General features: G+C 33.5%; 1 pseudogene; it reads left to right on the top strand.

The window, feature by feature from the left end:
• The first annotated feature begins 131684 nt into the window (after nt 1–131684).
• LOC149423441 (uncharacterized) lies at nt 131685–133138 on the top strand (annotated as a pseudogene).
• The last annotated feature ends 11041 nt before the right edge of the window (nt 133139–144179 follow it).

Genomic DNA, 144179 nt, shown 5'->3' with positions numbered 1-144179 from the left:
CTCATTCTTCATGCATACTTCGTTCATCCTAGACACGAGAGACTGTAGATCATCTATACTTTTAGCAATCAGCACCGCATCATCACTTTTTTCAGTTTATATTTGTATTTGTTACTTTTCTCTACGCTTTTTATGGTTGATGAAAAATGTAAGCACGTTAGTCTAGGCACACACTAGCAACTTTACATACTTTAGTTGCTGGCAACAGTGCATCAAAATCTACTGCAGTATATGGAGGCAAGCACACGAGACGACACGACATAAGAGAGACTTTTTAAATTTGTATGGATTTTTAAATAACCGCCAACTGTCGCCGCAACTAAAGTTGTTCGTGTGCGCCTGGATTTGATGTGGATGTGATTACTCTATTACACATAAATCTTTGTCTGAAGCGAATGACAGAAACTCAAACTGCTAATATGTTAAACACACTATACATACAAATTTAAAAAAATAAACAATATTCGCCTTCGCACTTAAAAGTCATATTTAGACAAAAAATAACCTTCATTTCCATTTCATTTTGGTCATAATTATTTTATCCAAACCATTTATTACACAAGTAAGATATTAAATTTATCTATATAATTAAGTTATTGATACCATAACAATAAGGTACATTCTCAAGCCATAAAAAAATGTGAAAACTCTAAAAATTTAATAATAAATTTAATTGCTACATACAATATCACAAAAAATTGAATAATTTAACTCAAAAGATTTTGCACTTGTAATTTTGGCTTGCGACCGTCGAAGCGGAACAGTCCTTATTTTGTTTGCATTAAATAAGGGTTTTAAAATAATTGCATTCTACAAAGTCTTATGAAATAACAGGTCCGTTGCAGATACCTAGTACCTATGTGTAATTTGTACATATGAATCCTGGCAGATCAATGCTGTCCGCAACCCGCCAACAGTTAGGTACATCGGATCGATTCAAATCATATTATGTTACTCTGCGGTCGAGAGTACCAAAATAGTCCCGGAAATGTAATGTGTCATGACCACTCACCCCAGATATGCGATTTACCTAGTATATAAGTTGGACCCAGTTATACTCACATACTCGCACCTCTACGTATCATTACATACCAACCCCTACACATTCCTAAACATACGTACATTTACACTCATAAAATGTAATATAAGTAAGTTCCTACACTAGGGTGGGCCATCCATGCATGATGTTTTTTTTAATATCGTACTTTCGGGGGTTTTAAATGTAAGACTATTTAGATTCAGTAAACATCTTCATTATATCGCTAAAAAAATATAAAACATTGTCATTGAGGCATTTCAGTTTTGTTTAGCACTGTATGATTGTTAAAGATACCACACGGCACAAAAAATGGTGCTGTTGAATGAAACTTCTGAAATATTGGAAATATTTAATTCCTCTTAAAGTAGCCTTAAGACTTTTTTGTATAATTATATTCATAGATGTTAAGAATTGAGAAGATTGTACTGTAAATGGATTAACTATCTGTAGTACAGTAATATTTTTTTTTGTAAAAGCCCCTAAAAAGAGCGTGAATAATTAAATAAATAAATTCCTGACTCAGCAGTCATTTTTGCCTCATGCGCTGGAAAATTTGGAGCGTTATTTTTTAATGACTAAAAGGAATTCCTGTTTGAGGACAGTCAAACAATTTTTTCACATAACATTGGTGTTTTAGCAGCTTGATGTCACGAGCGTGAAAACTGTTCGTTTTTCACCTCTTGTGGAAGACGCAGTACGTATTTAAAAACATAAAATATTTTCAACGCTATCAATTTTTGATTGCGCAACTTCAATGGCCCTCACAGATTCAAATTTAATAAAAATCTTAGATGGTTTACCCCAATACACACCCTATACACTGACACACTTGCTCTGCACTTATGCATTACATTGTTCCCCCGATAATATTATATTATACGTGTACGTCACACGTACTGATTACAGCTGTGATACTTTGTTACAATCAATACATTTCATCACCACAATACGAATGTGGCTCACTGAATTGTTGGACGATCGCATTTGGGGTCAAGTCAGTCAGGAGAGTAGTAGTGGAAACGTTTTTTAATCAACAAAAGTTCCACAATCAGAAAACTAGAATGAGATCATAAATTATTTATAATGAGATCTTTAAATTATTCTTTAAAACATTAAGAAATATAATTTTATGTAACTTTTGTATTGGGGCATACAAGTAATATTTGATTGTCATTTAAAAACTCGACTAACTACATAACTGAAACAATCCTACAATTTAAGAGAAGAAACAAAAATTCGTTGGGAATACAAAACATAAATGTAGTAAATTTTTAATATGGATATGTTTTTACAAAATTCGATAATTTGGTGTGCATACTCGTACATGGACCGAATTTTAGTACTCTGTTATCGTAAAAACTGTGATTTTTCTACAAATGCCACTGTATTGAAATATTATTGATGATTCCTAAAATGAGCACTATTCTCAGTACAACAAAGATATACTTAAATATATGATCAATTACTATTATTTATTGGCGTTTTAAAAGAATTTGAATTTGAAAGTTTTACAAAAAGAAAAAGATGAAAATGTAGTAATCCTGTACGGTAACCGGATAAATCATCACAATAATAATTCATCACATCTTTAAAAAGTTATATAAAGTCATGGAAAGTGATGAAACAAAAACTTTATTAACTGGGTTATTTAGGTTAGGTTAGGTTAGGTTAGGTTAGGTTAGGATAGAATTTTTTTTTTTCATCGATTCTAATGACTTTATATCACGCTACCACGTCACGCTTCGATCTTTCTTCACCACATCGCTACACACCTACACCCGACTTTGCACGGACGACAACCATGAACTCCTTGAGATTAAACTTCAACGCCCTGGCCCAGACTATCTTCGCACCTTCGGTTTGCTCGTTCACGCTGAAGTACCCGGAAGACTCCTCGCCTTCACCAGTGCTGAACAAATCCACGAGTCCGGTCTCCAACAACGCGGTGTCGACCCACTGACCCGCATCTCGACCATTCCACCGCAGTCATTGTCGTCTACGCCTGGTGTCATCATCATCATCGATCCACAGCCATCTCCCAACTGTGCAACTCAAATGATTTGTTTTACTGACTCACAATAAATGCTGTGACAACAACATCATATTTAATTGTCTAACTACCGATTCCCACAAACATAACTCAATGCTTCATTCAGTGTAGTTGCTTCTCTAACTAATTTCGTGTACAATTCTTATTCACAGAGACATTGTAGTGGAAATGAAACATGATCGGTCGAAATATTTTATTTTAATCAAATGACTTCTCGTAAAACGGAAATGTAAAATATATACAGATACTTAAAAACCATTAAATGAATCAGTTTGTTACTGTACTTTGTTATTTTTATAATAAGATTATTTAAAGTATTTTTTTTCTTTAAAAGTTCGAACTCCGGTCTGTCATTTGTACCAATGAAAATTTTGTTTTTTTTTTCAACTGGCCTTATCATGAGATTATACTTAATTTCACTACAAATACGCACATTCTAGCATGTATCAAAAATTTCAGTCCGTTCAGTGAAAAAAATTCTGAGAAAACAGCGTTGAAAATTCGAACACGTATCTTTCATTAGGACCAATAAAAATATTGTTTTTTTTTCTAGGTGGCCTTTTCCTGGGATATAATATTTGTGTCCACTTCGGAACGCACATTTTAGAATGAATCGAAAATTGCAATCCGTTCGGTTAAAAAGATCCTGAGAAAACGGCGTTTAAATTTTGAGTCCAAATCTTTCATTTTGGACCAGTAAAAATATTTTTTTTACTTTAGACCGCACATTCTCAAATGAATCGAAAATGACAGTCAATTTGGTTGCTTAGAACCAGAGAAAATGGCGTTTAAATTTCCAACCCAAATCTTTCACTATGAAAGAAATCATTCAAGTATCGATAAAAATATTGTTTTTTTTTTTAAATGGCCTAAACCCGATAGTTAACAATTTATTTCACTTTAGGCCGCACATTCTAGCATGTATCGAAAATTTCAGTCCGTTCATTGCAATACATCCTGAGAAAACGGCGTTTAAAGTTCGAACACAAGTCATTCATTAGTACCAATAAAAAAAAAAATTCCAGATGGCCTATACCGGAGATTAAATATTTGTTTCCACTTCAGACCGCAAATTCCATTTTGTAATAAAAATTTCAGTCCGTTTGGCTGCATAGATCCTGAGAAAAATGCTCTTAAAGTTCGAACCCAAGTTTTTCATTTGTACCAATGAAAATATTGTTTTTTTTTTAAAGGTCTTATCCTGAGATTTTACTTTCATTTTCACTTCAGACTGCACATTAAAATAATAGTATGTAATTAAAATTCTAGTTCGTTTGGCTGCATAGATCCTGAGAAAAATGGTTTTAATGTTCGAACCCAAGTCTTTCATTTGTACCAATTTTTTTTTTTCAGATGGCCTTTACCGGAGATTTAATATTTGTTTCCACTTTAGACCGCACATTCTATTATGTTTTCAAAATTCATTCCGCTTAGCTGCATAGGTCCTGAGAAAAATACTTTTAAAGTTCGAACCCAAGTCTTTCATTTGTACCAATAAAAATATTGTTTTTTTTTTTAAATGGCGTCTCCGTCACAGCGGTGCTGCCAAGGTTCGCTATTTGTGAGAGGATATTCTGTCAGCGCTTCATTAGCAGCAGACATATACCTGGACGGATGACGTACCTCATGCTGGCACTCTTGGTGGACGCGGTGGACTCTTTCGCTACAGCAGCTGGTCCAGTTTCTTCACCACCTCGGATTTTTGCTGCTGAGTTTCCATCTTCTATATTCGTGTCACCTGTTCCTGTACTTCATTTTACTTAACTTAACTTCACTTTTTTTTGTAATATTTATATTTTTTGTCATACTTTCATCAATTGTAAAGTGCCCCTGAGGTGATATCTCACAAAAACGGCGCATTACAATTTGTCCAATAAATAAATAAATACCTCATAAACAAGAATCATATGAGTTAATTGGTTCCATGATAACTTCACACAGTGATAATTCAACACACTTTTTAAAAGTGATATAAGTACATTAGAAACGATGAAAAATTATTTTTTTTAACCTAACCTAACCTAAAATACTTTTGTTTCATCACTTTCCATGATTTTATATAACTTTTTAAAGATGTGATGATTTATCCGGTCACCGATTTATTTAATTGGAACTTAAAACACAATACAAAGAGAGAATTAATCTCGACATTGAAAACCCTAAAAATTATTATTCCAAAATTAATGACATAAGTTGTAAGACCTTGTTTCAAGGAGATATCAATTCTGTTACCCACTTACGAACAAGTAAAGAAGGTAAATTACTTGATTCTCTCGAAGATTGATGCACCTACCCTGCATGCTACTCTGTCGACACTGTGCCCGATATTCAAGGCGCTGTTCATTTTTTTACGGAATTTCTCAATTTGTTGTAGCCCTGTGGTGTCCATCCATATAAATTGATGTTGAAAGTAATGTGTTTTTTTTATTTTATTACGGAACCTTAATCCAACCAAATTGTGCAATGGTACACTTTTGCTGGTAAAATCTTTAAAAAACATTTACGTATAATAGAGTGTACCATACTGAACAGGTGTAGAACCGGAGAAATTGTCAATCGAATCAATTCCCCGAATTCCTTTAATACCGACGGATTTCAATCTTTAAAACTGTAATTTTCAGTGAAACTGTCTTTTTCGATGACCAGGGTTCAGTGCACAAACATTCAATGTTGTGGGTTTAGATTTGAGCATTGAGTGTTTTTCACATGGACATTTGTAGCTTTTTCGTGTGTAACCTCTAAGCAAAACCAGTTTGTGCTATATAATGAAATAACAGATGTGAACCTTGGAAATAAAGACATTATGTAGTTACTGCCATTTTATTCAGATTCAAGATAAAAATTGGTATATAATCTAAAAAAACTGTGCCAAACTATCTATGTTTTCAACAAAATTTTAATAAGAAATAAAACACATGTGTCGCTTGGACTCTTATGATGCCACATTAGTGCATTGCACCCGCGCGAAGTCATAGCGGGTCGCTAATTCATTAGAAATGATAATTTTTTTCAAATTGAGTTGTGAATGTGAACGCATTACTTCAGTTTTTTATACCAAGCTAAGAGCTATTGCAAACTGTAATATACGGAGTTTGTTAAATGTTCATAATGTATGGACGCTTTATTGGAAAATATAATGAACTGTGATATACTGTGCTGTTTAGGATGTGTACGATCGCCCTATGCTCCCCACTTTCCAGAATAAATACATTATTATTATTATTTTTGTTTGGCATTTTTTTAAGCTCGTAATGTAAATGAAGTAGTGCAAAAAAACAAAGTTGAGCTGGATTTTCTGAAGAGAAAATGAGTTGCAAATTTAATGGAGTCAAAATTTACTAGTTTTTTCCCACATAAAAATACAACGATTTCTGTTTTACAGTTTGCGGACTTAACATATTAGAAATCAGCGGGCATTATCACTACACCACAGAGCTATTATTTCATTCGCCAGATAAACAAAAGGTTTAAAGAAACCGTTATTAATAATATCTTCGAATCTTCCCTAACAAGCTTTTAATATCCTGGGAGAGTACTTTGCTTGTAATGGAGGTAATTAGGCGTCCTCAAACAGTGTTATGATAAACATGATGAAGGGTAATGGCATTAACTATATATTATTATAATATACTCCTACTCCAACGCGCGTAGGCTCTTGTGGTTGGAATGAGAATATAATACCGTACCAAACGCTAGTTTGTTGTAATTTATTTAATAACATCATTATTTCATTTGTACCTTATGTATTATTTTTACTTGACCCATTGTGTTTTTTCAATGCTCTTGAATTTTTTCTTAAAAACATTTAAACGATTTTAAATATTTAATTGAAATTATTATTTTACAATCTCCGTGGCAAAGCGGTTATCTCCATTGACTTAGTAAACAAAAAACCGTTGTTTCCATATAATAAACTTTTATTTGTATTATAGTTTTCTAAAAATATATCCATTGGTCACCCTCGTAAAATAAATAAATCAATATCAACGCAATAATTAACAGAGCAATTCAACTGCTTAACGATTCAGCTTCGACCAAACACACACATTCATATTTAGTATTCTTTGTTACCATTACTCACAACTACATCATCCACACACCTTCATCGAATTTAGTATTCTTTGTTACCATTACTCACAACTACATCATCCACACACCTTCATAGAATTTAGTATTCTTTGTTACCATTACTCACAACTACATCATCCACACACCTTCATCGAATTTAGTATTCTTTGTTACCATTACTCACAACTACATCATCCACAAACCTTCATCGAATTAAGTATTCTTTGTTACCATTACTCACAACTACATCATCCACACACCTTCATCGAATTTAGTATTCTTTGTTACCATTACTCACAACTACATCATCCACACACCTTCATCGAATTTAGTATTCTTTGTTACCATTACTCACAACTACATCATCCACACACCTTCATCGAATTTAGTATTCTTTGTTACCATTACTCACAACTAAATCATCCACACACCTTCATCGAATTTAGTGTTCTTTGTTATTTACTCGCACTTACAACATCCACACACCTTCTTCCTATTTAGTATTCTTTGTTATCATTACTCACACTTACAACATCCAGACACTTTAAACGTATTTAGTATTCTTTGTTACTCACACTTACAACATCCAGACACTTTAAACGTATTTAGTATTCTTTGTTACTCACACTTACAACATACAACCACCTTCTTCCTATTTAGTATTATTTGCTATCATTACTCACACTTACAACATACACACACACCTTCTTCCTATTTATTATTCTTTGTTATCATTACTCACACTTACATCATCCACACTCCTTCTTTCTACTTAGTATTCTTTGTTCTAATTAATCACACTTACAACATACAACCACCTTCTTCCTATTTAGTATTCGTTGTTATTATTACTAACACTTACAACATCCACACACTTTATACCTTTTTAGTATTCTTTGTTATCATTACTCACACTTACAACATCCTGACACTTTAAAACTATTTAGTATTCTTTTTTATCATTACTCACACTTACAACATACAACCACCTTCTTCCTATTTAGTATTATTTGCTATCATTACTCACACTTACAACATACACACACCTTCTTCCTATTTATTATTCTTTGTTATCATTACTCACACTTTCATCATCCACACACCTTTTTTCTATTTAGTATTCTTTGTTATAATTACTCACACTTACATTATCCACACACCTTCTTCCTATTTTGTATTCTTTGTATCATTTCTTACACCTACATCATGAGAAATAATATAAAACTAAGGACAGTTATATAATAAAAGGTCGTAAGTAAAAGAGCCATATTACTTGCAGTTATATGCACTGAGAATATCCAAATAAATAAATATAAACAATCTTTTGACACATGTCACAAAATAGTAAAACTGCCCCCATGACCTTTTTACACTTACATCCAATTTTTACCTCAAATTTTGTTATCTTCTCCGTAATATACGAGTATTTATGTATCACCGTTTTATGGAAAACATTATGAAAAAAAAATTAAAACGCACAATGAGAATTATTGCCATGAACAAAATTATTGTGACGAATTTTATTTTCTGTTACACAATATTATGATACAATAAAAAAGTACCTACTCGATAGACCAGAATATTCTAACTTCTGCTTGCAGTCAGAAAAAATCAGCTCAATTCTCATAGCAGGTTAATTCTTACTCCATTTTTTAAATGAATGGTGCTTACTGAAAAGGTTCGTAATGTAATGGACACGTTTGTAGTTTTTTCGAAATTCAGTTAAAGCGAAGCACTACAAAGTAATGCAATATCATGTGTTTTCGGTTTGACAATTTGATCGCTAAGAAATACTTTAGATTTTTAATGACTGCTAGTAGAACACATCTTGACCTTTAAAATAAGAGAACAAAGTCCTGAAAAAAGTGTCGAACACATAAAACTGCTTTAAAGTTCAAAAATACTACTATACTTAATACTTATACCTTCTTTCAAATCCATTTTCATTTGTGGTTTAATTGTATAATATAGCAAATGAAGTTCTTTAGAAAATAATCGTAAAACATCTAAAATATTTGTGCCTAAAGTTCACAAAATAAAATAAAACCCTTTTTGGCGATGTTTTTGTCTTGCATGAATCAAAACAGGCGGGTGGCGTTAAGCAGGAATTTAAACCTTATCGCCATCTACGAAAGTTATTGTTGGCGATCCGATTCCAAATAATTCACGACGTGCTATATCTCCTTAAACATTATAGATATTGTTGTATACTGACCTATGGCTATTTATTTAACTCATATCATTAATTAAATAAAATAAATTAATTTACTCAGAATGAGCATTTATTTTTTTAAATAAGAGGTCTTGTAAAGGGCGTATTCTTAAAAAAACAACCTTCCACGTTCACAATAGGCATTGATCATATTTCACTGAACTCAACAGTGTTATAATATAATCTCATTTATCGAATTATGGTTTCCAACAAACAAGGGGTGTTAATACCTACTTAATACCGACAATTGTACCCAGTCAGGTAGAGTTTCCTTTGAAACTAGACTACGTAACTTATCATAATACTCAGAATATCAATGGTCTCTGGAAACTGAACTATTACGATGATATTTCATTAGCTACTTACAGCTCTGAGGTAGAATTTTTACACCAGGCTCTTGGGTCTACCCGTTTTAGAACCACCAGAACAAAATAATTCCGCGAATGATGATTTAATTTCAACAATAAATTCGTTTTGTGGAATTTGTATTTTTAGTTCAATCAGTAATTAGTGGAAAAAGATGGTAATTTAAATAATTTGACAAGGGAATCGAGCAGTTCAAATTTGGGTTTTGATGCTAATCGTGGACTATTGAGGTAACGTATTGAATTGGCGTTGAAAGGACGACATATCCTTTAGATTTTAGTTAAACCATAGTACGAATAATATAATCCGATGAAATGCTAAAAGCATTACACACACTTATTTCTTATTTCTATCTGTGAGTGATTGTAAATCTGGTTCAATGAATTCGATAAAAAAAATTACAAGGCAAATTTAAAAATTAGAATTGATCGTAAAAAAAACTTGACAGGTGATAAAGTAGCTAACTATCATGAATAATTTAACAGAAAATTATATTGAATATTATTTTAAAATTTGGAAATAATATGTAAAAAATTTAGACAATTCCGTGATGTTTCACAAGTCTACTCTGGAAATTATTAATGAAGACAAAGGAGTGTAAGCAGAGCATAAATACGACACGCAATAAAAAGGTCATAATTGATTTGAGTGGTGGAGGAAATCTTCAAGTGGTTTTCTCTGCCAGTCGAACGGGTGGGATTTTTGTTCAATAACTGGCAACATTCTTTGCAGTAATTTAAGTTCACCGTGACAAAAAACCAATTTTCAATGTAGGGGTGGTTTGGGTACCGCCGCTCCGGGTATCATTTATTGGATAACCAACACCTCTACCATAGGTCAGCCCAAGTGGTTCGCTACTTTTGTTGACTTAGCAGGTTTGCCCGGGTTCATAGGGTGATTCGTGTTGTATATGCGCCTGCCCACTGAATGCGTGGCGTGCCAGATCGATTACACTGATCCCTAGATTCCCACACACCCGTTATACCTTTTCCTTCCCAGAACTTCTTCTTCTTCCCTTCCTTAAAAACACCTTCCTCACAGCATCCCGAAGGTATGAGGTTAATCTAAAAAAACAACACAGGGTTAAAAAGAAACCTATTTCATTCTGAGATTTACTATTTTCATAAATAAAGGTATTTATAATGCACTTTTACATATTTTACATGAATTTTCACACACATAATATACGTTCATACATAGGTACTCAAACATATTATTTCATGTTGGTACATTTTCATTCATTTCCAGACATATACATTTATATATTAATATATATATATATGTTCATACATGTTACGTTTGGTGACTTGGTAGGGGTACCCGGGTTCATGGGGTGAGGTTGGTCTTGGTTATTGGCGGCGGGTCGTCAGCCCACCTGCTGCGAGGCGGGCCGGCTCGATAGAGACTGGTTGAAGGAGGCTTTTACTCTCCAGCCAAATCGCCTTGCATCACAGTTGGAGGGATGGATTCAAACACCCGTCACTCCTGGACACGTCAACCCCCGATTCCAACCCACCCCTTATCCTTTTTCCTACCCAGAATTTCCTCACATGACAAAGGCCCTGAGTGAAATTATCTTCCTCGGGGCCTCCAGTGTGGAGCTATAGTAAAAAAGATCAAACATGTTCAAATATGTTGGCTTCAAGATTCAACACAGTTTGATAATGCTTTCAGTTGGCGAAGCAACTTGCATGCATTATGGTAACTATTCGTACTTGTGTCTACGTCGAAACGTCAAATATCGATTTAATTTCAATAATTTATTCATTTCACGAGTATCTGTTCGGAGGTGTCAAAGGTCGTAAAATATAATGATAATCTTAGTAGGTACTCCTAGAAATCTATTTCTATAGAGAGTCACTGACTGCCAAAGGCTGAACATTTCCTTCCATAACTTTTAACTCCTTTGTTTACCTCCCTCACCGATGCCAGAAGTGAGAAGAAGAAGGGAAGGTTGGGTTGGCAAGGAAGGAAAGGTAGGTTAGATTCCACGGTGATTGTTTGTTTGTTTCTTTGTGCCGGGGTTCCGCTTCGGAATTTATAGCTGTCCTCTGCTCCTCGGTGTCAAATGGTACGAAAATGAGATAAGACAATTGTCGGAACAAGCATATTTTTCTCTACGATTTGCGTGAGTATAGTAATTAAAGAAAACATTGTTATTTTAGTGAATTACAGTCGCAAACACGCTAGAGTTACAATTATGTAAGCTTTTATAAGCATTATCAGTTCAGAACTAAATGGTGATAGTGAGTGCCAGGAACATGATGTACGTCTTTTAAAAATAACACAAATAATAACTTATGCGTGTTACAAAAGATGTTGTATAAACAATTTTTCGTCTGAATTTATTTTTCCGCGGAAGATATTTTCAATTTGAATGGATATTTCAAGGGAATAATTATTGCTTATAATCATTTGTTATCCTTTGTTCTATGCATAAAAAAACCTTGTCTTATAAACATGAATTAATCATTAAAAAATAATAAGATTTATTTTAAGTTTTTTATATAATACTGCACAAGATTTCCATCTGCCCGGAGCTATGAAATTCTGGTACGGGAAACTTTGGAAAGAAGTTGCAAATAAGGAAAGAGAAAGAGAAATTTTTATTTATTTATTTATTTAACGCCCAGAGGGCTTTTACATGGTTGGTAGTATAATTTTAATTTGACAAATACTTTCAAACATAAAAAATAAGAATAAAATTACATTTGATAAAAGCTATGCAACAAGTCATACAAACACAAGAAACAAAAACAGAAAATTACAGCTATTTGTTGGTTTACATGATGTGTTTAGGAGTATTGTTGAAATAAATGTTTTAAATGATCCACAAAACTTGCCAAGTTGGTACTGAATATGTCAACCTCACCCAAGTAATGATTTCCCATGGTGTGAAGTCGTTGTATCGGAGAGTGGGCAATGTAGTTACGATTATGTGTGCTGCTGTAGAATATTGTATTTTGTCGTGTTGTTACTGTGGGTGTATGTATGTTTATAAGTTGCAGGAGTTCACAACAGTCAAATTTAGAGTTAAGTATTTTGAATAAGAACGTTAAATCGTTTATTTTACGTCTATCTTCTAATGTATGTATTTTTAGAGTATTTAATAAGAAATTGTATTTTAAGTCTTCGACAGGGATATTTAATTTAAAATTTATAAAACGTAGAATTTTTTTTTGTATTCGCTCAATGTTGTTAATGTGAATTTTATAAGATGGAGACCAAACTACTGAGTTATATTCAATTAGACTTCTTACTTGAGATACGTATAATAGTTTAATGGCTTGTAAAGAATTAAAGTTTTTAGTTGTTCTTAATACGAAGCCTAGTGTTTTCATACCTTTGTTCACAATTTGATGGATATGATTGGCGAAACTTAGTTTTTCGTCCAAAATAATTCCAAGACCTTTCATTTCCGTGACTCTTTCTAAAGCTATGTTATTGATGGAATATTCGAATAAAACAGGATTTTTGTTTCTGAAGAAAGTCAAGGTTTTGCACTTTACAACATTTAAAAATAAATTATTTTGAACGCACCAATCTCTAAACTTACTAATATTTGACTGTAGTATATGGCAATGATTTATATCAGTTATTTTCTTGTATAGTTTGACGTCATCTGCAAAGAGCAATACCTCGACATCGTTGAAGCAATTGGTTATATCATTGATGAAAATGAGGAACAAAACCGGGCCAAGGTAACTACCTTGCGGTAGGCCACTGGTAGCCCGGAAAGCTTTCGACATCCAAGATTTTATTTTAACGAACAGTTTACGATTTGAAAAATAGCTACTAAACCATTTTAGCATGTTATCCCTTATTCCTAGAGCAAATAGTTTTTGGATTAGTAGTTTATGGGATATTTAGTCGAATGCCTTTGAAAAGTCTGTATATATACAGTTTACTTGTTTATTTTCTGCAAATGATTGTATAATGAAGTTTTGAAATACCGTTAAGTTAGTTGCGGTGGATCTTCCTTTGATAAAACCGTGCTGTTTTTGATTAATTAATTTTATTAATTTGGGATAGATTTCGTCAAGGACCAATGATTCAAAAAGCTTTGGCAGTACTGACTGTATACAAATGGGGCGATAATTAGCTATGTCAGTATCGTCTCCTTTTTAGATCGGTGTAATGAAGCTAGTTTTCCAGTGGTCTGGAAAATGTCCAAGGGACAAGAGACGGTTAAATAGTAATGTAAGTGGTTTAGATAATGTATTAGAGCATGTTTTGAGGAATATTGGTGGAATGTTGTCTGGGCCAGCGGATTTGTCAGTGTCTAAGGAAAGTAATTTTTGTTCGCAACACTTTTGTGTGATTTGGCAGTTTGTTAAGTTTGTGGTCATATTAAATTTGTATTCGGGTATTTTATCATCTGGAGTGTCTTCATCATATACATTTTTGAAGAAGTCCAAAAAAAGGTTTACAATATCCTGTGTATTGTTTGCACTGATTCCATTCATATGCATTATTGGCGGGTAGTCTGTTTTCATTGTTCATTTTTTTAAGAAATTTCCAAAGGTTTTTGGATTTAAAGACAGTGTCCTCGACAGAGGTTATGTACATTTTGTAACATTGTTTGGAAAGATCTTTACATTTTTTCCTAGTTTTGCTAAAGATTATATAATCATTTATGGATTTACTTTGTTTGAATTTTTTGTGTTGACTCTTTTTTTGCTGAAGAGAGGCTGTAAGCTCTGATGAAAACCAAACTGGGTAGGTATAGCTTCTTGGTGTGTAAAAAGGTACATAGGATTCAAAAGTATTAGAAAAATATAAATAAAGTTTATCTAACAATTCATCAACGCTTTCATCGGATAAAAAAGACCAGTCTGTATTTGAGAAATGGGAGTTAATTGAGTCGAAGTCGGCTCGTTTAAAGTTTAGGACGCTTTGTGAAGGTTTCCTTTCATTATCACATGTCATATTTAATTTAATGTATAGGGGAGGATGATGATTATCTATAGGTAGAAGTGGATCATTTGAGAGTTCAACAGACATTTTAGGATAGTTTGATAAAGCTAAGTCTAATAAGCGATTGTTACTGTTATATATAAAATTATGTTGATGAAAGTTTAGAAAGTTTACCATGTCCAAAATTTCACGTGCACGATCGTTTTCACTTTCGTTTATGATGAGACCACAGTTATTTGCTTTCCATATTAAGTTTGGTAAGTTATAATCCCCAAGAATAACAATTTTCGAATGAGGATATTTTGATGAAATTGTTTCGATGTCTTGACAGTGGTTTCTATATGACTAAGGGTCAGAAAGTGGTGGTAGATAGGCCGTTCCAAATATAATTTTCTCGAGAGGAGTCGTTATTTGCACAAAAATATGTTCGATGTTATTGTGTTTCGTGGTTAATTTTCTTGCTGACAACTTCTGTTTTATTGCAATTAAAACTCCTCCACCTCTTGACTTGGAACTTAATCTGACGTTTCTGTCGCAACGAAATACTTTGTAGTTAGAAAGACCGAGTTCAGTCGATTTGATTTCCGAGTTTAGCCAGGTTTCCGTAAGTATAATGATGTCATGATGATGAGAAGGTAGAGCTGCTTGTAGGTCATCGAGTTTTGATCGCAGTCCGCGGATGTTTTGATAATAGATTTTTATGGTTCTGGTTCGGTTAGGTGAGATTTCTTGAATATTTTTGTAACTTCCTAGTTTTTTGGTCGATTTGGCACGATTTGGGGGGTGGAGTTAATGTATTTTATGGTGACATCTTCACCATTTTCTTTCCTTTTTTCCAGCTGAACCCTCAGATCGCTCAGAAATTTTTGTTGCGCCGGTGTTGAGTCGGGGTAAATTCTGACATTGTTCTTGAGAAGACTTCGTTTGCTTGGAATATTTCTGGATTGTGTTGAATTTTGTAGTTCTATTTTTATTGGTCTAGGCTTGTCATTTAATAATTTTCCAACCCTGTAAAATTTAGAAATATTTTCATTTGCTGAATTGTCGATTACACCGATTATACTGGTGACAGCTGCCTGGTCATCCGAGATCCTGCCAGCTTCTGTCGCTTTAATGCTTTTGGGCACATTGCAAATAATAATATTTTTAGATCGCACTTGTTGTTCATTCATTTCCGAAATCGCCTCGCAAATATTAAAGTTGTTTTGCGAAGGATTTGCTCTAATATCCTTGTATGCACGCAGTTCACCTTCTAAATTAGCAGTTTTGGATGCTACAGCTGAAGACATGGTACTTATGGCACTTAAAATTTCACATGCAATTGGGGAAATTTTAGAGATTTGATCCTTGTTAAATTTGTTGGCCGGATCAAAAAGTACTTTATTTAAGGTATTGACAGCTATTTCTGCTTTGGAGATGAAATTTTGCACATCCATTGTGAAACGTTTAAAAATTCACTGTTCACTTCTTATCACTGTTGGGAGTCGATGATTTATTATTGCTTTTGTTGACACAGTACACAAGTTCTTCCAATGCTAAATACTGCTATGTTAGTAAATAAGTGCTGCTTGTTAATATTCGATAATATTTATGTGTAATAATTCACTGTAATTAGTTTAAATGTTTAATTTTGACAGTAGTAGATCAAAATATGTTTGTACTGTCAAAAGAGTATTGTTGTAGTGGAATGTTGCGGAATTCATAGTTATTCATATGTAAGCACTAATTTTACAGCTAAAAACAAATCTTCGATTTTGAGCGTGTTAATTTGTTTGTTTTTCTGTATCTTATTCTGTTTCATATTTCGTTTATATTTCTTTGTATTATCTTTACCTTCAATGATATATTACATTGATCTGTATAACCTTCAAGAGTCATTAAATAAAGTTGTTCTATGAAGAAAAAAAATTATCGGCTAAAACCGGTAAACGAATCCAAGCCCTCCGGTTCAGAGTCAATAAGTTTATATCTCTTCCATAGAGGTCGTTGTAAGTTATAATCTGAGAACTACGGATAAAAATTAATTTAATTATTGAAGACAATATAAGCGATTGCCAAACAAAAATTTGAAATAGAAAAATCAGAAAAAGATACGGTCACATCTAGGACTCGAACTCAGGAGATGGGTCCCATTAGCCCAGTTGGTAGATCGGTGCCCCGGCCCAGGCACATACTCCAACAACCAATTCTATAACGTGTTTAGAGACGCAACGTATAAATGACAATGTCTTTGATTATATCACAAAGCAATTATGCAAATTACAGCCATTAATTTTCTTTAGTCTAACATAAAGCTAGTTAGGATAGGTCCCTATCTCAGACAACTAATGGCCTTGCCTTTTCCATCAACCTACCGCACCCATTTTACCCCAATGTTTAAAAATTTGGGTCACATTTCCACTGACAACGGAGTTTCTTGTGTTTTCACATACATACTTCATATAAACATAAAATATATCGTATACTTATATACCTATAATTTAAAGAAATAAAAAAATATTCTGACATTCGACTTTTTCTAAATTTTACGTTATAATAATATTATACCTTATTTTATTGCCACCATAAAGTGTGTTTGTCGCCTTTTTGCTGTATTAACCGACTACAGTTTTTTTCTTATTTATTGGAGAAGCTAGAAGTTTTACACATAAAACCAACACGTGATGATTATTATTTTAAGTGCTTTAATTTGTATATTTAAAGCTTTCGTCTGATGTGCTCCAAAGCAGAGCTAAGCTATTATTAAGTAAAAAAAATTAAAATGCTATATCTGTAGATATCTCTATCCACATAAAACATATTTCTTTCAAGTGTTCACAAATTTGAAGAATTGGTGTAGGTACCATCTAATGAAAACTGCATAAATACAGCATTAAAATAACATAAAAGCTTATATGTGAGATATTTACATAATTATTATTCCAACGTAAATATGTAATTCGAATTTTTTTTATAAAATTATTCGTTCTCTCATAATTCTTTTTACTCAGAACTACTCTATCGGTGCTAAGCCTCTTTGACTCTGAGCACCTCATTTATTAAAACGACCTAAAGAATTGGGAGAACAAAAAGAAAAACGACGTAGCCCGGGAAATTAAAAATAAAACCGCTTTAAGTACAAAATAAGCTCTGTAATTTTAAGATTTTTAAAAGCACATAAAGGTAAAACAATGCGCGAAGGTTCCTTAGAAATTTAATATTGATGAAAAGATTATTTCCTTGGAATACTGTTGATGTTGACTAAAACTCTTCTAGCATACTATAAAACTTGAGTTGAGATGAAATTCATTATCAAACAGCTACTTCGATCACATTTGGTCTCACTTTTAACTATGCGCCTTACAAAAGCACAGTATACAGTAATTTCTCAAGATTCCAATTTTTCATCGGCGGTTTAATTAATCAGCAGTCAGGAGAAAGAACTACATGTTTTGAAGGCCGAATTTTTTTTTGTGCATTGAGTGTGCGACATTTATTCCCATGTGATTATTTAACTTTCTCGAATAAAGAGATTAAATTTTTTATAGTTAGAACAAAAATTATTGTAGCCTCTTGAAAATTTTCCAAATAACCGTGAAAGAAAGAGAACGAGACTTTCATTCTTGTTTGCTACGGGTATACAGGGTATATTAGTACGTACTTGAAAAATTTTAACCAAGGATTCTTGAGCATATTTGGAATAAAATATGTAGATGTCCCTAAATAATTTTTCTGCCTCGATGACATTTTTTTTTACATCACACGCCGCTACTGTGAATACCCTAGTGTATCACGTGATACGGACTCCGTCTCGTTTCGGCAGCCCGGTACAGTTGAGCAACAACGCGTATCACATGATCAGGGCTATGTGTGATTGATTTAAATTGAAAAAAAAATTTCGTCGAACAGCAAAATAACATTTAACTTTTTACTATGCTCCGCAATAGCTGATTAAAATCGTTCAGGTACCATCTGAACCCTGAACGTAGAAGAAAATTGCATGCTACATGCCTGATAAAATATTGGTCATTCAGAATATATTGAGAATTCGGGTTTTTTTCCTTATAAATATCATGAATGCCACAATATCAGAACGTCAATATCAATATTTGTATGAACACGTGTTCCACCGTCCTAATAAAACTTTCGCTTTTGACTAATACTTTGTTACAAACTCCGTCAATTCATTCTTTGAAGGCCTGCAGTCCTATTTTTAACAGGAAAACGAATAATTTTACAAGTTTTTTTTTAATAAATTAACAGTATTTCATATCAATTAGTTTTCTAGGTGATATTGTTGAAAATTTTCTATGGAAAGCTTTCAGAACTTCAACTGAACAATGGATTGATTATGGATTGATAGTGCATTGATAGGTTTATATTCAATTCTAACATACGAAGATTGGTCTAATAATATTCAATCTTAGATGGAAAAGGGTACCAGAGTAAAAAGAAAAATAACTTTAAAAGTAAATTTTCAATTTCAGATTAAGGATCCGATAATGCTCTTTAGTCTGTTCCAATCTTTTATTATCCGCGTAACTTTAAAGGATCCCAAATCACGGAAATATTGAGGAATTACAACGTCTTAAATTATTTGTCAGTAGCTTGACGGCTTAAGCACTCGCGAACGTAGTACGAGTATTTAGAAATATTAAAGTGGCACGCGCACCACAAGTTGCGTATGGGGATAACGGCAGCGGATAGTTTGAAGAGGGCTGGGGTGGCGGGTCACGTGGGACTGGGATCAGGGGTCGCCAATAAAGCAGCGGAAGACCTTTCTAGGAACATCTCCGCCATGCATCAAATCAGGCACGATTGAGTCGTAAGCATTCAGATGGAAGTCTCTTTTCTTTGAGATGAGCACTCACGAGGAATGAAAGAGATAAGAATAGAGTACCTATTTATTAAATGAAGACTGATTTAAATTTATGACGCTCTCAAGAATACATATGGGTGCGGCAATAAAGGCAGATGAAGTAAATTATTTAATTTTAAGTTGTACGAATTAACTTAGGAAAGCCAATTAGATTTTTTTGCATTAGCTCCACATAGGAGGCCCTGACGAAAAAAATATCTCTCTGGGCCAATGTCATCTTAGGAGATGCTACCCGGAGGCTCTTTTTAGGGAAAGGAAGGATAAGGAGCAAGGCTATGGGTCGAAAGTTGAAGTCCGGCTGGAGAGGTCAAAAGGTCTCCCTCAACCAGTATCATCTGGCACCAAGATCCGAAAAAAACCTCACCCCATGAACCCTGAAACCCCTTCTAAGTCACCAAATGAAGTATCAAAACAATAAATTACTAAGAAACATTGCATAAAATAAAATAAGTCATAATAAATATTATTTAATAAGTTAGTGTGCATGTACTGCATAGTGCATATGGCTTCTCCATAATGTCTAAGTGTTTCTCTCTCATGTTTTTATTTGCTACTTGAGTTTATGTTCACAAAATAGAGGTTTAATTGGTTATTTATGCAATATATTATGAGAATAAAAACTTGCATATTATTATATAATTATTATATGTGTTCACCTTGTTTTTTAATCACATTTTGAAGTAAAGTGATCAAAAAACATACAGGGGATCCAGTAGTAGAGTACGCTAACTTCAAGAGGTGATTCTACATGATGGTAAATCATGATGGTAATTTTTACTGAAAACCATACATTAAAAATGAATTACCCACCGAAGTTAGCGCACTTTGCCCCCGCATACTCTGTTTATTAATAAATTAATAGAAATACCCCTGATGCGGGAGATGTTCAAAAATCTTCCATAAATGGCTGCTTGCATACATTTTTCATTTCTGTTCCCTATTTTTTGTGCAAATCTCTTATCATTTGTCTATTATTTTAAAACATGTAATGTATTGCCTTGCATTTCCCCTGCGTGTATTCTGAAAAAAAGACTCTTAATATTATTCGTTTAAATATTTACATTAAGCCACCATTTTTTATGAAAATTCAGGGAATCTCAACTTATCCAATAACCAAATTTACTTATATTCTTTAGAAAAATTCTTTTTTTCCTCAAAGAATCCGAGTCCTACTTATTTAATAAACTTAGAAAATTAATTTCATATTACAACTTATCTAGGCATACCTTAAAACAATTAACAAAAAATGTGTTCATTTTAATTAACAAAAGGATTCCCTTGGCAATATGGTTTTTGAATAACAAAGAAAAACAGGTAAAAACAATTACCTTCACTTATTCCACAAGCATTATTTTCTGAAAACCGAATAAAACACTTAGCTTTTCCAAAAGTATTTATTAAAAGGAGAGATGAAGAAGGATGAATCCTTCATTAAAGTTCCCCGTAGAGAGATCGCAGGAGGGGTGGAGCAAATAATTTATGATGGACGTGGAACCTTCGCAGGGAATAGGAACAAGAGCAATTAATGTACTAGCTCAAGGAAGAAAAATACGACTCCCGGGGGAATAAATAAGTCCACACTATTTGGGCACCAAGTCTTAGTAATGTATATCTAAGGTCCAAGAGGAAGAGGAACCCGGTCGGCAGCAAAAATATAAATGAATATTGCCGTGAAGCAAAGTTTCTGTCTGATGAGCGTTTTTGCCAAAGTTTGTAAATTGCGTGTTTGTCATGTGCCACGATTTGATTTACTTTTTTAATAGTTACATAGTATAGAATATTGGAAAACGATATTTTAAGCTTAGTGTCGAACCTGCACACATTTTTAATTATTTTGATCAAAAGGTTGCGTGTTTTTACCAACTCTCATTTCTATATTTTATGAAACAAAGTCTTATATCGTAATTAATTTTTGATGTGTGTTAAGAACCACGTAGTGCGCCAGTGTTATGAACGGGCCCCCAGTGTTATGGGCCGCGTGAGGCGCCAGTGCTAGTTTTGGCAGCGTCAGAGGATAGAATCATGGGATTCTAATTATTCAGCTCAGGTTTGGGTCGGCAAGAATGCCTTTACACGGGGAACATTCAACAATCTAGACTCCACTTCTCTCGTCAAATGAAACTCCTATGGGAATAATAAATGAGTGTATTTACAGTCAACAGGTACATAGAATAACACAAAATGGGGACACAGTGTACATCCTAAATTATTTCCTGGCTGATTGAATTGAACAATCTCTTTCTCATATTTGCTCTGTCTGGCAGACGTGTTCTCTGCACATAATGGGGCAAAGGTTTGGTATACGCTTACATGAGTTATCTCGGGGGATGCAGGAGTTGCGAGGCCATCGAGGTGTAACTCCCAGTCATTGTGGAGTGGTAACCAAGGTTGTGATCGTCTACACGCGCAAAACGGGCGCGTGCTAGACTTTGGTTATGTTGCGGGACCGGGGTCCGGCGCTCAGCGTCCGAGACCGGTTTTGGAGTTGCAAACCGCACGTGTTGTTGAGACCAAGGCTAGAGTTGGAATGGCGATCGCCACCCGTCACAAAAACCCTTGAGATTTTGGCGTTGATGAGCAGTAGAATGCGCGTCGCTCTGTGCTGCCAGGTTCTACGTTGAATTTAGTTTCGCGGGGTTTTTAAAATGCATTTGAGAGATTTGCTTCGTGACATGTGTAAGAATAATTAGCTGGTTTCTTAAAAGGTTTCTTAGATATTGTATTTCTTGAAACATACAGCTTTACAAAAATTTTGACAGACAGTGAAAAAAAACATGTTTACAATTTTTTTTATTAGTTCCATTCCGTGACCACATTATTTAACGCCCTTTTTAGGGGCTTTTTACCTAAGAATTGTTTATAAAACTATTATACTACTATATTACGATTGTACAGTATTAATCACATATTTTTTGTGTGTCCATAACTGAACTGCTCCAGCAACAATCATTTTTATTTGTATCATCATAGTAACAGAACGAAAAAGCATAAAAAGGATTATTTTTTAAAATTAATAAGCTTTTTAGGAGATTTTTTACGAAAATAACGCTGTAGAAATGATCCAAACTCTATTACGAATCTCCGAAAAAAATCCTTTTTAAACTCACAGTTTTTGCCACATTTCGAAGCGGTGACCTGGTATACAGATTCAAAGAACTACAACTCATACGCATGTCCTTACCAAACCCAATATGTTAATAAACTAACTAACTAACTAACTAACCATCACGCCGTTTCCCCGCAGTGGTAGGCAGAGAGGACGGACCGCCAAACAACTCGGTCTTGGAACACACTCCTCGCCTCATTCACATTCATACATTGTCTCATACATACTCTTCTATTGTTCTGACTATTGACATGGTCCAACTCAAGTATCTGATTCACTTGGTCGTGCCATGTCTTCCTCGGGCGTCCCCGACTTCTGCTACCATTCACATTTGCATCGTATATTCTCCTTACACGCCTTTCTTCGCCCATTTGCTCTACATGCCCAAACCATCTAAGCGTCCCTTTCTTGATCTTACTCATTACGCTTACATCAGCCTTGCACTCTTTGCGGATATCCACATTACTCACACGATCATACATGGTTTTACCACACATACGCCTCAGGGATCTCATTTCAACAGCATTCAATCTACTTTCATCCTTTCTTTGCCAGTTCCATGCCTCACTTCCATACATCAGGGTGGGTACTAGCACTCCATTGTGGACTGCTAACTTCGCTTCTTTGGAAATTTTTTTGTTAGCGCCAACTGCGTTCAGTCCTCAATGTATTTATTTTAAAAAAAAACATTGAGATAACTAATTGACTTCAATGAGAAAACAGCGCTGCTTGTAATTTCAAAAGAATATTTACTGGTATCGCCAGAGAAATAATATGAATTACCAATTATAATTTATAGCCAGTTAATAAAATTATTGCATGAGTGCAGAATGTATTGAGAGCATCTCTTATCCCCATCCTATCTTTGACATCCTCCTTTTCTTCCCTTTCCTTTTGTTAGTTGAATGTAACTACAACCATAATCACTACCTATAACCAATATGAGCATGATAAACTTTTTTAAGTTAACCTTATACAACATTCTATATATATATTTTTTTCTTTCTTATAAAAGCTATTATTTGTTTCTCACAAATAAATACATAAAAAGTCGATACAAGCATGGTTGCATACTTGAATGGAATGAATTTGAAGTTTCTTGAAAAACATAACCTGGTAATTGAATTATAACTTGTCAATCATATTCCCGCGTTCTGTGTTTTGTAGGGTGTATTTTACATATATGATTTCACGTTTTACTATTCAAATCCAAACATAGACGAATGTAAAACCCTATAGCAAGTACATAGAAAACGTTTAGGGTTCGGTGATTCATTGAACTACAACGTTTCATTTCTCTTATTGATTCATCCAGGTCTATTCTATATTTTCTAGCTGCCATTTGTTCTATCTTACAAGCTTGTAACATATAATACCTAACTATGAAAATAAACATTTCTTCAAGATAGGAGATAATCTATCACAGCACCGTTCTTCGATTGTAGTGGTGTAGTATATAAAAAAATCGCGAATTCAATACTAAATTATGAAACAAAATGAGTAGATACATGTAAAAGAATTTTTTGACAGGCGTAATATATTTTAAGACATTTATTACATTTGGAAGAACTTGCAAAGAATTGTTTTTATAACCTGTATTACTTAATAATGAACATTAAAAAAGTACAATCATTGTTAATGGAAATGGATTTTTGACGTACGAAGTTATTCAACAAACCCAAAATCAGATTACTGAGGGCGGGTGAGTTTTCCATTACATTTTGTATACGTGATCCTTAATTAATTGGTAAAAAACGTGACATTGCTCGCTCCGTTCCGTATTAATTCTAGGCGGGATAAAAATGTTAAGGGCTTTCTACAAAGTTCATTTGGATTAAACAGGTGGTACTTAAAGGCAGTGATAATACAAAGGCCTTCTCGATCAAAGAGGAAACATGTAAATTCCATTACGTAGGATCCAAAATTCTGCATTTATTTTCATAATAATGATTATTAAAAAAGGTGTGACTCGCATCAAATTATGAACACGAAAAAATAATTAAAGTGTGGTTCACACTTAAATTACCTTCCATTTAAATACTTGAATTGAATTGAAATATTGCTTTACATCGTTGGTATATATTTTTCTTGCAATAAAAATATTATTTATTTTTTACGGGATTGGCTGGACTGAAAAATTATATTGAAATGTTATTACGACATATAATGTCTTAAGAACTACCATTGACGAAATATTCAACAAATTTATAATGTCAATTAAATAAATCTATTTTAAAACAATACAAACACAAGAAATAACAACAAAAACGTACACTTGAAACACTGGATCTTATGTTCTAAAACTCATCCAACGAGCAACTATAAAAACAATATTTAGGGAAAAAAGTTTTCTAAATATACTATGTCACTAAATTCTACACCAAAATCTCACTCTGATTCAAAACTCACAAAAGTATTAAAACATCGTGGCTCCCTTATCAGGCACAAGAGCTCCTCTTTTCTGATAAGGTATACATGACCAATATTATGAACCTTAATATTATATCTTGCAAAATATGTATGTATTAATGTAACCCATATGATGTATATTAAAATAAAAATAAAAAAAAAATAAAAAAAAAATAAAAAAAAAATCTGAAATGAAAAACAGGATACAAAACATAGAAAGATCAAAAATAGATAACATACTGACACCAAATACATAACATACTGACACCAAATAGATAACATACTGACAACAAATAGATAACATACTGACACCAAATATATAACATACTGACACCAAATAGATAACATACTGACACCAAATAGATAACATACTGACACCAAAAACTGAAACCACTCAACTGAATTTCTACATATGATAATAAATTTGTTATTAATACTACAAAATTTTGATAATATGTAAATGAAACACTCAGCACGGGAGATCCCAGTGAGTATGTCTATTATTTGTTACCAAAATATTTTTTTTTGATCGAGAAGGCCTTTGATTATCATCGCCTAAATGCCACCTGCTTAATCCAAATGAACTCTGTGTATATGTATTTTTCCATAAAAACACGAAATTATTTTAACTCGTGACAAAAATTATGCAAACTTGAATCGTAAAAAAAATTATAATTTTTTTTTGTGAAAGCCTTGTCCATAAAAAGTATTAAAGCTTCGCGGAAAAGAGAAGAGTGGGGTAGGTGGTAAGGGAGCGGAGGGAGGAAGTGTTGGCCCGTCACGTAGCACGTATTTATCGTGACAGAGAAGTTACACGCGATTGGAAATGTTATTCGAATGAGATCTTTCCTTTTCCTGATTATTAAGAGACCTGCTTTTCGATTTCTCGTATATTTTGTTGTCAGCTTTGCGAGAGAAATGTGAAATACCATTCTTTTATGACAACCGAGAAATCAGGCAAAATTTTTACTGAGTGTACCTTTAGGTAGTTAACCCATTCGGCCTTATATGTGGGTAGTAATATTTTTGAAAATAGTAACGTTGAAAATGCTTATTCATTGGACACTGAACATTATGAGTATTTCTAAAAAAATCATTAATTAATAAGAAATACTCATTATTAATTCAACTTATTCGGAGTCCGGTTAAAAGCGGATTTGCAGGCCATTACTGTATGAATCAATAGGTTTCCTAATAAACTTTTAGTTAAATACGAATATATTATCACGATGTTCGAGTACGTGTTCATAAAATCGTAATATTTTCGCATTTTTCCATTCTATATTGTTAAGGCAAATGCTAAATTATTAAGAATTCTTAATGAATTATCAATACTTATTTATCTCTATGCATTGAGATCTAAGAAGGCATTTAAAATAAACTATGGAAAGGTAAACACTACAATTTTTACTAAGAATGTACTAATTTAAAGACAAGCTGTAACGGAACGAAACCGCGCGACCCCGAGTATTTTCTCGCACATAGCTATAACGGCATCCCTATCTATGACTGCAGGACATCGTAGATCTTCTACTGGTTAAGAAAAATATTTACCGACTAATCAGATGTCAACTCCACGCTACCTACCAAATGATGTACCACGGACGGCCTATATAAGCCGACGCACGGCCTTAAGGAAACGGAGATCCTGAGCCAGTCGTAGGCTCAAAACCTGACCATGGTAGCGAGGTATGTCGTCCCTTCCAGTGATTTCTTAGATAAATTCTTGTCTGAAACCTGAAATTGATAGCAAGATTTATCGTCCCATTCAGTAAAGTTGAAGAGTGCCTAAAGGAAGTTTTTTGCTTTCGTGTCTAGTCCGAAGCGCGCCGTGTGGCCATTTCCGAGATGTTTGTTGTATTCGTTTAAACTGCTATTTTACATAAAAGCCCAAACGTGTGGTTGTGATAAAAAAAGTTTATTAAGTGTTTAAAAAAAAATGCAAAAATTAATTTATACTCGTATATTATAGGGTTAGTTTACCTCGGACTAGTTGGTATTATTTAAAATCGAGATAATGAATAGTTTTTATGGTATGTACCTATAACCTAAAATGTGGGTATAAAAAAAACTTATATATCGTACAGAACTCACGTTTGAGAGATGAGCACCATCCCTGTCAGGTGAGAAGAGTGTTTTAATTCAACACAATTGAAATTACTTGGATTGGGAAAATTTTATTATGTGTAGAATTTTAAGTTACAAAAAGTGGTGACCGGATACATTACGAAAATGATAATTCATCACATCTTTAAAAAGTAATGGAAAGTGATCAAACAAAAAATTTATTAACTGGGTTAAGTAGGTTAGGTTAGGTTAGGTTGGTGAGGTTAAAAACTCTGACTTTATATCACTTTTTAAAAGTGTGTTGAATAGTCACTGTGTTGAGTTAGCATGGAACCGTTTACACCACATTAATAGAAAATATCAACAGTTCAAAACCAACGATTTCATAATTAGTATACAAGTATTTAGGTATTATATTGTTAGTCAAATTTCAAAATTCTATCCTACTTGAAGTAAAATTTTGACAGTAGATGAAAGAATATTATGAAAGATGTTTTCAATCAGTAGTTGGTTAATAGTAATGTTGACTTGCAATATAAAGGCTAACAATAGCTTGAGAAGAAATTCCAGAGTAAAAATTATTTTATTTTACTTTCCGGAGGTTAACTTTTGAATAAAAAAACAACAAATTTTATCTGAAAGCTCTTTTGTCTAGAACTAAACACCAGTGTTACGTTAAGGTGAGTTTCTACAAAGGTATAATAATTTATTAGTATGCTTCTTACGTAGTTTATTAGTTAAAGTGTGCACGATCACAACAAATGCAAATGACGGCCTCCGTGGTCGAGGGGTAAGGCACTCGACTAGCAAACTGGAGGTCGCGGGATTAAATAGATATTTCACAAATTACTTAGTAAAAAAAATATGTAGTATTTTTAGAAGAAGAGGAAATACTCTCAGTATCGCCCTGGTGTAAGACCGCCGTCAAGAATTTAAACATTGCTTGAATGGCTTTGGCCGTATATTGTGACCATATCTGAATAGCCACTTTCTTCTATATTCATTAATAGTATTTTCCCAACTTCTTCTTCCTAATTCCCCAAATCACTGCCTTCAGCTTCACAGCATACCCCAATCGTGGATGCCATAGTCTCACTGGCTGCTAACGGTTGAGGCTCTTGTGCGATTTCACAAATATGTACAGGATTAAATAGTTAACTGCCTTATGCTTCTGCTTTGCTCTATTTCATATCAACCTGTTATAGGTATGTATGCCAATGCAAATATTGACATGATAATGTCACCTCTTGCATGTTTTTTAATTTTGTATTCTTAATAATCGAATATTCACTCACATTGCTTTATGGAATAGAATAAATAATTATAGAATATAGCACCGATTTTCGTTAGCGAGGTTAGCTTATTTTAATTTAAATTAATTATTTTTTTAATGATAAACTATAGATAATTTACGAGACAAGGTTTTTGCGAAGCACAAAGAATAACAAATTAATAAAAGCAATGATTAGTCGCCAGAAATATGAAAAAAAAGTTTATATATAATAAGCAGTAATTTTTGATTGAAGTTCTAGTACATATTGAATTATTTGGCGTGTTGGAAATAAGCCGACGTAGCTCAGTGGTCCAGAGTACCTGACTGTACATCAGAAGGTGCGGGTTTCCCGTCAGCGGCGTTTTTTTTTACTTGAGATATATTTTCAATTTGTATTGATATTTCAGGCGACTAATTATTCCTTATAATAATTTGTTAAATTAATTACTTAATTATTTGTGTTAAACATAGTACTTCTCTTTAACTAACACAAAAAATAAATAATTATTCATTTCTTAATTATAAAACCAAAAAAAGGAAAATTCCATATTTCTCAAGCGTTTGGTAATGTGGCACCACCAACCTGGTTAATATGGCACCACTATCCTGTGTAATATGACACCACCATCCTGGATAATACGGCACCAGTCCAAATAATTGAACAAAAACCCGCCTTGTACAATCATTCTTGAATCAATATTCAACATCAAATAACCTTAAGTAAGAAGGATGCATTCATATTATAATATACGTACAACTCAAAACTTAATGTGGGGTAATACGCCGCGCGTAATATTACCCAGTCCAAGTGAGGTATATTACCCCACAATACAAATAAACGTATACGTATACATCCACTGACCCAACAAACAAAACAATAATAGCGGCTAGCCGGCAAGCCCATCGAGATGGCTTGAACTACGTTATCGAACAATACAATTCCAATCGTGCTATAAAGGCTGCTGGGGTTTTATGCAGTTGAAGAGTGGTTTCTAAAATATCTTAGTTTAAATTTATTAAATTTTATTATTTCATGATAAGTATATCAACTGCTGCCAACCGTATGGAGCCAGTGAGGCTATGGCATCCCCAATTGGGGTATGTTGTGAGGCTGAAATTAGCGAGAAGGGGAAAGAGATGGGGAAGAGGTAGGTGAAAAGTACCAGGCTATTCGGATCTGGTCACCAAACACAGTTAAAGCAATTTCAAGAAATTTTTAGAGCCCTCGACCACGGAAGCCGTCATTAATATTTTACATGAAACGATGACAACTACAACACACACTTGATTTGATGGACAAAGGACAAACAGCAATTACATGTGGAGCCATCTGTATGCCCACTTTACCTTACTTGCTTACATATATATTTCATATCTCATTGACTGTACCATTATTTGTTCTAAATTTGTATTCTTCTCTGTGATGTAATATTGGTGTTCAACTTTGTTATGGGGACCATGAAAAGTAAAGATTTAAATTAATTTATTGTTTACTATGAACGCATAACAGTATTTTCGCAATTTCTTATTTAGTGGTACATGTAGTTTTATTTTGGTGACACAGTCCCATGATTCTGAATGTTTCGGGTTTAAAAGAAAAACATTATTTTTGTCAATGGGAGAGCAAAAAACTTCACAGGCTCCGGGCAGTTAACACGCACGAAAGCTTTTCCTGTGCGGTATTATTGGAAAGCTCTTCAGACGAACACATTATTAATATGTACTGGCTGACGTGGGATTATGCATGATTTGTATAAAAGTTTTGAAGTTGAGAATTCTAGTGTACCTGAAAACATAATGTATGTAAATACTATCAAACAATAATATCAAGGAATTCAATTAGTTTGATTTTTAAGTATTAATCACTTGATTGTGTCACGTCTTCCTCGGGCGTTATCGATCTCTTCTACCATTCACTTCCACGTCATACATTCTACTTGCACACCCTTCTTCATTCATCTTTGCTACATTTTACCACTCATGACTGCCATGACTTTATCGGACATCTCTGACTTTTTCTACTATCCACTTCATATAGTGTTGTCAAATCCGCATTGGTTTAAAAGACTTTAAGTCTAGTACGTATCTTTCATTCCAGTGCAGAGATAATAAGTCTTCCTCGGTCTTCCCTTACTTTTTAAACCATTTACTAATGTATAACATATTGTTACTATTATAAAACTACATTGATTACAATGAATCATATATCATTGAAGAGCCAATAAGTTAAGTCTTTCTCGGGCCTCCCTGACTTCTTCTTTCATTCAAACCACTATTTAAATATTCCTGGCACTAATAAGAACAAACTTTGAAACAAACAAAGAAACATTCAATTTTATAAATATTAATTAAGATTTTAAGTTTTTCTAAATGATTACAATGGAAGTGCTAAATACAAATATTTTCTTTTACTTTGTGTGCTTCTACTAGTGTAATAGTTTGATTTTCGTAAAGCGCGAAGGCAGACGCCGCGCCGCGTGCCGTAAATAGTAAGGAGCCAGGATTACCGCCGTGCCAGCACTCTGTTATCGGAAGCGAATAGCAACATCTCCAATTTAAACATCGCGGCAGATTGCTACAGGTCCCCCTCGCAGAGACATAACGCATTATGGAATTTTCAATTTAATGCTCGCAAAATCATACGCACATGGCGCGGCCGGATTCCAGGCATATGTTGCGCACGAAGGCCACGTACGTTTATTTTTATTAAGTTACCCAGTTTTTTTTACTGGTGAGCCTCAGCGATAACGCACGTGAAATATTGTCTCACTTTTCTGTTATTGAGAATTCGGTACTTGCGTAATAGAGCAATTAACGCGTGGGATATGTAGCACTTTATGATATTAATATCATCTGTAGAAGCTATGGTTGCGGAAAATGTGCTCATTTCACAGTGAAAAAGGAGTTTTATATAGAAATTTTAGGGTGCTGAAAAATAATCACTGACAAATTTTATAATTTTATATTCTTTATCTCATTGAAAAAATATTTTTCGTTTGGCTGTGTATGAAAGTCTACATTGAGTTGAAAATTTTTGGCATAAGTTAGAAAACTGTTTCATAACATATAATTGTAATAAAATAAAACAAAAGCGTTTTTAACTAGAATGGTAAAAGACAACGTTATAAATTCATTTTCCAAATATAATTATGATATGTATGTTATTCGTTATTTAATATTTAAAAATAGACTAGGATACATTTTGATAATGTTTTACGGATTAAGGTACATTTTGAATGCCAAATCTTTGGATTAAGTCCCTTTTTGAAACCCAAAAACTCTGTTAAATAACTCTTCTCTGCCAGGGGTGTGTGTAGTGAAGGAATTACACCAATATTTCAAGCATTTGCGTTCAGTTGGCGAGCTGTCAAATTTCTTCACCTTTATTGACAGCTACGATATTATGTGTTTTTGTTTATTGGAGAATATTATTGGAGCAGTTCCACTGACTTGTTATTTTTGTCCATGTGATTGACATTCATTTGTAATAGAATTAAGGGCTAAGAAGCTTAAGATTTTTTTTATCATATTGATAAAACATAATCCATACTAAACATAAATATAAAAGAACGTTTTTAGTGCCCTAACACTATTTATTTTCGTAATACATTTTAAGTTACAGACAGTTGAAACATACAAATCACTTAGGTATTTTAAATGTGAGAGTTACAGTTACTCCCTGGTGGGTTGGTAAAAAAACTTATAATATGATAAATTAATATTAATATTTTAAAGGTGATAATTTTTTTTTTTTTTTAATTTTTAAAAAGAAAGACAAACATTCCCGGGTTACGAATAACCTGACAATATTTTGAAAATCTCCTACTACCACCACAGTAAGCTGAAAATGTTGCTTGTGTTGTGATGGAGGACTTAGCCAGCCGAGGAATTGAACACACTACGCCCGAGTGGTACCCAAGCGCGATGTCAACTCGGCCACCGACCGGTCGTTATGATTAACTTGTGATTACATATTACTCTAATATGAAATTTTGTTATTATTAGTACCAGGAGTGTAAAAAGAGAATGGTTAGAATGATAGGAGAAGTCGGGGACGCCCGAGAAATACTTAACGCAATATTTCTGCACCAGAATGAGATAAGAAGTCGAATTAAAGTTGATGTAATGTAGTTTTTGACTTTACATTGTGGTTTACAGTATTGAATGGTGAAAGAAGTTGGAAACGCCCAAGATAGACAAGTGAAGCATTGCGGGATCCGCTACTTTCTTATATATAAAGTTGATTTGAGTACAAAACTACAGTTTTATTCCGAGGTAAATGAAAAATAGCACATTTGACCTTCAAAAAAAGAGAAAGGTCACTCTTTAAATGATATTGTGAAAAAACACCCCTAGCTCCTTTTCCCACCCCCTAAAAGAGTATTTTGATACTTATTAGTATTAGTTTGCAAGCTTGAAGTTCAAAAGACGACTTTCACAGACATTTTTGTCTATGTCTGATTTCTAAAAACTCTGATTGACGCCCGGGCAACGCTGGGATAAGCTATTTGTATTTACATATACAAAGAAGAGTCTCGGCATGGCTTTGTTTTTCATACATATCTACAGTTTTATTCCGAGATCAATACAATTTTTCAGACTCAACCTTCGAACCAAGATAAAGCTTGCTGTATACTTAATATTTAGAAAAAATACCCCTTTCCCCTTTTTGTGTAGAATCCCATCAAATAATTTTGATGCAACTCGATTAATTTTTGACATTTCACATTCAAATTTAAAGATGAAAATTTTGTGTATTGATGCAACTCGATTAATTTTTAACATTTCACATTCAAATTTAAAGATGAAAATTTTGTGCATTGATTCGACTCGATTAATTTTTAACATTTCACATTCAAATTTAGAGATAAAAATTTGGTGTATTGATGCCACTTCTATGATGACATTTCTAAAAAATCTACATAACTCCAGGGCAATGCTGGAGACTTCAGCTATGTATCTATCTGTGTGTAAATAAGAGTAGTCTGGTGATATATCTGGTAAATATGATTACCACGAAGCCTTAATTATTCTTTCCGGCAATATTTTCAGTTTAAAAAAAAACTTTACATGAAGTAATACGGAAGTAATAATTTCATATAATGGTACCCGGTAGGCGGGATGAATTTTATAATACATAGTTATGATGTAACCAGTTTCCAGGAGAAATGATATTGTGATGGAAGAATCTCGCTGGCATTCCTGGATAATGTCTGGAATACGCACTTGATGACACTCGGCGTTCTAGGAACTAGCTAATAATATATAACATTATTATATGAAGGCGACAGCCACTTCTTCACACTTTAGCAGGAATTTGGAAGGCCCGGTTCCTTCAATTGCTTACATAACTTGTCTTGTAAATACCCATTTGCGTGCTATTTGCTTTGTTTTTGTTGGATTTTCACTTTGTTTTATGCGTTTTTAGTAGAATTCCAATGCTTAATTTTTATTTTTATTTCGCTTAACTTTTTCTGTACAGAATTTTAACTATTTTTTGGTTTAATTGTACCGACTTTGTAACAAATGCAATATCTTAATGCAAATACATTATTTCTACCTTACCCTACTATCTATAAAGCAGGAAATTTATGTTTAATAATGTATTTACTAAAAACTGTCACACGTGTAACCAAAACCGTTTATTGATTTGTCTCAGCGTTAGCTCTTTAACGAAACGCGGATAAAAAATACTAATATAAAATATTGCTATTTTATTAAAAATCTATTCAAATCATTCGTATTCAGGTTAAAAACGGGATTGCAGGCCTTTAACGAATTAATTTACAGGCTTCCTAATAAACTAGCAGTAAAACAATAATGTTGTATGGCGGTGTCGGAAGACGAGTTCATAAAAAATCTAATATTTTCGCATTTTGTCAATGTGTATTATCAATACAAACGCAAGTGAATGAACACAAGTACCGATATATAATGAATATACTAAAAGTTTATAAGGAAACGGCATACTCTCCAGTTTTTAATTAAATAAATCAGCTCTTTTTTCTATGTGTAGACTTTGGAGGCTTGAAATTATTACAGATCGATCAACCTGGAAATTTTAAATTAAATCAGCTCGTACCGTCTTCTGATGCCTTACTATTTATATATATTCTGATGCCTTATTATTTATATACATTATGATGACTTACTATTTATATAATTATATATATATTAAAATTGCTGAAAATCTGTTTGTTTAGGCATAATCTGATGAGTTCTGTAGTCATAAAATTGGTAAAGCATTTTCTGCCTGGTGTGTCTTAGGTCAAAGCAATTATTTGTCAAATCTGCTCTTAAGCTATGACCTGATGCTACATTATTATCCAATTGAAGAATTGTGGCTTCATGAAATTCACAATTTTTTTCCTGTATACATTTTCCAAGTCAACTCGATTTGTTACACAATGTTTTTCGATCCACAATTTTGAATATGCATAAACCCTGTTGATTTGACTCTCACTGATACTCTATCTTACGGTGAGCTCTGGCGTCTTAAAATACGTTTGTTTTCTGTCAGAATTTTCTAGTTTAACGTAAATTTACAATAAATCACTTTGAAACGTTTTTTCCCGGCGTTTTATTGTTCGATTTATATTTTAAATTGTTCAGTAAGAAACTAGATTTCACAAAAGTTACGGCGATACTCGTACGAAGTCGGGTCATAACTTTTAGAATAATATAATCAATAAAAATATTACGATCCACGTGGAAAAGTTTTATTCGCGAATAGTTCACTGAGCAATGAGCAGTTAACCTTTAGCAAAGGTGTTACTCGGATATGCGACCAAAACTCGTGAAACGCGTCATTCGTGGCGGCAAGGAACTAGCACTGAAGAGATAAACAGATAGAAGTGTGTTGTGGGCGTATTCGTGTCTCAGAAGTGAGGTCAATTTTTCCTTACCCACTGAAATTGATCGAACTTTAACAAAAATTTCGAAATTCCTTCTTGATAAATCAAATTTCAAGTCTTTCTTGTGCTATGGAGTAAAAGGGTCTTATTTTTTAAGGAGAGAAATCAATTTACGCTCTCACGTGTTCCTACATCATTAAAATATATTCGTGATTCATTAAAAGTTTGTCATGAAACCTAATAAAGCATTTTAAAGGGCTGCAATCCCGTTTTGAACCTGAATTATCAATAATTTGAAGAGATTCTAAATAAATTAGCCATAGTCATTTTTCTCCGATGTCAGTTTTCTTTCAAATAGGTGTGGATTGAATTTTTAAATACCGGTATTCGGGATCAAAGCACAATAACTTTGGGTGGTGATTCTATCCGATTCTGGAGGTTATATTAGTAAAAAAATTTCATAAGTGATTCGAAATTCAAATATTTTTGTTCTGTGATCAGCTCCAAATAGACAGGTTTTTCCCACCATTCCTCTTCCCATTTTGATTGTGGATGTCATAATCCCACTGATTAGTCGAAATGAGTCATGCGGTACTGTTTCACATAATCTGGGGCCAATGATTCGAAAAGCCTTTTTGTGAGTAGGCGAAGTTTATTTCAAACCCGTATAAATCACACTTCCAGTGATTTTCTGTACAGTGGCTACACGTGACTGCGCGTATGACCGTATCAACGATGCGAGAAATAAAACTAAAAGCTTACCGATGTCCGAATTGCAGGGGGTAGGGATGACGGTATGCTTCGGTAGCGGTCACTGGAACTGGAACTGGACGCGTTCCAACTGCTCCACTGCTCCGGATCGAAACAGTTTTTTACGATTGGGACTTCCACCCCCCAACGGAGTCGGGGATGATTTACTATTCGGTAAGATTGCTTGCGACATTTTATTACTTATCCTATTCATCTTGGAATTTATGAGATATTTCAAGACATGGTAGTAAAACCACACATTTTCTTTATGTTTCGCAGAATCAGATAAAAAAAAGAACTAGTTCATAATTTTTAGATTAGATATAGATATGTACTTGATTAATTAGCGATTTTAAGCTTTTCTCGATATTTGTTATATGAATTATGGAATCGAAGTAAAAACATGAGTTCGTAAAAGAATTTTATTTATTTATATCCATTTTTTTTAAGTCTATAAAGTATATAACATAGACACGTTAAATTATATATATCCAGAAATAAAATTTAATTTGTTACATTTTACAAACAATAAACCAAAAAGCAGTTAAATAACTTTTACTTTAAAAACACACAAGATATGTACATATATACTTATTCAAGTGTTCTAATAATTCCAATATTTAGAATTGGGCGGTCATATTACCAAAGCATTACGATGAAATTTGAATTTGAAGTGTTACAAACATGGAGGAATACATTTCCTCCAAGGTTACAAATCTAAAAAAAGTCGTCTCCGACTGGAACTTTTTATCAACTTTATAATGTCTTATTATTTCACGATGAATTATTAACGAATGATGTATCTTATTAATATTAAATATCAACCACATGGTGTTTGAATTTAATTTTTTTTCCGTGCGTTTAGCATAACATTATTTTTGCTTGTTTCATAACTAGTCATTTTCGTTTTCATACAAGACGTGTGAGCAGGAAGATTTTTATGAACGACCTTTAGGATGATCGTTGATGACGTGGGTACAATATCTTCCTGGAACTAGTATACACCTATTATTAACTATTGTGACGTCATCTGACCCGATGAGGTATTGCCGATGAAAAATTAATTGAATGGAGTCACGGAAATAATAATAAAAATTGTAATAATTATAAAACTATAAAAATTATATTTATTAGAGAAAATGATCGAGGTAATTAAAAATTTTTCAGATGATATCAAAATGACTATTGGTTTAGATAAATGTAGAACAATCCATATAGAGAAAGGCAAAATTGTTGATGGGGACGAGAGTATATTTAGAAATTTCCAAATTACTAGTATGAAAAGGGATGAGGTTTATAAGTATTTAGGATACCCACAATCAAATAGATTAGACCATACTAGTACTAAAAATGATATAAGGATTAAATTTCAAACTAATATCAGGAAAATTTTAAGATGAAATCTATCTGCTAAAAATTAAGTAAAAGCAATAAATACTTGGACAATACCTCTATTAACGTACTTATTTGGCATAATTAAATGGTCCAATACAGATTTAGATAGCTTAGAACGTTTAATTAGAACTACGCTAACAAATTTTGGTTCCCATCATCCAAATTCAGCTATAGAACGAATTAATTTAACAAGAAATTTAAGAGGTAGAGGTATAGTCAAAATAAATTCTTTGAAACGCTAACAATTTTTTTCCATAGGAAAGCTCATAGATAAGAAATGCACAAAATAATTTGCAAAGCAGATAGAAACATTACACCTTTAAATTTATACAACGAGAATGCCAACATTTTTATAAATCCCAACCAGGAATTATTAGATCCCTGGTCAAATAAAATTTTACACGCAAACACTTCAATTGTCTCAACTAAACGTATGTTGACAAATTTTCGTCAAACAAATGGTTGAGTATTAGAGAGTTGAGCGCAAAAATAGAAGGATTTATGCTTGCCATTCAGGATAGAGTCATTAATACTAAAAATTATAGGAAGCATAAAATCAAAGATACAAATCAAATTAATGATTTACGTAGAAAATGTTTAGCTTTTCCGAAAACTATTGAACATATTATATCGGGATGTTCTATATTAGCACCGTCCGAGTATTCATTTAGGCACAATCAAGTTTGAAAAATAATTCACCAAAGTTTGGTAATTAAATATAACTTGATTGACTGCCGTAATATAATACCATATTATGAATACGAACCAAATTCATTTTTAGAAAACAAATTTTACAAAATATATTATGATAAAACTATACTAACAGACCGAACGATTATTCGTAATAAACCAGACATAGTTTTGCATGAAAAAATTAAAAAATAACTTATATCATTGATGTCGCTATTCAAAATTCCTGTAATATTAAAAAATCAGTAAATGAAAAAATAAGAAAATACACAGATTTAGGAAATAAGATAAAAAGAATTTGGCATTCTCAGACTATAAAAATATTACTATTCGTTATTTCGGCTACTGGCATTATACCTAGCTCTCTCGTTAAAAATTTAGGCGTATTAGATCTATCAAAAAATTTAAATATAATAATGCAAAAATCAGTCATTTTAAATACATGTAGGATTACGAAAGATTTTTTTAATATTTATGTTTAGGGATCAGTAGGATTTATTGGCCCTGTTAGGAGTTCTACTGAGCCGAACCCTCTGATATGAAAATATCTGGAGTCGGTGAATTATTTTCCCATTTGATCTCTGGTGAGTTGACGTGTTGTTCTTGTATTGTTTTGTATTTATTTTGCTTATATAATACACTTGCATAATGTTGATTGACTAGATGATCATTTGTTGAAAAGTGTGTGGAAGGGTTTAATTTTTCCTATGGGGAAGATTTTACCCGGACATAAAGTCGGAAAATAATAAATAAAAACCTTGATAATATAGGGGAAAATGTCGTGGGACACGAACAAAAACTGCAGAAGGGATGAAACTTATCATTATTGAACATTTTTTTTAAATCGTTAAAAACGATATCAGAGACTCTCAAATGAAAATTTTAAACAGAAACATCATATAAACTATATTTAATTGTAATAAAAACTACCAACATTTTCCTCATTTCCTTAACGCATATTTTATTTATTATTTATTAACGCCCTATCGGGCTTTTACATAGTAAGTTGACAGTATATGTATATAAGTGTAACATGTACATGGATAAAATAGCTAAATATAATTTACTCATAAGGTAATTAGAAAATAATATGGTAAAGTAAATCAAAATATGAAGGCTAGACCTTTTTTTTTAAAGCTAATAAATATTACAAGTTAATAACTAGCAAAAAGGTCTAAAATTAGTTGCCTTTTGAAACTCTCAAAGTTATTAACACCAAATATGTCGATAAGTTTACAATATTTGTTTGCAAGGTGATGAATTCTTGGAATTGGTGAGTACAAAGAGTAGTTAGTATTGAGGTTATTGTTACATTTAAAAGTGTCTATGCTTCGAGTTTGTCTGGCAGGTACATTCATAAACATTAATTCCAATAATTCAGGGCTGTCAATGAGAGATTTGATAATTTTGAATAAAAATAATATATCAGTTAGAACTCTTCTATCCGATAGTTTGAGAAGTCTGGTTTCGGTACGTAAGTTATTATAATTTATAAATTCGATGGAAATATTCATTTTAAAATTGATGTACCGAAGAAATTTATTTTGTACCTTTTCTAAGGCTTGAGAATGGACTTTGTATGTAGAACGGTGACCATACTGTTGAATTATATTCTATTTTACTTCGTACCAATGAGCAATATAAATGTTTTAAAGTTAACACATTTTTAAACTTTGCCCCCATTCTCAAAATAAAACCGAGCATTCTCATTGCATCGCTAGTAGTTTCATCGATGTGTAAGTTAAACTGTAATTATAAATATTATGGCAGGAATCTTTTTGTATTAGAAAAATTTTGTATTAGAACAAGATTTTTCCCGAACTAGATAGTGTATTAGAAAAATATATTAATGTTTACTTTAATGTGCAACTTCTATTGAGTTTTCACAAATCTAGAATGAATATTTGTTTGTTTATTTTTGGAATAACCTAATGAGTAAAACCTCTAATTGTAATATTAAATAATTGAAGACAATATTAGCGACTCTCAACTAAAACTATTCGGTCGCACCTAATAATTGAACCCAGAACCTCAACCTTGACGGGGCTTTGCTCTGAGGTTTTACTCATTGAGTTATTTCAAAACACATTCAATCTTTTTCAATGTTATATTCCGCAAAACTTTCTATTAGACACGGACGCAATTTATTTCCATCTAACCATATATTTATTGAACACGTAATGAGATTATTGATAATAAATATAATAATCACTGCGGGCATTGAATAGAGTTATATTGGAAAAACTCGGCTACATTATCCATCACTGATTAATTTTGCACGTACGCTAGATTGTTACACAACACAAAAATTAAAAACTTAATTGAAGAAAGAATATGAACGCTGTGAAAGGTACACATCTTTTTTATGACCCTGCTCTATTTATATGTGTTTCAAAAAGAAAAACATAACCAAGGAAGATGCTTCAACAAAGGTTTCCTCGTATTAAAAAGAACTTTAGCATCTAAAACAACACATTAGTTAGTTTGCTAAGTAGAATTAACGTTCCCACGTTCGTATTTTGATATATCATAAATAACCTTCTCATTATTTGAGTCTTTGAGGAACTTGGGATGAAAGCTTTGAATTCTTTCCCAAACAATAAAGGGTATCGTCATTTGGAGTTGCTCGCTAAACTAAGAAGAAAGATGGCACTTAGAGCAGTGTGCTGAAAGCTCACAATCACGTGACATAATATTCCCACTCACTCAACTTCAACCAGTAACTTTTCCATAAAAAAGAATAAAACTAAGTTAGTTTATCTAAAAATTGTTTATTTTTGTACTTAAATAGAGTTTTGGCTCATCGTTCCGAGAGAAATTGCCAGCGCGTGGGAAAAGGGGTACTTGATAATACTGATATATGGAGAATCTTGTAAACTTTTCAAGCTTTTTAGACATTGTTTCTAGAAAATTTGCGAAACAATAGCTCTTACGGCTTCTGATATTTTATGAAAACACAAACAAACCTATTTGTTTGCATCAACTCCTTATTTTCCCTAATTTCCTTTGTGAAAGAAAGCCTTCGAAGGACCGCAAATATTTTGATGTTCTGTCCTTCGTAATATGTTGAATTTTATCTTAACTAAACGATTGGTTCGACTCCTGTCAAAGTGTGAATAAAAATGAAAATATCAAAAGAACACTCGCCTATAAAAAAATAATATATTTTTTTTAAATAAAATATATTTATTTCATATCTAAAATGAAGATATTGATATAAAGGACCTGTTTTCCATAACATACCACTCTTAGAAAAATCATTTTAACTATGCCTTATAGTTAGTAAAATTCTTACCAAATTTTCATTGCTACAAGAGCAGTTTTTAAAGGCCAAATCAAACGAAATGATTTGCTCGTGCATAAGTGAGCAACATTTTCATAATTTGACAAGAAATAAAGTTGTTATACAATATTATTGTGTGCTGATGATGCGGTGCTGATTGCTAACAGTATGGAAGATTTACAATCTCTCGTGTTCAGGATGAACGAAGTATGTATGAAGAATGTGTTGGTGATAAATGTAAGTAAGTCTAAAGTGTTTGAAAGAGAGAGTACGAAGACAGTGTGCAATATAGTTTTGAATAAGGAATACTTGAAGTTGGATGAGTTTGTGTATTTTGGAAGTACGCTTACGAGAGATGGGAAGGCTAAGAAGATATTGAAAGAAGTGTAAATGCAGGTAACTCCATTAATGGAGGACTAAACGCAGTTGACAAAAAAATGTACAAATGAAGTGCTGGTACCTACCCTGATGTATGGAAGTGAGGCATGGAACTGGCAGAGAAAGGATGAACGTAGACTGTATGATGTTGAAATACGCCCTGAGGCGTATGTGTGTAAAACCATATATTATGATCGTGTGAGAAACGTGGAGATTCGCAAAGAGTGAAAGGCTGCTATAAAAAAATTAAAAATAAGCGTTATGAGTAAGATTAAGACAGGGACGCTTAGATGGTTTGGGCATGTAGAGCGAATGGTCGAAGAAAAGGAGTGTAAGGAGAATATTCTACGGGAATGTGAATTGTATCAGAAGTCGGGGACGCCCAAGGAAGATTTGGCGCGAAGAGTGAATCAGATACTCGAGTCGGGCCATGTCAAGAGTCAAAATAAAAAAAGAGTATGTATGAGACTATGTATGAATGTGAATGAGGCAAGAAGTGTGTGCCAAGACCGAGTTGTTTGGCGGTCCGTCCTCTCTGCCTACCCCTGCGTAACATATTTTACAATTCAATAAATTCTATTTTGTTATTGAAATGTGTAATTTTTTTAAATGTAGAAACAAACTTTCTCAGAATCTAATATTTGACAAGTCAAGTTACATCTCGTTGTTTTTCACAGATATGGATCACTTAGATGAATTAAAAGATAACATAGATTATTGATATAACACTCGTGGTTTTACTGAACTAGATAAGTATGAATACGACTCATCTTTGCATTTATGTCGATGGATAATAACTAGCTGTAGTTAGTTTAAGCGGAATTCCTTGATTTTCGCTATACAAGTTATTATTTTCGCAAAACGTTTTAAATAACCTTCAAGACATGATCATTAAAATTTCAAGAGTTCTACACTATCATTACTTTTCAGACGACGCGCGACAATATTAATGTAACATAATTGTACGATTTAAAAAAAATATTCCTCTCTCGTGACTCTGAACTTTCCCAACCCGCTGTCTGTAATCATTATATACCAGGGAGATGCAGGTAACAAAACTGTTCAAACAGCGAACGCGTGCACATACTTAAGCGGGTAGTAGCAGACTTTATGTGCTCCACTGCGATAATAAAACGTGATATTATTCTCTAAAATGTGGCTCTTTATACTTAATATACTTGAAGTTATTAGGTATAAAGAGCCAGATACACACATTATTACCATCAAATGAGAACTTTAATGAAAATCAGGACAATCCAGTACCATGCTGTATCATGTATTTATCAATGTTTTTATTTTATTTTACAAAATACATCCATATGGGCTTTAATGTAACTAAATCTAAAAAAAATGTATTTTTTCCAAGAATGTGTGATGGCTGTTTTCTCTTCGCACATTCAACAATCAATGTTCGGAAAGCAAAAAAAGCTGTCACATAGAATATAAACATAACACATAACACATAACACATAACACATAACACATAACACATAACACATAACACATAACACATAACACATAACACATAACACATAACTCATAACACATAACACATAACACATAACACATAACACATAACACATAACACATACCACATAACACATAACACATAAAACATAAAACATAACACGTAACACATAACACATATCACACAACACATACCACAAAACCATGACACATAATTCATAACACATAACACATAAACCATCACACATAACACAGTACATAACCATAACAAAAACACATTACATATAACACATAACACAACGCACATAAAAAAAACGCATAAAACATAAATAATATTGTGCATACACCTAAAGTTCTTCTACTAGTAATAAAAACAACAATATGAAATTGCCGCAATAAAAGTATTATATTCCTTCTATATCTAATACTATGATTGACAATAACTCTTTGTGCGTAGGTCATAAAATACGACATTATTTTATAAAATCAATGAGCTCGCCAGCAATCCATTTCTAGGTTTGAATCAGGACCGATGAACTATGGCGGAGTTTTTCTCGGAGTTGTGGATAAACTATCATTTTATTAATATCGGCCGTTCGCTTGCCGGCTTCTCAGCCTGCCGCTGATTGATTGGTGCCGATATTATATGGCTCCCGCTTTCATATTTTCTGGAGAATCGGGGGTGGGAAGGAAACCGACGAACAGTCATATTTTATGAAAATATCCGACTGCGACACAGAAGGTCAATGGGAGCGGGGAATAACTGAAACGTTATTATATTCTTTCAAAACATTGGATAATAACAGTCCATTGAAAACCGATTAATTTTCATAATATAATCCAAAATTTTTTTTGTTGATAGTTTTTAAGATTTAAAAAATTGGTCGTCGTGGGTTCGACATACTCATTTCTGCTTTCATGATTGTATAAGTGAACGAATCTAAAATTTTGCTAACCAACGAGGTTCATTATAAAATTTATTTTTTTCCTATTTTGAAAAAAAAAAGAGTTAATGGTATCCACACTGGGATCTCTCGTGCTGAGGATTTTAACAAAACATTATTCAAATTTCGAAGTTTGTATATTAGGAAGTAAGTATAAATATATTAAGGATGGGTTATTTCATAGAATTTGAACAATTCGTCAAATTTCAACGTTCATTTGAGAATTCTGTGAATGCCCTATTCAAGTTCTGTTATTATACCATTGTATACCAGTTACTTGACAGAACTGAACTAATAATGAAACTTGAAAAGAACTTTCACAGAACTCGCAAATTAACTTTGAAATTTGAAGAATTGTTCGAACTCTCTGAAACAACCTACCATAAGTGTTTTTTTAAACAATTATAAATATATTACATGGTGTTTTGTAGTACAGTAGAGGAGTTTCGGTTTCAGTTTTTTGGTGTCAATATAGTTTTCTATTTCTGATCTCCCTATGCCTCAAATGTTATAATATTAGTGTGATTTTTGAATGAGAGTGGGGTTTTGTTGTAGAATTTAGTACCAAAGTATAGGAAAGTTTTTTGTCGAAATATTGTTTTTGAAGTTGCTTGCTGGATATCTTTTTGACCTTGAGATCTATTCATTGATGTATTATACTAGATTAGCCCTGTCTAGTTAAATTCATTTAAAAGGTGACACCACAAAGCGTACATCACAAATATGGAGATGAACTAATCAACCCAACTCTGTTTAAACTCCTTGTACAAGCGTTCAAACTCGTAAGCGAAACCAAGGAACAGCGTTCATTTTGTTACCGAGGTGTTGTTGTAATTTGAATACAAAACCGTCACCAAACCAACATTTTTTTGCTAAACCAGGTCTGAATCAGGTAAACGACTAATAAATAACACAAAATGATTTTTATTTTCACATTTTAAGTATTGGATTCTGTACACTACATATTGAACCAAAACGGGAAACGTACACATATTTACTATAAAGCAGAAGTTTTATGAATCTACAAAATTATTCATATAATATAGTATATAATTATCAAAGAAAGCGTTTACTTTGTGGCTTGACACTTTAATCAAATGAAAATTTATTTTGTTTTTAATGACTTTGTTAGGTTTATAAGACTGCATTATAAAAAAATAGTCTAGGTACAAACATTAATAAGGTATAAAATATAATATTAAAATAAAGCGAGATAAATCATATTAGACGAGGACAGAGTTTCAGAGAGGGTGTGGTGGGTTGGACAAGGGTGGGTGGGGGTAACATGGTAATAATATCAATTTATTTATGCCCATTTAATAAGCTTTTACATTGTGTTTGTCTCCTTTTTTCGAATATAGGCACAACTTTACATATCTACGGAAAAAATTATGACTGTACCTTCCTTTCCAAGGATTTGGGAGAACCGCGCCAACAACTTTGCCGATTGGGTTACGACCGACATTTATTTCGTATATTAACTGCTGTAATGTCATACGATTTCAGAGAAATGCCTATTCGGTTTATTTTTGTAATACCATTTTGGTGAAATATATAGATGGTGCTCAATCAAAGCTAGACAATAACAACCAGTAATTAAAATAACCTTTCTCAGATTAAGCAACGATACCTAATTTGTGGGTATATTACATTCTCTCCTCATTGAAAAAATGAACTTGCCCAGCATAGCTGAGAAGCAAAATAGCTTAAATCTAGACCAAAAAAAAGGTAGCACAGTGCCCATTTCGCATTGCGACTCAATGCGTGCGCCTTTTCATAAATGTGCACGTGAACCAAACCAAAATTGTGTTGGGGTTATTTTTCAATGGTTATGCCGTGTCTAGCTGTATTTAGTCTATGGATTTAGTGTTTATATTGGTGTTATTTGTTAGCTATTACGATAAATACTTGCAGAACTTACATAATGACAACTTATTTTATTTGATTTGCTTTTTTAAATATACAAATTTAGCGGGGAAGTACTTATGTACAAAATAAACAACACAATTATTTGTGAATTTCACGGCCAAAAGAATTAAAGTGATTTATTTTTGGGGTATTATGCCATATTGCGCATCCTCCTTTAGGTAACGTTTCGGACAGCATTACAGTGTATGTAATGTAATACCCCAAAAATAAATCACTTAGAAACAATTATTGTTCATTTATTAACAACCCCGTAGAAGTCGAGAGTAGTTTAATCCTTGATTAAAGTTAACTCAATCTCGTCTAAGCAGAAAACAATATTATCACTTACGATAAGTGATCCGTTGTCCAGTATTATATGTGAAGTGTTGGAGTTGGTGGCAGTTTGTGGGAGGAATGCATATACAACCAAGTATGTTATGGTTAATGGGATGTGAAGTCGCCACCCCATGGAAAGTCCCCGAAGCACAGCGGGCCCAGGGGGTGGTTGGGGCGTCCCGGAGGCAGGAAGTGGTGCCCATGTAGAGAGATAATTATATTATTCACAAACAACTGAGAGCAGGAACCAAATATAATTTATCACCTTGGGTACATGGCATACTGAAATCTGTTTTCAACTGATAATTTATACGCATCTACGTTACAATAATAATATTATTTTCCCGAAAATCGCTGTGTTATTGCGTTACTAACACAAATATAAAATAACATTTTCAATTTTTTTACCTTATATTTTTTTCTATCAGGTTTTCAAGTATTTTTAGGAAACGATTTCAAGGATGGAAAAGACATTAAATTGGCGCGATCTTATTTTTTATTGCAACCAAGTAATCAAAAATAAATAAACAAATTACTTAACGAATTGATCACTCAGATACTTGCAATAGCATTTCCATTAGTACTAATTTATAATAATTACTATATCAATAGAAGTAGGGCCACACAGGTATTTAATTGAAGATGCACAGTTATTATTTTCACGAAACTTAGCGCGTACAATTTTCGATATATTTTTAAAAATTTATCTTTTAAGAGTTTTACAAAACTGGGTCAACTTGATAAATTATCTGAAACTTAGGAAGATGAAACTCATAGTTGCTAAGAAAGATAAATCATTCCAAATTTAAAAAATGTATTTAATCTCAAATTAATGCTGAATATCTAACAGTATTTTTCGTGTTTACACAGCGATATGAAAATTTACCACTTTGAAAAAATAATAAATTTTGACCAAATGATTGTAAATTTATTTTATGTCTTCTACTTGCTTCTTAACTTCATTACATCTGAAAAGAAAGAAAATACATAAAAGTTATTGTCTGCAGTTTCTGTGAACATAAGTTATTTCTTTAAAGCGTAAACATTTCCTTTCTTGCTTGTAAGGCAACTATAAATGGGGTAACGTACGGTCCGTACTCACGTAATATTATTCTAGGGAAAAAAATTAACCATCGAAAAAACATATTTTATCGGTCACTTAAAGGAGCACCGGAATAGGAATTATCGGCAATCGCTTGACTGCATCAACCTTAAATCTTGGTCTTTTCCGATTTGGACCTGGAGAACCTTTTTTAGGTCACGCGAACTAAGTCCCCGGAGCTAAAGGACTAAAGACTCCCCCGAGATAAGTAGGGCCAGTTGATCGGGAGGGGGTGGGGGGGGGGGGGTGAGCGGGTCGCGCACACTTGACACTTAATTCTATTTCCTATAAATTCCGTTTTATATCAGAGTGTGCACAAATACAAAGATCAGGCCAATGCTGACAATATAAATATTGCTACTCTTATAACTTTTTTTCATTTTGACGGTCTAAAACACATGCCCAAACCTGCGGGCCAATCAAAGATTTGTTGGGGTCCAAAATCAAGTTTTCAGCTCTCGAGGTTTTGGAATTTGGTATTCATAAATAAAAAAAGTTCTCGTAAAATTATCACATTTATATTATATTTTGTGAAATTAGAACTTTCTTGTTATTTAACTTCGGATGCTCGGTGGAGTTTGATTTATTGCTTGAAAAGTGCCAGGCCTATGGCTGCACTAGGAATTTATTTTCGCATTTTTTTCCGCATATTTCTCGGAAGATCGAATGAAACTGATTTGATTTTAATAAGTAGAGTATGAGTGCAAAGGACACATGTAGGCGCATGTATGGTGGAGTATACCATTTTATTTATTAATAACACATCATGGGCAAACAAGTATTTAAACGAGAATAATAATTTTGGGAAATTTAGTACATTAATTCGAATATGGAGATGAAAAGTAATAAATAAAAATCCCCATCGAGAGTCCGAGCCCTACTTGCTATGTTTCTTCCGGCTTCTAAACTCAGCAAATGTGTGGACGGACAATACAATGGTGAAAGTGACACGGTTTTAGTATGATCATTGATCAATCGAGTAATCGTACATTTTAAAGCAACTGTTTGTTTTGTTTACTCGTTTTAGCAGTGATGCCATTTCGGCCGAGATTTCGGTAGATCTACCGATACTCCCGGTCTAAAATGTCGCTGTAAAAATTAAACATATTATATGTTTTATATTGTATACTAACAGTAGGTAGGTTATTTCTTCGCTTTTAAAAATCTTTTGTATTGAAAAAATAATACTTCGTTTTTGTTGGATAACCAACATCTCTTCTTCCATCAAAGGTCATCCAAAGTGGTTCGCTACTTGATGACGTATCAGAAGTGTCCGCCTTCATGGGGGTGAGGTTTGTCCAGGTCTTGACGGCGGATGCATTTGTCCACCAACTGGAGGCCAATTGACCTCTCCAGCTGAACTCTCTCTATCTATCTATCGCTCTGCACCGCAGTGAAACGGATGAATTCATAAATTTGTCACTCCTAGACACATTGACTCCCAGATTTCTATCCAACCTTCATTCATTTTTCTTTGCCAGAACCTTCTCTCCTTCATTTCTTTAAAATACACTTCCACACAGCAAGCCCAAAGATGACACTGACCCTGAGGGAAATTTTTCTGATTTATATAATTGTTTAAATGATGAGCAGAAAACAGATAAGAATAAAATATTATGCATATTTCATGATTAATTAACAACATTAAATCCGATTTTCAGCTTTAGTGATATAACAATGCTTTTGTTTCAGCGCTTGTACAATAGATGTAGTCAAACTATTACTTCTTCCAACAGATTTTCTTCAGCATACTCTAAACAAGATACTTTGTACAACCTACTTTGTGACCTTGTCGATAATCTCATTAACTTACTTAGATAGTATGTTTGTTGATAAATTATTATTTGTTTGACATAACAAGTAACATCAAGGCGTTAGATAGTAGAATTTCTGTAAATTATATTAGAATTCACGAGAAACTATCAAATATATGGTATTTGCAAGAATAATAACGCGAAGAACCAACTCTCAATGGCATCAATTTGGAACATTTTAGGTAAATATTGCGCAACTTCTCACAAAAAAATATTTTAAACAAAAACACATCCTTCCAAACAATTGCAAGTTATAAACACAGTTATACAAGTTTAACTTTGCCGTTAACCAAACTCACAAACTTCTTTCCGATTCCAAGAAGACACCCCTGTGTTTGCGTCATATATGAATCAATTGAAAGAAAAATTTTGGTATATTTAATTAGTAATATCTAATATAAAAAAAACACATGTCACTGTGTTCGTACACGCTAATCTCCGAAACTGCACCACCGATTTTAATAAAATTTTGTGGATGTGTAGTGTGATGGGTTACAGCTTGAAAGGATAGATGGCGCTGTTGTCGATATCTAAAAAAATTAAAAACATTTACAACGATGGTTCTCATCCAAAAATACATACAACGCGCAGCTACATCGTATTTAAATAAATACGTTTTTGTGAGATGCTAACACCTTCATGCATTGTATGGGGCCCCCGGTTAACCTTCGTGCTCGCAAAATAGAAAATAAAGCTTGAAAAAATACCCGTCGGGGTAATATTGCGATAGGTTTATGATAGCGTGTTCCCTTTACGTAAGCTGATTGGTTCGTTGCCCTTTTTTCAAAGCTTACGCTGTCATCTTTTATAACCTTCTTATCTTTTTCATATGTTTGCATGTAAAGAGGCTCGGGGCGATTTATTAAAAGTCTGAAAGACATTAATATTGTTGTTTCCTAAAAAATTAGTGTTTAAATAGATTTAAGATTTTATTATGATGTTTGTCGGAAGAGAACTTTTGTTGAAAAGCTAGAAGAAAGACTTGAGTGAAATGTTTTTCCGTTTTTACTTCATTTACAAAGGTATAAAGTGTGTCAAGTATGAATAATGAGTTGCTTTATAATTCCAGAGTTGGTAGCTTGCAAAATTAAATATTCTCTGTGAAACCGTCACACTGATGTGCTGCAATTGTTTTGCTTTTAGCTCTCACAGCACACAGAGAGACACTTTCATTGTGATTAAGGTATATTTCACCATTATACAAGGAATAATGAGTTATGAAGAGAGCCAGACTTGCATTGTGTTGAAGATGGTTTTAATTAACTTAGAAAATGCACACGATTTTACTTATCCTAATGAGTCAAAGTGTTGCTCGACTGCACAATAGACAAATTTTTCGACAAACGGAAAAACGGTCCGACGCTCTGTTCGGTGTAAACAAATACGTGAATATTAAAATAAATCATCACCTTGTATATAATACATCTAAATTCTAACCCTATCGCTTGGTTTTCAAATGTAAAAACGAACTCATGCAAAAACCCTCAATGAGGCAAGACGTAATGAAAATGGATGTTATTCGTTGCGTAAAATACCTGGGAAGTAAATATTACAACAGACAATATATATATTATAACTTTCAATCTGAAAGACATCAAGGATATGGAAAGACAAAGAAAAGCGAAATCATTAAAAGCGATTTTTATTATTTCGAAATATTTAGTACACACTAGACTCCCTTTTTGCACGTTTTCGAAATAAGACGGTGCTACATTCCTTGATCCAAATGTGCCCTGGTTCGTCTATTATCTGATAGTGATAGCGAATAAACTTTGTCACGATTTTTATTAAGTCATTTTGAAGAAAATTTAAATTCAATAAACAAAAATGAATTTTATCTTTTGATTTCCTGAATTTATTTTTATACAAATCTATACTTTTATACACTTTGTTTCGTGAAACGTATCCACCATGTAAAAGGGGAGTCCGGTGTATTACACTGCACTACTCCAGCACAAATTTTAGAATAAATTATAATTTTTTTTTCAAGAAAAACAAACATTTTAGGCTAGTTGCTTGACAGAACTGAAATAATAACAGTATTCGAAAAAATCTTTCACAGAACTTGAAAAACAAGTTGAAATTCGATAAATTTTTCAAATTCTGTGAAACACCCATCCTTATAGTTTCGTAAAAAAAAAAGCATAACATTCTAACGATCTCTTCGAAAAGTTTAATTCTTTTCACATATTCTTATTGTGAATACTGTACAAGAGTACCAACTGCTCTCAACTGATACTAAGACATAAACAATTGGGGTAACGATGTTATGAGACTGAATGTAGTGGGGATGGGATGGAGACAGGAAAGATAAAGGTGTAGACTTCTCCACCAGGCTTTTCAGATTTGGTCACCAAACACGGTTAAAGCCAAATCAAACAAGATGATGCACCAGAACGATACTGACAGTATCTTCCCGTTAGATGTTTAATGAAATAATAATTATGAAACAACACAAATTCATAAAATAAAATCTATATACGCACACCGCGATTTGAACCCACGATCTCCATATTCGTAATCGAGAGCCCTTCCCCTTGACCATGGAATGTTTTGCAAAGGGTAAACTATTCTCAGTTTTGATTGATGAAAGCAACTAATGCTACGCTGCTACTTCTGGAGTGCAAATAAAGCATAATATTGTCAAGAGACAACATTGTGATGAGCTCCTTCAAAGTTTCTCTCAGCAATATGGAGCAGAATCCAACTATTCACGTTGTGTTGGCACTAATTCCTTCCAAAAGTGATTATAATTTACCATCTGAAAGTCTCCGGGGACGCGCAAGATATTAATGCTATTGTTAACAGAACCGAGCTGGGATCCTGGAGGCCCGAGACTCCCATTTGACTGTCTCCCGCGACTCGGCACCGGCAACCGGCGTCGCCATAACATATTATTCATTAGTGTTTGTGGCTCTATAAGGTGACGCATTTTTGCAACTAAATGCTAATTGCTGAATGAACCTTCCCTTTTTTCATATACTTCTACTCTATGTATTTAATCATAAAACATCACGGCCTCCGCGGTCGAGGGGTAAGGCTCTTGATTAACAAGCAAGTAGTGGGTTTGAATCCCGACGTTGATAAGTTTTTTAAAAATCATTTGCGTTATTTCAAAATTTACTTATTTAAAATGAGATATACTGTATTTTTGGCACGTTTAATGGCAGACACTCTCAGTATCGCCCTGATGTAAGGCCGCCATTCAGAATTGAAACATTGCTTGAAATGGTTTTACCCATGTTTGGTGAATATATGTGAATACCCCCACTACTTTCAGCCTCAAAACGAACCCCTTTTAGGGATACCATAAGTCACCGGCTCCAGCTGGTTAGGAACAAATGGGACTATTGTGTGTTCTATATTGTTATATTATTTCTATATCTGTATTAACTCTTGGTGTGCCTATGCAATTTTTTTGTAGTACGCCCGCTAATTTTATTTTTGTTTACTCAGAGTGAAGAATTTTGTAGAACACAAAAGTTTCAACAAATTGTTTAAATTTGTTTTGTATACTTAAGCCTCACGTACGAACAATCTGCCAAACCCAAGTTAGTAAATTCAATAAATATACACAGGCACCTACTTAACCCTAGAATACTAAACATATTTTTTAGCCCATTAATGCTAAACTTCGCCTGTGAGGCGACTTTTATAAAAAAAAAACATATTTTACTTAAAAAAAATACAACATATTAAAACAAAAACAAAAACACTTTTATTACATATTGGGTAACAAAAAAAAATAACACAATTCATTTTTTAAATACATTAAATATATTAAAAGCTTATTTTAAGATCATATATTTTGTTTCGTGGTATACAGAGATCTTTTACAAAAAAAAAAAAATCAAAAAAATTCACAATTGGAAATAAAAAAAAAACTTCTGGGTCTTATAGACCTGAGATGTACTAAGTCTATAAAAATATATTTCACAGCTTACAACTTAAAAATATTCATTGAGACCAAAATAAAGTTTCGGTTTTTTCCACCAACTTTTTTTTGTCGCATTTGCAACAGTTTGGAGACCGGTGTTCTAAGCAGTATGTTAACTTGCATTTTGCGCAGAAATAAATACTCATACGCCTCAATTTCGGGGGGCAGAAGTCACACATTGATCTTTTTCCCTTTTTTATGCATGGTTCATCTGAATCAGTGTCAGTATTATGACCAACCACGTCATGAATTGCAGAACGGACTCTTTTCTGCATACGTGGCCTTTCTTCCAAACGGATGGCGCACCAGTCGCTGCATAGGTTCTTGCTTAATATCTTGAGAAATTCTCTTCTTGACATTGGCTTTATTTTCAAAGCTTCGCAATTGGATACATAAATTACAAAGCTATTGAGTAGAGCCATATTCAACATTCCATAGAACATGCAAAGTGGCCAACGCCTAGTTTTACGGCTACAGCTTGAGTGACCACACATCTGGTCAAAAGTATCCACAGCACCTTTTGTTTCGTTATAAGAATGAATTATTGTCGGCTTACCGGAAACGGAGTCAACAGAAGGCTTGTCGTGCATCGTAGAGAGCAAAAGAACGGTCTTTTGAGGTTTTGGCTTGTAGCTAACAAGAGTGAGCTTTTCGTGGAATCCAAAAAGAGATGTCCCAACAGGGCGTGATGAATTATGTTTGAACTCTGGTAGAATTTCTTGCTTATTATTTCGAATTGTTCCAATAAGAGTAAGGTTGTATGGTGGTCGAAGCAATTGCTCAGCTAGCGGTATAGAAGTAAACCAGTTATCGGCAGTTAAATTACGATTTGTGCCATGTATAGTCTTTGTAAGCAGCTTACAATAGTAAGAGCCTAATGGTTCGTTTATAGCTGTACCGAGGTTTTTTCCCAAATACGGTGAGGCATCAAACATATATTTTGATCTAACATCGCACACTAAAACAATCTTTATTCCGTATTTGGCCGGCTTATTAGGAATATACATACGGAATGGACATCGTCCCCTGAATGCCAAAAGTTGTTCATCTATTGTCACGTATGAGCTTGGTTTATACAGATCTCTACATTGCTTGATAAAAATTTCCCAAATATTTCGGATAGGCGCAAACTTATCAGTTTTTTTTCTGTCGTCTCGAGTGTTACGATCATCGAAACGCAGACACTTTACAAGGAACTCAAACCGTTCACAGCTCATTGCAGCTAAATTTTGGGATCCACAAATCGTAGGATCAAACAGCTCATTTGTTGTCAAGTGATTATTTTTCAACGCTCCGCTCAAGATAAATATGCCAAGAAGCGCACGAAGCTCTTCTATTCTGACCTGTGATGTAGTAGTATTCTGAATTTTATACTTGGTAGCTGTTTGTATAATATATTCATTAGTCCGCAAAAGTACTTCGTCCATCAACTCCGAAGTAAAAAACAGTTCAAAACATTTCATGGGATCAACAATGCCCTTGGCGCCTTCTTTTGGGCCTGGCACAATATGGACTATGTTTCTCGAAGGAGTTCTGTTCGATTTTTGTTGTGACGAAGAAGGTTCTGAGGACCAAATATATTTGTTCTTTCCCCTCATAATCGATGCCGATGGCGTAATTATCCGATTCTCACAAGCCGGCTGCTCCCTATTTTGCGCCGTGGCTAAAGCTTCCTGAACATGAGTCGGTGTGGATTGTACATCGACATGAATTTGATTTGATACATGAATATTCTGCAAGTCATCGTCTAACTCAGTGACGTAATTGGGGTCATCCACACTGTCATCTGAATCAAAATCCGCTCCTAAATCGTCGTCCTCTTCACTTCCATCTACCGATATTTCCTCCAGCCATTTAAGTAGCTGCGCTTCAGACGTTGCCATTTCATAAAACTATAAAAATTATACTCAAACTTTAATTTTTAGCAAAAAATCAAAAAAAAAACCACAAACATATATGTACAAAAAAATTACCTTTAATGCTAAACTTCGCCTCACAGGCGCCACACGTGTCTGTATCTCAACAACGCAGCCGAGCAAATCCAAAAAACGTCTGTGCGCTAGCTCGTACAACACTCAACTGAGTTGGCGCGAGCGCATGCTTTGATACGAGTGAGCGATCAGGAGATATCACTCCAAAAAAAAATTGCTTCGCCTCACAGGCGATGTTTAGCATTCTAGGGTTAAATATCAATGGCTATTGGCGGACCTGATAAATACGTTCACTTGGAAAATCAATATTTCTTATAAAAAAACGTGAATCACACATAGTTTTTCATTATGCACGCAAAATTATTTATTATATTACTAATATTATGTGTTTTAAATTTATCGTATTTTTATTGGCTGTAGATATGTAGGTATTCATCGTGAATTATTTTTGATCATTCAAAAACTGTCTGCAATGTGGGTGTTTTTTTTATAGTCCAGTCATTAATTCAGTATGGAATTATTGAATGGAGAGGAGCGTATAAAAAAATTGTAAGCCCTCTAAAGGTGAAAGAAAGACACATTATCATAGTAATTTTGAAAGAACAAATTATTCTCTTCAGCAACATTGTTAGAAATTTTCCAAGTGCCAAAAATTGAAAACATAAATATAAAATATTAAAATAATCATAGATAAACAATTATTACTTAATTCATCGCTAAGATATAAAGATTGTTTCCAAACATCTATTTTTTCTACACAACAAATGAACAATTTTATTATATTCACAAAGGGATTATTCCCGAAGAAATAAAAAATATCAGAATTGGTATTATTCAAGAAAAATATAAATTTATTTAAAAAAAAAACTGAACACTCTTAACATCATTAACAAAATTCAGTTATTCAGTTAGTTCATTTCGAACCAAATTTATATTTTATTATGTTACCATATCCTGTATTATACATTCTATGATATTACTTTTTAGTCCTACACCAAACTCAAGAGCTGGTTCTCATCTTTGGTGTAGACATAGTAAAAAAAACATGTTTCACTATTATGTTTTCTGTACCAATATTATAATTTTTTTAAATGTTATCTATTATGAACAAACTGTGAAAATAATAAAAAAAAAAATTTAAATACTCGAAGGTTAGGTAGGTACCTACGTAGAAAATCGATAATTTTTCCAACAGGTTTGTGCAATGTTCGATAACTTTGTAATATTCATGCTTTTAACATTTGACAAAATTTGTAAGATCTTAACATAAATACAAACATCATTTTAAAATACCTTTCGAAAAGGATCAGTGCTCTTATTTAATCTAATTAATTTTGGAAACAAGAACCAACAAAGTGGAAAAAGTTTTTCATTTTAGGACGGGGAACATTTCAATTATTTGTAAGGCTGTGTACGTATACATTTCTATAATTTCAGAAGCTTTATCTCTCAGATTGAAATATATAAAGTTATTACTCATAAAGGGTGAAGTTAAAGAGCCCCGGGTCACGGGGAGATGATGGGAGAACTTGGAACTGGAGGGGAATTGGGAGATTAAGGAAGAGAGAGAAGCGGAGGGAATTAACAAGTGTCGGTGCTGATAAGAACTCCGAAGAGGGGTACTTTCCGAGGTTAACCCCAAACCCCACAGATATATTCATAAAACCGTCTACTCAAATTTCCTTTAATTGGAACAACTTCATTTTACATCTCAGTGTTTCGTTTCTATTTCGGATTATAAATATAGCAAGACAATTTATTCTAATTCATCAATTTTAGAGGTGATGAGCTTAGTTCTTAGGAAAATTTTCCTGCCAGTATTGACCTGTGAAAAACAGTACTTATTATTATTTTACAAGCAATAATTATTCGCCTGAAACACTCATCCACATTGAAAAATCACCTGATAAAAGATACATGACTCCAACGGGACTCGAACCCGTGTCCCTTCGATTTCCAGTCGACAGCTCTGTCGACCGGATTGTCGGATTGTCGGATGTCGTACCCTTTGTGCTATGCGTAAAAAATCTTGTCTTAAACATTTTTTTTTTTTAACATTATTTCTGGCTTTCACCCTTCAAGGGTGTTCTTGGCCATCATTTAAAATTATTGAGAAATGAAAGGTGAATTTAAATATTAATTTTATTTAAATGGGCAAATTTCAAAATTATAATGAAAATTGGAGTCGAGTTCAGACTTAGAAGAGATGAGATGTTGAATGGAGGGGAGGCAATTTTAGATAAGGCTTGATAGAAGAGAGGATATTTGTTTAGAGAGGGACAACCAAAAAATATGTGATCTAAAGTTCCCACTTCTAGACCACAGAATGTACAATCTGGGGAGTCAACAACGTGAATTTTAAAAAGATGGGAAGGAACGGAACAATGTCCGATCCTCATTCGAATGAGTGAAGAAATTTCTTTTTTGGAAAAATGAGGGAATTGCTGAAACCACGGTTTTGATGGAATAGTTCTTTGTATTGAGGCATAGCAGGCTCCCTTGGATTGACTAGCAATGTGCCAATACTCTGTCCAAACATTGCGGGATCTATCTTTGATGATGGAAAAAATGTCAGATAGGGGAATGTGGTTTACGAGGGTAACAACAGGGTTGGACGCTCCTTGTTTTGCCAAGGCATCCGCAATATCATTACCCATGATACCAACATGTCCAGGAATCCAAATCAGAGTTACAGTTTTACCAGAGCTTTGAATGGAGGCTATCATCTCTCGAATAAGGCATACAAAGTGATCATCAGGATGAAGAAGAGGACTGGATTTAAGTTTTTGGAGGGAACTGAGAGAGTCAGAGAGAACGAGGGAATGTTCGAAATTATTTTTGATTATATATTTGAGAGATTCTATTATTGCAATGCACTCGGCTGAAAATATTGAAAATTGATTTGAAATTGAATGAAATATTCTGTCATTAGAATTATTGTGGTAAACGTTAATACCTATACCACAGTTAGGAGAGTCGGGAGATTTGGATCCATCAGTAAATAAAAGAGAAAAGTTGGGCCATTTAGATGAAATAATGTCATTGAAAATATTATTGACAGTTCGGGCCGGGAGGTTGGAATGACTTTTAAGGATTCCGATCCCTTCAAATATTGTTGGGGATAGGGTGACGTGACTATATTTTAATTTGTATAAGGGAAGTAGATCATTTTGGATGATGTGAAGCTCTGAGAGAGACTTAAAATTTTTACAGATGTCAGGAAGAGGTTTAGTTGAAGCTCTGATTGTAGATGAATGGGTTGAGTCAATGAACAACGAGACGCTGGGGATAATCTGATGACATTTAGAATTTAAACATTTAAGAACAAATTTGTCAGCAAATAGTTGACGCCTTAAATAAAGAGGAGGATCAGAACATTCTACTTGAAGGGAATTGATGGGTGACGATTGCATCGCTCCAGTTATTATTCGCAAAGATTTAGATTGAATTTTGTCTAATTTATTAAGTACATTTTTTGAGGCAGTACTAAAAAGTGGGCAGGCATAATCGATATGGCTTCGAATAAGTGCGTTGTAAAGCAACTTAATGCAAGTAGGGTGAGCTCCCCACCAAACGCCAGATAAGGATCTGATGATATTTAAATTTTTTTCGCATTTAGTAACTAAATTATTAATATGGGAAGACCATTTAAGTTTCCTATCAAATGTTACTCCCAAAAATTTTACTTCAGAAGCGTTGGGGATTGGAGAATTTTTAAATAAAATTTGAACGGGGGGGTTTTTATGGCGGTTTGAGAAGGTGACACACTGAGTCTTTTGGATTGAAAGTTCAAAACCATTTAAGGTGAGCCATGTGCAAAGGGCATTCATGGCTTCGTTAAGATATTTGACGGCGAGAGGGATGATTTTGGATGATAAGAAGAAAGCTATGTCATCTGCGAACTCAATAACTTTTACTTGTGGGGGAATAGTGACATGCATATCATATGTGTATATATTATACAGTAAGGGGGACAATACATCGCCTTGTGGTAAACCCTTCCAAACAGACCTACTTTGAGGAGAAATATCTGGAAGTTCAATGAAAAATTTTCTATCTAGAAATAGATTAATAATAGATTGGACAAACATGGGGGGAAGGCCAAGGCCTAGAAGTTTTTTTTTCAGGATTGGGATGGAAACATTGTTAAAGGCGCCTTCTATATCTATAAAGACGGCAAGACAAACTTCCTGTTTAGAAATTGATAAATTAATATCAGTGCTGATGATGGCAAGGTTATCTTGAGTGGATTTTTTTTTCCTAAATCCAAATTGAGATGGAGAGAGAAGCTGTTTACTCTCGACAAAAAATTCTAATCGGTTTTTAATTAATTTTTCATAAAGTTTACTGAGGGTGGATGAAAGAGCGATCGGCCTGTAGTTGGATCCAGAATTTGGTGATTTGTTTGTTTTTAAAATAGGGATGATTATTTGACAACTCCAGTCATCAGGCATTATACCAGTCTGGAAGATTTTGTTTAAGATGCTTAAGAAGTGGTTTAGAACATTATCATTACTATTTTTGATTATGCTGTAAGGTATACCATCTCTGCCTGGAGATGAGTCCTTGACTATTGATAAACAATTTTTTAGCTCAATTAAGGTGAATGGAGAGTCTAGCCAATGATTAGACATAGGAGTATTATAGATAGGCGTTATTTCATCTAAGTTAGGTACAGAAGGGGGGGCAATTTTGTCCAAGAATTCATCTATCCATTTAGAATGAGACGCTCGAGGAGATGGAGAACTGAAGGAGGATCGAAATCTTCGGATCATAGACCAAACTTCCGAAATTGGAGTGTTCGGAGATACTGAACTGCAGAAGTTGTACCACCCAGATCTTTTTTTTGACCTCAATACCCTTTTGGCATTGGATTCAGCGTTTTTGTATATAAGATAGTTCTCCATAGTCATATTGTAACGATAGGAAAGAGATTTAGCTTTCCGAATTCTTACTACTTTGGAACATTCCTCATCCCACCAGGGAGTTGGAGGGAGTTTTTTTAAAAGAGATTTAGTTTTAGGGGGAGGATTTGATTTATTTATTGCAGTTATGAGCATTGATTTGAAGTTATTATAGTCATCTTTGACGGAAAATATATTGGTGTTGGGTAAATTTAGTAGGAACTTGTCCATATGAGAGTTAAATTCATCCCATTTGGTGTGTTTCGTTTTAATCTTTGTCGAAATATGAGACTTGTCCGATTGGAAAGAAGTTTGATAAGTAATGGTGATCGGGAAATGATCACTGGAGCAAGGGTCGGGGGACACCACCCAAGAGGAGAGAGAACCCAGACTAGTAGAACATATCGAGAGATCCACTGCACTGGGGTTTGTGCTGGGGCGAGAGATCCTAGTAGGAGATCCGTCATTCAAAAGGAAAAGGTTGGATTGATCTAGGAAATCCATCACACTTCGACCATCTCGGTCGGAGAAAGCAGAACCCCAGACGGGGGAATGGGCATTAAAATCGCCTAATATAAAGAAAGGAGGACTTAGTTGACTTACAATTTGCAACCAAATTTGTTTATTGAAGTGGGCTGTTGGGGGAAGATAGACTGAAATAAAGGATGTGTCCTTTATTTTAGCTGCAACCATTTGGAAGTCAGCATTGGGGGGTTTGATATTATTTATTGGGGAAAATGATATGGATTTCTTAATAAAAAGGGCAGCACCGCCGCCCGAACCTTCCGGGCGGTCGTCGCGGAGACAGGAATACCCTCCCACATTAAAGTGGGTGGATGGAGTAAACCAAGTCTCCGAGATAGCAGCCAAAGAAATAAAGTTGGAATTTAATAGGTTAAGGAGATCAGATTTGTTAGAAATAGCACTTCGGCTATTCCACTGAAGTATTTTGAAATCTTGAAGAGTCATTTTGAATAAATGATTTTAATGTGGAAATAATAGTAGCAGCGTTGGACGGTAGATTAGTTTGAGAAGAAATAAGGTCAATTAGAAGCATAATGAGAGTTTGGATAAATGAAGAATTGTCTTGGGAGAGTTTTTCAGAAAGTTTTGGAGAGTTCATTGAGGACGGATTATAATTATTTGCACACCCATTTGTGGCATTTGAAAGAGGTGAACCATTGGGATTTAAGAGCAGTGAGTTGTGTTGTTGCTGATCGTATCCAGGAGCCGGTTTAGAGATATCGTTTTTGTATGTGAATTTAGTTGAACGAGAAGAAGTTGCTGTAGAAGAGGGAAGAGGGTTGGATGAGGAGTTGCTGGATAAAGCCTCAGCAAATGATTTTTTGACAGGCGGGAATAGTTTAGAAGCCTGCAGAAAAGACAAGTTCTGAGAGGCCATAGAAATTTTTATATTTTTTTGGCGAGATTGTTCTGGGCAAGAAGTGTTGATAGCTGTATGTGAGCCTGAGCAGTTAAAACATTTGGGTGAGGAGGAAGAAGGACATTGGTCAGCTGCGTGGTTTTCTCCACATTTAAAACATCTGGGTTGAGATCTGCATGCAGCTTTGGTATGACCAAAACGGCAGCAATTGAAACATTGAGTGGTGGGATAAGTATACATTTCAACTGGTAATGAGTTGAAGAATAAATATATATGGGAGGGAAGAGATTGACCTTCAAAGGTGATAACTACAGATTGGGAGGGCTTCCAGGAAATTATACCCTCAGAGGAGTCCTTGTAATTTAGCCTCCTGGCTTTTATGGGATTGCCAATGTGTTGGGGGGTTGAAAGTGAAGACAGAATTTCTTCGATGGACAGATCGGTCGAGATACCTCTGACCAGGCCCATGCGAGTGACATTGAAAGTAGGGATATATGCCTTGAACTTTGAATTAGATGAAATGAAGATATTTTTGATGAAACTGTTGGCAGCTGACCCTGAGAGGAATTCGACGGAGATTCGGAAGCGACCCTCGGCTTTTACACCTCCAGGCTTGATTGAAAGGTTCTTGCTATTTGATAGGAATTTGCCAAATTCAAGAGGGTGGATGGTTTTTCCTTGCTCAGTTTTTTGGGCGTATACTATGAATGGGCCACGGGAATGAGGAGAATAAAAGTTTGTTGGAGGAAGTTGAGAAAGTGCTGGTGGGGATTGTGAAGTCGAAGGAGAGTCAAGTTTTATTGGGGAAGAAGGAGTAAATTTCCTTTTTTTGGTAGAAGTCAAAATGACAGAATCACTGTCAGAAATTTCTCCATTTTCCCCATCTGGGGGGTCTGGAGAGGGATCTGGGGGCTTTGTAGGGGGTCCAGGAGGGAAATCTTCCTCCATTATTCACAACAATAAACAACTACAATAATAGTATGGAAAATGACAGAAGTAAAAAAAGGTTATAAATATCTGGAAATCAGCAGCGAAAAGTGACTCCTGGAAGATCAGGAGGGAGAAGAAACCTCAAGGCACAACACACTACACTTTTTTTTGCCAGAAAACAAAAAAGAATGGTAAAAAATTAATTTTAGATAGAGCAAAACAAAACAACTGATGACAGCCAAATGTTATTGTTGCAATCGTCTTAAACATTGGTTTACCAAAAATATAATTAGTACTTATTATGTATTTTTGGATTGGATTACAGTTAGATTAAATTGCATGAGAACATTTTTTTATATTATCTACAGTGAATTAAGTGGTGCATAATGAACAATTATATTTTTATTTTTAGTGTCGTTAATGCAGTTTTAAGAGTTAAATATTTTTTGGTATTTGAAGAGACAAGGAATTGGATGACATTACAAAAAGTGAGTTAGGGTATTTTTCATATATCTTCCGTTCACCCAGCGGCTTCAAACTGTTCTCGAATAGCTCCGTCAAGGGCTTTTTAGGTTCATGATTGTACCTATGTATTTTGATACCTATTTTTAAAAAATCCACAAGAAATGTTGTTTTTATTGATGATTTGTTTAGTATGACATAAAAAATTTATTGTAAATTCCTAAAGTATATATACTAATTTCACCATGACGAGATCTTAATTTGAGAACTTTTGCGGTTTCTTTTTTTTTGTTATTTGTTTTATTATGCCGTGTTGCGCCAACTCCTTCTTTAGCCAACGTTTCGGACAGCATTGCAGTGTCCATCATCAGGGCAGATGTGTTATTTGAGGTTTTTTTTTTTTCATTTTCTAGATTCTTATATTCCATGAAGTGGTGAATCATTTAAATTTACTGAATTTAAAGTTAATGTTCTTTATACAAATAGAACGGCGTCATATGCGCCTCACAATTTTTACCTCATATGGGTTTATTCAAATATTACCTGGCTTTTATAGACTTAGAGGCCTTGTATTTTCTCGGTAGGGAAAAAATTTGTTATTGCCGAATTCGACTCCAGAAGCACAGGAGCAATCACCTTCAGCACGGCACTCAGTGCTACAGATGTCAAGACTTCGGGCATGGGTCCAAAAACTGCTCGCACACAGCAAGGTGCGTAAAATGCTTACTGGAGCATGCTTCGGCAGAATGCCCCAAGAAGACGAGAGATGAGCCCGCCGCATGCTGCAACTGCTCAGGCCCGCATCCCGCCAATTACCGAGGCTGCCCCAAGCGGGTAGCGTACGTCGCCTCAATACAGCAGCGACCTGCCAGAAGGGCCCAACGACCGACGGCAGAACAGAACCCGAGCAGGCCACCTCCTCAGCCGAGGACGGATGGACGCACATGGGCCAACGTAGCCGGAGGCACCGCCCCCGCCCAAGACCAGCGCGAGACCGCGCCGCCCCCACAACCCCGCCCACAGCAGGAGCCCGTGCGCGCGTCCACCTCTTCAGAAGACAACCTGGACTTGATGGCCCTGCTCCAAGGCCTCCTGAGGATGCGATCACAGCTCGCCCGCTGCGCAACAAGAGCAGACAAGCTCGTCATCCTGATTGAGCTCCTAGACACCCTCGATGCCTAATACCGAGACGGTGAAAGTCCTCGTATGGAACGCATTTAGCGTGCGCAACAAGACAGACGAACTGCTCGCTTTGGCAAACGAATTACACACCGACATTATTCTCCTATCAGAATCTCACTTGAATCCAAGCGTACCGCTGAGAGTGCAAGGTTTCGAGATTTATCGTGACGATCGACAAGGAAGATCAGGCGGAGGAACCGCAATATTCGTTCGGCAATCTATGACGTCCACAAGAATACCTACTCCGAAGTTGAAGCACGCTGAAGCCACGATTATCGAAGTCACCATAGAGGGTAGAGCGCATACCATCATCTCCGTATACTGCACCCAAAGTAACCTTGTGAGAGAAGATCTCAATAAATTGCTCAATCTGGGACCAATTGTTGTGATGGGAGGCGATTTGAACGTCAAACACAACTACTGGAATAACTACAGAGGTAATGCGAACGGAAATACGCTCTTTACACACATGCAGACGAATATCTATTCGATAATGGCGCCCGACAGACCTACGTACTACTCGCGACTATCTAGATATCCGAGTACATTGGATATAGTACTCGAGAAAAATGTTAAGACAATATCTCCACTGCGCACATTAGACGAACTGTCTTCGGACCACCTGCCCGTGAGCTTTACTATAGGCGGCACAACTTCAAGGACCCCCAGAAAACAGCGCAATTACAAGGATGCGAACTGGGAAGGATTCAAAAAAGAAGTCAACGAACGAATTCATCTCACTTCGGGAACTCTGCGCTCGCCACAAGAAATCGACGCAGCTACAAGCACTCTCACAGAGATTCTTCAAACAGCACAAGATACACACATTCCTCTCAAAGAAATACACCCATACACGATCAAGCTTCCCGAGTACGTTCTATCGCTCATCAAGGAGAAAAATCGCCTGCGACGCATGTTTCACCGCACACGCGACGAATATTTCAAGACAGCGTACAACTGCATGCAGAGGGAAATCAAGACCGAAATCGCAGAACTCAAGCGCGAACTCTGGGACAAAAAAGTCGCATCACTCACGCCGAAGGATAATTCCCTATGGAAAATGGCAAGCGCGCTGCGACATAAAGACTTCACAATCCCCCCGCTACAGAAATTGAACGGCCCCGGGACGGCGCTTTCGCTACAAGAAAAAGCTGAAACACTCGCCGACGGGTTCGAGAGAGCCTACGCCGCTACAGACGGCCTTTCCGACCCGGCTACGGACCGGATCGTAGCTGACTCTCTACGAGACTTGAACGCAGCAGAGCAGACAAACGCTGAAGATATTCATTTCACAACGCCGATCGAGATTGCGGTCACAATCAAGCGACTCAGAACGAACAAGGCGCCGGGAAGCGATCAAATACACAACATTTTACTCAAACATCTTCCTCAAAAAGCCATCATCTACACAACAAAATTGTTCAATGCCTGCCTCATAACCGGGCATTTCCCCCAGATTTGGAAATCGGCGACCGTGCTGCCTTTCGCAAAGCCGAATAAAGATAGAACGCAGCCGACAAGCTACCGGCCGATTAGCCTATTATCTACGCTGAGCAAGGTATTTGAACAAATTATACTCAACAGGCTTGTACCACACCACGACGACAACAAGACTTTGCCAGACGAGCAGTTCGGCTTCAGAAAGAGGCACTCCACGACCCATCAACTCACCAGAGTAGCGGAATTTATCGCAAGAAAATTTAACGAACATCGCTTCACCGCCGCTGCGCTCATCGACCTAGAGAAGGCATTCGACACCGTATGGATAGACGGGCTCGTGCATAAGCTGCACCGCACTAACACGCCCATATACCTAACGAGACTGATACAGGAATACCTAAAGAATAGATCGTTCAGAGTGTTCATAAGGAACGTGCTATCTTCAATGCGTGAGATTCCAAAAGGCGTGCCGCAAGGAAGTTTACTGGGACCATTTCTCTTCATTCTATTCACCTACGACATCCCCCGAGACGAGAGATGCAATCTGTCTATCTACGCAGATGACGTCAAACTATACGTTTCTTCGCTGAAAGCGAACATGGCCGCAATTTACCTGCAGAGGGCGCTCGACGCGCTCGTAGAGTATTACAAGAAATGGCGCCTGAAACTGAACGAGGCGAAAACCGAAGCCATCATGTTCACGAGAAAACGTATAAATAGAACACCTGACTTCAACATCGAAATGGGAGGACACAGCATAGAATGGAAAGATGAAGTGACATATCTGGGCCTGACCATGGACTCCCGCCTCAACTGGAAATCTCACCAAGCGAAGATGCACACGCGCACGCGACAAGCGATCGGCATGATGAAGCCAATTTTCAATAGACGGAGTCCGCTACTTCCCAAAACCAAACTTCTCGTCTACTACTCGCTCATTCGTCCAGTACTCTCTTATGCGATTCCCGTATGGAGCAGCATCTCACACTCAGACCACAAGAATCTACAGACACTTCGAAATCTCTGCATTAAAATCACATACAACACGAGACTCAGAACAAACTTGAAGAGATTACACGAACGAGAACAAATTCCAACTCTATACGAATTCACACACAGACTGACTGAACGCTTTTACAAATCACTCACACTTAGTAAAAATTAACTAATACGAGACATAGGACAATACAATGCTCCGAGCGACCTGACATTCAGATACACACATAGACTACCTAAACACATCCTCATGGACCATGACCACATATGGCACATACCAGAACTAGACGCGGACGAATAGCGAGCAGTAGGTATTTCCTAAACTCCCGACCTTCCTCCCAAATATATAATGTTTATATATCTATTTATATATTTATATAATATTTTATAATTTGTATGTATATGTATGTTTATTTTCTATCTTCCCATAAGTATATATTAACATAAAAACGGACACACACACACACATCTCAAAATGCAGGACATCATATACCGATGTTACTGAAGGCCGCATACGTTTCAAGTTGACGTTCGGCCGCTCCTTCCTGGGTAAGGTTTTCTGCGATTTTCCTTACTCCCAACGGCAAATGCGGAAGGATTCCAACAATAGGGCGCAGCCAAAATTTCCCATTCCCAACACAACACAAACAGACACGTATGTAATATATGGCCGCTGTAGGTCGCCGCTGGTGCTGATGCTGGATGATGATACATGCAATTTTAGTAGGGTTTTTAGGTAACAAATTTTTTCCCTACCGAGAAAATACAAGGCCTCTAAGTCTATAAAAGCCAGGTAATATTTGAATAAACCCATATGAGGTAAAAATTGTGAGGCGCATATGACGCCGTTCTATTTGTATAAAGAACATTAACTTTAAATTCAGTAAATTTAAATGATTCACCACTTCATGGAATATAAGAATCTAGAAAATGAAAAAAAAAAAACCTCAAATAACACATCTGCCCTGATGATGGACACTGCAATGCTGTCCGAAACGTTGGCTAAAGAAGGAGTTGGCGCAACACGGCATAATACCCCAAAAACAAATAACAAAAATACTTTTGGCCGTGAAAATCTTAAATCATTTTTGCGGTTTCATTCAAAAAAAAAATATTTTGACGGTATTGTTTAGATGTGTAGTATTTCATAATGTAACTATGCACGTTTGACCTATTAACACTTCCACCCCGGACCGGGGTTATAATTCTACACTAACTAGAGTTTTAAGCTGTATCTAGATGGTTTTTTACACCATATAACAAATAATTTAGGTAATCTTAGAAAAACTATTCAGCTATCGATCTGCATTTAAAAAATTTATATCGCATTACTACTTTTTAAGATATTAAATAAATTACATCTAAATCTGATAGAATATTTTTTACGGGGCGGGACTTTATAAACGTTTCCACGAACTGGACGAAGATCCTGCCGAAGCCGGTAGCCGAAAGATAAATTTTGCATTGTAATAAAAAGGGCTACACCGTTATAATTGAGTCACGCTAGTATTCTTATTATCACTTTACCATTTTGCTTTACCTAATGATTGACCGGAATTGAAATGGGAGAGGCGGTAACTGGACAATTTTTAAGGGATAGTAAGTAATTTCTTAGTTATTAATGAAAAGGACTTAATCCGAATCGGTGACACAGCGCTTCTCATATGTCCTTTTGAAATACTAAGATATTCACTTGGCGGTCCCAGACCATTTCGTCTGGGTAACATCCGGCGCAGGTGTCCTTATACATTCTATGAGCAACACATTTTAGGAACACAATTAAAATTGCATCCGTCTCTGTTTGTCGTATGAAATACAAATAGACCAGAAAGAGACAATTATTTTTTTAAATTTGTTGGAATTTGGAAGATAGAACTTGCTCAAAAGTTTAAAGTACAGTATGATTGAAGACTGCAGCGAATAAATAGTGTTTTCGGTTATTGCTAACTTGTGTTTTGGTGTTAAATAATTCTCTTTGGGAACGGACCAGTTTCACAGTGCTACGGGCGTCTTCAGATTGGTAAGTACATTTATCTTATGCAATGGCGTATAAAAGTATATGTTTCAGGGGTGTTAACTAACTAACTAACCATCACGCCGTTTCCCCGCAGGGGTAGGCAGAGAGGACGGACCGCCAAACAACTCGGTCTTGGCACACACTCTTTGCCTCATTCACATTCATACATCGTCTCATACATACTCTTCTATTTTTCTGACTCTTGACATGACCCGACTCAAGTATCTGATTCACTTGATCGTGCCATGTCTTCCTCGGGCGTCCCCTACTTCTTACACCATTCACACTTGCGTCATATATTCTCCTTACGCTCCTTTCTTCATTCATTCGCTCTACATGCCCAAACCATCTGAGGGTCCCTTTCTTAATTTTACTCATTACGCTCACATCAGCCTTGCATTCTTTGCGGATATCCACATTACTCACACGATCATACATGGTTTTACCACACGTACGCCTCAGGGATCTCATCTCTACAGCATTCAGCCTACTTTCATCCTTCCTCTGCCAGTTCCATGCTTCACTGCCATACATCAGGGTAGGTACCAGCACTCCATTGTGGACTGCCAGCTTTGCTTCTTTGGACAGCTTTTTGTTGGCGCCTACGGCATTTAACCCACCATTTATGGAGTTACCTGCATTCACCCTTCTTTCAATATCCCTATCAGCCTTCCCATCTCTCGTAAACATACTTCCCAAATACACAAACTCATCCACTTGCTCCAAGTATTCATCATTCACAACTATATTGCACACTGTTTTCATACTCTCTCTTTCAAATACCATGACTTTGGACTTACTTACATTCATAAACATTATTTATTCTCCACAATATTAAAATATTGCATTTTAATAGTTTGCTTTTATTGATGGTATCAGTGTCAAAATTTCTCGGTGTATTATTATTATAACTGCATATTATTGCAGCTTGTTTTTGCGCTTTTACTCAAAATGTTCATTTGGTTCCCATATTCTTTTATTTTATGATAAAAATTATTATATTAATTCTAAATTTATTTTCATGTAAACATTATGTATTCCATTGCTCAAACCATACAATTTATAGAATAATCGTACTACTAGTAGTACTAATAGTACCTACTAGTTTTTCACGCATTAGAATATGACCATATGATTTAAATAGCGCCGTTTTTGTGAAAATTCACCTCAAGAAGCGTTAAATTTAGTCTTACATTAATTATAATTAACAAAAAGGTATCATTTAATTCTTTTCTTTATGTGAAATAATAATTTCAAGATGTTTTTGTTATTTATTTTATTTTATCTTCGTTATTTGATAGATCATTAAAAACATAAAAATGTAAACACATAATCAACGGAAGGCACCCATGGTTATTTTTTGGATGCATAAATTTTCGATTTGAGATATTTTGAGAATATCAATCTCAGATGGGAAGGCTGATAGAGATATTGAAAGATGGGTAAATGCAGGTAACTCCATTAATGGAGGACTGAATTCCGTTGGCGCCAACAAAAAGCTGTCTAAAGAAGCGAAGCTAGTAGTCCACAGTGGAATGCTTGTACCTACCCTGATGTATGGCAGTGAGGCATGGAACTGGCAGATGATGATGATGAAAGTAGACTGAATGCTGTTGATATGAGATCCCTGAGGAGTATGTGTGGTAAAACCATATTTGATCGTATGAGAAATGTGGAAATCTGCAAAGAATGCAAGGCTGATGTAAGTGCAATGAGTAAAATTACAATATGCCCATGCTATTGATTATATTACGACTGGCAATTTAATGTTATTTTTCTTGGAAGCCTCGAACCAGGTGAAGGTAGTTATAATGTGTTGATTGTTTTGAGAAAGGAATTGTGGAGCGGGAAAACGAAAAATTAAAAACAATCATTGATTATAAATTTTATGAATAAAAGTGTTGTTTTCTAATACACTACACATATATTAATAGTAGGGGCAGGTAGGTAGGTACTTACGACTTTTAGAAAACCTATTTTGGATAAAACGAGTAATCGCTCTAAGGAGAAAATTTAGTTTTTTGTGCTCGCTATAACCAAGTTTGACTGTATATATATATTCATATATCGTCTCATATATATATATATATATGAGACGATATATGAATGTGAATGAGGCAAAGAGTGTGTACCAAGACCGAGTTTTTGGCGGTCTGTCCTCTCTGCCTAGGTACCCCTGCGGGAAACGACGTGATGATTAGATATTTAGTTAGTTATTATTGAAAAGTAAGTGGGTTGATGCTACATAATTACTTTTTTCTGATTACAGATTGCAGGCTCTGATTGCAGATTCAGTTACGATATCAAGTTTACCTACTTACTTTTTAAATTTACACAATTCTAAAAAAATGCCCAAAAAATTTTTAAACGCTGAGCAGGTGCGAGCGTTATTAGAGAAAGACTCTGGTAGTGATGAGTCAAACAGTGATTTTGAATTTGAAAACATTCAAAACACATCGGACATTGAAGATCATGTTTCTTTTGAAAGTTCTTCTGAAAGTGAATCCGACACCTCTGACGAAGATGCCGAAAAGATTACTGATGAAACGGAAGAAAAATCTTTTACTTCCAAATCTGGATTTAAGTGGAGTTCCGTTCCTCCGACACAATCCCGTAGTAGGCAACACAATATTGTTTACTCTCGTCCTGGCCTGACAAATGAAAGCAAAAATATTTCATCTATTGGAGACGCATTTTCATTGTTTATTACTGACGATATTCTCAAAGAAATAGTTACTGAAACCCAACGTTTTTGTGTGAGGGAAAACAAGGGCACAGCCGATGATGCATCAATTTCTACGGATGAAATTAAATCCTTTATCGGCATATTGCTTGCTGCTGGGAGAAACCGTTGCAGAAAGATGCAGTTGAAAGAGTTGTGGACAACGAATGATCTATTTAGGCAATTTTTTTATACAGCAGCTATGTCTAGAGATAGATTTGCATTCTTATTTAGTACTCTACGATTTGATGATAGAGTGACTAGGCACGAAAGAATCGCACAAAGTGGGACAAAACTGGAGGCGATAAAATCAATTTATGAAAATTTTAACGCAGCTTGCACTAGAAATTACTCCCCGGATTCCCACATCACCGTAGACGAACGTTTGGCGACGTACCGGGGATCATGTCCTTTCCGTGTATACATGAAAAGCAAACCTGGACGATACGGAATTAAAATATGGGTGGCAGCTGATGCCAAAACAGCCTATATTTTAAATACTCAAGTATACACGGGCAAAATTGGCAATGCCCGAGAAGTAAATCAGGGGTTACGAGTCGTAACTGACTTAGTAGCACCATATTACGGTTCTGGAAGAGGTGTTACGACAGACAACTTTTTCACGTCAATACCTCTTGCCAATAAATTATTGGATAATAATTTGACGCTGACTGGTACATTGAGGTCGAATAAAAGAGAAATTCCAAAAGAATTTTTACCTTCTCCGCAAAGGGAATTACATACAAGCCTTTTTGGTTTTACCGATGCACTTACAATTGTTTCTTATGTGCCGAAAAAGAAGAGTGCAGTGGCTCTTCTTTCAACCGAATTCCACGACGACAAAATTTCATCAGCGTCAGAGTCAAAAAAGCCAGATATAATATTACATTACAACTCAACAAAGGGGGCTGTAGACACCGGGGACAAAATGACAAGGGAATATTCCTGCGTTAGGTCGACAAGAAGGTGGCCATTTCGTATTTTCATGGAGATTTTAGATATGGCTGCCTTGAATGCTTATGTTATTTGGATCACTAAATATCCAGAATGGCATTCAAATGACCGAAGCAGACGAAAAATCTTTATCAGGGAGTTGGCCATGGACTTAGTGAAAAACAACATTAAAAGTAGAAAAGAAAGCGGTGTAAAATTTCACAAAGCGCAGCAATACGGCTTCGAATTATTTGAAAAAGTTATGCCGAGCACAAGCGACGATATTGTATTAAATGAAGTACAAGTTTTACCTACCAAGGCAATACGAAGACGGTGTTATCTTTGCCCGCGCAACATTGATAGAAAAACTAAGCTGTGTTGTTATACTTGCAGGAAATCTATTTGTGTTCTGCACAGGGTCCAAGAAAATTTTTGTACTAACTGTAAAACTATCAAGGACAATGCCAATAATGAATGTTGTTAAAATAATAAAAGTTGCTTAGGACGGATCTTTTGACAGATTTTAAACAATTCATCAAATTTTGATGTTAATTTTCAGGTTCTGCGAAAGTTCTATTCAAGTTCCGATATTATTTCAGTTCTGTGAAGTACCTGGCCTATACTGATATCATAACAGAACTTGAATAGAAATTTCATAGAACTTTAAAATTAACAAACAATCTGTCATTTTTGTAATAAGCATATCCGACCTTTAGAAATTTCTTCTATTATTCACTTTTTCTAGTATTTTTGCTGTTTCTTTTCAAGTCATCACTATACTAATGGTGCCATGATCTGCAATTTTAGGTTTGTCTAGTATTTTAGAATTTGTTCACGTTCATTTGATTACACAAACTCAATTAGTGTACTGGTTGTTTGTGTTATCTTGGTGTATTCTCAGTCGAATTGTTTCATTTTTAAAATGATCACGTTGGAAAATATTTTGCATAAAAATCCGTTTTGTTTATTTCATATTAATATTATAGTTTTTAATAATAAATTACGTGTATTTTAAATAATTAAAGCATTCATGATAGTGCATGTAGTCACTTACTAACATTTGGTAAATGAACAACATATTTTTCTATAAGAAAACAAACATTTTTCGACCATATCTTTTGTGCTTTTAATCATTTCTCTGTTTATCACTTTTTTATAAGAAGTCCCTCTACTGTTTTAGACGTGGTGCACTTTTCTCATTTTCCATTTAAATTTATGTATAAAGGTTTCAATTGCTCAAAGCATAGTGGTCATTTGGAAATTGTTAATTTATGCGATTGTTTATTGATAACTTGATATCAATTTTACAATGTTTTCCAGAACATCTAGTTCACTTTTGCAGTCTTGTGCAATAAGTATATATCCAGGAGTCATTACGCTATAATATCTTACAAGTGAAATGTTGTCAAAAACCGGACATAATATCCAATAGTTACTGTACCTTCTTATAACATTATATTTTATGTTTTTCCATCAAATTACGCAAAAATTGTGTTGTTAACGTCAGCTTGTTTTTGTTTTGTCTTCTTTTATAAATATGATCCCAATTTTAGATTAGATTATTTCTTGGTAATCACTTTGCATTTCATTTTTTCATACAATTTATTCTGGAGTATATTTATTCGATTTACCAATAAATTAAAGTTTGGGATATGTATGTACCAAAATTAATAGCTGACAGAATTATTCGCTATTTAATAATGCTGATTTTATTCCATGTTGTTTGGGTTTAACTTTCATCGTGTTGTGTGTGTTTTTCTAAATTGTGAATTTTTATTTAAAAAGTTATTGTCTTCTAGCTAGGTTATAATTTTCGTTTATTTCATCTTCAATTTTGGGAACTCGTGCCGTGTGTATATGTTACATTCCACTTGCTCAAGAAAAAAAATTCTTTGTAATAATACGATAAAGAGTAAATATCTTACATTTCAAGTTGTGATTTTCATCACGCGATTTGTGTATAATATGTAAATATAACGATCGTCCAGTTGATTAGTCAGACATCTCCGAAGAATCGGAATTTGAGTTGAGTATACAGTTATATGTAAAATGAAAAAACAAACAAAATATATGTTTTCTGGGTTATTTGTAGAAAATTTAAAAATGTCGTACTAATGTACCGAACCGTTATACTTCCCGGTGTTATTTTTTTATAGCATATTTAATTTATAAAATACAGACACATGTAAATAATATTTGGTTTATGGCGAGCATTCGAACATTGCTTTCCTCATTATCTCAAAACTTTGTATTTAGAGATGTCTGACTAATCAACTGGATGATCGACATGTCTTGTTTACCAGTAATAGGTATGTTCATTATACTATATGTGTAATAATTTTTGCTAATATCTAATGTTTGTTTCATAAAACTCATTTATTATAAAGTAGGTACCTACCTTATGTGTTTCCAAAATGTTGAGGTGTATTTTTGTAAAAATATAATATTTTGAGGTGTGTTTTTTGTCTTTTTGTAAATTTCTTCATTTTACTACGATATTATGTGTGTAAGATATTTTAAAATTATATTAAAATTATGTTTTATATTACGAATGTCTTTTTCTATTTTCTATTATAATTTTGCAATTTTCAGTTTATTTAATCAATCCCTATAAATGGTCACCATAAAAGAGATAGCCTCCTAGTATGATGACGTTTCTATTCTAAATGGTGGTTTTTGTTCAGGGCAATACTGAACGCATTTCCCATCCTTGGCCGTGCGGAAAATATATTATATTAAATGCATTATATTTTATGAATTATTTATGAAATATCACATAATTATTGAATTAATTTGCGCTTGCTGGGATTTTGAACCCGCGACCCAGAATCTCAACCATTTGACCATGGGGGCCGTCATTACTAAGAAAAAGAGAGAAATTCTCCGGTTTCTCATATGTATCCTATTACGAGTTTATAAATACCGTTTCCAGATCTCTCATAAATATTGTTTATCAAAAACGGGGAATTCTCAGGCTACAATAAAAAAATATTTATTTCAAGATTGGATTTCAATACTTTAAAAATACCTTATTTTTAACAATTTGAAGTTATTAAAAATACCTTATTTTTTACAATTTTATTTGATAAAACATTACAAAACAAAACCATTCACCGTTAAAAATGTAAAACATACCTACATAAATGGATCAGTGAAAAACTATAAACTCAATATATACCTATTCAAGCAAACGCATCATTTATGATTACAGGTTAACTGCGGCACGATGCTAGATGATACTCTAAATGAAATTATAATAAAAACAATCAGAAATAAGATATTAATTATTTTTTTTTTTGTAAACTAATGTTTAAGACAAGAATTTTTTTTCATAGCACAAAGGGTAACATTTATTTATAAGCAATAATTATTAGCTTGAAACACTCATCCACATTGAAAAATCTCCCGAGAAAAGATACATAATAATAATAAGAATAATTGTAGAAATAAAATAATTTAATACCTACATTAAATATCAACATACAACATTTGTTTCAAAATATTTAACATCCGTACCTAGTTTAGTAGTACGTAGTAGTTTTCATAAACTATAAAAGTAAAAAATACATATCCATCATTTACAGACCACCCTATGCAAGAAACTAGCCACCCACGTCGACGCTTAATCGCCAATCGGCAGTCGAGATTCGGAAACGAGGCGCGATGCTTGCTACGTACCCGCCTTCTCCGTTTTCTTTGAAAACATATGCGTTATGGTCTAAATTCATTAGAACATTAATTATGACTTTATTTATGAAACGATTTTGATAATGACTACTGAAATATGTAATATATACTTCCCTCTAATTATAACCAAAACAAATTTCATCGAATTATGTCATTAACACCTTTTAATAAGCAAAACAAATTGGGGGACTGAGTGACCCCGCTTCGGATCCAATGTGATTTTTTTCTTTCCGGGACGAAAGGGTTAATATGTGTTTCAATTGAAATTCAAATTTATACATGACAGCGAATATAATTTTATGTAGGTCAAGTAAGACATCTCATTGATTACACTTACCCAGTCGTACAAATTCACCCCTCAACACGAGAAGCACGAATAAGATCTCAATTTAAGCATTTTTTGCAGTGGGACCCAAAAACAAGAAATGTAACTTTTTGTTGATATTAAACCCGTTTTTTTTTCAATTCAATTGTAAAAATTCTAAACTTTATTTGGTATGTTATGTTTAAATTTTAGTTTTTTTTTTTGCATAAGTCATGCTTAATTTCGAACTGGATTTCAAATAAAATCATTATATTGTTGTCCTCTTAATTTTTTTATTACATTTGATTTTTTAAATACATACAAAGAACTTTATTTAACGCGACTTTTTAAATATTTATTTTATTAACTTTCAAAAATACAGTTTTTACTATTACGTCCCGTTTAACTAATTGACATCAGTTTTTCAACGGGTTCTTTTAAAAATTACCCTTTTTTTAAAAATACTTATACAATTTTAACAAGTACATAACTTATACACATAATTACATTAGTACAAAAAAAATTCTTTCACATAACCATTTTTTAACATACATTTCCTTCTGAGAGTCAATTCACAGCTTTTTATTGAGTTTGGTAACATGTTGTAAATTATTGGAAAGAGACATTCTAGAGTTCTTTGACCGTATTTATTTAGGTATCTGAGAACAGCAAGTCCATAGTTTGCAATTAGTCTTGTATTATGAACATGTGTCACTATTTTATTATGTTCAGATTGAGATTTATGCTGACTCGCAATTTTAAGCCATAATATAGCACGAACAGATAATATTTTTTTACAGAATTTTATAGTAATTACTTTTGTACGTCATGTCCTTGTTCGTATTTAAATTTATTTAATAATAATTGTACCAGAGAATTTTGTACATTTTGGACTAAAAGAAGATTTGTTTTTGTTGAATGTCCCTATGAAGTTATTCCATATCTTATTAGGGATTCCGCCAATGACAGGTATACTATTCTAAGGGTATTTGGTGGAACGAAAAACTTCAATCTATAAAGTTTGCTAACTATAGCTCTAAGCCGTGTGCAGACTTTTTGTATATGTATATCCCATTTAAAATTGCAATCAATCGTTAAGCCTAGATATACGTATTTTGAAACGAGTTCAATATTTTACATGAGCATGGTTGTATTACAGAGTTATGGATGCAATTAAAATCATGAAAAATAATTTTAGGAGTTATGGTGATGTTATTATGAGGAGATCTGATGTGCAAACTGCATAAGCTTCGTTTTTTTAGCATTGATTATTTATTGAACCCACATCATGTGACCATTTTTGAAGAGTGACACAGTCAATTTGTAGTAAAGTACTCGCCATTAATAAATCCTTACTTTTTATTAAAAAAACTATTTTTAAATATATATTTCAAATTATTTATGCATGGCACAAAGAATAACAAATTATTATAAGCAATAATTAATCGCCTAAAATATCAATTCAAATTAAAAATGTCTCTCAAGTATTATTTTTACTCGGGAGATATTTTCAATTTGTATGGCTTATAATAATTTGTATATTTCAAAGTACCACGGCACTCCTTTGGGGAAGTTTATAATCTGCCTTTAGAGTGGGAGAGAGCCAGAGATTCATTACCCTATATAGAGTAAAAAATAATTTTTAGGTCTCAAGTGAAATACAAGTAAATGAAAAAATCTTTTCCACTCAGCAGACTAATCGCCTAACCTCCTGCCCTAACTGTAACTGTTTATATTATACATTCAGAAATCACTGGTTAAAGTTGGTCAAGTACATCTCTTAACACCACACAAATTGTTTCCAGAAATAAAATATAAATACATCCATCGTTAAAACATTGCAAAAAACTTAGTAAACGAAGAAAAACCGCACTGTTTTCAGTTATGTGATAAATGTTCTTTAACTTAAATACAAGCCAGACATTCTAAGTAGGTAAAAAAAAGTAAATTCAATTTGTGTTTGAGTTTGATATAATTAGGTTTGTAAGAATATTTAATAAAAAAGTCTTCTTGAAAAAGTGTTACGGAAACCTTTAAACTGGGGTTTCCTTTAAAAAACATTTAAAAAATAAAAACGTGATAATGTCACCTGTTTTATTAGCAAGAATAAAAAAAGACTGCTTAAAAACATATCAAAACGATTTGCCTGGAACCCGAAGCCCGAATTAAAAAAGCAAATATAAATTTTTAAAAAGTCTTTTGAATGTTTTTTTCCAAGTGGGTACTATTATAATACATCATGCATATCTCTGAATCAATCATCATCCCAATCTTGTCACAACCAGCAGCTGCCAGCAGACAGTAGAATGATTGTGACGTTAACGTCAAGATAAGGTAGTATATTATATGGTTCAATCCATGTGTGGCTATCATCCACTCAGCTATTAATAGCCGTAGTGTGCAAATGATGTACTTATCTATTATTGTACTAAATGACCCAGATAATAAGATATTCCCTTTTCTAGGAAATTATTAAAAACTTTCAGCTAAATAGGTCAAGGATATAATTTCCGTCAAGGTTCGAACTAAATTATCTGCATTAATATGATTAAAAAACTGTTAAGCTTTGATCAACTTTTTAGTTCATTTATGAATTGCCCGGATTAACCCTGCAATATTATGTGTAACATCAGGGTCGAGGATTAAATATCCTTGATTCTTTATTATATTTAAAAGTTTTTTATTTCGTGGAAGAAACAAACCATGGAAGTGTTTCAGTTTGAGTTTCAATTAAAATATCGTTTTAACGGTTTCATACAAGTATCCACGATAATTCACAACATAATTTAATTTTCCTCACTAGGTGTAACAGTTCTGAGATATTTACAATAAAATTTTATTGAATTATTTTTTTTTTTTAAATTTCATTATTTTTCCGTACTTTCTACGATAGTTTGGACCATGTTGTAGAAGGTTGTCTACGACATCAGTTTGAGTATAGTAAAAATAGTATTTAAAAATTGAACAAGTAATAATAGTAATATTATAGTAATAAAAACAATAAACTTTTAATTAAGGCGTTGTGTTACACCTAGTGCTTTTAAATAAATAATCAAATGGCTAATTATTTTAATAATTTTAAAACAATTAAAAAAAAGTTTTAAAAAGAAAAGCTTCATATTCTGTCCCGAGCAAAAAAGGAAGAACAAATAATTTTTTATGAAAATTAAACAATAACTTTTTTTATAACCACGAAATTTTATCTTTAAAGTTTGTTATAACCGACCGGTTTCATATATATATAATACAAGTAAGTATCATCAAATTTTTATACAATATTTGATTTTGTATCTTTAGGGTACAAAATTAAACATTATACCCTGATATGCTTGTGCTAAGCGAAACCGGTCGGTTATGACAAATAAAAGAAACAAAGTTTCCTGGTTATAAAGAGAGTTTTATTTTCATTAATATATCAAACCACAAAGTAACTTATTTTTAACAAAAGATAAAATTTTTACGATGGAATGCATGATATTTCCAGCAGCTGAGAGATCACCCATTAGATATAAGGTTTTCCTTAATCTAATATTGAATGCACTTTGTGTACTTGATATTTTTAGTTGGAAGTGACTGTTAGTAGTGTAAATTTTATTATTTGTGTGCTTTTTTTAAATTGTTATTTATTACCCTTTAAAAAACGGGGATATATTTATTCACGTCTTTTTATGTTACCTATTATCAAAATAAAACAATTTATATAAAAATATACTTTACGTTCTCTGTGGTTTAGGGGTAACGTTCTCACAATATTAATTCATTACAAAATAATATAGTATAATTTATACTTAGTATACTCGTGGCACGTTCTAGAGCTGAAGATACACTCATTATCGCCCTGGTGTAAGACCACCACTCAGAAGTGAAACGTTTTAACCCTGAAAAATGGTTTTAACCGTGTTTGGTTGACCAGATCTGAATAGCGAGGTACACCCCATCTTCCTCTTCTCCATCTCTTTTCCCTCCCAACTATCTTCAGCCTCACAACATACCTACCACCATTGGCAGATGCCATAGTCTCACTGGCTCCAGATGGTTGGGAGTAGTTGGGACTCTTGTGCGGTATTCACGTAAAAAAACACTGAAATATAAAAAGCATCAATGCTTGTACAAAACAAATACATAATTAATAAAGTGAACTATTTTTTATATGTAAAATAAACCAAACAGGGGTAACAAAATAATTATATGCAATACAAAAACATAATTATGGATATGTATACTATAATAAACGACCTGTTCGAAATTGATACCAAACATTTCTGAATTTAAAACATATTATTAAATACTTGACTCAAAGCGAAACCAGGAAATTAGTTTGACAAAGCAATCTGTAATCTAAAGACGACAGATGTTATGTTATGATCCAACCGACATTTAAAAGGGATGTACTCCAATTAACTATCGTTATCACTTTAGAACCGAAGTTTTTTCGAATCTCACATATTAATTTTAATGCTAAAATTCTTAATTTCCTTAAAAAATCCCTTTTCTAAACATCACTACAGATGACCAAGACTTTTAGCGAAAACGAATATCCATATGCTCCTAAGTGGAGATGGCATAAATACGAGTGTGTATATATACATAAGGAACCTTCTCTAAAACCATTGTACTTTCGAAATGAACAAGGGTTGTATAACGTTTACTATTCATCTTACGTTTGTAAATAAGTCTAGGTTTATGTGGCTTCAAAATGTGTGTATATCTTGTAAGAAACAGTTTTATTAATCCTATTAAGCTGAAAATCCTTCGAATGAATCTGCTGCATTATTGCGGATGCCCTCCGCTAGTAGTTGCCGCTACAAACCTTCACTTGGGGTGGAGCCATATCCCACATCCCGCAACCTACATCCCCTATTGTGTGTGTGAATCTTTATTCCGCATTTTGTAGGTACACGGTATACGAGGCTATATACACCATTTACTATATAAAATACCATTTTTTACGCGAATGGGAAACTGCAGTACCCACATTTAACTGAATTACCGCGTGTTTTCACATACATTGCTATGAAAAGAGGTCTTAGGAATTGGTATCTAAGGGAAACCATTAAATTTTACAAGCGCAGGGGTGACATTGCTTTTTATTGAAGCTAAAAATGTTAACGTCTAGATATTTTTGTAGTTATCTTAGCTTTTTAGTTACAGAGTCAAGCGGAAACAAAACCACAGTTTATTATAACATATTTACGTAGTTCACAACCCGATAACAAGTTTAAAATATTGCTTCTTTTCTTCCAACTTACACTCGATTTGTTCCATTATCGAAAAGTAATCGACACTATAAATAACTCTAGGATAATATTAATTCTGGCAAAAACTTTTTGGGTATGTTATTATCATCTAAGTTTCAAAGTGACAGATAATACTTACTCGCTTTCATTTTTTTTGGTAGATAACCTACTGCTGGAGGGTCTCAACTATTTAAATCCAGTGGGACTGTGCTGTCACTTAATTTGGTAAATCTGCCAAGCTGAAAAAAGTCTAGGCGGTAAGGAGAAAGAGAAGGTAAAACAAAAATTGTATAGTACCTACTTAGTTCTTGCTTTCCGATGACTACATTTTCTAATAATTTTTTAATTACCTTTAGATTAAATATCACAGGTATCTTCAGGTTTGATTTATAAAGTCCGTCGATGGCTTCACCGGAGTGTGATAACTAGCCGTCACAAAAATTTCCGAAACTTTGAACCAATTATTGAACACAAAAATTATTAAAATTAATTATCAAAAAAATCACAGTATTTGGGAGGCGGGTATGGGGACCGCTGCATGGGGAACAATTTATTGGTTATCCAACACCTCTGACATAGGTCTCTCCAAGTGGTTTGATTACGTTTGGTGACTTATCAGGGGTTCCCGGGTTCATCGGGTGAGTTTCGTGGTGGGCCGGATCGGGAGGCCGGTTTGGGGAGACCCTTTGACCTTTCCAGCTGGTCGCTCTCGACCCATCGTCTTGCACCGCAGCGGGATTGATGGGTTCATACATCGGTCACTCCTGGACAATCTCTAGATTCCAACCCTCCTTTTATCTACTCCTTTCTTCCCAGAACTTCCTTTCTTTATTTTTCCTTAAAAAGACCTTCCACACAGCATTCCGAAAAATGACGTAGCCCTTTTGGGAAATTATTTACCTAAGTTAAAAAAAAACTTAACTAACTCTTAAGGCGGTGTCTAGTAATTTATCAATTCGAAATAATGAAAATATTATTACGCAATACGGTAAATATGATGTTCTTAGCCGGAAAAAAAATATTATTTATTTTTATTATTAATACAGACTTAGCATTTATCAAAATTAAATCAGAAATATGACCTTTTTATGGCCGTCCTTTCGTATTGTTCAAAAAATATTTTAAATTTTGAATATCCTCAAAAAATACCTTGAAGGTTTTTCTTCAAGACTTCGTTCAGAAATAAAAAAAAATAAAAAAAATAAGGTTGTGGTATAATTATTTCCTAGGCACTATCTTTAATGTTTTTGTAAATGCGGTTTACTAAACTTTGGTTAAATTTATTCTAAAAAATGGAACGAGGAATAGTTTCTATTATTTTTGTCCACTTTTTAAAATTATTTTCACATTTTTAAATTACCATTTGTTTAAGAGTTTCGAGTTTATTAAAATAATAAATTATTTTGCCGTAAAGTGGCGACATTAATTCAGCTACCACGGCAGAAATTAGAACTGAAGGCTTATTTTTAAATATGTCAACAGATGGCGTTAATCACGGAACGACCCTTGGAATTTTCAACAAAATCTTGCGTGTCATCAGTCAGCGAAGATAATACCTACTTGTATATACGAAGAAGTTTGCCAGTATTTTTTTATAAATTGACGAACGGTCTTGCTGTGCACGTGTTTATACATGTGTTAGTTTTCGACGTGGACATGCGCACACACACTTGTGTATATTATGTAAATATGTTTTGTCATTGATTTTGAGGACAGGCATCAGAGATGTTCATCGAGTTAGGTTGATACGATTCGTCTTCACATTTTTTTATTGTATAAGTAAAATAGTATTACATTTATTGTGAGGTGTGCTTAGCTGATTCTTATTTGGAACATGCTATATACGTTCATAATTTTTATTTCAAATTTAATGTACTTTACATACGATTTTTATATATTGAAGTGAAACTTCTTTACGCGCGTTATGCATTTTCGAGGACCGGAGTAAAACCGACTCATGACCGTCAAGTGACTCAAGGCCGATAACGCGACTAATTACCCTCGCAGACGTGCGTGACAAGTTTTTTTTAGTAAAAAACACAGCCGTAAGTGAGTTTTTCAAAATTTAAAATTGCGCGGGACAAGTCAATTGAGGAGTACACGTCGTATACGCGGTTCTCGTCGCGCAAGATACCTCTCTTTGCGGTCTAGAGGCAGAGAGTTCGACACTCGTTATGCAGGACCCGGGTTCGAATCCCATATTTTTATAATTTTTATTTTTTTTTATCACATGCTACTTATAAATATGTGAATTTATAAGTAGCAATTTAGTAGTAATTTATTTTTACTTGTGTCATGAAATTGTTTTTAATAAAGCATTACATATTATTTACTTGGGCACCGTTGTTTTCTTCTATGATCCTTATTAAAAAGCTAACAAAAAGCATTTTTTTTGTTATCCTTCAAAACATGCATTTTTTACTCTTGAATAGTCTTCAAGCACGTTTTTTTATTACGGTCAGAGCCCATTGATGTACCTACCTATTGTATTTTTTGTATCAGCGCGGAGCCTTCTGCAGTGGGAAAGTGTTTTAAAAAATCAAATAACAACATACAATATAAGTCACTTATAATTAGTGACATCTTACGAATTTCAACAGAACTTTTTTAGTACAGAACTGTCTTTAAATGGCTAGTGAAACCGAGTTCCTCCGCTGGGGGGCATTGTTGTAGTTTCGTTCTGAACAGGGTACCTATTATACTTGGCCTTAACAATAATTTTATTTTTTTTAAGTTAAGATTTCTTGGTAAAATGTAGGTTTGAAGCTTGCTTTGTGTACGGCAAAGGGGGGGATTTTCATCACAACAATACTTGTACACCGCAACTCCGGGCGGGCGGATGAAAAAACGTGATACTTCATCGCTAAGTGGTCGCATTTGAGTTTAAATTGAAGAGTTACTTAGGCCGGGGGTGGTGACAGATAAAGAGAGGAAGGGATTAGTCACCCGTGACCTGCCGGGAGACAGCCGCCTGATGAAGAGGTCAACCGTTCAAAACACCGCTGTTTGTTGTTTGTTGGAAACATTATTAAATTTAATTATTCGCTCTGGTTATTCCTCCGTTTTCCGTCAGTTTGTGAAGACTGTAGATTAAATTTTAAAAGATTCGTTTGTAATTGCATGGCATATTTATTATACTGTAAAAGTTTTAAAATATTTAATATTAGCGATTCCTAAATGAAAAAAACCATAATTATGTGACTAAAGCAATTTTTAGGAAATACAAGAGATTTAAAAATAAACAACATTACTAATACAATGAAATTTACGAGATGCAAGAAAATCCTAAAATAGATAAAAAATAACCAATTAAGAACAACTCTGTAAGGCATGGCCTTGAGTGTGCTTGGGCCCAGCGCTCACTCAGGAGTAGGCTGGTAGGCTGCGGTCATTGCCGTGTTGGCGGAGGCCATTAGCCACATCCTGGCTCCAGTAACCCGGTGTCTCACCAGGTCGCTGAATCAATTCGATCCTAGTTCCATAAACATTTTTGAGGCGCTGCTGTATCTTCAGTATCCAAATATAATTATGAAGGCGTCATTATAATGGATTCTGAGTTGTTGTATCTAGCAATTTCGATAGTGACACCATGTTTCACACGTATACAGTCCGTTAAAAAATGCATTGAACGATCTTTTTTGACATTATTGTTGCATTTGAAAAATCTGCGGTCATTCATATTAGACACTTTGCTAAGACATCACCTTTGTCATTCAATATCGCCATCGTCCGATAGATCTTTATTAATAATGTCCCCAAGTATTTTTTTCGGACATGTATTTATTCTTGCCTCTTTAAGTCGTACGAGGAGCATCTTACTAGTATCTGAATTTTTCTGTCGTGGAACGCAATCAATTCCGTCTTTACAGATATTTAGTAGTAATCTTAATCCCTTGATCAACAAAGTTCCAATAAATATTTTGTTAAATCATAAGTACCCTGCAACTGATTAGTGGGTGAAGGTATACTATTTCCAAATCAAAATAATTGGGAAATAATAATGCATAAATTCGTTTTTGCAATAAAAATATCAAAGAAATATTTAGTGATACATTTATATTTATAGAAATATTCATGTTTACAAAAGATCATATAATATCTGGCATTTTCAATAGCGCTAAGTTAAGATATGGGTAAATTTCCACTTTCATTATCACAAATATATGTTTGAAAAAGCTAACTGCCAGTACTCATAACCATAGACTAAATAATACATCAATGCTCATTACACTTTAGGTAGGCGACACATTACGCTATACGCATCATGGCTTGGCCTATTTCAGCATATTACTCGCCATAAACTACCGTGTACATGGCGCACTTATAGTGTGGTCTATCACAGGCTTTAATTAAGGGACTAATTAAAGTATTAAGTACACGTTGAAAACACACTCATATAAAATATTTCTAATTTCCAAAGATCTCTTCAAATTTTCGTAATTCGGTTAAAAACGGGAATGCAGGCCATTAACGGATGAATGAATAAGTTTTCTAATAAAAAATAGTTAAATACGAATGTATAATCACGAAGTCCGAACACGTGTTCATAAAAATCTGAATATTTATGAATTTTGTCGTTGTATATAATAAAAGCAAATGCAGGTGCGTGAACACGTGTTCCGATATATAAGGAATGCATAAAACTTTTATAGGGAAACGGCATGCAATCTCGGATTTTAATAAATCAGCATTACTCATTTTTCTCCGTGTAAAATGACGTTAAATATGTATTGTAACGTCATCGACTAAATAGATATTAATTTTGACAAAAGGTTCAATTCTATCTAAATTCACCGTTTAATAATATAAAATTCCACGGACCGCTAAAATAACAGCAACTGGTAGCAGTTCTACACTACAACGCTCTGATAGCTAGCGAACTTTCACGTTTATTTTACTTTGCTTTTTACCTATAAGGAATTCTGAATTCACCTAAGGACCACAATTTGTATGCAGAAATGAGAAGAGTTTGCGAGGTAGACATACAAGCCTGGGCGGCGGGCAGCGAGGGCGGGGGTAGGGTGGGCGGAGATCGGAACGCTGGGCGGACATCCGTACAGTGGGAGGAGATACGCATAAATAATACCCGGAATAAACATGAAGGGTATTTGTTGCTTTTTCTACTATACTTTTCCTGCAGTGATTTGCACATCCAAATCATTTCGCCAAAGTAATTAATTTATTAGCATCAGCATCAGCAACAATGCACCATGTCTTGATTATCACAATACGCAGTTAATTGTTTGAAATTGCTCAATCGTAAATCGTTGTTAAATTTTATTTTTTAAGTATTTTTGTATTGTATATATTTTTTTAAGAAATACAGATAACCTACTCACAGCAGTTCAAGATCGTAAATAGTTAGCTCTGGCATTATGTAAGTTGCACACCCGTTTTTTTTCTAGTATTTTTACACAATTAGTGTAAGGTCCCAACATCTTTTCCAATTTTGAATATCCATTTTACAAAATAACGTTTTATATATTGTCTTTGTGGAAAGAAAAAAAACTAAGAGAAGTGAAATTTGAACAATTTCACTGGCTAAGATAGTTGTTTACATCTATAAAATAATGTAGTATAGAACTAAAAATGTTTATTTAACTGTGGTTGCCTAATGCATGGTACGTCATTACTTTAAATGCTTACAATAATTTGATAGGTTATCGTATAACGCTTTATTAAATCTTCTTTAATTTAACACTTAACGTACCTATATCATTTAATAATATTATTTGGATGATTTGTATAGCGCCGTTTTGGTGCAAAATCACCTCAAGAGCGCTGCACAAATATACAATACATTTCTACAATTATCTTTGTTATTACTAACTATAAATGGACATAATATACAGTACAATACTTACCTGGTAGGTCAATTGAGACTAACATTAACCAATTGTTTATTAGCGAAATTTAGATACAGTATTTAGGACATAATTGGAAAATTGGATATAACTGGACTTTCTCTCAGGAATGGTATATTTAATTTATGGGCATGACAGCTTAAAAAGGTAAGTTATTAGTTTAGACCTGAATTCCGTTAGATTTTTTATGGATCTTAGTTCCGGAGGGAGTTTATTCCAAGTCTTCGGCCCATATACTCCGAAAGCGCGATCACCAACCTTAGTATTTGGCTTGCGCTTAGGTTCCATCAGTCTACCTACAGCTGCTAATGTTGCTACCTAAGAGTAGACTGCCTCAGACCAGTGTTTTCCAGGACGCATAGTTTAGAGATGTAGGGGGGGGGGCATTTCATTGATGGATTTAAACACCATCCAGCACAATTTGTACTGGATTCTTTCAGGGCACTTGAGCCAGTGAAGGTTACAAAGGTGTTTTGAAATGTAGACTATTTCTTCTAAATGTTTTTTTATGTTTATTTTTTAGCATTATTTCAGGCAACGCGATTAAAGTAGTTCCAGAGGGAGGTCTATTTATTTTCCGTCTTTTTCATTTTTATACAAGTGTGAGAATGAAAATTGTACATAAGTATCTTGTCAATGACGTCACGTACAACCCCTCTCCGGGACTTCTATAATAATAATTGATAGCTGATAATAATAAAGTAAAATCTTTGAAAAAATTAGAGTTCCTTTCACAATATTTGAAGTTAAAATAAAGTAAAGTAATTGAAATGAAAGCTTTTGCACAAGCGTGTGAAAATTCAACACAATTTGTGGAAGAAAAGATTTCTGTCTGCAATTAACTGAGATATTTCTAGCTGTAGAACTGTGAAACGAAAAATCCAATTTAACGAGTGCACTCGAGAATTCTTCTGCGGCCTTTCAGTGCAATTATTTCAATCTTTTCCTTCAAGAGTCAGGAGGGAAAACGGAGGAAAGGAAAGCGGAGAGAGGAGAGGTCTTTCTTACCCAGTACAGTGCCTTTGAGATATTCACCAAGAATAGTTGCTTTTTTTAAGATTATTCTATTAAAATCAAGAAACGACAGGAAAAAAGTTTTGTCATTGCTGCCAAGAGTCTGATGAATTATCTTTGGAATCGCATTTAATTTGGTTTGATATCTTCTTTGGAGTTGGTGGCTTTGCTAGTATAGTTTTGTAAATGCAAAAAAAAAATATGTCGAAATCACCGCTGACGTTGTGAATCAGATTAAGATAGGGTCTTTTGAAAGAAATTTATTAAAAATCCGGTTACTCATAAGTCATGCCAGCTTTTTTATGTGAGAAACATACAGTAATTGATTTATTTCTTATGCTGCTGACATAAAACAATGAAAAAACGGAACACCCGTTTTTTTATATTTATTACTGTAAACGAATGTTAAGCTTTCTCCGTGCATACCAACGCTGGTAATATTCATCCAGGTAGGCACCTTTGTTCCGTCTCGATTGTTAGCAACCGATTATTAGCCAGACCAAATCACCCTCCTTTGCACAGAGAGAAGCAGTTTAATCAAGTTTGGTCTACAACCCAGAAGTGGATACCAAATTCTACTATCTGACGTTCCTACTTGAGATTTGTATAGGGGTAGCATCTGGTCACCATTGAAGAATCTGTTAGCTCCGTTCAATGTTCAATACAGAACCCAACGACATCAATGTAAGGCGAGTAGGTAAGTACTTACTGCTTTGCTCTCCATTACCTTATCCCGAGGTACTTATCTCATATGTGGAAGGTTACTACTACATGAGGCATAATCTCTTTTTCTATAAAAATACATCCTCTACCATTTTCAATCCGTATTTTATTAAATCGGTATTTTTAAATAGTGTCTGTTAGTATTTTTGTAAAAGCTGCTACCAACAATATTTATCCGCAAACAAAGATATTGGCGCTATATTGTTACAACGCAAAGCCTCTCCAAGATGTGTTTAATGTTTACCCAGACCGAAAAGGCGGCAATGATAAGACAAAAAAGTGTTTTTCCTAAAAGGAAGGAGCTTTGAAATTCATTGACCTTTATTTACATTACAGCTCACTGAAGGAGAACGAAAACCTAATGAAATTTTTTTCAGGAAAATGTTATTTCTTTCCAATAGAGAGTTTTATTCAGGTGTTTAAGTTAAGGTACATAATATTTTCCAATTGCTTTTCAAGAATTTCAGGTAACGAAATTATAAAAATATTTTTTTGTGCGAACGAAAAATCTGAGATTAAAGAGATATAAACGATCATTACAGTTATATTGATATATTTTTAAAGATTTTAAAGACTGTACACCTTAAACACGTATATAAATAAGAGTGTAGAATATCATAGGGACCTTTTTGGGCAAAGTGGAAATGCCTAAACTAAATCTTTTGTTATTTCTATATTCTAAAGTTTATTGGTCTGGTATTCAAGGGCTGAACCGAATAAAAACTGACCATGGCATTGATAGTATTCTTAATATATAAAAATGTAATTGTGTTCGTACACGCTGATAAAATTAACAGCCCAACCAATTTAAATTAAATTTTTTGAATTTATACTGTTAGTTCGAGCTTGAAATGTAGAATATAGATCCGATAGGTGGCGCGGTTGTAGAGATCTAAATACCTAATCTGCCCGGGCCCACTAAAATCTTATAAAATTTATCTATATTACTATAATCACTTACGGAAAATAATTGTTTTCTTTTCTTATTCAAAATAGGAAATAAAATTTATTATTTACAATCTTATGTTATTCAATTGGGAAGAAAGTTTTATTTTGTTATCTTACTAAAACGTAAAAAAAATATTGTAGAAAAACGAAGTGGAAAAAACTTTTTTGAGTGATTTGGTAAGTTGAGTATTTAGGTGCAGTGTGTACAGAACTATTGTTTATTTTAAATAATGTTAACATTTTCAATAAGTTTAACAACGAATATCGGTAAGATTTTTCTGAATGCTGATAGTGTATTGTAATTTTATGCATGTTACATTTTTTGCGGATAACAATTCCGTATAGAAATTGCCTTTTTTCGGGTAATGTATTCAAACTTTAATTGAGCGTTAGAAGATTACAATGGTCGTGATTAATAATCTATTTTAAAATGGTGGCGATTAACCGAAGTCGAACGGTAAGATTCTTGAGTAAACCAAAGGATCCAGGCCCAGAGCTGCAGAGCAGTTCATTTTCTAAGTATTTGATTATAACTAATTTACAATCGCGTCATTTCCGCAGGGGTAGGCACACACTTCTAAGGTCATTCACATTCATACATCGTCTCATAAGTACTTTCCACAATTCTGAATCTTCACACGGCCCGACTTAAGTATCTGGGTAACTTGATCGTGCAATGTCTTCCTTGGGCACCCCTGACATCTTCTACTATTCATATTTGCATCGTATATTCTCCTTACACTTTCTTCTTCGTTTATTCGCTCTACAAGCCCAAGTTATCTGAGCGTCCCTTTCTTAATCTTACTCATTATGTTTGCATCAGCTTTGCATTATTTTTCCACTTTCCACATTTCTCACACGTTCATGTATGTTTTTACCATACACTACACACCCCTCAGGGATCTAATATATAATACAGGATTCAGTCAACTTGAACACATGAATTAATAAAAAAAATAATTATTTCAAGTTTTTTCTTATTTATCGCTATTTTTTGTGGATTTATTTACTGTGAATTATGATTTCAGGTAAATCAGTATTAATAGCTTTAATATTTTAGAGAAAGTACTTTGGAAACGATGTCATTTAGCAATCTTAATTAATTTAACGTGATAAACGGATGCCACAAATTTATCGTGTATAATTTGGTCTCGCTAAGTCTTGTCACAATGTAGATAAGAAGGAATTGTTGGAGAATTATGAAGATTTACGGGAATATCTGGTTTCTTGGTTACTAAGCGGCCTCACATGTTAAATGTGAGGCCTCGACTATTTGCGCTGCCTTCGCAAATCTATTTAATTCTAATTTCGCTCACAAACAGGAATTATTTAGGCTATATGACATAGGTGGGGGAGGGGGAGTTTATTAAAGTAACTGAATATATTTTTTTTACTAAGAAATTAAAAAATGCGTTCTAAATATAGCTTTCAAAACCCTAAATATCATAGTAACAAACCTTAAAAACTCTAAAAGTAGAAATTCTTAACTTAATAATAGTTGCATATATGAATTAAAATATGATCACGCCGACTGCAACGCTACTTATATCGAACAGAGGGGGAGGGCTTTCTAAACTAAACTCTTCGAACTAGATTCAAAGAACATATTATAAGATTTTATAATAATAAAAACACTTTTTCAAAATTTGCAGAACATATCTTAGTGAATAATCACGTCCCGCTTAGCAAAAATGAATTTAAACCTTACATATAGAAAGAAAGGGTCTTATATTAAATTTACTTGAGCAATTACAAATCAATAATAGAACCAATGACTCTAATAAAACATTAATTAATAAAGTTAGGAAAATTATTTATTCCCCGCTTCTACATATGTTCACAAAACCTAAACAATATAACAAATTTAAATAAATTAATAGTAGCCACATCATTATTAAACAATTGAGATAACATTAATGTGGGGTAAATGACTTCAAATTACCCACACATAATATGAAATCTATTGTCACAATTATTTTATCAGTAAATCGGTTTAACCGGTAATAAATAATTTTAAATTGGGAGGGGGTAAAAAAGAATCATATAAATAGGTCGTCTAAACGTGGTTATAATCACAGTTTAAAAATGGCCTTGAAAGTCGAAACAGCTGTAACAACAAAAACCAAAAAATACTCACAGAACGTAATAATTATGTTAGTAAATTTAATTATAATTAAATTAAAAAAAAAAAAAAAATTAAGTTCTACGAATTTAACACAAAAACAATAAAAAATTGACAATATCATTAAGAACGTATTTTAAGAAAAGAAAAGAAAAATCTGTTGATACCTGTGACGAACGATAGGATTGGCAACCGGTTTCTTCGTATTTTTTGTATTTACAAGATATTTCACTATATCTATAGAACTCAATGTAAAAAACTATCAAGAAATTCATATTTCAATTATATAAATGGAATCGAAAACTCTATACCTTCTTATTTTTTTTTTTTTTTTTTTTTTAGTTTTTTTTTATTAGTAAAAAAAGATACACGAATTACATAATATAACAATTACATAATATAATTACACAATATAGTAGGTTATTAATTACATAATATAAGTAGGTATTCGATGTACCCCCATAAATAAGCAGGGCTTGTGTGTATGGGGGTGTTGTTATATTTGTTTATATTTGGTACGATTCAGTTCAACTGTTCGGAATACTTTTTAAGGTGGCTTTTGAATTTGTTTATATTTGCATTCATATTTCTAATTTTATACAAAAATTTTTCACTCACGTTAACTCTAAAAGAGTAGTACTGACATGAATGTAAAAGTTAACTATTTTGCTGATTATTTTAAAAGCGTCTATGACGAAGATATCCCAGACAATTATATACCACCTTCATCGCTTAACGAGAGCATACATATCCCTGCCATACACATCAATATAAACGACGTTATAAGCAAAATCAAATTCCTAGACAAAAACAAAAGGCTGGACCTGATAATGTACATCCTAATATCCTGATAAATTGCATTACTTCACTGGCTGAGCCGATTTATCTATTATTTAATCAATCCCTTGACACAGGGTGCTTCCCTGATATTTGAAAACGTTGTTATCTAACTCCTTTATTTAAAAAGGGTAATAAAAGTGATGTTACTAACTATAGACCAATATGTAAGCTATCGGTAATTCCTAAACTTTTTGAAAAACTATTACTTGATAAAATTTCACCATGTATTAACCATCTCATTGTTCCGAATCAACACGGATTTTTGTCGGGTAGGTCAACTCTGACAAATCTCTCGTTATATGAAAACTATATATCAAACGCATTAGCTAACAGAACCCAAGTCAATTCCAGATATACGGACTTTATCAAGGCCTTTGACAAAGTATGCCTTAAAATTCGCCTGATCAAACTACGTAAGCTCGGTATTGACGTAAAACTTTAAGAATGGTTGGCTAGCTATCTAACTGATAGAGTTTTACTTGTAAAAATCAATTTGTTCATTTCCAATCAATTTATAGCTAGCAGTGGTGTACCACAGGGGTCTCATTAAGGCCCAATATTATTTTTACTGTTCATAAATGATATTGTAAATATTTTTTATGAAGATATTAATGCGTTACTTTTCGCAGATGATTTAAAAATATTTACAATAATCAAAAGCGCTGAAGATTGTATCTGTCTACAAAATAATTTGAACAGGTTAATTAATTGGTGTTCTCTTAACAAACTTCATCTGAACATAAATAAGTGTTATTCAATAATATTTTACAGAATAAATCAACCAATTATTCATTCATATAAACTCAATAACTCAATTCTTACCTTTGTCGAAGAAATTAATGACCTGGGGATAACTTTCGACTCTAAATTAAACTTTATATCGCATATAAATAATATTAACAATAAAGGAATGAAAATGCAAGGCTTCATTCTTCGAATTTCCAGAGGTTTCAAGAATATTTCAACATTAAAAATTTTGTATACATCCCTGGTTCGTAGTCAAGTTGAATATAACTCCTCGATCTGGTCCCCCCCACTACAAATTACATTCAGATTCAATCGAAAAAATTCAACATAAATTCCTAAGACACATTAATTTTAAACTCGGTATTCCCATTGAAAATATAAACTATAATTACTTGATGAAAAATCTAAATTTATTAAAACTCTCAGATCGAAGAATTATATCCGACTTAATATTTATGTTCAAAATTGTAAATGTTAGTATAGACAGTCCTGATTTAATTAACCTAATTGAATTTCATATACCCACGAGAGCTACTCGTTCTAAAATTTTGTTTAAATGCAACAATATCAGGACTGAGTATTCCAAACACTCGCTTGTACCTAGGTTGCATGAAGTTAGTAATAGATACGCAGATGTGGCAGATCTATTTAACTGCACGCAAGGTAGGTACAAGAGGGCTATGCTATCAAATCTTTTCAATCAATATTAATTTAATCTAATTCTACCTTATTTGCACTATAGAAACTTATGTACTTGTATCTCTTGTTTACTTACTCTCTAATGTTATTTCACAATCAAATGCCACATATATTTGTAATTCTTTTTTTTAAATATTTCTACGATTTTAACTGTGACATGTTATCATTGTTTATGGTATATTTATACCGTTGATATTAAATAAATAAATAAATTAAATAAATAAATTTAATCTTGACAAAATCTCTGTTTGCAGGCTGCTACTAAACTTAATAAATTTTCAAAAGACATAGGTACTTTTAACTAGTAAAATTTGGGTACGTAATGATCGTGAAAGATCTATAACGAACAAACTACGTGGGTCGGTGATTAAAAGGAAGAAATTATTAATTAAATGGTTTTGTGCTCATGTCGAGGAATAAATCATATTAATTTACTAGATAATGTTTATTGATGAGCGACACCTACTGTGATGGAAAACATACAAGGGGATTTAAATTGTCAAACTGTCTTCTGTGAATACACAAATCAAAATGATTGAGTAAGAGTAGTTTTATTGGTTGAGTATGGAATTATTTTTAAATCCATCAACGGATGGATTGTTTAACGAAAGGAATTTTTGTCACAATTCTTATCAAATTTAATGTCTTAACTCTTATAATGCAGTTAGATAATTTAATGTAAATATTCTAAGGGGCTTTTTGACATAAGAATTAAACCATTAATCCATTTGGAATCCACATTACTGCGAATATGAAAACATTGTAAAACCGGTTGAGTTCTTCAAGTTTAATTGATATAATATTGTTAAGCTGGTTTTGACCCAGGGTACAAATAATAAACAGAGGAGTATATGTACCAACCTTACCTTTCTATTCGACGTACAAATACTAGTTGTATAAACTTTGTTCGATAGAACGCGCCAATCTAGGTTATAATTAATCATCTAGAATGTTTATACACAATTATCTCAGGTGTGAAGGTTCGCAACCAAGGTCGCGTGTCAGAATAATGTTTTGTTCTTAGGGATGGTCTCTCATAGTACATAAATAAAAAGCGGTGCGTGGTTTGTTATTGTATGTATTGAGAAACATAATATTTAACTAGTGAGCCCTAGCATGACATAATCATTTATTAAACTAGCAGTTAAAAACCCGCTCCGCGGGTTTTTGCTGCTAGGCCCTGCGGGCGGCACTTGGTTGGGCTGCGCCCAGTTTAAATGATACTAACAACAGTTACATTTAATAGATAGATATTAGGTCATTCACAGAGAGAGGGTGAGTATATATTGTTAAAACACGGAACAGGAAGGAGTTAATGAATAATAACATGCTCAATTTAGGCATAATAAGAATGACAGTTGTTTGAATAAATGAAATTTTACGTATTTGTGATGGATTATTTCAAATGAAACACTATTATTGACTACATGTCTACAACTGATATTAACTGTTATGGTACCTAATATAATTTGCTCATAGGAGACTTGCAGTGCTTAAATATGTGTTACAACCGTCAATGTCTATAAGTTGAATCAATATCGTATAGTTTGTCACAACAATTAAAGATAGTTACAACAAAGTTGACTGAAATAATACATTATTACATATTGATTAATTGTACCCGTGTTTATGGATAAAAGGAGGGTAATTGTGCAATGTGATTAGCAGTCGGTTTAATTAAAAGGTGTGAATTTTACTCCAACTGGTGGTAATTCTTTACCTAAAACTGTTACTGTATCTAATAAAGTTTAAAGTTAGATTATATATACACCTTCATCAGGAGAGTAAAAATCTATATATAAAGGTAGATTATTACAATATAGCGCCCCTGAGGTGATATCTCACAAAAGCGGCGCCATGCAAATTGTCCAATTAATAAATAAATATAATGTTTACATTTTATTATGTACGTATGCATTGATATACAATGGAAATAGATAAAATAATGTTATCCGATTAAACTTTATTTTATTAAAAAACAAATAACTTTTTTAACTTCACTTTATTATATACAACCAATACATGTTTCATGAACGAAGTATACACCGAAGTCAAAAATTTAATATAGATTACAATTGGAAAAAAGAAGTGGAAGGAGGGGGGAGGGGTAAGAGTAGGCTGGGTTTATAAGAATTAGGAATTACAATATGAAAGACCAGTTAAGTGGGAAAATATTTAAAAGAGAGTTTATAAAAAAAAATTCTTGTTAATTACATCTACTTTTATAAACATGTTCTCTTATTTCTAAAATTTCGAAATTATTTATTTGTGATGCTTTATATCCTGTGTGAAGTATTTTAAGGCCTGAAATTTTTTTTTGCATATAACCATAAAACAATATATTCATAAGACAAATAACATTTAATAACGGTTATTCTAATAAATTGATAGTTGAAATACTAAATAAAATAATTAAACATATTATCTTCAAACGGTATTTTTAGCCTAGTTCTTAAGATATAAATAAACAATGGCGTAGAATTCTGTTTGTGGATAACGACACTTCTAAAATTATATATATAAACATTCCTGGTACTATTCAACCGGCGTTTTACACTAATAACAGAATGAATAAATATATTCTTAATAATAAAGATTGCGAAAATCAAACAAAAAAATCAGGAGTTTATAAACTCAATTGGGCTGGATTGTAATTTATTTTACAAAGGTAGAACCAATAGAAACTTTGAATTCAGAACTAAAAAACATCTCAGGGTTCTAAATGGAAATAGTGAATATGAGTTTGCAAATCATCTTTTGAATCACACTTTCGATAAAAATTCAGGTCTTTAAATACTTCACTCAGGATTAAAGCATCGCAAATAAATAGTTTAGAAATTTTAGAAATTAGAAAACATGTCAATATAAAATCAGATGTAATTAATAAGCAAAAAAAATTATAAATAATAATGAAAAATGCCATTGCAAAGTTGAACTAAACTTCCAGAAGAAATCTTATTATTAAACGCTTGATGTTCAAGTAATTTTGCATATTTAAATATACGCGCCAGTCATTTGATTCGTTTCTTCACCGCCAGAGGGGCGCTCTGTTGGCCACCTATAATGCGTATCGGGTATCGGCCATATTGAATTAACGCGTGCTTTTTTCGTCAAACGTCAAACGTAATCACGTAATTGTGGATAATTTTCACTGTAATGTAATTAATCCAATGGATTATGAACTTTCTAAGACATATTTTCTTCGATATTATCCAAAAATTGTATGAGCAGAAACGATATTTTTTAAGAAATATCGTATTACATGTGGCGATTCTATTTCAGTATGAAATCGTGTCTTAATCTTTAAAGTCTTATTTAAACACAATTTGAATTTGACCAATCACAGGGCCTACACCGTCCAGACGCTGGAGTAATAATATTATCAGATTATACATTTTGGACTTACCACAAGACCGACCTGTATTCGTTATCATAATCTACACTACGAGAGCGAGTCACTACGTCTCCTATTACCGAACACTGTGTTTTCCTCAATGGCGAAGCGACGGAACGTCCCCCTCGGCTCCATCCATCGGCTGACGTGACCCAGTGAAGCGTGGATCGGGCCTCCGAAAGGGCAGAAATAGATCTCCCGGCCGCATCCACAAACTCCAACTAATAATGCGTGCGTATCCGGGTTCTGAGGATGCTGCAACTTATGCCAGTAGCTTTTTCTCGGCCGCCGGCCACGTGCGGTTGGAATTCCAAACATCAAACGTCAAAAAGAAGGAGATTCCCGCTTGACGGTTTTGCGTAGCCCGAATTTACAATTGAATATCATTTAATCTTACGCCGGATGGATCATTTATTTATGGATTACCGCTGTCGGCTGATTACCGGATTATAATTGCGTGGTTCGCCCGTACACTATTTCTTCCAAAGAAATCTCCATTACACACATCGGGAATGGTTGTTTTAATTGTTGCGGAAACGAATCCCGTCGTGCCCGAAGCAAACTCGCACTCGACGGTACAAAAAAGGAATGGAATCCATCCATACAAATAATTACTCCAAAATGGAAATCACCGCGACTATCAGCTGTCCAGTCCCCGATCTCACACATTGACTGCCCCGCTAAGAAGTCCTTATTTCACCAGGCCTAGATGTCGCTCTCGGCCCGCCACACGAAAAATTTTCAAACTACCATAGACAATCGTCCAGTTCCTAACTAGATTAGAGAAACGAGGGAGATAGATGTGATAATGCAGAACAAATTAATTAATAAAATATAAAAAAAACAAAAGGAATCTAGCCCTGCATCATAACATTATGTTTGTACAAAATGATTCACGGCCATCTTGATGCTACATTATATCTTAGCAACATTGAAGTAAATCTTCCCACTTGCCATTATTTAAGACGTCTTGGCATATTTCACCAGAAATAATTATATTATAGAGTGCATATATTCGCCCTCTGACCCAATGTGTCGACTATATGATAAGATAGATTGCTAAAGTGCTAAATTGCTAAATTGCTAAATTGCTAAAGAAATAAGAACTAATTATCGACAACATCACTACTAGCCAAAATCACAACCAGGCATAATGGCAACTACCAATAAAGTCCAAACACGATCAAAACAAACCGAATCACCACATCGAACTGATGCCTGTGCAGACCAGCAATATGATAAATTTATAAAGTGTGTCGATAAAAAGATGGAGGATTTAAAGCAACAACTATTCAAAAAAAATTTAAGATGAGACACTGAACATAAGAAAAATTTTTGAATTTGATATATCAGATATGAAAAAAAGTGTTGAACTCAGCCGTCAATATCTCAAAAACATGACAGAAAAAATTGATGAAGCAAGCAAATCTCTTGAATTCGATGATAAACAACATTTCAAAGAAAAATTAAGGAAACATGAACCAATTGTTATAATTAAACCTAAAAATCATGAACAAAAAACACAAAAACACAAGAGGACATAAAGAACAACATAGATCCAGTTGATGTGGGCGTGGCCGGAATCAAGAATTTCAAAAAATGATCAGTTATAGTGGAATTAAAAAACACAGAGGCAACAAAAAATATCCGAAAAGAAGTTATCACTAAGCTTGGGGATAGGTATGATGTTGATATTCCTAAACCCAAGAATCCAACAGTAAAAGTGATAGGAATGACGGATAAATATACCGCCGAAGAAATAGAAAATAAAATAAGGATGCAAAATGATTATATAGACAAGGAAAACTCAAAAATATCGGTAAAATTTATAAAAGAAAATAAAAAAGGAGTGAAAACAATAACTTTACTGTATTCATAGAAGTAGATGGAAAAACACACTCAAAAATGTTAGAGGAAGCGAAGATAAATATTGGATGGAATAGATGTGCTGTCTTCGATCATCTCTCAGTTTTGAGATGTTTCAATTGCAACGGATACAGACATAAAGCAGGCGTTTGTAAAAATAAAAAATCATGCGGAATATGCTCAAATGAACATGATACGTCAGACTGTCAGGAAAATAGTGACAAAATCAAATGTGTAAATTGCAAACTGACAAATGAAAAACTTTCATTAAATTTGAATGATAATCACCATGCATGGAGCAAAGAGTGTCCTATTTACAAAAGAAACATAGAATCGGAGAAGAGAAAAATTGATTTTTTAGGATAAAAAAAGACAAACGTATACTATTTAAATATTTCAAGTCCAATGGCCCACGTAAATGAAATTGAAGTTTTATTACAAGAATTGAAACCAGAAATTTTAATGTTAAGTGAAACATGTATAACTAGTGATATTTACGATTCTGAAGTATCATTTATTGGGTACTCAACTGTAAGATGCAATTCATTTAGTCGGCATACGGGAGGAGTTCTAATGATTATTAAAAATAGTATATCTTTTAAAATAATATCAAATGAAGTGTTTGATGAAAAAAATACATGGATACTGGCAGTACAAATAAGAAAAAACTTTATTAAAGGAACATACGCTGTATTATATCACTCACCAAACCAAAGCCATTCAAAATTCTTAGATTTTTTCGAAAGTTGGTGTAGTAAAAACATGAAAAATCAAGATATGTTTTATGTAACCGTTGACTTTAACATTGACATGAAAGTCAAGAATACCTACAGTAATAGACTTCAGAGTTTAGTGAATTATCTAGGAATGAAACAACTTGTGACCAAACCAACTAGAATCTCAAATACATCAGCAAGCATTATTGATTTAGTCATAACAAATCATTTTTACTTGAATGTTAATGTTATGGATACTCCAAAAATATCTGACCACGAAAACATATTAACAATATTTGAAACGACCACAAGTCCGAAGCCACAGGGAATACGAAATATAACGTATGGAAAAAAAAAACTATAATAAGGATACATTGTGTACAGCATTACAAAACAAAAAATGGATCTGCGATACCCAAGGAAATTTAGACGGAAAAGCCGATGAACTAGTCGGACATCTGAAAACAGTAGTAAATGAGCTAATGCCTTTAACTAATATTATATTAAAAGATACAAATAAATGGTATACGAAATCCCTACATATTCTACAAAAACAAAGGGATACAGCCTATAAAGCCTGTAAAATACAATTCACTGAAGAAAGGTGGGAAACTTATAAGAAACTTAGAAACATGTACAGTACAGAAATAAAACATACCAAAAATTCATATATCAGGCAAAAAATAATTACCTCTCAAAGAGACTCAAGAAAAATGTGGACTACACTTAAAGAAATTATAAGCGGCAAACAGAGGGAAAACATTAAGGAAGTTCGGTTTCCAGATGGAGTTGAAGATGATACACTTAAAATAGCCCAAAAATTTAACACAAATTTTGTACTTAGTGTCGAAAACATAAATAAGAGTATTCCATTAGTCGCAGATACCTCTTCTCAATCATCGGAAAAAAGAGAGAATAAAAATATTTTCAGGTTTAGTAAAATTGACAATGAGTATTTAATGAAAATCATTAAAACAATGAAACCAAAATCATCGCCGGATGGAATTACTATAAGCATAATCAAAGATGCACTGCCAGCTATAGGAGACAGATTAGTTGCACTAATAAATGAATCTCTGACTAAGGGAATTTTTCCGCAGTCATGGAAAACCTCCATAATAACACCAGTGCCCAAAATAATAAATGCTTAAAATTTCGAAGACTTCAGACCAATAAATGGATTGCCTAAATATGAACAATTACTAGAATGCATTGTGAAAGAACAGATGAGTAAATTTATAGAAAAAAATAACATCCTAGTAAAAGAACAATCTGGGTTTAGAAATAAATATTCCTGTGAAACAGCAATGAATTATGTGATAAATGAATGGAAAACAGCTATGGATCAGAAGAAAATCACAATAGCAGTGTTCTTGGATTTTAGACGTGCTTTTGAAACGATAGACAGAGAAAGACTAATAATGAAATTGAAGGACATAGGAATCCGTGCTAATGAATTGCAGTGGTTTATTGATTACTTAAAAAATAGAAAACAAAAAACCAAAATTGGAGATACTATCTCTGAAGAACGAGAAATCAACAATCAACAATCAACAAGTTCCTCAAGGATCTGTTTTGGGACCGCTCCTATTTATTTTATATATTAATGATATAGTGAAGTGCTTAAAGTACTGTTCCATCAAACTTTTTGCAGATGACACACTTTTATATATTATAGCAAATAATATTAAAGATGCGTTGTCAAAAATACAAAATGAACTTAATGAATTATCTAAGTGGTTATGATGGTTTGAACAATCACATAAATAAACGAAATGAATGGACTCAAAAATTTTTTGTTTGGGCTAACAGATAAGATTTATTGACAGGCGGGCTTGAAGAAACACATTCCCACGGGAAGGGAGAGATCGGAGGGGCAGTCAGTTTTTGAACGTGGATACGTTGACAGCTCCGAGAAATCAATACAAATCAGAAGTGTTGTGTGAAATTACAGTTAATTAGTGAATTCAAATGGTGTTAGAAAGTACTGTGGAATATTGAATTAAAGTGAAATATTATTGAACCGGTGTTTGTGTGAAGTGAAAGTAGTTGGACTCAGTGAGAATACAATTAATAATAATGACAATAATAATAATTGGATAATTTGTAGAGCGCCGTTATGTGAAAAATCACCCCAGGGGCGCTAAGAGTTGGGCGATCGCGATTATAATATAAAATGTGTTAAATTAAACGTGACTTCGTAAATATGTAGTTCAAACTAAATTACTTGTTTTAAAAACATGAAAATAATAATAATAATGATTGCGTTGTAAAACAGAGATTAGGGAAGTACAATTATATTTACAGAATTATTTAATTACCCTTTTATAGGCGTAGGGAGGGGACCAAACTTGATCAAGTTGCAAGGATTTCGCTAAAAGGAGGAAAGAAGCCGATAGGGAGGTGACCGAAAATTAAACTGATTTAGCTATGTAGTGTGTAACCAGGTAAGTTTCACACTAGGATTTGGAGGTGACTAACAGGGTGAGTTTTTTTATATTATTTATTAAATAACAGAAGTCCCTTTAAAGGACGGATACAGCATCCAAGTTTACAACCCCTGCAGCCCAAATAATGTTTCAGAAAGGGAATGTGTCAATCAGACTATCTATCAGCTGAAAAAGGGAGACGGGCCAATGACCCTTTCATATATAGAACAAGACGCAGGTACAGTCAGTCAAAGGGGAAGTTTTGCTAGCGTATGACCACCCGAATAGAAAGCGACCGGATGCAACCAGACAGAACAAAATGAATACTTTTCTTCTGTTATTTGACCTTCTAATTTAATACTTTTCATCTATTGTTTGACTTTCTAAGCTACGAATTGGGATGCACAAAACAAATCTAGAGTCAAAAGAGGGAGATGGTAATCTCCGAAATAAAACTACCAACCGAACAACTTTTCTCAACAGGTACCTTTCGAGAGGTAGGCAGCCTCTTTAAATAAAATGCAAAAATCAAACCAATTATCCGTTTATACCTGAGAGGATAGGTATTCAGTAGAAGTTACCCATACCTAATACACGAGGGTGCTAGTAACCTCATAAAATAAATACTGGAACCAAATATTAAAATACAGACAGTCCTCATCCTAAATTTGGCATTTCGAGTAGACCTTACATATATCTCACATGATAATTGGCTGAATGGGTAGGCACACAACCTATCGCTAAAAGCAGGCTAAATGTCGACAAGATCGTCGTGTGTTATCTATGTTATTGACCTAGAAAGGGATGTAAATCCCCGACGACGAGGGAGTTACAACGTTTTCTAGAGGTGGCACGTAACTTAGGACCTTACGTGTCACATTTTCGCGACTAGATTCGTGACAAGGGATGTCATGGTTTTCCCCTTCTACACTCAGTAAAGAAGATTTTCCTGGAGGTGTATGAGGTTGGGGCAATTCTGAAATTGGTGATGAGACCTGGTTTTCTTTATTCTGGCGTGACGGTTGCCGATTTGGAACAAGGGGAGACCCGGCCGGTTGTGATATCCAGACACGCAGATATCGATCGCCTTGCTCAAATTATCATCCATCGGTTTTGTTTGGTAAAGAGGAGGAGCCAATCTTAACTTGAAAAAAATTCATTTCCTTTCCTCTCCTTCCCCTCCCAAAATATATACATGGATGGCGCCGACAACTAACACCATAAATTTATCGTATGTATATCACATATATAAAATCTAACACTTTATTATGTTCACATTACCCTACGATAGATAGAATCGCGTAGCTAGTTGGGGGAGCAGGCGACTTAGAAGATAAGGTTTATGAAATGGCTTTAAAACACAGCGGTAATGGATTCAACTCACTCTATCTCAAAAGAACCGAGGGATACCACACATACATAGATAACTAGGTTTCTATACCGAGAAACAAAAAAAAACCAACACAACGTTCGGTGAAGCCTTTTTATACTGAACCGTCACGTGAAATGAGTACTTTCAAAGTCGTACGTCACGTAGACAAACTAGGATGTACACACTTGAAGGGGTGTGTAATAAGGAGAGGGACAAAGGCTTGAAAGACGGAAGGGAGGACATTCCTACCCCGGATATATACATAACCAAAGCCTTATGGAAAAGTTACCTATGGGACTTAAGGAACATTTATCGTAGAAAGAAGAGAAGGAAAAGTTTGAAAAAAACCTTGAAGTAGAAAGGGCAGGGCATTACATGGTTAAACATAAATAAATTGAAATTAAATGTAACTAAAAGTAAATTCATGGTATTAGGGAAAAAACTAAACGTACATACTGTCCTAAATATAGACAATCAAAATATGGAAGAAGTAAAAGAAATTAAATACCTGGGAATCATAATAGATAACAAGTTAAAATTTAACACTTACTTTGAAATTTTAAATAAAAAAATGGCGAAAAAGGTTAATTTCTTAAGTAGGATAAAAGGAAAATTGGACATTAAAACAAGGATATTGGTCTACAATACCACTGTAGCATTCCATCTAAATTATTGTACAAGTGTAATATTTCTAAGTAACAAAACCCAAATTAAGAGAATGGAAGTAATCCAGAACAGAGGCATGAGGTCAATACTGTGTTGTAGCAGGTACACCAGAATAAAAACCATGCAACGTCAACTCAATATTTTAAGTGTGTGGCAACGATTAGTTTATAATACCTTAGTGTTTATTTATAAGCTAAAAAATAAAATGTTACCTGACTATATGTCAAAGAATGTTAGAATTAATAGTGCAGTTCATTTATATCCTACGAGAAACTGCAACGATTTTAGGCTTCCTAAAACACACTTATCAGAAACACAAAACAATATTTATTATAAAGGTTTTAAAATATTCAATGAACTCCCGGTAATTGTTAAGGAAGCTAAAAGTCTTGCAGTTTTTCGTGGATTATGTCTCAATGTTGTGAAATCTAAATTTTAGTATTTAAGAAGTAAATAATATTGTAGTAGTCATAGAAAATAATATATTAGGTATAAGATGTAAACTCTTATAACTTAATAAAATATACATTAAAGTAGACATTTTTGTCGACAATTTATACGGATTCAGAAAAAATGTTCTGCTGTTTCTAAAAAATATGTTGCGCTAATTATATTGCCTATTACCATTTGTGACTCTTTTGCCTCTTTTGTGCCTTTCTTTGTTTTGCATGTCATTTGAGTGAACTTTTACATAATCTTATAATTTCGTGTTATTGTATTTATTTGTTTTGTTTTTAATGTCCATTTAGATGTGTAATAAATGTATCTTATGACTGAGTAGATTTTTATAATTGTAGGTGTATTTATGTAACTGAGTTTTTAAAACTGGATTGTTATTAAAGTGGAGTGGAATTTTTGTTTGCAAAAATATAGAGCTTTGCAAAAATGTAAAAGTTTCAAATCACGTCCTATACAGTTTGCATGAGATTTCTTAATGCAATATGTGAGAGAACATCTGTAAAAACCCAGTATGAATAAATAAAAGAAGCTTAACAGTGTATAAAACTCGTTAGTATTTGAAAATAAGGACTACTGCTTGTTTTTAAATAATTTTTAAATTATACTGCCATTTTAAACATCTTTTGAAAATGTGCATTTTTTGATTTGTGATTACCCTATTCTTTTCCCCATCTTTCTGAAATAGAAAACTTGAAAGCTGAAAATAATCTACAATAAAAACAGAATGAATGTAAAGAATATTAATAGACCTAGCTACAAGTGTTATCTATACAAAATATCCATACAGTTAAAATGTGGTAACACGTATACCTATGTCAAAAACACACAAGCTATTTTTTCTAAAATAATACACCTAACGTCAGTCAACGTTTGCGGGCAAACTTAATACCTACTTCTCCTGTCAAACGTTTCAGCTATCAAATCGTTGGGAATTCAAGTTTTTTCTGTGAATTTTCGTGAATAAAAGCAATGATTTTGTAAAAAATAACGGAAAGTACAAAAATGCGCAAAAAAAGTATGCAAATCGCTATGTCATCGCTGAGCTGAACATTTAATAAAGTGCCCTCATGAAAGGGAAGTTTTATAAATTGTAGGTACGCTCACTATAACACACTTTCTGGAATACGAAAATTCTTTTAAAATAGTACTAATTATTAAATCTCATTTAACTTAATCGGATTCAATTTTATGACTTTAGAAATTTTAAAATTCATTTCTCAGAGATGTATTGTCCTAGAAGCTACAAGAGTTCATACTGAAAAAACAGTCACATCAGTACAAACCAACGAACGAAGTTTTATCACAACTGTAATGAATAAATATTGAAGCGTTCAGAAATTTAATTACAATATGAAAAAATGTTATTTTAGATACTGTATGAGATTTGGCCTTGCCACAAAGAAATAAAGACCTTTATAGAAAAAAAGTGAAAACCAACAGCTGTTTTATAAAATTAAATTTTTTGAAAACAGCTTTAAATAAAAAAATGTACCCTCTTACGATTGAAAGCAGAAATTAAAAAAAACTACATGTTTTCTGATTGAATATATTTAATCCCTGCAAAAGTTTTAGTTAGTCTACCAATTTACGTCTAATAATTTCATGAAAATTGGTTCTGCAACATTTGTAAATAAGAATGATCTCACTTTCACAAAATGACAAATAAACACATGTTCCTAATAATGAAACTTAATATGACATGGAAGGTATCTTTTTCTGCGTAATTGCCTTCGAGTAGCAGAAAGAGTTCAAAAAGAGGTCGAAAAGAAAATTTGAAAAATTTTAACTGACAACTTTCAAAATTTAAAGTGCCCTTGAGGAGACTCATCTCACAATGGAGGTATGCAATGTAAATAATTCTACAATAATCCTAATGGACAGCTAAATGAACCATGTTCTCAAAAAGTACGATTTCCTCTAAAGCTGACCATTTTGTGTACACGCAATTATTATCATCGTAAATCAACTGGGAAAAATTTAATAACACGTTGGATTTCGCTGTTTTATTTCAACGAACTTTTTTGTTTTGCTTTTTACGCTTCCATTATGCAAGGTTTTAATCCTGGCGCGCACGCGCTTACTTGTTCAACGCCACAGACAACAACAACTGTAACTACAACCATCTAGAGCAGGTAAAGGTAGTAATAGTCATCAGTTAGCCGACTAAGGTAACATTGGTTGAGTGCTTTTGATACTGGTAAACTGAGTATCCGCCGTCCCCGGATTAATTAAATGTGAAACTTAGAAGGACGTAAATAACAGGTTAGGTTATGTAAAGACACCTCCAATTACAACAAACTGGGTAGGGTTAGGAGAGTTCCAGTACCGATTAGTCACCGTGCCGGGCTATTTAGATCGTTAGATATGTGAAACTGATAAGTACGTAAATAACAGGTTTGGACCACGGCTAACAGGGAAATGATTCAGTCCAATTGGTGAAATGGTTCGGGCGCCAGATAAATTACGTCAGACGTGATATCCCGATTAGCGGCGGGTGCTTGTGGGAACTTCACGGCGAAGCTAGTGGCGCGACTAATGGCGGCCAATTATTTCATTCCGACCATAATTTCATGACCTGTTTTACTGCCCAGTGTGACTGTATTATGTGTGATCATTCATCAATATTGACAAAAATTGATATCACGGGAAGCCACTGAAAAGGTTTTCTATTTCATAACGAAGCATTAAAGTGGGAACTATGATCGCATCACTGTTTGAATGTAGGTATTACATTATTTATCTAAAATTCGATTTGCTGTATGAAGATTTTTATGAAATCCGTGCCACGCACGGCTAAACTGAAATTTCCTGAAAATCTTCATACGAAAAATCGAATTTACGAAAAAAAAAAACTTTTTCAGCTACAATAATGCCATTTTTGCGCAATATAGGCAGTCTAGTATACCTAAAAGACACGAGCCGCTGCTGCTCATAATTTACCCTAACTGGGAATGCCGTAGTACCTCTGCCTCCAGATGGTTAGGAGCAGTGGCGACTCTTGTGCGGTACTCACATAAATATATTGACGGAAGGCATTCGTTTTATTCATAAACATCTGATTTTGAAAAACGCCTTATGATTAAACCATCTTTGGACAAAGATATTTTAAACACACAGAATGCAAACTTTTCAAAGAACCACCAGCTACGCTTACACATAAAAATGACTAAATTCAAACATGAAATAAAGAATTGGATTGCTAAAATACTCGGTCATCCCATTATTGCAAATTAATGTAACATCATAAACGTAGATGTGCATATTAGTCTAAATACAACATTACTTCTATAATAGTTGCACTCTTAATAATGTAATCTCGTAAAACTTAACTTTCACAATTTATATTTTTATTTCATCCATTCTTTCTACATTATTTATAGAATTTATCTACATTTCCCATATATTTTTTTTTTATTCTGTCAACCTTATAGAAATATGTTAAGCATTGGTACTTTATTTTTTTATTTGGGAAACAAACAGTCATTTATATATTTAGCAGAAATTATTTACAATATTAGACAAATAATAATCCATTATTTCTAGTCGTTGATTCAATATTTGCACCGGTACATTACTGTACAATATATTTATAAATGACAAAGAAATATAAAAAATAAACATTATAAGGAATTACAAAATGTTATAAAACAATTAAAGACACGTTGTAGAAATACAGTTTTTGCATGATTATAATAAAAACAATAAAATGAACTAAGATGATAGGATTATTTAACAAAATAAAAAAAAATATGTATTTAGTTTAGTAAGTTGCATTTTATATGATTTCAAGTTACAGTTATATGTTATGCATGTAAGCATTTATGTACCTCATACTTTTGTCTCGACACAGGTATTTCATAGTTAGACAGGCATCGTAAAAAATATTTTACAATCATAACGATAAAACAATACAAATAAAATTAAAAATAAGCCTAGTAATTTATATAACCTTCCATGAGTCAACTAGAGAAAAAGTCTTTAAATATGAAATTGTTATCTTAAAATTTGAAATTACAATTATCATTATCACAAATCTACATTTCGGACTTATGTAAGCATTATATTAAAATTGGTAACTCTACTCAAATCAACTACCCTATTTTCTCAAGCATTATTACAAATATCCAGTATTTCGATCCTACCAAGAATTAACTCAATATCAACACAAAATTAATGTTAAAATAATTACAATTAATTCAATTAATAACTAAAATAATATATTCGATTGAAAATGTAATAATATATATTACGTGTAATGTTGGCATAATCAGTAACTCCGAACTTTGATTGAATCGACGACTAAGAATAACTTTGAAGGGTGAAAGCGAAAAACAAATATAAAAAAGGAACGTGTTATAAATTGTGAGAGGTTTTAAAAAAGTAAATCTCATTTTGGTTAACTGAACAAATGTCGGTGAAAAAAAAAACAAAACTTATGCACCACGTCGTGTAACATTTGGAGCCGCTAAAAATAACACTCCTTATATAGATGGCAATAAGGTAAACAAAAACCTAAAATGGGTTACTAAGTAGGAGATTTCGAACTTTGTAGCACTTTTTATAGGCTGAATACTTCTGGGCTTATAAACAGACTTGTCAAATGATTTTCTCTTGTTTCGTAGGTTAAGATGTTTTCTACTCCCAGTATTTAATAAAGCATCTAAACAATTTATTTCTAAGCGATCTAATTTTATAACTAAACACACACATTTGCCTAATTGCATAGTGCTTTGCTTTTAGTACTAATAAATGAAATAATTTTAGTAAAGAATTTAATGGAGAACGTTCTACACGTTAAGAAGCGTAATTTTTGCTTGAGCAATCCTGATGAGTTACACAACTCATTGTAGGATGAGAGGACCATATAATACATAGGTGGGAGTTTATAAGTACAATTTTCCATTTGTATTTTGATTTCAAAATAGAAAAATATATTAATAATAAGTTTCACATACAAAACAGTAAACAAATAGAAAAAAAGAGGTGTAGAATAAACAAGAAGAAAAAAAATTAAAAAGACAGGAATATACACATAAGCACACAGCAAAGGTAGGAATTAGAAGAAAGTACCTACTTACCCACTAATACATTGGTAAAAATAGATTATGCTCGATTACAAATGCAGGGGATAGAAAAGGAGAGATAAAGAAACAAATCAATGTACCATACGACAAGAATTACGTATTTTCGTTTTTATATGTTCTTTAAAAATATTATTTTTTTTATTGTTGATACATTATTTTACAATATTTCATATTTCAATTCAGTAATGTTGGCCTCACTGGGTTATTTACCCGTGCTGAGGCCCCCATTTTATAATATAAGAATTTATACATTAAAAAAAAAAGAAAAACAACATTAAAATAAACTAAAAATAAAGATTAAAAATTAAAATATAATTATTTAAACTTTTAAAACCTTACTTTGAATTTTTGGATTATACTGGCTGTTTTTATACATATCGGGAAGAGAGTTATAGAGTGTGTAGGCAATACAGTTAGGAGATATTATTCCATATTTCATATTTTGTGTGTAAAAGTTGTGTGTGTTGAAGTATGCGGATTTATTGTTATTTCGAGTATTGTGATTGTGGATGTCTTGATTGTAAAGTAGCTTGATGTTAGTGTGGGTTATTTGCTGGGTAATTTGTAAGATGGTGGTCATTATTTAATGTTTGTGAAGACCTGTGATTGGAAGGATACTGGAAATTGAACAGATGTACTTGACATCTGTGTCCCATAGAAGATGTAGAACATTTCTGAGAGCTTGGTTTTGGACCACAGCATTAGTATCTTTGAGGCAGACCCCCAGATATAGCAGAGATAGTATAGGTGTGAATGTACATGTACCATGTAATATTAATTTTTCATTAAAGGAGAAGATAATACTAATAAAACTAAACAAAAAATGAAACAGAATAAGACACAGAAAATAAAAAAATACTAAATAAAAAAAATATATGTATTTAGTTTAAGAGTCACAACACATCTTAATCCATTTAGAAACGCCTAAAAAGGATAGAAAAAGAAACGAAATTGATAAAGACATCGAAACTTATCCCAAGACTGAATTGAACCAGCTGAATAGAGTAGTTGAAAGGTCTTAGAAAGAAAAAAATTAAATCTTCCATATCTGATATGATTTTGGGATGAAATAAGATGTCATGTTTTTTCTCTTACATATTTGGGGCCCATTTGTTAGACAGTTTTAGGGCTAATTCCGAAAAAATGTGTTTTCTCGCGATGATATGAAAACATATTAACATGGAAAACCCTACAGCTACTTCTATTGTTAGGGCTTTAGTTGGATAGTATTTTCCTCGTATAGAGTGAAGTTTTTGCATGTAAATGTTCAATTGAATACTAAGTTGATACAAAAGTCTTATTTTTCGGTGTAATAAACTTCTGCTTGATAAGCGACAGTTATGAAAAACAAGGTTTTGTAAATATGATTTAAAATTTAAAATGAACGTTACGTTAGCCCCCTTGGGAGATAATTTATTACGCGATGTTTTTCAAATGTTTCGCTGAAAACATATTTTAATGAACACTTATATTTTATGGACTACTAAAAATCAGGAAAGAGGAAATTAACTACCAAATGTAATAATAAAATTCGTGGTAAAATACAATGTATGAAAAAAAAAACTTTTGAGTATCCAGTATGATACATAAAATAGGTTAATGAACATGTTTTAAACAACTTTTGGCACGCCACGCCGAGGGTGGTAAAACCGATGCTTGCGTAGACGTGGCATGACGGGACGACGCTCTTGCACGGAACGACGTTTTATTTGCCCAGCCTCGTGAATCGTCGGCTTTTTCCGCCCGGCCTCCAAAACTCTGTTTCACATATTTTAATCTATTCTCACTAAAGTTAAAAATGGATCTATACTTATTTACATTCTCCTTCCTTCATTAAAAATCTTTTCGATGTTTAACGTCTGCCAGGCGTCCCGTAACAGCTATTTTTTTTACAAATCGTTTTTTTTTATCTCATGGAGGTTACTGCATCTCATATAACATTGGTGGCATATCTCATGGAGGCAAGGATAACTAGAGTACTGGCCTAGACGCGTGATCGTTAAAAAAATATGAAAAAATGCTGTCAGTAAGTTATCTTCACCGCTTAAATTATTTTAATCTATATGTTAAAAACAGCACGCAAATCAGCAGTAACAACGAGTTTCAACAGAAATCGCCGCCATTTGCAAACTGTCATTTCTCGATAGCACTGACTTGATCACGTGACAAAATGTCCGACCACAGAATCCGTCCCGCACCTACGCTTATATTCTGGTTGGCTTTGTCTTGACCACCCCAAGGAAATGCATCCACTTGATAACACTCTTTTCTGTCGCCATCTAATTTCTTATGCCTAATCTTCTAGACTATGTGACAGCTGTCCAGCTCTCATAGCAGTTGATGATACTGCAAGGGCAAATTACTATAAAAGTCACCTGTCCGCTTTGGTTTCGCCCATACTTCATTCCCCGCCGTAGAAAAATTTCATACGAAACGAGGTACGCCTGAAAAACAACTAATATAGCAAGAGACTTAAAGATGGTTATATTTTCAGATATAAACTTATGTTTACAAGACATTGTTTTTATGCAAAGCACAAAGGTTATAAATTTGTTATAAACAATAATTAATTAATAAGCGTAATACTCACTGGTATCCTTTGTGTTTTGCATAAAAACCTTGTCTTCTAATTGAATGAAGATATTTATATCTCGACGCCACCTTGCGGGAAATCTAGTATTTAATAATGCCTTTGATAATATTTAGTGAAGGCATTATCAAGAAAATATTTGTTAATCTTAAATTGCTCTTGTTGTAATGTGAGCGGGCAAATAAATTTTTAATTGTGTGTAACGATTATGTTCCTTTGTGGCATAGATTAATAAGAAATTCTCCGGTTAGTAGGCTGATGTACATAACCGTTGGGTTCCCACCCAGGCATCCCGGGTTCTATTAACATTTTGAGCTTATGGTGATGGTTGTATGAGAATTATTTTAAATTTCTACTGAATTCATGAAATTTAAATGCTGACCTTAGGTTTGCGAGACTTGATTCTTATTTTCTCTCATTTCATCCAAGATTATCAACAATTTTTTTTCTCCAGTTTTACATTGGGTATTTATTATGTATTGAAAAATTAAATTAAATAAAATAAGATAAATAAATTGTGTCAGACTAACAAACACAAAAATGTATTTGGATTGCTTTGTTATTTTCTCTTAAGATATTAACTAAAATTGTACAGTGATATTGTCAGGGGTTCCAAACCTAAACTCTCTGCTTCGGTGATTTGGACCCTAACAACTACAACAAATAATATTTTGAATCAACACTGACGTGGAGTCTGTTCGATATTATAAATTAATAAGATAACTGTTATATTTGCGTTAATATGCAGATTTTGGTGTTGGAAACTCTTTGTAAAATGTGAAAGGTTCTTTATTATAATTTTATTTATTTACTAGACAATTAATAGGACTGGATGTAGCTACACTGTTCATTACCCGAGAGTTGGTAATTCTCTAGTTCAAGAAGCTTGTTTCCTGTCACTATAACCTCACAAGTATCTGTTACACTCTAGCGACATCTGACGGACTATGGAGTAAGCTTTATGATTAGCGCCATCTATCGCTTAAATACTCAACCTTATTACCATATCTCACAATAACATAGATCTGAAGTCTGTTTTTCATTACGCTAGAAAAGCATATTTGGCCTGGAGTTCGTCAGACTATTATATAATAATAATAATAATATTTTAATGATTTGCATGGCGCCATGTTTTTATATACCAGACTGAAATCTCCTTGCCAGAAACGCAGTTGACAACATCATAGTTTTAATAATCTGCATATATTATAATCATTTACATAACATCTCTTCATTAATTTCCATAAATGTCTCATGTTTACTTACCAATATTTTGGTATAATTTGTTATTATTAATTAATGCTATTTTTTATTATAAATTTTAATATTATCATTTAACTCGTCACATGAAATGTTTATCTTTATTTTTAAAAATAATTTAATAAGTTAGTAAAAAATAAGAACTCCAAAAAACTCACTAATAATATTTTAACCGATCAAAATATCAAAGCTCTCTTATTGCTCCCACCGCCTCCTATTACCTATTAATGCCCCCTCATTGCCCCTTAGGCGGCCAGCGATGGATCACACTGCGGTGTTTAAAAATTGCTGCTAGGTATTTAAAAATAGAAATATAAAGTAAATATCAAAATGTTTTGACAATTTAAAAAATGCTTGTGTTCATTTCTGTACTCATATGTTATCATTTGTTCAGTGACTACCGCATATCGTAATGTGGTAGCTGTTAGTCGGTTGGAGAACAGCGGATGTTGGATGGTAGCGCGGTCCGGGAGATGATCGCGGTCGGTTGATTTGTAGCGCCGCGTAGAGTGGGGGCTGAGCGAGGGGGCGTCGCGAGTGTGGGCGGGGGCGGGAGGGCGGGAGGGCGGGGTGGGTCAAGTCACGCTAGAGTTATGAAGCTAGAATCAGGGCCCTCAAAAAGGCCCGACTTTTATTTGTCACCAATTTATCCCGCCCATCAGCTCGACTTTGGATAAATCACCCCCCTTTGACTTTGCTGTGAGTGCTAAAATGGTCATTAAAAGCACACCAATGTTTTATCAATATTTTACTGTTGGTAATTTTAGGAATATTATTTTGAACGTGCTTTGTATTTAATTTGAAGAATTTATTTAAAATTGTAGCTGAGCAGAAGAAAAAGCACTTTAAATTGTGCTTAAAAATACTATAACCCTAATAATAAGGATTATATCTGTTTAGCTGTATTGCAAAAGGGTACAACGATGATCTAACAAATCTAAATTAATGAAACTCTGAATTGCTTGGAAAACAACGAAATGTATATCTGAGTTATCTGAACCGTAGCAATTAACAGATTGATATGAAATTTATGCCCAACCACCACAAAAATGGTTAATCTTCTTATGATGTGTATCGTGTCATTATAGAAAAGGAACGAACGGCGAATTTATTTCCACAATTCGTGGTTTGGATCGAAAATGTATACGCAGTATTATGCTGAGCAGTGAATGCTCTTTTGGATAGTCGCTAACTGCAGCTAGGAACCCATCAATGGAAACGTATGTTATTGTACCAATACAGATTGGAAGCGATGGTGAAAAGTACTGCTGAATTATATAGGTATGACGATGGAAATAAATGCATAGTTGTTTTCGTTTGAAATATATTTCAATCTAACATTATGCATAAAATTACTTTAAATTCTGACAATATCAACATCAAAATTAAATTCAGTGATGAATCGTATGGATTATTGACACAACGAACAACTTATAAAGAAAATGTAAAAAAATGTGAATTTGCCGTAATGCCTTTCTTGACAGTCCATGATATTTCGTCACTGAACTCTGTATTTACATTATATAATAATATATCATATTTAGTATTGATATTTTATTACTGCACTCCGTATTATATCTTATCACATTAAAAATTAAAATTTCGATGGTCTATCTTTTTTCCTCTGTATCTATGTGTAACTCGGATTCAATAAATAAATACGGGAACTTTTCAAATTTGTAACTGTTTGTGGAAACGATCCAGACAAGCGCCAACATTGTTTATTAATTATTCTATATTGGAAATGTGTAGGAACATTTGCTTAAACTTTTGACAAGTTTCGCAATTTTTTCAATTTTGTCAACTGCGTTCCAGGAGGGTATAAATCTGATAGAAAATTGGAACCGTAGAAAAGATACGTAGGACAAATTATTGACTAACCACAACCAACAATGAAAAACACTGAATGTCTTTGGAAAAAAAACTGTTAATGGCTTAGCGGTAGGTACATCAATGGTTGTTTAATATTTTGATCACGAACTACGCCGTTTTCGAGCAGTTATGATGGATTTGAATATATTTTTTATCCAATATTAGTGAGTTGTCCGTCAGTTTGTGGCTCTATTTCTCAATCGGAAGCAAAACGCCGAATGATTCGTTATGAAATTAAGCGTTGCCAACGCATGATCTTGACATTTCGAACACAAAAAAGAACACGTAACAAATAAACAGGTGAGAATATCTCTTTGTTTTATATCTTATTTGCTAATTTGTAAAAGCTTTTTTAATTTTATAAATTAATATATTTTCTTTTTCAGACAGTATCCGTGTTCCTGCCAGAATTGTGCGTATTATGACGCCGTACTGGACTGGTTAAATCAACCTGTATCTACATATAATTTATTGTCTTGTTTAAATAAAAGTGCTTAATATGTTACTGAGTTTTTCATTTTCCTGTCGTGAGGGAATATTTTATGCTAATAAATGTGTGTTGGATCCGAATGACAATTATATTGTCTATGGTTGCGCCTTTTTGAGTTTCCTTTATTCTCGTCGATGGTGTGTGACGTATTATAGACATATCTACGGTTAAAGATAGGACCAATTTATTTCATACAAAAATCCCGAGGGTATCAATCTAGTGAGTGGGTATGATTTGAGATTTTCACAGTTAGTATTATAGTGATTTGTTTTTGGTGTATTATGCCGTGGTGCGCTACCTCCTTCTTTAGTCAACGCTTCATCATCAAGGCACATGTGTAATCTGACAGATTACACATCTCATCCACAGTCATGCATGAAAGTGGATGAACCCTTCGTTCTGTCTCTTCGTGCCGCATTCCGCGCCCTGGCCCCTGAGTCGATAGAATTATAGTTCCCGAACCCTGTGTTCCGTGCCCGGTGCCCCGGCCGACTGATGGCGATGACAGGTAGCAAATAATTTATCGTTTTGGTGGCGGTGACATGAAAGGGTTTTTCAAACAAACTAAGTGGAAATTTCGACCGCCTATGGCCCGCCTAAAAATGGCCTGGTCCGAGTGGGCCACGGAATGGGAATTTGAAGTATGGCGGGACCGAAGGGAGAAAAAATCCGCACAAAAAAATATTGAATCAAAACGCTATCAGGATTCATGGCACACTAACATTCTTCGTAAGAGCGACGATTTTTATATCTTTGCATGCATGAACCACTTTTTTTAAACAAAAAAATATCACGTTACCATTGTAGATATTGTTTGGTATTTTTATATTTATTTTAAATAACAACTACAATTATTGCCAAGTATGGACATCATATTTAATATGTTTACTAGGCCTTTGTTATGAGTTTCAAGAATTAAACTAAAAGTAGATATAATTAAATAAAAAATAGAAAATTATAAACAGATACATTTAATAAAAGTGAAAGAGAGGCAAATCATTATTAAGTTTAAGGAAAAAATATTTTGGTTTATTTATCTAAATTATTTTCATCGAGATGGAAAAAGTAATTGAAATATCTTGTTAATTTGACTACACGCTCTAAAAACAAAGATTTCGTTGAAATAATTAATTTTGTTTCCCTTGAAATTGTCACCTCAGTTGGACAAGGTTTGTTTAATATTCAAACTATTTTGTGATTATTCCACATCCCAAATGCCTTTTTATATTGTTATTTCCCTTCTCTGTATTATTTCCTTAAAGTTTTACCCCGGAAGATACAAAAACTGAAAAATGAAGACCGACGCCAGTGTTATTAATTTTTTAATAAAAAATGACATATATACCTAACACATAAACGTAATTTGTTTTCCATTCGAATTAACGTCGTCGTTTAGAGGGCATGTTATTTTGCTGCTCAGCTCATTAATCGCATGAAAAGGGTATTTTAATAGTGCAATCCCAATTTTAATATTGACGTGTGGTGAATTTTCAGTGACTGGTGAGTTGCGTAGTAAAAACACAACATTTATCGTCTTGTATAAGGTATACACCTATAAACTTTAGTTAAATGGAATGTTCAAGAAACCAAAAATACTCCAAATGAAACCAACATCATCACAAGGTAAAGGCTTCCTTTCCTCTCTCCTCGTATTCCTTGTTATAATAACACGATCGATTGATCAAACAAGGTTATAACTAACATTTCTTCAAAAATGACCTTTGAACGCAAAACCATTTCTTTTGCTCATTTCTCTAACCATAATAACTTTCAGAGCCAATTGTGTTGTAATTCCGTAGATAATTTTATGACAATGTTTTTTCACTAATTTTTAAAGGTTCCATTTATTTAACAAGGTTCTAACATCAATTTGAACCTTTTACATTTCCCATTTTGTTTGTATCTGAGTTGATTGTTTTTTCGAAGCGCAGTTGTAGTTTGTCACTTTATTTAGGTTCTGACTACGAATTACCATATTTGGAGGTCAAATAATTATACGCAATAACTAGTCGCCTGAAATACTTATACAAATTGAAAATATCTCCCGAGTAAAAATAAATGCCGCCAACGGGAATTGAACGCGCGCCTTCTGATGTTCTGTCAGGTGCTCTGAAACCACTGAGCTATGTCGGCTTATTTCCAACTCGCCAAATGATTCAATATGTACTAGTACCTCGATCAACAATAACTGCTTATTATATTTTTTCCACCTGTAAAAAACCAACTTACGTAAACAACCAACTTTCAAGTGGAAAAATATGATAAGCAGTAATTGCTGTTGAGGTACTAGTACATATTGAATCATTTGGCGGGTTGGAAATAAACCAACATAGCTCAGTGGTTTCAGAGCATCTGACAGGGGATCAGAATTTACGCTACGCACAAAACCTTGTCTAATAAACATTGGTTTATCATTAAAAAATAAAAATATTTGGAGGTGAGTTTGCCAAGGTTATTTTTCATAACCCATATAAAATGTTCTGATTTTGAGGTTCAATTATGTGTAACTTATTTTGGTTTAACATATTTTAAAGGAAAATATTTAATTTAAAGGAATGACATCACAGAAATGTAGTTTAAACCTTATGCAAATAATTATTATCAATTATTATGGTTGATTATGGTTCTATCTACACTTATAGGTATTCTAAATGGTTAGCAAACGCCTTGTATAGATATTTTCTTTTAAAATACTTCACACAAGGTTCAACCTCTAAATCATAAATTGGTAAATAGATTATGAGAAATCGACCGTGCAAACTTTTACACCTTATATCTCAGAAAAAAAAATCAAAATAGAACCCTGAATTATGGGAGACCAAGCGTGTAGTTTTAATTTAGAGTCGTTCTGTGAAATAATTATATTATATATTTTTTTACAGATTAACTTTGTATTATTACGGTAGTTTCGTAAATGTTGAACATACTCCGATTAATACCAAACATAAATCTTACATAAATGATCAATATAGGTTAATTAATTAAAGAATTGGCAGTGACCGACGCGACGCGATGGTGTGAGGGAGGTGGTGGCTGGGCAATGCATCAGACAATGGAACCGTGTGAACATGACTCGCGCCGGTGACCAGCACTTGAGCTGAGATTTATAGCGGCCAGCTAACAGACAGCGCCGCTGACACCGCGCATCCAGCCATCAATTTATTTACCGAAAGCTGAACCTCTAAATTACGTCACACGAACAGAGCTTTCAAAAATTCAATTGCTAGTCCGATGAACGGGATAATCCCAAATTGCTGACGAAGCAGATTTCAGGAAACTGGTAAAAAAATGTATATTTTATTCCATACCTTTTTTTACACTAGTTTTAGTTAGTAGCATTGTATCCAGTTGCTAAAAGATAAATAAGAGTTTTCATAAGAAGAGCCCTAATTTGTATAAAGCATTTTTCTAGTACGCATTAAAAAATGTTATGAATGTTATATTTTATACAAGTTTTATCAATGTACAGACAATTTTCTAACATTGTAATTAGTCCTCATTACCTTATTTACCGAAAATTTAACCTCCAATATATGGAAAAGACCCAATTCGCTGATGGAGCAGTTTTCTTGAAACTAGGAAAAATGCTAATATAATATTATGTTTTGATGTTATGTGAAAATAGGTCAGTATAAATTTAATAAGCAGTGGCTAGTGTGTGACGATGCGAAAGAAATATTCATTTTGAAGTTAATTAAAATTTGTACGTATAGCCCAGCTTCGTTTGAGTTAAATCACTCTTTTAAAAATATTTTTTTTATTTATTTATTTAACATTTGAAAAATATTAATCAAATTAGTTACGAGTAATTGCCAGTTATAATAATAATATTGGACAATTTGTATAGCGCCGCTTTTGTGAGATATCACCTCAGGGGCGCTTTACAGTTGATGCAGATATTACAAAAAACATAAATAAAGTGAAGCTAAGTAAAGTAAAATGAAGAACAGGAATAGGTGAGACTCTGCAGCAAGAATCCTAGGTGGTGAAGAAACTGGACCAGCTGCTGCAGCGAGAGTCCACTGCGTACACCAACAGTGCCAGCACGAGGTTCGTCATCCATCCAGGCATGTGTCTGCTGCTAATAAAGAGCTGACACAATATCCTCACGTAAATACCAGACCTTGGCAGCACCGCTGTGACGTTCGACGAAGATAGAAAATGGAGACTCTGCAACAAGAATCCTAGGTGGTGAAGAAACTGGACCAGCTGCTGCAGCGAGAGAGTCCACCGCATCCACCAACAGTGCCAGCACGAGGTTCGTCATCCGTCCAGGTATGTGTCTGCTGCTAATAAAACGCTGATCCAATATCCTCACATAGATACCAGACCTCGGCAGCACGGCTGTGACGTTTATAAATGTAAATGGAGGCTCTGCAGCAAGAATCCTGGGGGTGAAGAAACTGGACTAGTTGCTGCAGAGTTGTATTCAATAAAAAGTTATTTTGTATAACTTATCCACTATTTGTATACACTACATGCTAGTCTTTTTCAACTGTAGTTTACCCTAAGACTAAACACACAAGCAGTCAATATCTGACACTCTTTCAAAAAAAAATTTATAATATTTTTCCTCCGATTCGAAATAAAATGAGGAAATTGACACCTTAGTAAATCTCAAAAGTGTGTTTTTTTCATGAACTGGTATTTGAATGGAAATACTTTTTTTTTATTTAATATTTGTATGTTTTTTACAATAAATATACAATTATACATACTATACAGTGTTATCAAGGTAAATAGTAATAGCTTTTCCTCACCATAAAGAGACGAGGCTCTTGTGTTTGGTTAGTGAATCCTAGCTCAATTATATGGAATCATGTAAGTAAGTAAATAATATATTTGCAAAACCAAAGGGATAAGTAAGAAATAGGCAAGATTTATCAATAAATACAGTTTCAAGATTTGAAGGAAATAATAATAAGAGTAAGATATGGACTTTTATAGTAGTTTTAGGTAATTTTTTTAATTTAATTTTAAATTCCTGAATATCTTCAATATTTTTTAGATATAATGGAAGGATGTTAAAATATGTTATACCTAGATAGAGATGGGTATTTTGTGTGTGCTTTGTATTAAGTTTTGGGATTTTGATAGTTTTTTGATATCTTGCTGATTAAAGTTAAAATAATTATTTAAGGCCAGCGCTATTGTGCTACCTAGCGCATTTGCATTTAAAAATTATTTGTGGTTCCTGATAACATTTCTAATTATTTCTGATAACATAAACCTTCGATTGAATCTTGCAAATCGTAATACCTGAACAAAAGCAGTAGAAATCTACAAAACCGTTCACCAACTCTATTTATGAAAACATAATTATTCTGTGCGTAAAGTTATTCCAAAGCTAATAAAATTAGTACTGGTTTAAAAAATTGTATTTTTCCTCATACTAAAATTAAAATTGTGTACACATTGAAAACTTTATCTCGTTTTAAATGTTATTTTTCACAACTTCATACGCAATTAATACTTTTATTTTTGTCATTGATTTATCTGACAGAATTCTCTTATCAGAGAAACGGTTTTCGGTATTTTTTGCGAGTGATTTATTAGTTGCACCGAATGAGGCCAAACTATTAGTTTGCAATACATTGTTTTCACTGGCTCAATTTTAACGATTCTATTGTTTGTTGAATAGTCAGTCAATCAAATAATGTAATCAATGGATGCATTATATTAGAGTCTAGTGGTATAAAAATTTCCGTTTGAATTGATATGGTTTACTCACTTAATGAGTTTGTTCCTTTAAATGTGAATATGTAGGTAGTCACTCGAGTAATTTTCGACAAATTGTGGCAAGTTTGCAAAGACGTTTTGAGCCATCGCTTGTCATAGTAATATTGTCATGTAATAGTGTGCCAAATTTATAGAACCTAAATATATGAGATTAACGGCGAAATCAAGGTGGATCAATGGGTTTTAACAATACCAAACAGTTACTTTTCTACGATTACCTAAATAGATTTATAGATAAAAATAAACTACAGTAGAGTATGTGATGTAAAAAGCAACATAGATATCGCACAAAATTCTCCGTCAAAAAAGTGTTTACTCCCTCGGACTGGGATTGTTAAAATCACAACACAGAAGGTTCATCATTACCTGTGGTGTTTATTCAGAATTATTGTTATTTTTTGATAGTGCATTGTTATTTTGATAAACACTGAAGAGCCTGTAGAAGTTCACACTTATACTTAGGTTTCGTCAAAACTTATTCCGCTATCAGAACGCGATAAGCGGTGTACACTGGAATCGGTAGTTTTAGTAAGAGCGTTAGAAGAGTTGGAGGTCAGTTGGAGGTGAGTTGGAGGTCAAATTCTCTATTATTGTCCTAACGCAAAATTAACCTATCAAGTGATAGTTGAAGGGCACTGTAAAAAACGGTGTAAGTGTATCAAACCATTGCTCCATATAAACGTAGAAAAAATACTGATGCATTATTTTTATACAAAATTGTGATCTCAATTATTTATTCACCATATCTATTAGAAATTATTGTATTTTGTGTGCCCTGAAAGCCACATCACATCGAATGCTTTATTCAGTTTCCAAATTATATGTCTAAGCATGCACAACATTTATAAATGCGATGTATCTACAAAACATTCAACACCTCATGAGATGAAGACATTGCCAACTGTACCTTGTATAAATATAAAATCAAATGGCGGAATCTCTTTCTAGGTGCAAAATTATACAGACTTATCATAATATTTTTCAATGATCTTATTGTTTATTTGTTCTATCGTTTTTTTTTCTTTTGTTTTTGTGTACATTATAGTATGCACATCGACCAAATATCGATGAGTACCTACATGTAATCATTTGTTGGTATATTAAGAAAATTATATTGTAGTTATCTTATATTTCACTGTTTACTGTTTATTTCCTGAACACAATCGAACTGTTTATTTCCTCTTTTAACTGTTTATTTCCTGTTTTAACTGTTTATTTCCTGAACACAATAGAATAAACTAAAATAAATTCATGTATGCATTGCGCAATTTGGAATAGGACGAGTAAAAGTTTTAGATTTTAGCAGTTAAATAAATCAGTCGTACTGAAATTTATAGAGGAAAGAGATAAAATTTAAGTGCGTTTCAATCTTCATTAAGTATTTTGTCTCACTTCCTTCTTCATTTCCAAAATTAATAAAAATAATAATAACGTTGTGATTTATTATAAAAACCTCGGAATAAAAACCATCAAAATATGTCGAGGGTGCAGCAAAACAGACAGTGCAGTTATTAAGGGCCAGTACACCCATATGGTAGGGTTAGAAATCCGGGAGAGTCGTGCCGTTTTCAGTCGTTACCATTATTTGGCCCGGACAGCACGCAAATCAAACATCGGCCTCACATCACGAAATAACTCAAAGATCAAATTTCAGAAATTTCCTTCATATATGAATCAGACATCATCTTTCTGATGTCATCTTCACTTGATGCATAAAACGATATAGAGATACCGAATAAAATAAAAATAAAACATTTTTCTGAAAGTGGCGTCTGTTTGCAGCACCCTGTATTATTATTATTATCACTATTAAAATAACGTGATCATTAAACGGCATTATTACATTTTTTTAATATATAAACTCTTTCGAGGCATAAACCGAAGTTGATCGAATTCCTTTCAAAGCACAATATATATATTTTTATATATGTATATATTTTTTTTGCAAGGTTTTTTTAACAGTGATTCATATCAAAGCTCTCGCAAATACAATTACATTCATTCAACATGGTTAATACTATCACTAATTACAGACAAACACAACATTGATAACATAATGGATAATATGCTTCACAGTAGGTATATTACAACAAGAACACTGTAAGTAAAGAATAATGTACATGTATGCACCTACATGCATACATGTATACACACATATATACACTTACATATACATTTCATAACAGTGACAGTAATTAGTTTTTAGAACAACACGATAGGTAGCTTTAAGTCTTGTTAACGTTTGATTTGAAGGTGGCCAATGATGACATTGACAAATCAATGGAATGACTTTTATATGTCTCGTTAAAATTACGGCACATTCGCGGTAAAGGTGAGTCACACCCCAGCTTAGTTTACTATTTTTTTAATATGTAATATTATGTTTGGTAAAAAGGGGAAATATCTTCTGATCCAATATTATATATAACGATAGTTTTTCCCCGCGTTATTACCTCTGGGGTGCCGAACACCGAATATACTTCCTGGACGCCACGCATCTAAATAGCCGCTTGAACGATCTACTTGTATTGTGTATCGAATTTCGTCAATTTATTCGCAAAATTATTATTTCCTTACTTCATGTTTGGAATACTTAAATACGTTTTTATATTAAAAAAATCCTGGTTTCCCGAACTGAATATATATATACAAATGTTAATTTTTCTTTTAGTTGGGTATTTTATGAAATACCGACTCTTTTTCAGGCCTTGTTGTTTGAAAGTCACTTTTGACGAAGTTAAATTTCGACAGCTTCCGTGGTCGAGGGGTAAAGCTCTCGACTAGCAAGCTGGGGTTTTCGGGTTAAACTTCCTCCGTGCGCAAGAAAATTTGTGTTATTTCATAAATTACTGATATAAACTAATAGCTAGAATATTTTCGTCAGGTCCCAGAGTGGAAGATGCTCTCTGTATCGCCTTGGTGTAAGACAACTGTTCAAAAAATAAATATTGCTTGAAATGGCTTTGGACGTGTTTGGTGATCAAATTTGAATTGTCAGGTGCTTTCTCACCTTCCTCTTCTCCATTTCCTTCCCTTGGAGCATGAAGAATGCAATGCCCATGCACAATGTTCGGCGCTATTTTTAAAACTACCCGTTATTATTGTGCTCAATATTTCAACACTGGCAAGCACATATAATATGGTGTAGATGTTAAATGTTAAGTGTACTGATTGAGACATAGAAAAACATCAATAATTACCAATCAACCTCAACAGAACGTAACCGAAAAGGGCAACAAAACAAGATGAATCTATTTGCCACCTCCAAATAGACGAGAGTCTAAAGGAATCCAATAATGCTTATTTGCGGCGTCACACTGCCAGGGAAATGTTGAAACAAGGCAGACTCGGGTTCTCAGTCACTGTCTTCAGTCACGTCACGTGACACATACACATCAACACGTGTTTACCGTGATACGAGGATCACGGCGCTTCGTTGTGCTGTCTCGGTATCGGGCGCACGCTCCCCCGTCCTCCGCCCCCTTCCCTCCCCCCAATCCTCCGCCCCATGACTCCCACTGCAAGGGTGAGAGCTTGATTGATGAAAGATTCATTAATTCTCGTGAAACAATGCCCGCAAGAAGCACCGGGCCGCGTGCAAGAATCATGACGCACCGCCTGTGACTTGTGCGATCCACGGGATAACGGAACAACCCGCGCTACCTCAAACCAAGCTTCATCCTACCAGCATCTGAACTACTACCCCCGAGTAGCCGGTGACTCAGGTGAGATATTACATAATGAGAAATAAATTACTCAGAAGAAAGAATAATGTTTTTTTCTTATATTTTAGGAAAGCAGGATATCAGCTTTGTGAGATTTTTAGTGTTTATTATGTGTGTTGTTTCTTATGGAATAAGCTGCCGGTAGACTTTTTGGGAAAAGGTTAAAATATTTATGACTACTATAATATTGAGTACCGTATTTTTGGTAACTATAAACAAACTTTTATTTATATATTAGTATAAAAAATGTTTTTAGAAACAATCGTTACTACATCATTTTAAATATGAGAAAAAAAGAGAACTTTTGATATGAAGGGTCCACTGTAAGACAGAATGAATGACCAATAAAATAAAATAAATTTATATAAATTAAAGTATCATTATTTTTTTTTCGTCATTTATTTTATTTTAATTATAAGCTTTAGGTACCAATAAAAAAAATATATTTTGTCGTCCATGTTTGAAGTTACCACTGTAAAAATGATAACGGCCCACACTGAAACTTATTCAAGGACAATTTTTTTTTTTTTATTAATTAACAATACTTGTTCATTTTAACTCCTTATCTTGTTTTAAATTATTCATTTTCTTCTCTCGTGTTTCCAGTATGATAAAGATTGCCAGAGCATTCTTTTGTTCAGACCGTCAAAACATCTTCAGGTACCCATGGTCATGATATTTTTTATCGTATTTGTATCGGTAGTCTGTTGTCGTATGACGTATCATACTTGACATATAGTTTTACCTATGTTTCTTAATGGTAAACTTGCATTTAGAGACACTAGGATTCTAAAACTGTATTGTTTACACATGGATGCAGTTGTAAGACCTTTACGTAGAGTGTAATAGCCACGTCCTCTATTCTGTAGCCTCTAATAAAGCATCATGAAAATCTCTCGACTTTGTGCGAAAGAAAGCAATCAGTTTGATTGATTCCATTCACTCAACCGATATATTGCAATCGTTAGAAAAGAGAAATCTGTTGAGAAATCTGTATTTGTTCTTCAGATATTTCAAAGGAAGACGCACAGAAGAGCTGGCATCGTTGATATCTTTAGATACCCAAAACGCGTGCCCTACGTATGCACGTGGTTGACGTTTTCGGATGAAAACGGGTTATTTATACGACTCGTTTGTGTGATCAACAACTCTACTACAGAATGACTTGTAAAAATATACCCATTCAAAATGTTCACTTAAAAAAATGTTTGGAAAGGATTCCCAAAGATGCCATTGGCATTCTGCGTAGAAATAATATAATATATTATATTCATAAAAAAACAATTTAAGGATCCATGTCATATTCCCCTAACGAATGTAGAAAAAGTTTACGGAAAACATTTTCATTTACCTAAGGGCCCGTTCCCACTTCCGTTTTAAAAACGCAGGCGGGTCCCGTTTTACAAACGGATGCCCTAGCGGCTGTAGTGGATGTAAGGAGCTGTTCACACTAATTGTCCGACACGATTTCAAAACGGATCCGACATTTTTTTTCGGATGGATCGCCAGCGCAGCGCGTCCGTTTTAAAATCGTGTCGGAACTCGCTCGCTCATAGTTTTGTATGGAGCTGTTCACACTTGTCGCCTAGTCGTTTCGGCAGAGTCCCCGCCGCACCCCGACCCCTCCCCGCCCGCTCCAGGTCGCAAGGAAGCAGGCACGCTGCGTGCTTGTATTTGGTCATTTTGTTATTTTTATTTATTTATTGTTTTTATTTTAGTAATTTGTACATTTAAGTTTACAAATGACTAATTAATTATTACATTCAAATATACTATGATTTTTTTTTCTTGCTTGATGTGGCTCCTACACAACATCTTGAACTTTTCAATTGGGGCAGACTTAAGGTTTTCCGGCAGCGCGTTATAGTATTTCATCCCTTTATATAATATAGTATTCTGGGTATTCGCTTTGTCCTTCTTTGGTAGCCTAATTTGATTGTACGTCCTAGTTTTATGTTTGTGTATGTCCTTGTTGTATACAATTTTATTCGAAAAATATTTGGGTAGCAGGTTGTTTACAATTTTGTGTAACAATATCATCGTGTTCAAGGTCAACATCTGTTTCACCGTTAGCCAATTTAGTTCGTTTAACATTTTATTTACTTTTGAATACCTATTTCGTCTGAGTATTGTTCTCATTGCCCTATTTTGGAGAATTTGAAATTTATTTTGCTCTCGGTCGTTTTACAGGAAAAGGATAGTTGAGCAGTAATTAAAATGTGGAGCAATAATGGAGTTATAAATGGTGATTGCAGTTTTTTCGGACAGTTTTTGGCGAATTCTTCCCAAAAAAGATATTTTTTTACCAATTTTCTTTTGGGTATATTCCGCATGTTTGTTAAAGTTCAGTTTGGAATCTATTATAACTCCCAAGTATTTTATATTGGTAACATTTTCAGTAATTTCACCATCAATTTTGATTTTGCTTTCACTGGATGTCTTCTTATAACCAATTACCATACATTATGTTTTTTTTTGTATTTAATTTAAGCTTATTTATTTTTAGCCATCTTGACACATTATCTAGTTCATTATTTAAAATATGTATTAGTTCTTCATAGTTTTCTCCAATTATGTATATAAGTGTATCATCGGCAAATAGTCGTACTTTGCAATTTGAAAATATTTTCACCATGTCATTAATATAGAGTATGAACAATAGAGGTCCAAGGACTGATCCCTGTGGTACTCCTAATTTATTTTCCATTGGTTTTGAAAATTGATTATTAATTTTTGTTACCTGTATTTGGTCTTTCAAATACTCTTTTATTAATTTAATGGCTAGAGTTGAGAAACCAATTTCTTTAAGCTTTCTTATCAATATTTCTCGATCTATGGTTTCGAATGCCCTTTGAAAATCCAAGAATATTGCTAAGATAAATTTATTACTATTCATTCCTTCTTTCCATTCTTCAACGATTACATTTAACGCTGTTTCACAAGAATTATTACATCTGAATCCCGATTGTTCTTGGTATAAAATATTGTGTTCATCTAAGTATTGCAATATTTGTTCTTTTATTATCACTTCAAGTATCTGTTCATATTTCGGTAAGGTGTTTATTGGTCGAAATTCTTCACATTTTCTGGTATTTTTAACCTTTGGGACCGGTATAATGGTAGACAGTTTCCATGACTGTGGAAATTTTCCCTCTTCAATTGTCTGATTAATAATATTTAATAGAGTAGATCCAATTACTGGAAAAGCATCTTTTATCAGACTAATAGTTAATCCATCTGAACTATTTTTTGATTTAATTTTGTTTAAATGTTAAATAAATATTCTGCAGTTATTTTTCTGAAGACCAATAATTCTTTGTTTGAGTTGTTATTATCATTTGTGGGGTTGAAAACAATGTTGGGTATTAATTTGTTAATTTGAGTGATGCTTTCTATAAAATATTTATTAAAGCTATTAGCCATGTTTTCTTCATTTATATCTTTTGGGAAGTTTACTATTTTTATGTCGTTTTTGTTATCGCCATGTACTAATTCTTTAATGCTTTTCCAAATTTTTTTGGGATCCCCTTCTTCTGAGTTTATTTTATTTTTTATGTACTCATTATGCGTTCTTTTTATGTCTTTAGAGTATTTATTTCTCATTTTTTTGTAGTTATTCCAATCCATAGTACTATTAGTAAGGAGTGCTCTCTTGTAAAATGTATCTCTATCGTGCTGCATTGTGCGTAGTTCTTTTGTGAACCATTAAAAATAAATTAAAACGTAAAGTAAATAAATTAAAACATAAAGTAAATAAATTAAAACGTATTTTTTATCCTAGCAATCTAGCTCGCTAAAAACTCAGGGACCGCCACTGGAAGACCCAGTAGCCAACAAACTACAATATTTTATTTTTAATCAATTAAAAACAAAACGGTTGGTGTACACAACTTTTTATATCAAAATTCTCAACATGTTTCAAAATTTATTTTTTAAATTTCACTTATTTTTCTTTATTTTAAGCTTAAATGTTTAAGATGTAATTGTTTAATTACCTTAAAAATATCGATAGCCTTTCTTCAGGATAAATGCACTCACTCAATTTTGAATTTTGATGCGTTAAGCTCTCTGAAATTCTTCCAGTAGATGGTTAAAGGAAGCGATAGACATTCTAAAATAATGAAAGAACTTTAGTTAATCACTTCTCAACTCACCAATTAACACTTGGAAAGTTCCTACAGAAAATCTTTCAACCTAAATTAACTATTTATTTTTTTCCTTCTTTTTAATAAGTACCACTTGATAACAAGAGCTTCATCATCGTCCATTGCGCACCATTACCGAAAAATAAGCAAATAAAATGTTTTGGTTGAATTGACAATTATTTGTTTTCGTAGAGTATGATCCAATTTTAAAACGGATCCGTTTTTAAAACGGAGGTGTGAACAGGGCCGTAGAGCATCCGTTTTTAAAACGGGATCTGCCTCCGATTTGAAAACAGAAGTGGGAACGGGCCCTAATTCTCGAGGTTCGTAGATTAATTATTAAACAAGGTTGGCTCATACAGGCACTTTTCGGAAAAAATCACATCGGGCCGCTCGCAAGTTCGTGACGTTGATGTAGTTTTTGTACAGTAGTGAAAGATAGAAAACGTCGGTGACTCCCGAAGAAAACATGACGGGATCAAATGAAATTTGCTGTACGGTATGGTAAAATTAGGCTATGCAATGTAATGACTGAACTCAGGGGTGTGAGTAGAATGTATGTATGTATGACTTGGAACACGCCCGAGTAGGACATGGCGCGATAAAGTGAAACAAATTCTTAAAAAATTCTAAATAATATTACGTATTTCCATCTTAACTACACCCAGTTTACAGGTATACTAGAATTCACAATCTCAAAACTTTACTCCAAACCATAAACAATCCCGAGCAAAACTGGGTACACGTCAGCTATTAAATATTATAATTGTTGGTATACCTTTCCACGCAGTTATGTTGGTTTATTCACACCACTAAATATTTTGAATACATCATCATTACTTAGTTTTAATCATTATTGAATTTGACAGCCACCTCTGGTCTGGAGCCCCAAAATACTTGAAAAAAAACTCCTGTGTGGAGAATCTACCACCATATACGAGTTTTTTATATAAATACAATTATTTTTTCACTTAATTACACTTTCCCTATTATATCCTTGTCAGGAAAGTTTGCTTAATAAAACTTTCAATTTAAATGTCTTCAAATAAAATATATAAACACTAATAAATAAAATGCATTCTGAGTCCCTTGACGCCACTTGCATTGCAGTAAATTCACATCGTTTCAGTGGAAAAAGGGCTTCTGTCTACGGCACGACTTTTCAGCCAATCACCACTTTATCTCCTGGATGAGAAAACCTTGTAGGGTGAGTGATACAGCTATTGGCCCTGCTACAGTAATGGGCCTTTTCAAATTTGAAAGCATATAATAAGACTTACGGCGTCTCTATCACACAGTATCCTTCATAAACATGTAGTGTTATCCTCGTCTTTCACTCACAAGTTCAATATTTTACTACCATGCGGCCCTAGTGTAGTTAATGGCGTCTTCTCGAAGTGTCTGCTAATTTTGCTGTCCTTTCTTAACATTTTGTTAAGGTATTTTGTTTGTGTTATTTAGATATAATAGTCAGAGAATGTGTTTTTTTGTGATTCCTTCTGATTTTATGTGTAAATGCTTTATTGTTAGTGTCGTTGATGCCGTTTTTATTCATTTTTAGGTTAAAATTGGCGGTTTTATGTGGGTGTCTAATAACTGTCACTTCAAAACATACAATCTATAGTTATTAGCCCCCCCGGCCAATTACTATGATTTTTGGGAAAAAATGAATTTGGTTTATTTTCACAATGGACGAATAATGCGAAAAAACGGCTTCGCTGTGTAAATTTGAAGTAAATCAGACAACAAATAACAGCAATTGGCCGGGGGGCCAATTACTGGGTTAAAGACCTGCCAATTACTATATCATTTTTTTCCTCAATTTTAGTTGTTCGCCCATCATGGCAAAAATACCAAAGTATTCGGTCGAACAACTAGATAAGGCCACTGAAGAAATAAGGAGTGGAGTAACACTGCGGGCTGCTTCGAAAAAGTATGGAATACCTAGAGCTACTTTACAATTTAGATTAATAAATCCCACTACCAAATCCCAATTTGGACCAAAACCGATACTTTCTAAAATGGAAGAGCGAGACCTCGAATATTGGCTATGCGATCTATCTGGAAAAGTTTTCCCCGAAAAAAGGATGACGTATTGAACAGTGTTCAATCTTTTCTCAATGAGAACCCTCGTCCAAATCCCTTCATCAATAATAGACCAGGAAAAGGTTGGATGAAAGCCTTTTTAAGGCGTCATCCAAATATAGTGGCCAGAGCAAGTGAGGCAGTTTCCGGATCTAGTTCTTGCGTATCTGAAAAAGACATAAGAAAGTGGTTCTCACAGACTATATTTACGAAAAGGGACTTAATCTTGTTTTAAAGGACGCCTCGCGAATTTTTCTATGCAGATGAGTCAGGTTTTCAGACATGTCCATCCAGTGGTCGGGTATTTGCAAACAAGGGAGACAAAAACATTTATGCAATCGATAAGGGAAATGCAAAAGAAAGCCTAACTGTAATGTTTACATTTTCTGCTGACGGAAAAACAAACCTCCCTATGATAATCTACCCATACAAACGGATACCTGAAAGAATTGGTATCACAGTTCCTAAAGAATGGGGCGTCGGTCGCAGTGATTCAGGCTGGATGACTACAGAAGTATTTTACGATTATATTAAACATGTTTTCCACCCTTACTTAGTACTCAACAAAATTAAACTGCCAGTCATATTATTTGTTGATGGTCACAAATCTCATCTATCATATGAAGTAAGTTTACTGTGCAATCAATTACAGATAGAAATTATTGCACTATATCCTAATGCAACGCGGATTCTTCAACCAGCTGACGTCTCTGTTTTTGGACCTGTAAAGCAAATGTGGAGAAAAGCAGTTCGAGAGTGGAATGTGGAAAATCCCGACGAAATTGTTTCCAAATCTAATTTTGCAAGCATATTAAAAACTGTTGTTGATAATATAAAATGGTTGGTTAATGGTTTCAGGACATGCGGATTGCATCCTTTTAATCCAGACGCCATAGATTACACTAAATTTCTTGCCAATGGATCTCCGCAAATATAAGATAGTGGTTCAAATACGCAACTAAAAACTATGGGGTACGACATGTTTTGCAAAATTGTTGGGTCAGATAATTTACATAAATTTCAAACTTTTAGGGAAGTTGTAGGCCCGGAAAATAACACAAAAGAATTTCATGTATTGTTTTAAATGTGGAATTTTTTTAACAATAATAATCTTAATGAAACTGGCACAGAAAACGAAAATAATAATATGGATTCCATTACGCTTTGTAACCAAGAATCTGTATCAAATCCTAATACAGGGGAAGATAGTGAAGAGCATCGAAATGTTGATCAAATTCCTAATGTTTCTGGTGATATAAAAGAATTAAAAGAATACCTATTCCGCCCCAAGGAACCTGCAAGAAAGGGAAAGAGGGATACTGAAAAGAGTTCATATGCTGTTTCGTCAAGGCAGTACCAAGAATGTTTGGAAAATAAAGCAAGGCAAAAAAAGCTTAAAGATGACGAAAAAAATAGCAGAAGGGAAAAGAGGCAAGAACTCAAAGACTCCAAGAAAAGAAAAGTACTGGAAGAGAAAGGAAAGAAAAACAGTAAGAAAATTAAAAATAATCCAATCACTCTATCTTCAACAACCAATAATGAGAAGTCCGATCCAGCATCGGCTCAAACTTCAAAGTCTCATCCTGCAAATGACGGTGATTTCATTATTGATGAAAAAGAATGTCATATGTGTAAGAGACGTATTAAAACAGATTCTTACCTAAAGTGCGAAGATTGCAAAGAACACTTCCATGGCACTTGTGTACCCAAAAAACACGTTCACCATGTCCCTGATAAAGAAGACGGCGACATGTTCTTATGTCATATGTGTTTCATGGTAGCTGGTGATCAGTCCGACACAATGTCAGAAGACACAATGTGCTCCGACATGATGGGCACAGAAGATATTCTAAAATTACTAAACTAAATCTAGCAGCACGTTATCATTCGCCTTTTTCCCTCTTTTGTTCATGTAGTACGGTCTTGTACCTTTTTATTTTGTATTTTTATCATTAAACTTACTTTTTATCATTAAAGTAGATAATAAGTTCATTAATTCAGGGATTAAAAGCACAATCTCTTTTAACATATTGGGGGGCCAATTACTACAGAAGGTCAGGGCCATTAACTGCGCCAAAGGGGCCAATAGCTGTATTCTGTCCCTTTTTTCATTTCGTAAATATTATAAAAATATATGTCAATGTACAAGGAAAACTAATTATCAATACACGTTAAGAAATAAATTACCTACCTATAGGTGTAAATGATTTAAAAAAATGTTAGTTATTGAGACAAAAAAACGATGTTGAAGTTGAAAATTTTCTTAAACGGCCAATAGCTGTATCATTCACCCTAATACGTTTTCTACGAACCTTGCCTAATTCCTAGATTATGCTCAATATAATTTATTTTTACTCTGAACATTCAAACTTTCCAAACACTGCCGTCGAGCTCAACTTGTTGGTGAATATTACTTATTTCAGTATCTGCCCAAGTAAAGTTTACAAACGTACTGTCACGTTTTTTGCAATACACAACTTTTCCAACTTACAACTTTATTTCTGTTTAATGTTAGTATTATTTCTCGGACATGTGTTTTTATTTGTGTGTTGGCTGAAAATATTTCACGAAAGCATGTCTGGTTTTCCTTGGAAGTTGTTAAGCCAGGGCTGAGCACTACGGGGTCGACAGTTGCTGAGGATTAATTGGGTTTTGGGAGAAGTTACTGGATGCAATCTCCTGGGAGCTGTGACTGACTACTGCTGGGCTTGTTATATAATGGGAACTCGAGGCCTACCGCAGAAAATCTTTAAATTATTTTGAAAATTAATTAAAGGCTTTTAAAAATATTTAAAAACATGATGTGAATGTAAGCAATGATCGTTTTTAATGATGATTTTATTTTGCAGGCGGTAAACGGAAGGTATAACTATATACATAAGTTGAACAAGCACTAGAAGCGTCATTATGTATGCAAAATATATATTTTTTAAAGAACAATATTTATGATGGAATTGAAGTTGGGAGCTAAAGCCTTATTTTTAAATACAAGAAAAAAATATTAAAGTTAAAATTTATTTACGACCTGTATATAAACTGAAGGTGCATCTAAAATCTTTCGTACAATCTAACAGTAGACTTGTGAGTATCATTGTATGTTTCATTATTACACATTTTTTCAGTGCTGTAATGATATACAGGGTTGAATTAAAGTCAATATAATTAAGTTCTTAGATTTTTTTTTCGGTTAAGAAGTGTGTCCTTCACTCAGCTAAAAAAACACGCAGAAGCCTAATCAGTGTATTGACAAGGTTTGTATCTCCTTGTGTTCCATACTACCATTTATATTTGTACCTGTGAATCAATCTAAATTATTATCTAAAATATATTCCATAAGAAAGTTAATAGCTCAGAAATGCACAGTATAATTTGCAAGGCAGATAGAAACATTACAACTTTAAATTTATACGCTGAGAATGCCAAAATTTTTAAAATCCCAACCAGGAATTATTAGATTCCTGGTCAAATAAAATATTACACGCAAAACACTTCAATTATCTCAACCAAACGTAATTTGACAAATTTTAAAATTATATCCGAAAATAAAGTCGCAAAAATATATATTAAATGGTGCCAAGCTTAACACTTACAAGAAACCGAAGAAAGGTCTGTAAAATCTGAGATTGGATTACACCTATGGAGACACTACATATTTTATGACCAAATTAAACGCGTTTTTCCCCCAAGATACCAGACATTCCTTTTCCCACCAACCACTTCCACCTTGATAAAATTAAGTTTCGGTTTTATAATTAATAAGTTTTTACAGTGAAAAATAAAATATTATCAAAAATGTTACTTTCACGCTAAAATTTTACTGAGCTTACTAGAATTCATTGGTAGAAGAAATCGGTGACGGCCGAGAAAGATATGACACAATCGAGTTAATCAGATACTTTGTGAAACGTTCTGAATATACCTACTCGTACTACAAGCTTGCAATCTTACAGTCAGTTATAATATTATTATGTGGATCATTTTCTTTGGATGCAAACTGTAAATTGTAATATGCACTTATGATAATATTTTGCAGCGCCAGCAAATCGCAAATAAGTATCACCCAAATTATCTTTGGTATCACATCTAAAAAATATTATAGTAATTACTTTTTGTACTTGTGTCCTTTGAAAGTCATAATCAGAGTGTTCGAAAATGTGAACGTGTAATCTAAGTTCTACGTATTTTTATTTATTGTGCCATTGTGACCTTCTTAATCCATTCAACGAGGCTGTAATTTTTCTTAGGATGACACGCTTCCGGTGTTCTTGTCTTCCCTCCGGATAGAGATAAAGCTCTCGCAGGAAGTGTCGGGTTGGTAAATACCTTTGACAACTTGATTGATGAGTGATTCATTTTGTTCTTCCGAGGACTAAAGTCTCCTTTAAGCTGTGTCTCTCGTCACTAGCAATTTTAGAAACCGTGTGATAGTGTAACACTCAAATTCACCGATGACAATCTAAACTCATAGATAAACAAAGCAAGCATTGTTCTTGACTCGTGTCACAATGTGACAGAATTGTAACAAAATAATTTTTTGCTTAATCTTCACAAATGGATTATTAAAACGGAAATACAATAAGGTTATACTTTTTTGTTTTGTCAGCGAGCTTCCTCTATCTTCACACGCGTCTTGAATGAAAACGAAAAAGACAGATGATACTAGAACAATGATTTCACTTACGACCTCTCGCTGGGTCTAGTATACATTTCAGCTTCTGAATCCGTAGAAAAGAGCACACACATCAAAAAAGCTTATGCATTTCGTAGGATTATGTATTTATTCACACCACACGCGTAGGTAATATTTTTCTTTAAAAATTCTATAAATTTTTGTTTTTCCGTGAATTTGATAACTTGTTAATTTTTAGAAGTGTATTCTCACTGGTCAAAATTGATTACATTTCTGTGTTTTTACTTTCTTTGGTATTGGTATTACCTGAGATGTCTTCCAAGATTTCATTCATTTATTATATTTGTAAAATGTTTTATAGTTAGAGGTAATGTTTCCTTTACTATTCTTAAATTCTGAAATTATTCCACCCGTGCAAGGTTTCGATTTCGTTTGGCCTAGTATAATTTGATATTTCACTATACTGACGACCTTTTTATTCATCTGCATGTAAGAAACATGCTCTGAAAATAATGCAATCTGTCAGATTTCTTCTCAGGCATTGCATTCCAGCGATATGTGCATTGAATATCATTACTTTTAAACGCGCAACTGCGCTTGGGTCCCGGACATTGCTCCAGTTACACGGAGCATTACTTGTAGATTCCCAGACATTGAGAAATTATACAATACCCCAACACGTATCAAGATAGCGCCAAAACAATGCCAATTACTGGGTACAATTGTTCCAGAACAGTAGTACTTGATCAGTGTGGTGGTACGTGCAGTTTGTATTGTGCACCGCTCGATCCGTATGACAATAATGTGATATATCTATTGGAGCACTAGTCTGTTTACTGGAAATCGTGACCAAATTTACAATTCGATTAAACAGTTTGAATCCTTGCTCAAATGCCAACATTTCAACTGATTCACTGAAAGTATAAAACAATAGTACCTACCTACGAATTGTGGGGGTCTCCGTGTGCCGAAGAAAGCATTTTATCAGTACTACTAATAACAGTTTTTTTTTTTAAATTTGGATTAATATTAACTATATAGGTACACTCTAAGGATGGGTAGTTTCCCAGAATTTGAACAGCAAATTTCAACGTTCATTTGCGGGTTCTGTGAAAGTCCTATTCAAATGTTGTTATTATATTTTTATAGGCTAGTTGTTTGACAGAACTGAAATAATAATAGAACTTGAAAAATATCTTCAAAAATTAACTTTGAAATTGTTCTTAAAGAATTGTTAAAATTCTTTTATACAACTCGTCCTTAATTTAAGGAAGGGTGATACAACCCGTCCTTAATAATACTCATATTTACCAAAACAATAATTCATTTAAACTTAATTTGTAAACTAATCGGAAATGTTAATAACTATATTTAAATAGCAAACGACCCATCAATATAAATTATTTTCAGCTTCTCATTTCAATTTCATTTTATTTGGCCACACGTAGCGTCAGCTATAACATTGATGGTTAATAATAAATTTATGATTTATGGACGCAAATTTGATATAAAATATTTTATCTTATCAATAATTTATAAATTCAGTATTTTTTATTTCCACTACTTTTTTCGTACTTTAATTAAGTGTATTTATTAGTTTCATTATATAAAACTGATATTACCAGAATTTTAAAAATAATAAAAAGGCAGTCGAGCAAAGTTGCCACAAGGCAGCTTGTCTGCAGGTTCTACCATTTTTCTTTAATTTAATTAACTTAACACAAAATAATTATTTTGTTGATAAATTTATTTTCAATATGCACTGGTCTCTTCTTCTGATTGGGGCTGCTTCCTTCATCATGTTTCCAATATGCCTCCCCTGGCTTATCATTTGGGTAAATTTCTTAGATCTCTTATTAAACACAAACTTGGGCGAGTCCATTTTAATGAATTTTTTAATTCCTCCCAGTCAATTTGGCATATTTTTTATCTCGATTACAAATTTAACAATTATTGACTAGTCCATTTTTAAATTGCTTGAGTCTTTTAAACTTTTTAATCACTTCCCGGTGCCGTTACCATGCGGGATGATTCGTATTATATATACAAATTTCTCTATGTTCTAAGTAGTAAATATTTATCAGCAATTTCATTTGCCTGTCTGGGAATTATAAGTCTAATGGTCTTATATTTAGCGACATCCTTGCCAAAAGTTACTGAGAAAGATCCTTTGGTCGTAATTACGCCTTGTCTTGAAACATGCAGTGCGTAAGCAATTCATCTGTGTCCTAGTATATTGTATAGGAAAAGAAACGTTGGCTAAAGAAAGAGGAAGCGCAACACGGCATAATACCCCAAAAACAAATCACCATATCACTATAATGTGTATATTGTGTTCCACATGGTGAAATCAGCTTAATTTCTAATCGGTTTAAATCATTATTACTGGGATCATCTGTTCATTGTACTGATATAAAATACTACTATTTTATATCTTTACTTTATTTTACAAGTTCTAAAAACTATTTTTGACGATATTTTCATCTTGGGTCGGCCGAAATCTGTTTCCGCATATTATGTGCGAAAAAAATCTTATGAAAAACCTTAAACGTTTCAAATTCTATATTGAAGAGCCTGTAAAAGAGTACCATCCTTATCCGATACCAAAAACCGATTTGTGAGCTCCAAGGATCTTTGTTATCGGTTATACCCTTTCATTTTGTAAAAATAAAAATTCTTTAGAAGGATTCAGATCACCACTTAAGAAGTGTTTCGTTTTATGCAAACATGTTATAGAAGCTTCATATTCGTGATTTCAATGTGGTCAGATAACAATTTTGGTTGTCATTTTGAATATTATTGTTGTTAAATTTGTGTTTTTCTGATTCACTTGGTTTAGGATATTTAAAAAACTATGGATCCTGCGTTTAATATATAATTTTAGATTTACATGAATAAGGTGGTCTTTTTCCTTATTAAGGTATCATGCCAAAATAATTATGTTTCGTTGGATTACGAAAACAAAAGCAATATATTTTATATTTTTACGAGTATATAAATATAATAATTAAACGCGACAAACCAAATAATGCATTACTTGTTGAAATTATAATTGTCGTTATACTGCGAAATTAATCATACTTTTACAAGACCGGCTAGTAGCTGAATTAACAAATGCGTCGAGTTCCCACCAGGCTTCGTGGGTTAAATTCCAGTTACCTAATTTCCGTATCATTGCTTCAAAAGTTTTACACTTATGGTGATTTATAATAATGGTGGTTAACTACTTATGTATCAAATCGAAAACTGTTCGTTAAAATACAACCTTCTTTCTGATTTCTTTTTTTTTTGACAATTTGACAATGATTTCTGATGAAAATCATTGTCAAATGCTACAGCCAAGTATAAATAAGTTTAAAGAGTGGTTCATACAATTTATAAATGTAGAAGGGGGCAAAATCTTGACTTTCTACCGAAATAAATCTCTTGTTTTATTCGAATATTCCATTCAAAACACGGCTTTAGAAATGACCAAGGAAATGGGAGATCTTAGTTTCAGTTTGGATGAAAAACTTAAATTTGTTAGTCACATCCATCAAATTGTGAACAAATGTATTAAAAAACTTAACTGTTTCTCTAGTTAGAAGCCTAATTGAATGCAACTCAGCAGTTTGGTCCCCCTCTAACAAAATTCATGTTGATAACATTGAACGAATACAAAAAAAATTGTAAATGATTAATTAAAAATCCTGATAAAATACATAAATTATAGTTTTCTATTTAATATAATAATTTATTCTAAAAACACAAATATTAGAGACAGACTTAAAATGAATAATTTTACTTTCTTATTTAAAATACTAAACTACAAATTAGACTGTTCCGAATTTTCAACGTATAAACTACACGCACCCACAAGAACAACACGACAAAATACTCTTTTTTACTGCAATATTATATTATTTATATTTATGTATTATATTTTTGAGGATGGAACCTTCCTCTCGGAAGACTGGAGTCAACCAAGCCAACAACTGAGCCAATTCCCAATTGGGCAAGACCGGCATTTATTTCGTATATTAACTGCTGTAATTTCAATTGAATCCGAATTGGTGTTAAACTTGTTATTAATTTTGAAATTTGATTTAATAAAAAAAACCTTTATACATGATTAACCATCACTATGATTTAATTATATTTCGTAAGCAATAAATTAGAACGTAATCTATAATGTAGGTATAACACATTACTGATAGAATTCATGTGAAAAAATAATGGTTCCCATGTCCCACTGCTCCTGCGGTGAAACGATTGCTCTATTATCCACGGCTGTTAGCTGAACTCGAGCCACTTTGCATATCAATTGCCCAACTCTTGAACTGACTGGGTCAAGATTTTTTTCCATTTATGCAAATTAAACACTTTTTTCTGCAGAAAAGAATGAACAAAATTGGCACCCTCATTAATTCCTCCAGGTTCATCTGCATAAGTGTATTTAAATAAAGGTAGGTTGATTTTTTTTATTTTTAACCTTTTTGCGCCATTGCTATTTTAATACAATAACCATTTTTATAAAAGTTTATTCACATCCCTAAAACATCGTTCTGATTTAGTCATAATACATTTTAAAACCATTTTTAACTTTTAACAAACAAACAAGCAGGTCATTTTAATAAATCCACTCCTGTTTTGTATCACAATTTTACACTCCCGTGCATCGTATGCAGAGTTTTGGAAATGTTAACAAATTATAGTTTACTCCTGTAAATAAAGCCAGTTTATTTAAATTTACTAACTAGCTCTGTTTGTTGAGATCATAATCAATTTTATTACCGTGCATGAAACAACATTTTTTGTTGTTTTGCAACACATTGTTCGTTTTTTATTACTTGTTAAAGAATATAAATTGTATTTAATTTATTTGTGTTATTTCACAATTTATTCATTTAACATACGTGGGATAAGATAGGGTAGTGTACCTGATACATTTATTAAGCTTTTAAAAATAATTCAAAAACACATAATTAAAGTCATATATAACAAAAATAAAAAAAATCTCGACTGACTTATTATACAAAGAAATGATTTAATATCCGTAAATTGTTTTTATTACAAACTATGAAATAATTAATTAAAAAAAAAAAATATTTCAAAATAAATGAAAACAGAATGATCAAAAGAAAAAACAGTATATGTTACACCCCAAACCAATACTAAATTAATGCAGACACAGCAGTTTCATTGGTCCTCGTACATTTAACCTTCTACCACTACAAACTCAAATGATAAAATATGAAAAAGATGTAAAATTATGGCTGAATGACGCAGATATTTATTTATTTATTTATTGCATCTCATTATACATAAAACACTTTTTTTTCACATAAAAATCAACCTCAATAGGACTAAGCCTGTATCGAGAAACGCTTTTTCTATATGTTTATCCATCCTTCTACAACTCACTTGCTGTAACTTTCTAAACTGTAGTACATTATATTTTCTCTTTACTTTTTATAATAACTAAAAACAAAAAACTTTTACACTCATTCTACTTATGTATTTTATACTTTAGGTACTTGGAAATATAGTAATCGTCTTTATACTACCCACACTCAGGCAGTGCCTTAGTGAGTTTTCATTTCTTGTTTATACTATTTGTTATTATCTATTATCAGACCTGAATAGCGAATAACTTCAGTCCCACAACACACACAATTGGTGATGCCATAGTCTCGTTTGCTCCAGACGGTTCGGAGCAATTGGGACTATTGTCCGAAACTCAAATTAACAAAATGTAAAGAGCGGTGGTCGCCCCAAAGTAGTCACTCTTGATGAGGCTAACCGGCGCACATTAACAGGAGAACACGAGCAACTCCCAAAGGAACAGTACGATCAGTAAACCAGTCACTTACCCGTACGTAGATGGCTGATTTGTCATTTAATTTGTTTCCCATGCATTGGGCTCTCGGCGCGCAGCTTGGGACACTAACATGAAATGGAATATGTTATTTTGGCGTTACTGTTTTGGGTGTTGGGAAAATAATTTTTGATATTGGTGTAATTTGCATGTACGTAAGTACCTTAAAAATAGCTTCACAGTAGTAAAAAGTGAATGAAAAAATGATAAATTAAATAATTTTTTCTATCAACAAAGGTAGTCTGTGTTTTGTTTTTCAAGTTTACATTATTTTTTTATCTTATTATTTTGGATTATTGTTGAATAAATGGTCATTCAAGTTTTTTAATTTTTTTTTGTTATTTGCAAATTTTTTGATACATAGAGGAAAGTACGTATATAATTATACAAAACATAAGATATTTACAAAAAAATCCCACAAAGGCAAAGCCTGTGCATAGGCATTATAAGTTATGAATTCAAAACAGTGGTGGTTCCTTACCTGTTTGTAAAATTTTGTATTTAATATTCTTATCATAGTTCGTTTTACTTAGAGTAGCGCAGCTTTTCAGCCTTTGTGGACTACATGCCACTCGATAACCTGTATCTTAACTATAAATTTATGAGATGTAACCTTCCTCTACAATTAAAATTCTAGAATTGTGATCTATTCCTGTCTCAAATATCTGCACAGATCAACTCAACTATTTTCTTATAATGTCATGTCCGTAAATTGTTTAGTGTCCTCAGTGCTCCCAACCGTCTGCATCTAGAGAGACTAATATCGGGGTATATTTTGAAGCTGAAATTAGTAAAAGGGAAAAAGATGGAAAAAACGAAGGTGGCGAAGTACCTGACTGTTCAGATCACCAAATACGGCTTATGCTATTTCAAGCAATGTTTCAATTCTGAATAATGGTTTTTCACCTAGGCGATTCTCACTCTGGTACATGTTGCAAATATGCAATATAAATTATTTGAAATGAATCAACTGTAGAAGAACATAAATCAATTACTAACTCACACCGGGGATTGAATCCGCAACCGCCGGATTCTTAGTCGACAGCCTTATTACCCCTCAACTACGAAGGCTCCAATTCACTCCAGTTTTAGAGCTAATAAAATACTTTTTCATAATATCCGGCTTGGAAATCATCATCGTTCGAGTAATGTACAAAAGGTGGTTTTCACTCAGTTATTTCTCAGTAGGTAGGTACTTAATATTATATAGAGTATTATATCATTGAACAGGGTGGGACAGCTATCCCAGTGACGTGTTGTATAGAAAAAATGGTTTTTGGGATAGGGCCGATTTGAAAGCATTTCCTACGCTATAAATAAATACACTCTAGCATTGTTCTAACCAACTGTGGCCGTTAATACATTTCTCGGAAGGAGAACCTTTATTGAGCTACCAAAAATTTATCTTCAAAGTAAAACTTCTCGAAAGGGTCTTCCCCAAGGTAGAGTTTTACCTGTCTTTTAAGTGATACTTCCGATCGGCATGTCATT

The sequence above is a fragment of the Hesperophylax consimilis genome, chromosome 5 (genome assembly GCF_061612785.1).
Source record: "Hesperophylax consimilis isolate HC1 chromosome 5, BYU_Hcon_1.0, whole genome shotgun sequence".
In the NCBI taxonomy this organism is placed as follows: domain Eukaryota; kingdom Metazoa; phylum Arthropoda; class Insecta; order Trichoptera; family Limnephilidae; genus Hesperophylax; species Hesperophylax consimilis.
This window is presented reverse-complemented; position numbering and strand designations above follow the sequence as displayed.